At 40.8% G+C, this 111,745-nt stretch overlaps 2 protein-coding genes and 1 pseudogene across 3 annotated transcripts; 1 reads left to right on the top strand and 2 right to left on the bottom strand.

The window, feature by feature from the left end:
• Positions 1-291: 291 nt before the first annotated feature.
• On the bottom strand, positions 292-23,086 carry TCAIM (T cell activation inhibitor, mitochondrial). 2 transcript variants are annotated; one of them, XM_085226419.1, is made up of 11 exons: positions 22,948-23,086; positions 21,248-21,319; positions 14,961-15,096; positions 14,260-14,413; positions 13,371-13,617; positions 12,066-12,188; positions 10,005-10,102; positions 7,467-7,558; positions 5,470-5,702; positions 4,805-4,936; positions 292-1,573 (listed from the first exon to the last, which is right to left on the bottom strand). In XM_085226419.1, exons 2-11 carry the CDS (start codon positions 21,274-21,276, stop codon positions 1,348-1,350), a joined length of 1,470 nt encoding a protein of 489 aa, XP_085082545.1. In that variant the 5' UTR covers positions 21,277-21,319; positions 22,948-23,086; the 3' UTR covers positions 292-1,347. The 2 variants fall into 2 exon arrangements, with proteins under 2 accessions (XP_085082545.1, XP_003207259.1); XM_003207211.5 differs by lacking the exon at positions 22,948-23,086 and adding an exon at positions 22,599-22,738.
• A 2,871-nt stretch (positions 23,087-25,957) lies between these two features.
• On the bottom strand, positions 25,958-81,615 carry TOPAZ1 (testis and ovary specific TOPAZ 1). The gene is given in 20 exon segments (XM_085226420.1): positions 25,958-29,159; positions 30,768-30,951; positions 31,501-31,704; positions 47,312-47,476; positions 48,329-48,494; positions 52,975-53,075; positions 54,575-54,749; positions 55,950-56,016; positions 57,484-57,599; positions 57,888-57,980; positions 58,249-58,400; positions 59,488-59,551; positions 64,649-64,786; positions 65,312-65,397; positions 67,957-68,069; positions 70,378-70,439; positions 71,599-71,729; positions 73,437-73,504; positions 76,299-78,753; positions 79,960-81,615. Coding segments are annotated over 20 exon segments (5,889 nt in total). The 5' UTR covers positions 81,071-81,615; the 3' UTR covers positions 25,958-28,921.
• LOC146544149 (BCL-6 corepressor-like) lies at positions 32,979-35,869 on the top strand (annotated as a pseudogene).
• Positions 81,616-111,745: the final 30,130 nt, after the last annotated feature.

Genomic DNA, 111,745 nt, shown 5'->3' on the forward strand with positions numbered 1-111,745 from the left:
CAACAGAAATAAACTGCTTAGTTAGAAGGAACTATCAGCCTAGCCTTAGAATCTATCAGCAAGAATTACCAATAAATGGACTGAAGTAAAGGCCCAAGATCATCTCTGCTTCTGCCTCTGCATTTTATAAAGAGACAGGCTTGATATCATAATGGCTTCTTTTAACACTGGCACCAAAGTAACTTAAAACTTAAAACTGAACCTTTCAATAGGGGGAAAAAAAAAAAAGACGAAACAACAGGGAACCCCAACAACTACCATCCCTCAGTACAGATGTAAATACAAGGCAGGTCAACATCAGACAAATAATTTTTATTTTTTCTTTTGCCAGTTGTTATAGGTGAGTTAAAGTCCAGAACTGTTAAGCTGTTAGTTCTTCTCAAAGGATATTTTTCAAAGTAGTAGCCCACATACAAAATACATCTTAGCATGTATTACAATGAAAAAGTGTTGACAAATTCACACTTCGTATTTTATTCAAAGAATAAAGTACCACTAAAGATACACATTTGCTCTACAGAGCCTTACTGCAAGCTCCTTGCTCTCACTGAGAAGTACTTACTCTTGCAGACAATCCCACTCAGACCAGTGCTACTTTTCCTTAGATGATCCATAAAACTACTCAGGCAGTAAGTGCTGTGAATGGGATTTGCAATCTGTTAGGAGTGCGTGTGAAGAGGATGGTCTGTATTTATGAAGCAAATGCTGGAAAACAACTGAATGACAGCTCCTTTACAATAAATGCACACAGTACAACTGGCATATGTTGAAATAAGGCAACAATATTGGACCAGCACATGAAACTGTACTGCAGAGACAAAACTTAAGTACTGTTTTCTTCTGCAGAGCATCATACTCTGTTTTTTTTTTTTTAATTTAAATTTATTAAGAGGTAGCAATATGCAATGCCAATATTGCCACCAGATAATTTATGTATTCAGGTCCTGCATTGAAAAAAATCCTTTATGACAATATGTAGTGTCTTGTTTGAGTAGTATTCTCCATGTTTAAGGACGTCTATCTAGCAATACTTATGTATTTTAAAAATACATGTGCACATTTCTGCAGTCTTGCAATGTAGCATCTTTTCACTGGTAACTATAAAAACGCAGTTTCGCACTGCTACCGTACACCAGGACTCCTACAGTAGTACAGAGAATGTACAGATCTCTTACCTAGAACTGGTAATACTGTGCATTGTGCAAATTGTCCAATCCCTTCTGAGCAGCAGTTAGAAGAAAATTTGAGGATATCAAAATACAGATTTAAATAATTTACTCTTAAAAACACTCATATTTATAGCCTCTTACAGAAAATAAACAATTCATCTGATTATCAGATATGTCCTCAGCTTTTCCAGTTCCAAGGTATACACAGGTCTCCATCCTGCAGCACGGAGTAGAAATGTGAAATGCAAAGGTGCATGCCTTGTAAGTATGGTAATGATTCTTCCAGCAGTCGCTTACAACAATCTATCATCTGTGCGCTGGTGACGCTGGGCTCCTTGTACAGCCGATCCAAAGAAAACTTCTCAGCAGAAGTATCTATCAGCTCTTTTTCTGTAATCATCATCCTAGCAAATAAAGACAGCACACAGAGACAAAATTAGAACTTCTGTAAGTATTAAACTTAAGAAAAAAATAAGCTAGACTACATGTGCTTCCATGACTGCACAGCAGGGTGCCCACACACTTCAAAGCCTGCAGAATCTTTTTTTTTTTTTTTAAACTAACCAGGTGGTCAGAAAAATACCAAGGAGAAAAACCCAGGGAGGCTCCATTTTTAATATGAAATAGAAATTAACAACCATGAAAGTACAAGCTTCGAGAGTAAAATCATATTAGTAACTACCCTGCCTTCTCAACTAAGACCAATGAACTCTGCGTGTCTTAAAACAATGGGTGACAGATGCAATCATCTTACATGTATTACTAACTTACTAATTGCAGGAACCATACAGAATAGTGAAACAATAGCTTGCAGATGTTTGCTCTTTTTTAAATTCACCCCAGACTAGTAAGACTACATGACAAATTCAGGCTTCTCAGAAAAAAGTTAATCTGCAGAATCAAGAGTCTCTGAAACTGTGGATCATATGATCTGAATACAGTGCAGGTTCAGAAAGACTAGTTCAGGCACTGTGTCACATTAACACAGCTACACCTCTTCTAGAGCCAGCTGGTGATCAGAACACTGCTACACACTGAGTTTACATCTCCTGCCTGGCTCTGGGCTGGACCAGACCTGGAAACGCAGAGGGATTGGAGCGTAGTGCTGCTGTTGGGTCAGCTTGGAGTCAGCTAGGTCTGACAGCGTCTGCAGCATCAGAGGTGGGATGTCTCTGTACCTCCAGATTCCAGAGCTGGTGCTACCTCTCATCTAATGAGCACTACTGTGAGAAGAGCCCAAAACTAAGTACGGTCACAGCTATTGAGACTTGCACTGAACGTCTGCTGAAGGGGCTCAACACCACTCTTCATCTGAAGTGAGTGCAGGAGCTGCTTGCATTTGCACAGCACTGCACATTCTCTGACACCTGTGAGCCAAGATCTCCCCTTCTGTGAAGCCTCAAGCTCCCTTAAGGATATCAAGTTAACTGCACACAGTGAGAAACGTAGGCTTATTTTTAGTTGCTTCCCCAAAGATGCTTAGACCTCAATAAAACACAATATAAAACAGACACTATGCAAAAGTGAAGTAGATTCATATTAAATCCTGTGTTATTAGACAACTGACATTATTCATGTAGGTAAAACAATTTTGTACAAGAGTAGCATCCAAACCCTCCAGCCATCAAGCCATATAGAAGCCCAGCTACTTTCCTTTCTCTCAGATTCCCTTTAACAAGCACGGGAGGCTAAGGAGAATGTTGAGAAGTACAGAAAGAATTCTGTTCAAGGAAGGATTAAATGGAAAAGGAATTTTCAGACTCAATAAGATGTTAACAACAGAGAAATATCACATATCCACACATACACCAAAAAGAAAAGGTGATAAACACAGAATAATTGTTTTATATTGCCTATAGGAGAAGAACAAGAGTGCCAAACGAAATAATGAGGCTGCAGGTTTATAAAACAAAGGATATCTCATCCCTCCTTAAAAATGCACAGCAAACATAATCCAACTGTACAGTTTGCTGCCACAGGATACAGTGGAGCCACAAAACATAAGCTGGCTCAAAAAAATAATTAGATAATTAAGAGGGGGAAAACGATCTAGTGAATGCTCTTAACATGAGGTAGCGCTTCCAGCTTCAAGTATTTAGTCAAGACTGTCAGAAACTGGAGAGGAGTAGAGAGTAAAAAGAACACCATAATTTTGCCCCATTCATACAGTCTTTCCAGAAGCTAAAAGACGATGGGGTATCAACAGGCTTTTGATATGACCAAGTATAGCTGTTCTCAATTATTTTACACAAACCAGCAATCATCCAACAGACAAAAGAACCGAGATACTTAGCTTTGCCTCTTACACTGTTACAACACAGCTGCTTATACTCTGAGGGGAGCCCTACATTTCTTTCACTGCTAACCTAAAGATGTCATTTTTCCTGGGTAGTCTTGATGATGAGAGGTAGCACAAGGGCTGAAGGGGAGTGTGTTACCAGATGCAAGTGCATACATTTGCTACAACACCCTCTCAACCTCCACAGACATACATTTCCACCTGTCAAATATGGGCAGCTGGATAGAGCACCATTCAGCAGTTATCATTTACATGGCTAAAATAACCAACCTCCAGAGCTGTGCCTGGGTTATGGAAAAACTCCAGTAAGCCTCCATGCTTTACCAAAGTCCATCTCCCAGATGAATCTTCCCAAGGCACTGGATCTTAACTGAGCTAGAACCATAAAGCCTTCAGTAAGGCTCATTCCTAAAATAACCTTCAGAGAACATGCTGGGTCTACACATCATAGATATGCTCATGACAAAGCATGATGTTTCAACAATTCATTAAAGGATTTCTAAAGCAGAAAAATAAACTTGCACTAACAACTTGTGAAAGGACAGTGCCACCCAGTTACATATCAGTGTTTTTTTCAAAATAAAATCTCCACTTAGTGCTCTTAATCCTCAAAGGTACGTGCAACATATAAGGTCAGCAACAAAAGTACAGCTGTGCTGGATATCATCAGTTCCATGACGTACAGTAAGTGCTGGTTCTGTGACTCACTATGGCCATCCTCTCTTCTCACCAGCATCTGTGAAAAAGTACCAAGGAGGTATTTTTTCCCGTCATGCTACCCCTAGTTTTTCTCTTCCCCTCACTATATATTAAACTAATCTTTTCCTCAACTGAGTAACAACTAGAAATAATAATTCTCTAGTCAGACTCAGCTGTTTTTACCATTTTCTTGTCACTATAGAAATAAGCAGTAGAAGTTTATTGATTTTCTTATTCAATATCAAGGGTTCTTCCAGTGGGGAAGGAAGGAAAGGGTGGAAAAAAAGGGGGAAAAGGGGAAAGGCTCTTCTTTATCATAAAACAACAAAAAAAATCCAACAAAAAATCACATAGGCAAAAATCCTCTATTTCTGAGTTTCTGAAGGACAAACTATTTCTACAGTATGAAGGACAATCATTTCCTCAGTCATTTCCTAACAACTGTCTGTGTCCACAGCATACTTACTTCAATTTTCAACTCAGTAAAGCTGATAGGTAAAGTTTTGCCTTACAAACAAGTTGCTTCTCCACCAGGAGAGCAAAAATGCTATCCTCAAAGGTCTAGCACTGCTACAAGTGAAGATATGGTGTGCAAAGATTATCATGAACAAAAGTGTATTGAGATATAAACACTTACTCTTCCCTTCTTTTCAGATTCTCTCTTGCTTCCTGTGCTTTGGCAATAATAAACCATCGAAGGGTTGCTGGATCACAGACTGTAGGGATGGTAAAGTGTCCAAATTCATGTAAGCTTGGTGTGTATCTATCACTGTAATGAAACATGATGGAAATGAAAAACAAGATTTTTTTTCCCATGTAACTATTTGCATGAATTACTTACAAAGTTGATTCTGAGCGTAAGAGTAAGATTATCAATAGATAATCAGAATAGTAGGTAAAAAAAATAAAGTTTGGTTCATAAGAATACATAAACATCATACATAAGTGTTTCAATTACATTTCATAAGCAACACAGTCAACAATATTAAGTATATCTACTCAGCATCATTATAAATATAAATAAATGTTGCTCTGACAGCACAAAACCTTTGATTTAACCCAGTACAACAACATAAGATAAAAACTCCAACTTTGACTCCAACTTGAATGCAACATGCATAATTTCCTTCAGCCTCTTTCTGTAATCCATGTAAAGGCACACCAAACCTTTAGAAATAAGAGTGACACACCGAAAATATGAAATTATTATTAGTTTTCTTCTTAGTGAAAGCAATGACCAGTGTAATCACAAGAAAAAAGTACAAGCTCTAGATGAAATAATTCTTTCCTGCAAATACTCACCTTTCTAGGATCATTTGCAAGCCTCTCAGACTCTGTGGATGAAAAGGCAGTCGACTGTCAAGTAGTTTGTTATAGAAAGAATCCAGAGTGTCATAGTACTCTTCCAAAGTCAAGAGGGGTTGCAGCTCTTCCACATATATTACTTGTATGCCTCCCAGAAGTTGGCTTATCCGATCTTCCAAGAACAGCAGCCTCTCCTGAAGTTTATAATAATTTGGCAATCTCTCAAAAATCTGTGTGGACACATACACACACAAATACTTTTTATGTTACCAGGCATACAACTCAATTTTAAGAAATGAAAAAATTAACAAGAGAATCTGTACAGTGCAAAAAACCCAACAACAAATAACACAAAAAAGCATGGGAAACAGCAATCAAGGAATATGTAAAAAAAAAAAAAAAGGGGAAATATTGCATGTATGCATTTTGGGGTGAGATACAATAGAAAAAGTTCGTGTTTTCAGTATTTACACTATAAATGCACCAATACAACTTGACAAGATGGATGGATGTCCTCTATCTCTATATATACAGAACTAACAGTCCCAGATCTAAAGCAAGTTATAATCTAAGGCCTACGTAAAATGCATATCTATCATATGCTGTCATCAAAAGTGTTTTTGCCATCCTAATTTATATACCAATTCCCCAAAAAGCAGAGATCCTGTGTCACTGGGAGCAGTTCTTTCCAAGAACTTGGCTAATAATGTAGTTTATCAGGAGTCTGGAGGAGGGAAGGAAAGAACCAGACATCTAATTTACAAACCTCTACCAGAAAGATTAAGATGTGATCAGACTTGTGAGCCAAGACGTAGAAGGTTGGTGACAGCAAGAAGGCTGTAAGAAGAAAGTCTGTTGTAGTCAGTACATACCATCTACCCAGCTATTAGCAGAACACAGTTTTTCATTCAAAAAAATACTTCTGCTGGGACAATCAAGTGATTTCAGAATAACCTCTTTATAGATACAAGAAAGTCGTAGAATCCAAGCAGCTTTTGGCAAGTTAGAAAGAAGAAACATTTATTTCATTAAGAAATGGACTGGCCTTTTTTCCCCAGTATTAGAAAAATACTTGTATTCCAATGACTATCAATGCAAATCTCAGAGTAGAAAGCTTTGCATTCTATTCTAGTTTCTCACTTTATTAAGTAGATAAATCATTCCATATTAATAAAACAAGGTTTATTGTCTCCCTCAGTGAAAGGTGCAGGCAAAAATCCAAATTGCCACCAGAGAAAACTTTGGGTTGAGTGCTCAGTTTTCACATTATATCTGACTAGAACTCAAAAATAAAATATTCTTAAATTATATTTGGGTGAAACTTCCAACAGAAATTCCTCTAATTATCTCCTTTACATGGAAATATTTTTTGATAGAACTACTGCCAGCATTTTAATTATCAAGATTCAGGAAAAAATCCTTAAAGTGACAAGCATTCACATACAATGCTTCATTACGTAGGATGCCAGAAAATTTGCTGAATCTGAACTTCACACAGACAACAGCAGAATCTGCATATTCACTAAAGATAAATTTCTGCAGCACTCTGTCATCTGCCTAAAAGAACAAAGTGAAGAGATGGAGTTGGTTAGCAGCCACTGACTGAATAGATCCCTTCACAACTCCATTTAAGTCCCATTTACATCAACAATCAGAACAGAATTCCTAAGTTCTTCATGGGAACGAGCTCTTTATAGATGAAGAAATATTCTGCCAGTGCTTACTGCACTTACTTCTTATAGACTGAAACAATGCATAACTTATTAGTCTTATTTCTATCTAATCAGAGATGAGACTGGTTTGGTAGTAGAAGCAGTAGAAAGATCTGACAGAGATTGCTGTAAGATAAGATTAAATTTAGGATGTGACGTACAAGGTTACGCTAAGCACAGCAGCCATGTTTTTCCCTTTAAATTACTCATCAGTAATCAGCAACAAAATTTTGGTTATAGTTTAAAAAAAGATGTCATAACAACAGAAAACAGAAACCTTACTTTGGTCCAGTGATGGTGAACATCCATGGTCCCCAGCATTACGTGGCCTGCTGCACTCATACCTGAGCGCTCTGTGAAAACCACCGTGCGTCCTGAAGAGAGAAGAAAGCTCCTTACTAACTTTCATTATTGCAGTCATTCACACCATCATGTAAGATTTAGGCACCCTGCTGATGTGTCACAAGCAACACATTTTCTTAGCACGTACAAAATGAATAGTTGCTTTCCTTATGCTCAGAATCCAAAAAAGTGATTCTTGAAAACTCTAGGTCAATGGTTTTCCATACAAACCTTAACTAGCTTTTGCTTTCTCCCTCTTTAAGCACATAGATCCAGTAGATTTTTAGTTAACTGGACTTTTTCCTTACAAAGACTATCTGTTAATAAAGAGAAAATATCAGCAAACAGCTCCTTCAGTGTGGGCACCCTGCTGTGCAGTCATGGAAGCACATGTAATCTCTACAAATAACATACAACCAAGGAAATGTGTGCTGTATACTTAAGATACACAGAAATACAGTAAAGGTAGAAGAACTATTAGCATAACCACTCAACACTACTTCCACAAAGTTCTCCACAGCATGCAGGCCATCAGAAATGTCTTCCTATTCATTTTTTGCTTGTTTTAGAGATAGAAATAACATAAAAGGCTCAGAGTGTATGTGTATTTTTTTTTTTTTTAAGTACAAAAATTCTTAAGAATTCTTCAGGGTAATGGCACAAGCAACTATCTGTCAAAACAAGCTTCCAAAATAGTATAAGGTATTCATTTACAAGAGAAGGTTTATTAAGATTTGAAATGTAACAAGCACCAAAATCAGAGTGTAAAAAACGAAACATAAATAAAGACACTTCATTACCATAAAACAAATAGATGACAGTAGGTAAGCTATGCAGCATGAATATTAAATGTCTGTAACTGCCTAAAATCCCTAAATAAAATGCTGCATGCCAATCAAGCTAGGATTCTTGAGATCAAAAGAGCAGGTATAGCCTTCATAAAAAATCATAATGGACAACTGTAAAAAAGGGTTATAATTCCACTTTTGACGTTATGCTGTCCATGAACTGCAAAGCTGAGACTGAAATAATTAATTAGGAATTTCTAGGGTAGAAAAAAATAGACAAAAAATTGAATATAATGGCTTCCAACTGTGAGATCGGTTATTCTTCAAATGTTTAGATGCCAAAGGCAGACAATTACAGTAAAAAAGTACTTAGGGGAAAAACAAAGCTTCTGTTGAACCCACCTCTCTACCTAAGCATACTGACATTTGAGCCTGCTCTCAGCAACCGTGTATCTAAAATCCTTATGAAAGTGCACTGCTGACTACAAGAAATCTAGTGCATCATCCCACTCCAAGGCAAGATCAGCTGTATCTGTATGGTTATTGACAAGTATTTATTAATCACAGAATCATAAAATCATAGAATGGCCCGAGTTGAAAAGGACAATATTGATCACCTAGTTCCAATCCCCTGCTACGTGCAGGGTCGCCAACCAGCAGACCAGGCTGCCCAGAGCCACATCCAGCCTGGCTTTGAATGCCTCCAGGGATGGGGCATCCACAACCTCCCTGGGCAACCTGTTCCAGTGCGTCACCACCCTCTGGGTGAAAAACTTCTTCCTAACATCTAACTTAAACCTCCCCTGCCTGAGTTTAAAACCATCCCCCCTTGTCCTATCACTATACACACTCGTAAACAGTCATTAAGTATTAAGCATATTAAGTTATTAAGTATATTACTAAAGATCTTAAAAAAAAAAATTGAGACTACAACAGGCTCCCAGGACCTCTCCAATACTTTACATCCTCAGCATGTGTAGTTAAAAAAAGCTAATTTGAACTCTGATACAGTTTAAATCTATTATTTATTTATTGTCCTACCCACTTCACCCTTTCACAAAGGATTAAGTGAATCCCCAAATGAAAGCCACTCAAATCTGAGTATCTGAGGACAGGCATAAAATGTTACAATTACAGCAAAGAGCCACTGCCACAGGTCAAACAGCTGTTTCAGTATGTCAGGTTTATGGAATATTTTAGTTTTTCCTGAGAAAAGACTTGAATGTAAGTATTTTATGGAACATACATGATAAGAGAAGATAATATGATTTTAAAGGGGTTCTAGTAAGTCTTCCTTATACTGACTCTTCAAAGATTTACTAGCATTTTTGTCTTATCTACCAGGGGTAACTAACTGTTGTTAACCAGTGCATCCTTTCAAAGACACGGGCTAGATTTTTGTTTTTAGTGCTTAGACTACTGACTTCACCTCGCTCAGCTTGTACTTACTGAGAAGCAAAATAAAAGCTGAGTGTAGTGAATATCACAGAAGGAATGGTCACTTCAAAAAAAAAAAAAACAGCCAATAGACAATGTAAATTCTGACCAGCTTTTCAGTAAGCCTGACAAGTTTTCCTGCAGTTATCAAAAGTACTTGTGAAAACCAAGAGTTCCTCTGCCACAGAAGACTCAAGTTAACCTCTGAATCAATACTATATTAGGATATACGAAACATGTAATGGAAACATACCTTTGACATTCTTTAATACTTCAGGTCTCTGTTGGACTAAGCGACCTAGACTGTGCAGCTGGCTACAGCGATGAGCAATACCCCAGCTTCTCTGCCACCTAAACAAACATCCAATTGAGAGCATTTCATTCTCAACATTATAAAAACTAAAGAAAACAAAGCAACAGATGATTTAAGATACAGACAAGAGGCCTATAGCCCGAAAAAGTAACATTTCTTTAACACTGAGAAAAGCAAAGACCTACTGAAAAGCTGTCCATGTCCTATGCTATTTGAAGAGATAAAAGCCTAAATGCTATTGAACACTCTCTCTTGAAGTAGGCACCAATAAGAATTCGGGATAAAAAAGCAGAGTAAACCTCCCTAAGACAAACAAATATAAAAGCTGGTGGACATAACAGAATTTGAAAATTGAATCTCTTGCTCAATAAGAGGGGAGTTAGTAAGTAAATAGCAACATACAACCCGGTATTTGATTCAGTCATGTGGCATGCAGTTGCTGTTTGCACATTGTGTAATGTTTGTCTAGAGGAGCAAATACTTTGTACTTGGAAGTTGTTGTGTTTTTTTTTTTTTTTTTTTGTCCTAGCTCAAAAACCTATGATTTTTAGTGGTAAGTTGCTTTTTTATCATATTTTACAGTGGAAAAATCTTTGTTTCTATAATAATACCTTTGTTAAACCATATAGTAGCCAGGTTTTACAGTGGGAACTTTACTAAATGTAATTTTGACATCTCTTCCATCACAAACATAGCAAAGCTATTAATTACATTTCAGGAAGAGCTTAGATCATAGTTGTCCCAGGATATATTAAAAAAATGTTCTTAATCTTCTGCCAAACCTCTGACTGTTGAAAAATGGGAAACTGGTATTCCCATGTCGTACCGGGTTTGGCTGGAATTGACTTAATTTTCTTCACAGTAGTCCTATTTTTTAATTTTTATTTTTTTTAAACTGTTGACAGCATGCTGATGTTTTGGCTGTTACTGCATAGTGCTGACACAGCTCTGAGGTTCTCCTCTTTTTTCCACTCTGCCCCCATCAGCAAGTATGCTAAGGATGGGCAAGACTTTCGGAGAGGACAAAGCCAGCTGATCCCAACTGACCAAAGGGATATTCCAAGACCATATGATATTGTGCTCAGTAATAAAAGCTCAGGAAAAGGAGGAGAAGACAGAGACATTAGTAGTTATGGTGTTTGTCATCTCAAGAAACCATTAGGAATGTTGATGTCTCTATGAATTAATTCCTTATTTTGGTTTGCTTGCACACACAGCTTTGTTTCATTCCACTTGTTAAACTTTTATACTGATCCACAGGATCTCGCTTTTGCTCTTCCTATTGTCTTCCTCCAATCATACTGGTGGATATAAGAGAGGGACTGACCTGTGTACTTAGTTGCTGGCTTTGATCAGACCACTACATCTCATTTAGAGAAATCCGTGACTAGAAAAAAAACACTCTTTGGGATGGAGCACTTGGCACTGCACCATAGCACTTAAAATGCAATTCAGTCCATTGTATGTCATTCTAATAACTGCCTACTGTTGCCTAGCAATACCATTTTGACTTTCAGTAGCACTAGAGGGGGATATAAAAAGGTGGCTTACAGATTCTATAGTCTCCTCGGCCATCCTAAACATACTCATGGAATAAAGCTAACAATTTCATTCTTCATTTTTCAAACCTCTAAACATCAGCATTAGACCAGAGGATGACAAGCAGCAACCTTCTATTAACATCCTTATTTTTCAGGTTCCTGTACTTGAATTCATTTCTGAATAATGGAAGACTAATAACCCCTCAAAAAAACAAACAAACAAAAAAAACCCACCAATAAGTCTACACTTGAGTTACAAATGTTAGCTTTTTTTGAGTAGACTGTACCAGGAAACTTTTGGCCCACTGGAAATCTTCTGGAGAAGTCTTACCCAGTGCAATAATATTATTATACATGAGACACAGCTGTTTTGTTGAAATCAGCCTTTAAAGCTCGTGGCATGACATTACACACTTGCTTTGACTGCCTTCGTGCAGATACAACGGATGTAATTTATTACCTGATATCTGAGAGCTGGAGTTGACGAGAGAGCTCAAACTTTAAGCGTTCTAGTTCTTCCCTAAGTGGCAAACTCTTCTTCAGCTTTATAACTGCACTTGCTTCGTTATCATCCAACCAGGATCTAAAAAAAAAAAAAAAAAAAAAGTAGAATGCTGTATTTTCTCTCATGCAAACAGTAATCTAACCAAAATAAGATGTTAGCGGTAAGAATTTGAGTTAGAAGAAAAAAAAGGTCTTTTTAAAATAGAGGACAGAAGCTGAAACAGCTAAACACTTCCCCTTAAAATATTAAGGAAAGAAAATGTCATGGTTCTTGTTCTGGGGACTAGGCAATCAAATTAAACAAATCACTTTGACAGTGTTACAACAATTAGATTTTGAGAGTTGTGAAAAGTGGCAAACAGCAGATCAGTGCTATTTGTTTAGGAGAGCAGTTTCAGAACTTAGAGCTTTAATGAATGAAATCCCCAGTCATATATCTTAAATAAACAAACAAAACCCAAAACGATCCTCGTAGATCATCAAATAAAGGAGGTGATACTAAAGGGCCAACTTACACAACTCTTACAGAGCTGGGATGAACACAGATTACACGGGTCAAAGTTTTACTGTTCTTTTTCCAGTAATCACAAGCAGCACAATGCAACTCGCAGAGCATTTCTAAGGCTTTGAATAAATAAACCATTCTATTTGTAGGAGAAAGTTACTCTTTAATTTAGCCTTATACAGAACCCTAAGGGGAAAAAAAAATACAAACCTGAACAAAAGAGGAGGCCCAGTGCCAAATGGCTAGGTATTGAAACAAGACTGTTAATACATAACTGTTTGCGTCGCTCCTTGTAAATGTGTAAAAATAACTAAAAAACATTGTCTACCTGGTAATTCTTGATTAACTGCTTTACAGTAGCATAAGCACAGCAGTTTTCCTTGGGAAATGCTATGTAGGATAACGGATATGTTTTGCTCTGAAGATGCTGCTGTTGCAATGCTAAATTTATTTCAAATTGAATTAAGTGTCACTGTTATAAAAAGGGTTTCTGAGACAGCATTCTTAGTTTGTTCTCAAAATCAGCACATGTAAACAGTTTATAAACAGCTAACTTCTAACTTGTTATGCATTTAATGCAAGTTCAGCATTTATAATTGCTTTAATTTAAGGCTGGTACCCCAAACAACACATTAGAAGCACAGTACTATGACATCTGGCAACTTAAAACATTCCAATCTTAATTTTCATGTATTACCTCCTTTCGTGTATTATTATCTTACAAAAAAAAACCAATCAAATAAAAGCCTTACATACGTTAAAGTTGTTTCCACTCTTTGGGCTTGGTCAAGTTCTTCCTCAGGATCCTTGAATCCAGTAAATGAATAGTAAGTCTTATCCCATTTGATAGGTCTGTTCAGCGTCCTTTTTGCCTCCTTATGGGGCTGAGAGTTCACACTCAAGCTCTGAATATGCTCTGTAGATAAACTGCAGGAGTTGAGAATATCTAATACTGTGCTCAGGAGATCTCGGGTGTGTAAAGTAAAACTAACCGCTCGAAACCCTGCAAAAGACAAGTTGCACAAAATTAGCATTATTTAATTGACACTGCTTTAAATGCTTTCACATTTCTCTCAGACAAGAACTAAAGCAAAGGTGCACATCGGTAGAAATTATTATCGGCATACTGATCCAGCAGAGATAAATATAGAAAACAAAATTAATCAAAACCTGTATTTGAAACGTGGCAATATCATCTGTAGTCTCAAAGCTAAGAGTCCATGCAGCAAATTCATATCAGTTATTAACACAGAGCTTCTGATTTCAGAATAAATTCCTGCTGATCCTATAAGCGCTCTGATACTGTGTACTACACAATGCCTTCAATAAAAACAAGGACCTTGCTGTAGTTCTAGTTAAACACAAATAGTGGTACTAAAAGCACAACAACTATAACTGTTTTCCACTTTATCATACTGTCACTTGATCTCAACCTCAAATTCTCATTCTTTCAATGCTTTTTAAAGCTCAAATTGTTTAACTACTTGAGATAGTCTTAGCTGGTCTCATCTAATACACATTTTCATGGTTTGAAAGTCATTGAATTTTATAGTTGAAAAGTCATTGTGACTGCACATGGTTAAGGAACGGCCTTTCTTAAAGACTTTTAATACAGGAAGATACATTCTGCATGATATAAAAGCACCTGAAGTACTGAAGGATTCTTGAACATTAGAAGAGTTTGGTTCTCTTTCTCTTACATAAAAGGTAAGCTGAGTTGGCTTAAAGGAGTGAAATCCTGGTTTCTGTAGATTCTCCAAGTAGCCATTTAACCTCTTCAGAGAGTTTTCATTTACTGCCTGTTAAAAAGAAAGAAGAAAAAAAAGAATTACAAATGTGGCCAGTTCTCATCTAAACCTCTTCAATCTCACACATAGAATTTGTTTTTACCATCTGCCAGCTGCTCTTACTGAATAGTCATACAGTTCATATTTTCAACAAAAATGAATATTATCTTGCACGAATTCACTGCATGATGTACATACTTGTACATTCCTGCACAAACTTTATTTTTAAGGCTCTTGAGCTTAAAAAAAAAAATCAATTGATTTCAAACGTAATGTACTGCCTTTCAAGCACTAAGTATTATAAATCAGACTGGAAGAATTTCATATTTTCATCACAACTAAACAGAAAATATAACTTGTAAATTAAAAAAAAAAAAAAGAGTTTATTTTTAACAAGAATAGATGATAGATGCCTTAAAGAAACAATGCACCTTTTGCTCTTTTGTGACAACTATTTTCAGCCCCAGTGCTTTCTCCACTCCAACAGCACAGAAATCAGATCACTCTCATCTTTGACACATGTCACATTTACAAAGAAAGCCCACTGCAAGATTTTTACCCTCTCTTTGGGATGCTGGCCAAAGAAATCTGGATGCACAGCAAAGTAGAAAGGTTTGAGAGCATGGATGGCATCAGCTCCTGACAAAGTTCTTGACTGGATAATGCATTGTAACAATATCTTCTCCAGACATAACCTAAGAAAGTAATAAAATGTTTATGTATGATGCCATCAACCACATGACAAGCTGATATAAATTACATTAGAAAGTAACAGAATGGGGTAAACATTCTCAGTTGCAAATATAATCATTTAAAAGTGTTATTAGAAGTCTGAGGGCTGGATTTTTTTTACCCTTGGGACTCACCATCCTGTATTAATACAGAGCAAACCTAATAGGTTCCAGACACAGTGGATGCTAATGGCTGATTAAAGATATCTAAGTACAATAACATTTTCCTCTAAAGTAGGCTCAAGTGCTAATTTCCCAGTCATGTAGCTAGAATGATAAAGATTGCCTTCAGTGGTACTTTTTGCAGACATTCCTGAAGCTGCTGCTAAAAACCAATCCTTATATACTTTTGAACCTCCACAGCCTTCCCATTTTTTTTCCAAGCAGTACCAAAGAGTATTAAAGTTTACTCAGAAATAATCGAAAAAGTTCTGCATTTGAGGACCATATGGTCAGACAACAGCCAATTCAGAAACAAATTCAATCTCATTTCCCAAAAATACCCTTTTAAAGGCAGCTAGTAAAAGATGACAGCACTTTTTTTGTCCTTTGATCTTTGTGGAAAGAGAAGAAAACAAAGACAAAGAGGAATTTCAGCGGATAAAAAGATGACTGTTTCAAGTAAGAATCGAAAGAAAAGTTGAGTTTTAGAAGTAGAGAAAATACTTAAGATTGGATATATTTGCTAAGTGTAAATTAAACAACTGTTCTGCAAAGAGCTTACTTGTGTAATTGAAGACTAAAATGGAATCAAAAAGTCCTGAACTGAAGACCACCACTATTTTCTACCATGACTCAAAGCTGACACCCAAGCAGCATGTTAACTACTGTATATATGAAAATACAGGAATAGGCAGTGTAAATATTTAGTAATACTTCTCCCTTACCTGATTTAACAAATTCAACTGGCCAATCATTCCCTGTGTGATTAACATTCATTTAGTTTGCAGCTCAAAAGGGTAGGGATTCTGCTCTATTAAGCAACACAGTACTGTTTCATTCCTCACAATACCACCCATTAGGAGGACTACAAACCCCAGTAAGAAAAGATAAGGCAAGAAAGAGAGGAAGCTGTTTCCAATTCACGTAAAACAGTAACTATGTGATATGTAATAATAATAGTAAGCAAGACCATTTGTACAAAGAGCTATTCACTCAGCATCCTATAGCAAATAATAATCCTGGACACGGAAATACGTGAGACTATTTTCTGATTGCTCTTGTTAATTTAAAAAATACCCCCACAGCCCTAAATCTTTGCTCAGACACAAAGCAATCTCTCTCGTATGGGGAAACGTTAAATGACAACAGTTGAGTTGTCAAGCAGATGCTATGACCCTTACTTTACCTTTCTTCAGTCAACCTTTCCAACTATTCAATTAGAAATGTGAAAGCAGTTAAAGCTAATGGTTTCTGCCTCTAAGAGGAAGGCAAATATTTAACTAGCAGGTCTTAAAAGTCAGTTTGCTGAAAACAGGAAAAGTTTTCGTAGAAAAGTGGGAAGGAAAACTTGTAATGTAAGAAGACTGATGAAATTTCCAACTGTTTTGACTGAAGACAATTCTTCAGAGTGTAGATTAAATGGAAGATAAAATTACATCATTTAATACAGGTAAAAATTTCTACCTCTTTGCTGGTAGCATCTGAGAAAGACTCCAAGACAAGTGTCCTCGTATCCTATCCTAGCTGAATTAATTTCCTTCCTAGTAGCTGGTATAGTTCTGTGCATAGGATATTTCAGCTCCTCATGCTGTCCTGAAAAAAAGGGGCTGGGAAAGGCTGTGCACAGATAGCTAGGAGGGGACAGAAACAGGACATCTAACCCAAACTTGCTAAGAGGTTATTGCATACCATACTGTGTTGTGCTGAACTATAAAACTGGGAAACTGCTGCTCAGAGACCCGTGGGCATTGGTCAGTGAACAACTGCATCACTTGTTCTGTACGTTCTTCTACCGTTACTATTTTCTTTCCCTTTTCTGTCCCATTAACTGTCATTATCTCAACCCACAAGTCCTCCCTTTTTTCTGATCCTCTACCCCACCTCACTGCGGGGGGACAAAGTAAACAGCTGCACGGTGCTGAGCTCACTGCTGGGTTAAACCACTTTGGGAGCCTAATAGGGAGGTTGAGGTAACAAAAGATCTGACAAGAGCCTGTTGAAACAAAATTGTAATAAGCATTACATTAATTTAATAGTTGTTGGTGACAACATTGATCCTTTTACTCTCAGAGCTGTCGTGCTCGTTCTCACACTTGCATTATGGAACACTTGCTGTCTGTGCTCCCTCTTGGGCTGTTTACCATCTCACACTGTTACTGTATAACATTGACCTATGTTAAAATTACTGCTTGTGAGACTAATCTGGTATTTGTATTCTGTATTGCCGTCATCTCCGTTCTTTGGGAACCATCTCTTGGAAACTATTAATAATTACACTCTTTACTATGTGCTGTGTTTTAACCCAGCAGACAGCTCAGCACCACACAGCCTTTCACTCAATTCCCACCAAGCGGGATGGGGGATAGAATCAAAAGAAGGTAAAACCCGTGGGCTGATATAAAGAGAGTTTAAAGGACCAGGAAGGAAAAAAAACAACAAAACACCAAGAATAAGTGGTGCACAATGCAAGTGTTCACTATCTGATGGCTGATACTAAGTCAGTTTCTGAGCAGTGACCCAGTCCAGACAACCTGTCCCAGTTCTGCAGTTCAGCACCACACCAAAGTGCCATCTCTATGGCCAGTTTAGGTGAACTGCCCCAGCTGTGTCCCCTCCCAGCTCCTTGCACCCCCCAGACCCATTGCTGGCAGGACAGCATGTGAAGCTGAAATGTCCTTGGCTCTGTGGAGCATTGCACAGCAACAAGTAAAATATCACTATGTTATCAATGCTGTTTTTCTCCCAGAGCCAAAACTTAGCATCATTCTAAACACTATAAAGAGAATCAACTCTATTCCAGCTGAAAACAGGACAATATCCACCCCTTACTCCATATCATTAACATCATACTCAGATCCCACATTTTACCATATATTCCAAATAGTTACTATCACCCTTCTTGCCTTCTGATACACATGCACAGTATAATTCCCATAGACTACAAGCCATCTCTCTAAAACTCCACTGATCTTGTTTTGCCCATCTTTGGGCTTCACCTGTTCTAACAGTCCTTTAGCTAAGTAGGGAGGATGCATGGTGCTGGATTGCTGCATGCTGAGTACATGGCACTTGTGGCAGGTTTGCAAGAGTGTCATATAATCAACCCACACCAGGCCTTCCCAGGTTTCTATTTCAGCCATTGTCCTCCATAATGGACAAGCATTATCCACTTGGATTCCTTTACCAAAGCACACATTTCATACTCATATTCATCTTCTGTGCAATAGTGTCCGTGGTCAAGTCTACCCTTTCATCTCGAGCCCACCTATACACTGCATCTCCTCCTTGATGGCCTGAGGTGCCCGTGGGCCCATTGGGCTAAAAGTAATTCACCTTTCTATTGCCAGTTCAGATCTATCCAAGCAATTTCAATCCTAGCAGCCCAACTCATCAGCTGGTTATTTATATGCTCCTCAGCAGCACAACTCTTGGGCACAACACTGCCTGCTGTTGACCACTAGGGCCTTACACTCTACACTCTAATGGGAATTAAAAGCCTCTTCATTAACGTAAGAACTAAGATCAGCACATCTAATCTGCCTGAGGAACTGCCTCCTGAAAACTGGAGCAGTCGTTTTCTTGGAAGAACCCCCTTCTGAGTTTGCGTGTCCTCACAATCCACACATCCCTGTCCCTATGGCCAAAGTAGATTTTCCATTCCATTTCCACATATCCTCTCCAAGGTCATGCAGGTAAAAATCCCAGAGTAGCATATGGTGTGCACCCACTATAATCTCCCTCCTGAGCAGAGGAATGTTTTTTTTCCCCACACACCATCTCTCTTACCCTGAAGAACTGTCATGACAGGTGACGCCCAAAGTTATAGACTAAATGAACTCTGTGGACATTTTAGGGGAATGGCCCACAGCCTATGGGAACGATATCTGCACACACACATCAAAAGACATGATGTAAATTATATGGAACGCTGGGTGGAAATTGTCCTGGTATCCATTTGAGTAGAGTTAATTTTCATCCTAGCTGCTGGCATGGTTCATTGTTTTGGCTCTAGGATGAGAATAATGTCAATAATACACTCATGTTTTAGTTGCTGCTCAGCAGTCAAGGACATTTCAGCTTCTTGGCAGGTACTGCCCTGCCAGTGAGGAGCCTGGAGGTGCACGAGGAGCTGGGAGGGAACAGAAGCAAGACAGCTGACCCAAATTGGCCACAGGGATATTCCACACCATATGGTGCCATGCTGAACAACAAAACAGGGCTGAGTATGCCAGGAGACTGTCACTAATTGGGTACTGGCTGGCCATTGGGCAGCAGGGGGGTTAGCAATTGCATTCTGCATTATTTGTTTATACTCTTTTATTAAAATTTTATCCTCCTTTTCTCTCCTATTAAACTGCCTGTATCTCAGCTTACCAGTTTTGCCTTTTCTGCCCCCCCATCCCACTGGAAGAGAGCAAGTCATGGGCTGCGTGGTGCTGAGCTGTCTGCCAGGTTAAACCAAAGTAGCCATCATCTTCTTATTCACAATATCAGGAAGAACTGAAGTAGTGAAGTACTACAGTAATGTCCTGCTTTTATGGAGTGCAAAAGCTCTTAACAAGAAGAAAGTGTCACAGTTGCTCATTGACAAAGAAAAAAACTGCATCTGCCTTGGCAAGAAAGAAAGCAGAGCACCCTGGATGAAAAGCCCACTTCATATGCATTGCTACTTGGATCCAGAAATACAAAACCAATTGCCTCACTGAGGGAAAAACAGCAGTTCTCTGCATATTTTTCTTTTGCAGAAAGTGGATACAAAGATTAAATTCTCTTTCCAGCAAAGGAAAAAAAAAAACCAAGTAAATCCAATGAGATATCTATGTGATGGCAGCTTCTGATTAACAGCCATGTAAGAAATCCACTTCCTACTAGGTGCAGCTACCAAGAGAAAGAAGGGGGTTTGTTTCTCTCTTCATCTTGCTTGCATGCGATTTCCCATATCCATTCTCCAGCTATCCTGCACACTGCTCTCAGTAGTTAGGAAAAAAGCTCCAGTGTACCTGGAAAACTATTCATCACTTCCATCTGGTATTGCATACAAGCAAAATGGCCAAACATGGACAACTTCAGTTTCCTCGTTTTGTATCTAAACAACGCTGTCGTGCTAGTAGGAAGGCTCAGGATTCCAGCCAAAAGTCTATTTTGAACTTGCTTAAAAGAGAAACGCTCAAAGGCCAAAATTAGTCTGCGTGACAGAAGGGTGAATTCACTCACTGAAGGTGAAAGACACAACTCTGAGGCATCCTTCAAGCAAAGTGACAAAATTAATTAATTAAAATGGATGTAGAGAGAGAAAATGCAAGAGAGATGCCTATGGCTTCTTGTAGAAACAGCAATAAATTATTCCAATAGCTTCATTCTGATTTAAAGAGCAGAGAAAGGCTTTGCATTAAAATCAAGGTCACAACTACTTTGAGGACAGCCATCCCACACCATGAAAGATATGAAACACAATCTCTACCAGCACACATTGTGCAATCACGCTCCAGGGTAGATTTAATTTATGGATTGAATAATTGCCATCAGCTCTGTTTTCATTTTTCTTCGCATCTCTCCCAAATTTAACTTTCAGCTTATAGTTCTGGCACTGATAAACTTTGTTAAATTAAGCTCGCTACTACAAATATAGTCACACATTTTTAAACTCTGAGCTTCAATAACTCAGTAATAGACTGGATACCATATTCAGGTTTAGAATATCATTTCCTCATAGCTAAGCAATTCTAAAGCCCTTGCTTTGTCTACAGCCTTTTTGACTACTCACTTGAGAACAAGCATACAGATTTCAGGGATTTTCAACTGTGCTGATAACCTCAAGCTTCACAGATGAAAGAGCCAATGAAATAAGCATTAAGTAAACAACAACAACAAAAAAACAGCCCATCAATTTTGCATACATGCAAATCATAAGCAAGCTTGAACATACACAAATTAAGTCAGGAACATTTCTTACCTTCTCACAACTCTCAAACAGCAAAACATTTCAGCAACTCAGTGCTCCGGAAAACTATCATCCATCCAATCACTTAAAGGGAAAAGAAAAGAACCGTGTTTAGGAGCAGACATCAGCATCTCTGCCCATCACCTACCAGTGCAAGCTCTAAATCCTAGATGGTAACTTTCAAAGTCAGACAAGCAATACATAATAGACAATTCGAGTTTCACATAAAAACGTGTCCTGTTTTCTCTGCAAACAGTGGGTCTTACAAATGTCCTCCTGTCATTTGATCTGAAGAGGAGTATTTAAAGATGTTTTGGGCAGGGAAAGTAAAATCTTTACCGATTCAGTATTGCACGTACTTCCTACTTCTGCTCTTCAGAAAGGAAAAAATAATGCTTTTCAAGCATTAGCACATCCTAATTAATGAAATTCCACATTATTTTTCAGTCTTCTAAGTTCAAAACTTTACAAATGAGTGTGTTTTAAAACACGTATGCCAAGTATTTTTTGGGACCACAATGTAAACCAAGGGAAAGGCTCGTACAATAGCACCTGGGAGCCTCTTGAGAAGTTTGGAAAGAAAACAGATTTCTGGACTACACATCCATAACCGAGCATTTTCCAACAACAGACAAACCACTCACCTATCAGACTGCAACCACGCACCCAATAATCACTAGGGATTAGGATCCCTATTGGCAATGTTTTCTTCCCAAACTTTCAGTGCACTTCTGAGAATACTTTTCTTCACGCTTTTCAAAATAAAGTGCTATTTTGAAGCACCTGGGAGCAAGCCGTTATCTGAGAAATGCCATCCCTGCTTGCCATAAAGCAGGATGGTTGCTGTGATGCTGTGCAAAACAGCTCAGCTTTTACCTATGTTTGTGTCTTGCCGACACAAATACGCATAATTAGGGCAACATTACCACATATTTCAAGCAGGAGGTAAACATACGCTGAGCTAAAACCTCCCCGGTTTGTAAATCCGTCTCCTGATTTCCAGCCAGGTGGGCCAGACGCCGACCCTTTCATTTCCAGCGTCCTACCAACAGCTCCGAGCCGTGAACTGCACTGAGCGTATTAACGAGCTCTCCGGAAAGAAAACGCTTGCCTCTCCCTGCGCTTTCAGCTGCAAGGATTTTGGACGGAGGGTGGAAAAACACCGAGAGCCTCACTGATGGGTGCCGGCACTTTACGTAACCAGACCAAAGCATCGCTGTTTCTTGTCTGCGATGCCCTACACGCCAGCTCCCAGAAAACAAGTCACCGATCGCGCTGCGGTCCTTCTGCCCAAGCCTCTGCCAACCCGACACCGCGCTGCCGCTCCCACACCGCGAGCACGGCGGTGAATCGGGCCGTTTACCCGTGCCGGATTCTCGCGGCAGCACGACGGAGAGCACGCATCAACAAAAGAGGCGACCGCGTTCGGAGAGCGGGTTCCGGCGGCGCTCGCCGAGGAATGCAGGCTACGGCAACCCGACCACCGCCGTTTATTCGGGGCTCCGACGGCGCGTCAGGACGGGCACGGGCGCAGCCCCTCGGCGGCAGTGCGCCGCTCGCGGTGAGGACGGCACCTCCCGGCGCTGCGCGGTCAGGGCGCGCGGCGACGCGACAAACAGAAGCGAGCCCCGCCGCTGTGGGCCCGCCGAGCGGCCCCCTCCCGCGCAGAGGGACGCAGAGGACGCCAAGCCCCCAGCCGCAGCCCCGCTCACCGCCGCGGCCGGACGGCTCCGCCGCCCTCCTCCAGCCGCCCGCCGGGGCTCGGCCCCCATCGCCCGACGCTGCCCGCGGCCCCGGAAGCGGCGGCTGGGGGCGGGGCGCGGCGGCCGCGGGCGAGGGGATTCCCACAGCAGGCGGGGCCGGTGCGCGCATGCGCTCTCGTTCCGCCCCTCGCCTCCGTCCCCTTGCGTCCAAGGGGCGCCCGCGCAGGCGTGGCCGTGGCCCCCTCAGAGCTGTGGGGGAGCGGGCGCAGCGGTCCGCCGCCTGCCCGCCCCAAAGCGAGGCGGGAAAGGCTAGCCGCGGGTACCGCCACAGTCGGTGTTAACGCATACCTGACAGTAACTTACGGCCTTCAGGACTTTACATGCGCAAAGCTCGGTCTCATCTTTAAGTAAACACGCTAAAAGAACCACTTCTTTTTTTCTTCTACAGAAAGAACTGTGGTGTTGTTGCTGGCATTGAGCGTTTTCACAAAACGCTTTATTTCTGGATGAGGTGAAACACGCAGAAGAGCCAACGATTTCATACCTGACCCATTAAAAGCAGCAACCGCTCCCATAAATCTGAGTAACAATCCTGCAACCATTCCTCCCCCGTTTCATCCCATAACAGATAGGCAGACGCTGAGCCTTTTACCTTGCAGCATGCCTACAGCTGTTACGCTTTCCCTTGGAGGTGCTCAAGAACCGTGTGGACGTGGCACCCAGGGACATGGTTTAGTTTGCAACATATCTTGTTTTAGTCAGCCTAAGCTGTAGGACTGATCTGACCAACAGACCTTTTTAATACCCATGTATGTCTTTAGCAACTGAAACTCTTAGCCCCTGCTTCTTAATCTCTTTCAGTCCCAAACTGACTGCAACAAACTCTTCACCTTTGAATTTTTTAGTTACTCTTCTGCCCTCACTCATGCTTCCAGAGAGGTGATCCATAACTGCCTAAACACTGCCAGCAAAAAGCTGTCCTCTGGAGATGAGAGGTGGCTGCCCCTGCCACCTCGTTCAGGGAGACCTGAACGAGAGCCACCTGAGGAGCAGATCTGGAAAGATGTTGGAGTACTGAACCTTCTGCATTCTCAAGTCCTTTTATCTACTGATCAATTTATTTACTTAATGGTTCTGGAAATAAAATGTTCGAACAAAATACCTTTTCAGTTGTCATGTCCCTGTAGTCATTCGTTCCATGGTGAAATCTCAGATTGGATCTGTATTTTGTCTCTCAAAAGGAAATAGAAGCAATGGTTCTAACGTTAGTTTAATGGTTTTCTCTAAGAACCAAGCTCCAGATCATTAGCTTAGGAGTAACACAAACTCCAAAGCATTGTTTCCTTCTACTGTTGAATGCTTTTCTCTAAAAAAATCCCCACAGAAAATATGTAACTATTTTAATACAATGTGGATCATAAATTAAAAGACTAGTAAGCTTTAAAAAGCACACAGTTACACAAACTTCTTTTGACCCTCCAAATTCTCTACCTGCACACTGTAACAGGATCTTACTGTTGGGGAAAGATGAGGAAAAACATCTATTGCTGCAGAGTAGAAGAACATAGAGAGATTAACTGTTGGGGAGTGTAGCTATCTGCATACAACCCATTGCATTTCTAAGCAGAAAAGGCTAAAAAGAGGACTGATGAGGCTTGGGAACAATCTGTAGCTCAGTGAAGCTTTAAATCAACTTAGCAGTCTCACAACCCTTGGGGGATTTGCATAATTTTCATAATGTAAAGCATGTTTTTGCCTCCCAATTGAAGCCATTGGTTATATAAGCAAATTGGTTGCATAATTATGCAGATGGGAAAATAAATTTAATTGATTCAATAGAAAAGCGTGCTCTTCGTTTGTTTGTTTCACCTGGGATTTCTTTAAACTCAGGAAGGGAAAATATAAATTGGGAGAGATAAGCAGCAGGTGACGCTGCCAGATACCTGCTCCATTGTGCAGGTCCAGGACAACAACCTTCTCCCATCTTTCTGAGTACAGGAATGAATTCCTACTTTTACCCCAAAGTCTCACCATTTATTACGAACACTACCACCTGATTCAGTGGGACTAGCACTATGGCTTTATCTGGTTGTAGGTTTGGCTTGCCTGTTCTTCATGACACATCTCTGCATGAATGGAGTCCAGGCGTGTATGCATGTCATCAGAAAGGCTGTGGGTCCGTAAAAGCAAATGAGTACTCAATACATTCAAATGATTTCTTTCAAGTGATATATACATTTCTGCATAGAAAGCATGGTTTTCAAAAGATGTCATTAACATGGGAAAGTGTATTTGACTGGCTCTCTACTCCTACCAGAAGGAAACTTTTAACCAATGCAATAAAGTAGCTACAGACAGTAATTATTGCCCCCTAATTTCCGTCCTGATCTTCAGCTGGAAGACAGAAAGTGGTATTGACTCCTCCAGTCCCATTTCACCCAATGGTGCAGAAGCTCTGAGTTCAACAGTGCCACAATCATGTTTGGATACAGGTCATTTTAGAAGAGTTACGCACAACGGGTAGACTTGAGATGCGCAACAAAGCAGACAAAGATGCAAAATACATCCAGAGAATGTGAAGGGATAAAAATGTGAATTAGCAATAGCTCTGCCTACACACAGACATTTTCCTAAGCTGAGGAGTACTGCATTAATATTTTGGTAACTAAAAGATTGATCACGATATCAGAGAAATTTCAATTTAATGTTTCTCCTCATGTAAAAGTCTCACTAACACACTATTAGAATTCTTCAGTGAGCTGAGCACAGCACATAGGTCTGTCCTTTATATCCTCCGCTCCAGTCTGCAGTTAGAACTGGAAGCTGGCCATTCTCACAGCTGAGAGCTTCAACCCAATTTATTCATGAGTATTTGCTACATTATGTGCTATTGAATGGCGAAGAACTGCATAGTCTGACTGATTTCACACATTCTTTATCCCCTCACACAGCGTATCATACTCCAGATCCTTGTAGTAGTTATTAAACTCTTCACTTCTACTTTGCCATTAGCTTATTCTCTGGCATACCTATGAATATTAATTATAGGGATATGAATGGAATATCTCAATGACAACACTGATTCACAGACATTTGGGATATTTCACACAAAGAATAAAACATTTATTAACATCTTAACAATTCCTCCAAAATGACCCTCCCTCCCCTCTTCTTCTACAATATGAAACATCATATAAACCAATAAGTTTCTATTTCCAACTTCTCACTTCCATTAAAGATGTGGGTTTTGAAATACCCTCAAAACTATCAATGCTTTGAAACAAAATTATTCCAAGTCTTCCAAACGACATTATTCTGTTTTAGTCGTAAGAAACTGTCCATACCTGCAAAAGTAATAGTTCCAAAAGCATACGCTGTAATCAGTGAAAACTGAAGAAAGATTTCCGCAGAGAAAGAAAGACATTTCTCATATGTTTTCACTAAAAAAGTAGTGCAGAAGCACAGCTTTTCTAGATGTGACTACTAAGTGCAGCATAGGATTTTTCCCCCACATTTTCCTCTCTCCATCTGCAAACAAGTGTACATTTTGTCTCCTACGTGGGGAAAAAAATCTAATAAAGGAGTTGCTTTATTTCTAACACAGAGGTTCTTTCATCTACTAAGAAACAGTAACTTATACCTGGGGAAAAGAGATGGGTACTGTCTATGGTAGCTGACTTGGCAAAACGGTATCGTTTTTGTTGTAATTAACTTCATCCTTTGGAACATTTCCTCATCCTTTCGCGCCCGTTTCCATTCAGCACTGGAGTTTTGCTCACCCATTACAACTTATTTAGCAATGGAGTTTCTGCTGCCAAAACGCTACTGAGAATGTTGATCAATAAACCTTTCTGAAGTTCTGATACACATCAAAAAGACCAGATATGTCCGGTATTCCAAGTGGACGCAATACGTGTGAAGTATAAGACTTACAGTAAACCTCTTTAAATTGCCTACTTGTTTATCTTGGTGATAGAGAAAAAAACTGTACTGACAGAAAGCTGGATTCTGATGCATCAGTTACATCTTCTTAACTTCTGAGCAATGATGAGGGGAGCTTGCCTTGCCTGTTAATATAAGACATGACTGAGATTGCATCACATCAGCTGAAGATGAGACTCAGAAGATGGAAAGAAAACACTGCATAAACTTTCCACAGTTCCAAGCTATGCTGCAATGTCAATGACTAACCTCCAAAATATAGAGGAATTTTTCTTTATTCCTGGGGATGATGTAAGCAAAAATTCAGGGTTACTTATAATGGAAAAATAGTGCTGTCTCTGAAACATCACAAGCTTTGAATCTGTAAGGATTACTAAGAGTATTTTGTCCTTCTGCATCTCTCAAACATAGTATTAGCCACATCTGGCACTGCTTACAGAAATGGGGGATTTAGCTGAGGTTCAGATAGCTTCTGTCTAATTCCAAGCAAGATTAAGCTACAAAGGATTTCACAAAACAGTAATTAGCAGAAATGACTTCGTTTCTCACTGTTGACTACACTGCTAGTTTAGTTTGTTGAAATCACCAAATGGCAGAATTCAAAGACAATCTGAATTAAGTGTCAACTGTTCCTCAACAGAAGTTTTGAGGTATGAGGCTTTAAAGAAACGTCATCTGATTGTTAGCACTGAATCTAACTTTTTGTTTTAAGAAGGAAGGCAAGTGAGATCTCTGCAAAAGAACAATATACTGCCAATCTCTCTCCTCCAAACAAAAATACATCAACACCACTCCAAAACCCTCAACAACCATCCTGCACAAAGATCACGATGACTTTCCCAATTCAGACAAAGGACACCTTGCATTAATGCTGCTAGAACTGAGAAGAGACTCACTTTGCCTCAAAGGGGGGGAAGACTTCTAAAGCACTGTGGGCTTAATGCCACCATACTGACTGTCACTTAGGATAGAACAGGCTTCAAAAACCTGTAACCTTCCATATGAAAACGAGCAGAAATTCTCAGCACAAAGATCTCCAACAGGGATGGAGACCAAAAACTGTACTGTCGTGTTTGTGAAAGTTGATGCTGGACACTACGAAAGTGGAAAGCTTGGACAAACTTCAGTTTTAACAAAAGTCCCATCAATTTGCCAGTTAGTCCTTTTACTAAGGTTGCATTAGTAAATGAAGTCTGACTGAAATAATTCACGTCCTAGATATGATTCAGGAATTGCAGGTGGAAAAAGTGAGCTCCTGGAGTAACAGGAATGCCAGAACCAGGTTGCTAGAAGCCTCCATCCCTTCATAGGCAGAAACTAAAAAATGGTAAAATCAGTTATCAGAGGTAAAGGCAAAAAAAAACACTTGCCTCTAAGAGCACCATCAAAGGAGAGGTAAGTTTTCTTTTTCAGTGAAAGGGCACAGCTATACAAATGGGAAGCTATACAGATGCTATTATCAAGACACAACTAAACCTTCAGCTGGAAGCAACTCATGTAGACTCACCATTCTGCAAAAGAAAGGTATTCTAAGTCAGGCATGTCTAATGTGGTAAATTATTTTCAAGTTATTTCACTTTCACTACTTTTTAATGGGTTTTTGGCATTGAAGGTTTATGGGGCACACGGATAGGACATCATCCTCACAATATAATATAAATAAAATAAAATAAAACATATTGTTTCTACAAACTATGAAGCAATGTGGGAAACCCTTTACTTAACAGAAGTAGAAACATTCAACCAAAGTCTAAGAATCTCCATAAAAAAGGAGAGCGTAGGTTCTAAAGATACAGCTTTTTCATCATCTAGTGATGCCATCAAAAACATCTATATAAACTGGTACCACAATCCAGACAGCTAGGAAAAAAAAAAATTACTCTCTGTCCTACCATCTGCATTATCATCAACACAAGTATTTAAAAATACAACTGAGTTTTGAAGCCTTGCTCTAAGTTGGTAAGGCACAGTCTGAACACAGTGGTAACTGCCTTTGGTATTTTTTATTACTTTTAACAATGATTGCTTTAAGCACTAACCCTCAATAGACTTTAGTAATTAATGACTACTGAAACAGCCAGACCTTCCCTGCCCACTTCATATTCTCCTTAAGCCATTTTAGAGCAGATGTGAGCTCCAAACTGTACACTTCTTCCATATTAACGTTCACTGTCATATGTCGAATGAAAAGCTTTGGATCAGATATACGAGCAGCCAGGATAAGTCTCTCCCTTCCTGCTTGATAGTCACTGCTGTTCTTAACTGCCTGGTCTTCACATCTGAAAGTGAATTTTCACAAATACAAAATTATACAACATGCACATCTGGTGCCTCACGCTTTATGTCGGCAACAAGATTACAAAATCATTACAATAATGGTTTGTGTTCACGTCAGACAGATGATAATTTCTAGACAATTTTTAGCTGATTATTCTGAAGAATTTAGACAATGAGGAGAAGTCATCTTTTTAACATATTTTACAGTACTGAAATGTAACAGGATTTAGTACCAGTGCAGAGCAGGTCTGCAATTTCCACATTTCATGACAAAATGCTTGACTCTGTGCTGGCAAATGCAGTAAAAGAAAGTAAAACATTTTATGAACTTGAAATTGCAAGTATTTATGTAATATGCTCAAGCCCAAAGGATCACTCATGTTTAGCATGTGATCATCTCTGGAATAAAGATGTGCTAAGCGACATGCCTATGTTTCCGAAAGAGTACAACTTATTCATTAAGCAAATAAGCAAAGGTAAAATAACATACTCGTGAAATTATCATCTAGTACAGGCTGCAACTTCTACATCAACAAATATTCTTTTTTTTAAAAATAATCTCCTTATGGTGATTCTTCCTTGTGTGTCAAATTAGCTGAAGAATATAACCTAAGTGTAATCAGAACAGATCTTCTGATGATAACAATTCTCAAAATTACAATGTTGTTCTGGACAGCACTATTTTCCTAGTAATTGATCGTATTTAAAACTGAGAGTGATCCTTGTTCTCTGATGCATGCAAGATACACGTGCATCTTATTTTACAGGACATTACTATTTTGATCTGATGTAACCAGAGTTCCAAACATAAATGTAACATTCCCAGCAGAAAAATTTGGGAGAAAACAAATCGTTTGAGGTAAGACATTCAAAAAGGCAAGATCAAAATTAAGAGATATATTCTTTGGGAAGGACAGAGGGAAAAGAAGAGCACTCGAGTCTGACATGCCATTCATCCTTCTTAACAAATGCAGCTCTGCTATGCAGTTTCACACCTTGATGCCGAGTCAACCAATCTCACAAAATAAGTTGTAGGTATAGCCCCAACAAGAGTGCTTCGTGGTTTATGGGCAAGAGGTAAAAGTAACAAAGCAATTTTTTATCTAATGGTACTCAGTCTTGCAGGGAGGGGAAATAAAAAAAACACACTGAACTTTCATATTGCTATATTCCCTAGAAGAAGAATAAAATAAAATGGCATCGTGTACTTCCCAAAGAACTGCCAAAAAATGTTACATGTGCTTTATGAGAGGAGTTAGCATTTTGACTGTGCCCTTCCCCAGACTTGTTTAACTACCAGGATTCCGGTACTGAGCTATGAACCTACGCTGATTTTGTACTACATGCAGTAGTATGCTTGTAATACATACATCACATTCAGATAGGAAACACAGGCCAGCATCACTCTGGAACAACTGTTTTTATGCTAGATGTATAGAAAACAAAACTGAAAACATGGACCGTTCTTCAACCAGTTTGGAAAAAAAGGATTCAAAGAAGTCGAGAAACAAGCATTCTCTTTCTCAGCCAATAGAAAATAACATATATTGTTAATTATATCTTCACACAGATGAGTACGAAAAAAAGAAGGTACATATCTGACAACATACCTTTTCAGTATTATTTGAAAACTCTGAGTAGTAGCTCCTGGACTTTGAATAGCACTGGCATTTGAAACGAGGAATAATTCAATGGCCAACAGCATCTCAACCTCAGACACGTAAAAAGGAATGGGCAATATTTTGTGACGTAAATTTCCCTGCAGTGGTGGGTAGCAACCCAATGATAAAGCAGCTGAGAATAAAAGCAGAAATGTAAGAAATTAGGATTACCAATACTGAGCGTGGACCTGTTTTCTTCCTTATGTGGCTAAGAATGTGGGGAAAAAAACCACAAAATCTTAAAGCATTTTACTGTCCCATCTGTGAAATGGCATGTTTTGAGAAGACAACAAGTATTTCCTCATAACAATCACTGCTGTAAAATGTTACCTAAAACAATGATTAGCAATAATTCAAGCATCAAACAGGAGTATAGGGAGATCTAATCTGCCTAGATGAAAATGTGAAGGTGAATGACATCTTAAACATTCCAAGGTTCACATTTTGAAATTCTGAAATCGATCATTTGATTTAACTACAAGTACCTTTATTTTGTGCCAAGTAGTATTCGCTGACTTGTATTTCCCAAAACACATTCTGGTTACAAATAAATTCCTGACGTTGAAACACAAAATGCTGTTTTCTCCTTACAACGTATATTCTCACCCACTTCACCCCAACAGACTGAGCTGTTAACGTTGCCCAAAGAATACCAGAGAAGCATGTCTAAAAAGCAACTTACTTTTGTAGTAGGTTCGAGCTTTACTCCACAAACAACTTCTTCCCAAGCCTGTGATTAATCCTCTAAGTAAGAAAAAATCAACGGCAACATTTTTTGAAAGCATGAAGTCTACTGCAGAAGATGAGACCCCAAGGTTCTTACTCTCATAACAGGCACTTAACAGCTTGTTAAAAACGTGGCTGTACTGAGAAACATCTACAGTATCTGAAATGAAATGAAGAATATTTACCAATGAATTCAAAAGCAATCCAAGTCTACTTGCAGCATCACTTCTCAATGCTGGGTATCAGCACTCAAATCAAGCATTTTGCAAAGTGGCAAAAGGCTGAGAAAACGTATGGTAACGCATGAGTCATAGAATGGCTGGGGTTGGAAGGGACCTCAAGGATCTTTGTCTTGAGAAGAGAGGTGCTCCAGCCCTCTGATAATCTTTGCAGCCCTCTTCTGGACCCTCTCCAACAGCTCCCCCTCTTTCTTGTACTGGGGGCTGCAGACCTGGACACAGTACTCCCGATGGGGAGTAACAAGGGCAGGGTAGAGAGGGACAATCACCTCCCTATCCCCGCTGGCCACCCCTCTTCTGATGGAGCCCAGGGAACCATTTGCTTTACAAGCTGCAAGAGCACACTGCTGGCTCATGTTCTCTTGCTCATGCACCAAGAAAGACTAGATATCAAGATACCAAGATATCTAGAAAGACTAGATAAAACAGCTGAGAAGCAGGACAGGTTGCTGGAGGAACCATCTGTACTGATTAATTGGGTAGAACCTGTGGTGCAATCAGAAAAACCTGATGAAGATCACTTTGTCACTACTGGGAATTTTGTTATTTTTTTAGAGAACATATTCACATGTGAACATTGTTTCAAACAAAGCACAGGAGAACAGCTAAATGGGAAAATAACTAACACTGAATGGGAAGGGATTTTACCAAGGAAATCAGAAGCCTTCAGTTAGGCAAAGGTGGGCTACAAGATATCGCACTGACTGTGGGTAAATTACAAAAACCAAAAGATCAACAAATCCAAACCAGAGAAAGATCTCCACAATGCCTCCGGAAGTAGGGACAAACTATCGGGACAGTTTCTTTTTACACTGTAAAGCCTGATACAAAACTCTTACTCAGGCTAGACAAGACGGGGCAGTTAGAGACGGGTGGGACGACGCACGGGGTTGCCCCTGGCAACAGCACAGTGATGTCACGCCGGGGTCCCGGCCACGGCAACCAGCCCACAACACCAACGCACACCTCTTCCCTGCTTGCCCTTGCAAGGCTCCGCAGGTGAAGAGGGTGGGCAGAAAGCCAGCCTTGCAGCTGCTGCTTGGCTTCAGGACAGCAAACACCTGCCCAGAAAAGTGCAGAGTGGACCCGAGCCTGTGCCACCCCTCAATATGAAAAACACCGCTCACAGCACTGGTGGCACGCACCAACATCCAGCAGCCAGCACGATGAAATCAGTGAGCTGTGCGTGCGGTTCATGAGGCTCTGCGTTAGCACCAAGCAGGTAAATACTCTGCCAATGACAAAGTGCAGAAACCCAACACCGGGGTGAACCGGTGAGACAAACTGTGAACTCTGCTGGTCATGGATGTGACCCATTCAAGCGTGTGACAACTGAGCCACGCGTGGATCAGAGTCAGCACAGAATAAGTTCCACATCATCCACGATGATGCCCACAAAAAGTCTTTCATACACCAACACAAACAGGAACGGGAAAAAACAGGCTCAGCTGAGCTGTGCTCCAGCCCTGACTTCGGCCGAGCAGCAGTGCCAACCCAGCGCTCTGCTGCAAAAACAGGATGAGGCTGAGAAACCATCAGGCAAATGAAAATGCAAAATAAAACATCTGGATGTGCAAATGAGAAGAAAAAGATCATTCCTTGCCATGAATGACCCCTTTGACGTGGAAGACAACCAAGACCTGGTTGCGCTACCGAAACAGGCAGAGCCCAGACTCTAAGGCAAAGAACAGCACAGTATTATTTCTGTGTTTTAAAACTGCAAAACTTCTGACATTTGGCTGTTAAAAGTACACTATAAATTGTAGCAAAAAACAAATCTCTGAACTTCACATTAAATGTAATTTGAATTAGTAGCAATTTGTTCCTTAGCACCAATATTTCAGATGTATTTTTAGTGTTAGAAGTCACCCCTTTCATTAAATAGTGTAGTAGTAGGAATGAACTGTAAGCAGAGTATATAAATATATGTGTGTATGTAAATGTGTATGTGTTTATTTACATACACTTGGATAGCAAATTTAGGCAAATGACGTTTTTATGCAACACCTTCTAATCTTGTATGTACTTCTGAGTTTTTTCTTTCAGTGGGGCTGAATTCCAGAAAGCCTGTAACTTCTTTTATTGAATAAAAATTTAATATTTAATAAAAGCTGTATTTGCAACATATACTATGAGGGGGGAATAAACACTACAATCCTCCAAACCTGAACTTTCTTTTGCACTGAATTTCGCCTTGAACCAGTCCTTCAGCTAAGTAGGGAGGATGCATGGTGCTGGATTGCTGCACGCTGAGGCCAGCTCTGCTTCCATCAGAAACCCTTCTTCATGAATCTGGGTGATTCTTACAAAGCACTGAGCAACCACAATACGGATGACATAAAGCACTCTAGAGCAATTAACTTGACAGAATTCAAATTGCTGTCTATTCTCACCCAACACCAAATCCCCCAGAGGCACACAGAAGGATGGGGATATCAGGTGCATCTCGCTAAGTGTATCCTGGTCATCCAGCAAAAGCAGTCCCATGGGTGGGTTTGACTTTGCTCAAGGCAAGAATAACCCAGACTGTCTTACCCAGCACGTTTTTCCTGTGGGAAACAGGGATGGAGCTACAGAGACTTTAGCTCTTCCTACAGCATGTAAGAGTTTTGACTGGGCAGAGCCAGCTCAACTCTCAGATCCTGAGTGTTGACTAACAAGGGGGCTTTTGCTAAATGCAAATGTGTCCAATGTTTGAATGTCCCAGCGCCCAGTTTTTAACAGATCACTATATCATTTTATCCTACCACAGGCTGGTACATGATAGAGGATACAAGCTCACCGCTCACTGCCATGCTTCTTGACCCTGGTGTCAAAGAGGTTATTTCAGAAATGAGTCTTGTTGCCTGACACAGCTCTTTCTAGGATGCCACGCTGCCCCAGGACTTTCCTCTCAAGCCCCAGGACAGTGTTTTGGGCAGCAGCATGGGGCACAGGATATGTTTCCAGACAACCGATGGCTGCTTCCACCATTCTAAGTACATGGCACTTGTGGCAGGTTTGCAAGAATGTCACATAATCAACCCACACCAGGCCTTCCCAGGTTTCTATTTCAGCCATTGTCCTCCATACTGGACAAGCATTAGCCACTTGGATTCCTTTACTGAAGCACACATTTCATACTCATATTCATCTTCTGTGCAATAGTGTCCGTGGTCAAGTCTACCCTTTCATCTCGAGCCCACCTATACACTGCATCTCCTCCTTGATGGCCTGAGGTGCCCGTGGGTCCATTGGGCTAAAAGTAATTCACTTTTCTGTTGCCAGTTCAGATCTACCCAAGCAATTTCAATCCTAGCAGCCCAACTCATCAGCTGGTTATTTCTGTGCTCCTCAGCAGCACAACTCTTGGGTACAACACTGCCTGCTGTTGACCACTAGGGCCTTTCCATTCTATTCTATGATTCTATGATTCCAGGCTCCAGAGGGAAAAGAGCACTCAGAAGAGAAATGCTATGTAAAGAGATGTTCTATATACAAAAAAGCATATCAGCCACCAGGACATATCAGCCAACATCCACGTCCACCTCTGGATGTGAAGCGTAAGCACGGCAGTAAGAGACTGCAGAATCAAGGCAGCCGAGGGGAGAACCTTGCAGACAGACGGCAGGATGAATCCATGCCAGAGGCCAAGAAAATGGCTTTGCTTGTATCACCAGCATCTCTGCACACACAAGGTGTTTACCACACCAACGCAAGTGCTGTGCTCCAGCCCTGAGTTTGGCTGAGCAGCAGCAGCAAATTCAAGAAAGCTGCAAAGCATGGCCTCAACACAGGCAAAGAGAAGTGCCAACCCAAACCTCTGCTGCAAAAACAGGCTGAGGCTGAGAAACCATCAGGCAAACGGAAGTGTAAAACAAAACATCTGGATGTGCAGGGAGAAGAAAGAGATCATTCCTAGCAATGGATGACCCCTCTGACATCAAAGACACCGAAGATACAGTCGCGCTACCAAAAAAATTGATGAAGCAAGCAGAGCCCACTTTCCATTGCGGCTCCTTGCCTGCCAAAGTCTGCCAGCAGAAGCTGTACAAGCAGCTGCAGCAGCCCCCCTCCCTGTCCAGCCTTTAGCCCCCGTCAGCCCATGCCACCCAAAGCCCACTCCATCCCATCTGACAAGAATGGAGACCTCACATCTTCTGCAGCAACTTCCCCTCTGTAGAAGCCATGACCAGCACAGAGGCAGAGTTTTACCAACAGGCTTCTCTCAGGCCACTTCTACTACAGACCTTCAAGTGCTTAACCCAGAAAGCAAAGAGCTTGGAGAGCTTTCAAGTGAACACCAGACTTTGCAGGGTTCCCCATTTCACTGCAAGCATCCACACAAGGACCTTCCCTTCGACACCCTTCCAGGAACTGTTACATGATATTTAAGGCTTTTAGATGTTAATGTTAATGGTTTCATGCTGTTTCTTTATTGTAATGTTTGTACTACACAATTACTTCTTTAGGTATGTGTTCCAGTGCAATTGTTTCTGTAACCAAAAGACACTGTTATCTATGCAAACATTTTTCCTTTAGATAAGAAAGCTGAATTCTGGTTGGATGGATTCTCTTTTTCCAGGCCATTTTTACAAAATTGTTCCATGTTACTTTAAACGCACACAGGCTCTAGTATAAGTCTGTTATTACTTGGAATTCCTTTCCTGTTTTAGGGAACATATCTGCACATGGACTTTGTTTCATGCAAAGCACAGGTTACACAGAACGTACTTCTTGTAGGTGATGGAAACAAAGTCACGCAGTTTCTTTGGGAAATAGATAGGATTCGGTGAGGTACTTGGTTATCTTACTGTTGTTGTTCCCAAGAAAATAATTAAAAATAAGATGGCTGGATCAGATGATCTCAGTGGTCTTTTCCTACCCTAAATATTCTATGATTCTTTATGGCTATATGATCAGCAAGAAGTGGCTGGAGAAAACTCTCTGATGTGGGAGACGATGCTTCAAGAAAACACTGAGAGGTCCCGGGATAACATTAGGATCAAAAATGACAGATGATGAACATCTAGGACTCCAGGGTAAGTGACGAGGGGAAAAAAGTCCAGGAAGCTGCAAAGCTGTGACAGGACGTGCACTGACATCACAGGCCTGCGCTCACACTGCATGGCCACAGTGGAAGAGATCAGTCATGTCTAGGAAGGCACAAATAACTGTCATCTTTGCCAGGAGAACGTAAGGGGAACCCACTGCAAAGTTTCCAGCTCAGTTCTACTAGATTCTAAGCAAGCTCCCAACTAGCATGCTGCACCTCTGCCAGTCCTGATTGCTTATTCTGCCTAACTGCTGCTGAAGGACTCCAAAAGCAGACAGATGGCACAAGTACCAAGAGCAGCCACGGCTCACTTTGTAACACTAGAGGTGACTTTCTTTATGGCTTCATGCCAAATCCTTGTTGAGAGGCAGCCTGCTATACTTCTGACATGCTGACATTCAACAGGCACATCTGATTGCATCATTCCATTTAACAATCACACTTAATCGTACACCTTTGCTACTAATCTCCTTCAATTTAGGGCTGCAAGTTTGGGGAGCAAAATAATCCCTCTCAGTAGGTTGACCCTTGACTTGAGAGGCTAGAGCAGTGAACAGTTCAAGTACCCTCACATAACTAGGCTAACACCTGTTGGCAAGAGGTTTCTCCTGTGTGTCACTGCAGGTGTAAAGGTTTTATTACTCATGATCACACCTGCTGATGCCTGTGTGCCAGAAATCAGCAATCCTTAAATGGAGGAGGAAAAACAGGAGGTTATGGGGCACACTCAACTTTCTGACAGAGCAATGTAAATCCAAAGTTATTTCAATAAGCTCATCTAAATTAGTTTCAACTGCAACTGCTACAAACGAGTGCTTAATTTGCTAAGCACAGCAGAGTGCTTTTCAAAAACTCACAAAATACTCATAGAAAGTTGCATGTTAAGTATTGAATACATTAGTCGCATAGAAGCATGCTAGTACACAAGGAGTTCCACACATGCCCTAATGTACAAGGGACAGGAGCATACGTAGCTGGATTCAGTTCAGGCTTCCATATCCAGGCCACAAGTGCTGTCACGCTTATCCTCATCAGCTTTTAAGGAGACTTAAAAAATTCAGATTGTCTTTCACACGCACACGTGTATGTAATGTGCTACAATTTAGCCCCATGCATATAGCTAAGCTCGGGGACCAGCAGGGATCTGCCCCATCATCTTCCCAGGCACACAAGAGGATCACCAGCCTGTACCTCCTTGGGTCTTCCTTCCTCCCTTTCTTAAAAATGGGAGAGATGTTTCCCTTTTTCCAGTCACCAGGGATTTCATGCAACAGCCACCATTTTTCAAATATGATGGAAAGCGGCTCGGCAACCATATCAGCCACCTCTCACAACCCTGCATGCATATCATCTGGCCCCACGGACTTACAGACATTCAGTTTCACTAGGAGGTCTTGCCCTTGTTGCACTGTTACAGTGGGATGGAATCCACCCCTCTCACCCTCACCTACTGGGTCAGGGTCCTGGTTAGGCTCCCCGTGTCTGCTGCCACTGAAGACTGGGTCAACAACACACTGACTGAGCATCTCAGCTTTTCCACGTCTGAGGAAGCCAGTTCTCGATCCTCATTCTGCAAAGGGGAATGCTCTGTTTGGCCTGCCTCCTCCTGCCTCCGTACCTGTAAAACTCCTTCTTGTTCTTTTTCACATCCCTTACCAAGTTCAGCTCCATCTGTACCTTGGCCTTCCTGATCCTATCTCTACACACACAGACAGCACCCCTGTATTCCTCCCAGCCTGCACAGCCCTGCTTCCACTTCCTGCACGTTTTCCTCATTTCCCTCACTTGAAGCTGCAGGCTCAGCCACACCGGTCGCCCAGCTCCCCCACTCGATGAAAGAGCCCTGCTGGAAATGCTGCACAACCCCACGTTGGTTCCTAACAACCCATGCCAAAACCACGATCCTGAGAGGATGTCAAATCTATGGTGGAAACTCACAAGAACAACACCCAGAAAGTATGCCGGTGCACTCACTGGCAGCAATGTTTGAAAGATATGAGAAGACCCCTACTTTTTGTATTGATTGTTAACCTTCAAACCTTTCAACAACAGTTACCTCCAACTCACACTTCCATTTCAGCCATCTCAAAAGTACCAAGATGATACAAAAACTAGATACAAAAACGGCACACAGATGGCAGTGCCATGCTAACCAGCGTTCTGTGCTCCCCATGTGTAAGTCAACCGGAGTCAGGGAGTGACCAGCAAAACTCACTCACCTTTAAGCAGTCCCCCCCAAAAAACAATATTTACCATCTGCATGTGCAAAAAGCACAGAAAAATGTCATAGAATCACAGAATCTTAGGGGTTGGAAGGGATCTCCAGAGATCATAGAGTCCATCTCCCTGCTAAAGCAGGTTCCCTACAGCAGGTTGCACAAGTAGGTGTCCAGGCAGGTCTTGAATATCTCCAGAGAAGGAGACTCCACAACCTCCCTGGGCAGCCTGTTCCAGTGCTCCATCACCCTCACCGTGAAGAAGTTCTTACGCACATTCGTGCGAAACTTCCTGTGCTGCAGCTTATGTCCGTTTCCCCTCGTCCTGTCTCCACGTACCACTGAAAAGAGACTGGCCTCACCGCTATGGCCGCCACACCTCAGATATTTATAAACCTGGATCAGGTCCCCTCTCAGTCTTCTTTTCTCAAGGCTAAACAGACCCAGTTTACTTAGCCTTTCTTCATAGGGGAGATGCTCCAGGCCCTTCACCATCTTTGTGGCCCTCCGCTGGACTCTTTCCAAGAGATCCCTGTCTTTTTTGTACTGGGGAGCCCAGAACTGCACACAGTACTCCAGATGAGGCCTTACCAGGGCAGAGTAGAGGGGGAGGATCACCTCCCTCGACCTGCTGGACACGCTCTTCTTAATGCACCCCAGAATGCCACTGGCCTTTTTGGCCACAAGGGCACACTGCTGGCTCATGGCCAACCTGTCGTCTACCAGGACGCCCAGGTCCCTCTCTGCAGAGCTTCTCTCCAGCAGCTCATCCCCCAGCCTGTACCGGTGTATGCAATTATTCCTCCCCAGATGCAAGACTTACACTTGCTTTTGTTAAACCTCATCTGGTTTCTTACTGCCCAGCTCTCCAGTCAGTCCAGGTCTCGCTGAATGGCAGCACAGCCTTCAGTCATGTCAGCCAATCCTCCCAACTTTGTATCATCAGCAAACTTGCTGAGGGTAGCCACTATCCCATCATCAAGATCACTGATGAAGATGTTGAACAAGACTGGACCCAGCACTGACCGCTGAGGAACACCGCTGGTTATAGGTCTCCAACTGGACTCTGCACCGCCAATGATGACCCTCTGTGCTCTGCCAGTCAGCCAGTTCTCAATCCACCTCACCGTCCACTCATCTATCCCACACTTCCTCAGTTTTGTTATAAGGATGTTGTGGGAGACAGTATCAAATGCCTTGCTGAAATCAAGGTACACTACATCCACTGCTCTCCCCTCATCCACCCAGCCAGTGACAACATTGTAGAAGGCTACCAGGTCGGTCAAGCACGACCTCCCCCTGGTGAACCCATGCTGACTACTCCTGATAACCTTCTTTTCTTCCAATTGTCTGGAGATGGCATCCAGCACAAACTGTTCCATCACCTTTCCAGGGACAGACGTGAGGCTGACTGGCCTGTAATTACTTGGATCTCCCTTCTTGCCCTTTTTGAAGACTGGAGTGACATTGGCTAACCTCCAGTCTTCAGGCACCTCCCCCATTCTCCAAGACCTCTCAAAGATGACAGAGAGCGGTTCAGCAATCACCTCTGCCAGCTCCCTCAGCATCCGTGGATGCATCCCATCGGGTCCCATGGATTTATGAACATCGGTGTTGCCTAGGTGGTCTTGGACCGCCTCTTCCCTGACTAAAGGGAAGTCTTCCATTCCCCAGACCCTCCAGGGTCCGGGATTCCCGAGAGAGAGCTTTTTCACTCAAGACAGAAGCAAAGAAGGCATTCAGTATCTCCGCCTTCTCAGCATCCCCCGTTACCGGAACACCCCCCTCACTTAGTCGGGGAGCCACATTTTCCCTAGTCTTCCTTTTACTGTTAACATACTTTAAAAAGCCTTTCTTATTATCCTTTATCACCTTTGCCAGATTCAATTCCAGGCAGGCTTTAACCTTCCTCGTCTCATCCCTGCAGGCCCTGACTACATTCCTATATTCTTCCCAAGTGGTCAGAGCCTTTTTCCACATTTCATGGACTTTCTTCTTCCCTTTGAGTTTGTGCATGAGCTCCTTGTTCATCCACACAGGTCTCCTGCCACTCTTTCCTGATTTCTTGCTCACAGGGACGCACTGATCCTGAGCTTGGAAGAAGAACTGTTTAAATGCCAACCAGTTCTCACAGGCCCCCTTACCTTCTAACACCCTAACCCACGGGATAGCTCCAAGTAGGTCCCAGAAGAGATAAAAGTTGGCTCTCCTAAAGTCCAGGGTAGCGATCCTACTTTTCGCTTTGCTTATTCCACTCAAGATCTTGAACTCCACCATCTCGTGGTCACTACAACCCAAGCCGCCCCCGACCTTTACTTCCTTGACAAGCCCTTCCTTATTAGTGAGAATAAGGTCCAGCAACACCCCTCCCCTCATCAGTTCCTCCACCACTTGCATCATTTTGAGCCAACTGATTCTTGCCAGCTTATACAGAGGTAGAATCTAATAGGAGAGAGTGGAACAGATGAGTGGGTTACCTGTTTAAGACTACTCTAACTCAGTCTCTGGAGCAGTCACCCAAGAGATGAGTGGGATAGAGCCCAAGATAAACTGTCTTCCACAGAAGACAAGCGCAGCTATCCTTCTTAACTCTGATAAGAGGTAAAAGGTAAATGACTATTGCCTAACGAGAAGCTGGCTACCTTCATAACTCTTTTACAAAGGTAAAAATGCTGAAATGTAGCATTTCAAAGTTTCCTTTAATAGTCACAACGTTTTCATGAGCTCACACTTATCCCTGTCAGACTGCAGAAAAGGGCTTAATACCCCTGCTCTGCCTGAAACCAAGGAAACAAGCGCTCACTCGTAATGCTGTAACAGTAAGTAAAGAAAGTACCATGATAATAATGGGGAAATAAAGACTTTGGCAACAGTAAACGAGAACAAGCCCAAAAGCAGCAGCTGCAAATACAGAATAGAAGGAAAAGAGCTGCCTACCATGGTAAGGCTTCAGGCAGGCAGAGATCTCCAGCAAGAGATGGCCTTGCCCACACTCTCAACTCTTCTGAGGCCTGCAAAGGGGTGGATCCTGGCTCCACCCCTTCCTCTCACGCAGCTGCATTACATGCACCAGAGCTCCTCTGGATTGGCCCTGCTCAATCACTGCTTCAGGCTGTGTCTTTGCATTTCCCCTACACTCACAACTTTCAAATACAAGATCAGATAGTCCTTCAGCAGAAGAGTATTGACCAACTGAGGAATGGTTTTGTCTTTCAGTGCTAAAAACTTAGCAAACATCATGCCAGTGCAACCAGAGGCCTGCTGAGTTCAGTGGCAGAGACAGCAGGAGTCAAATCCAGATGCTTCTGGCAACAAATCTTAAGTGCACAGCTGTGGGAAAACCTGAAAAGAAAGGCTTTCTTTTACTCCACCAGATAAAATCAGCTTAGCTCTGAAACAGCAGATCTCACAGTCTTCCCAAAGACAGCCATGCAAACTGACTCGGGCAGCCGTGGAGGTGAAATACTTTAGCGTGTGCCCAACTCCAAGCAGATCAGGCAGTCTGCTCAAGTCAAAAGGACTGCGATGTGCTCAGAGTTAAAGTCGTGCTTCATGGGATCAGGGACGCCAGGCACGGGCTCACAAAAGTCTGACTTTTCTCTCAAAAAATGACCTGTTGGCCTGTTTGGAATTAAGCCCGTGTCCATATGTATTTATGTCAACAGTTTGAAATAGAAAACTGATAGACAACTGTAGCTGAAAAGACTTCTCTGCTGCTCTAATCAGACCTAAGAGTGGAGAGTAAGAAAATACACAACTTTCTCTGGTAAAAATACGACCAGAAATTTGTGCTTGGTATCATGGCAGCAGAACGCACTACGATGCTCCAGAAACAACGTATGAGGTGTTATTTTGAAATTCAAGTGAGCAGCAATGCTGAGCCACAGCAACACTTTATTTCAGCATCCAGTGGATTTAGAAAGAAACTCAAAAAATTAACCATTTCCTCTTTGATTTATGTCAAACCTACATTACAGCTGAGGTCTTCCCGTTGAATGAGTGCCTGGGATTTTGCAGAGAAGTTCAAGATGAAAAGAAAACATATTCCAATATTTCTTACTCTGGCATTTTGCTGAGGTAGCCATGTGACTTTTTAGCTACTAAAATTCTGCAGTACGGGTACCTCAGGCACAAGCCCACAAAGATGAGGAACACAAAACACACACTGCATACATGTACACGGAGAGACACATTAAAGAACGAAGTGACTGGAGAGCGTGAGAGCTCCAGAAGTTAGAACTGCATCTGAATGCTGAGTTCAGAATTTTTTTTTCATTTTTTACTCTTGGTTTTTCAACACATTCTCAACCAAAGCCTGTGGCAGGAATCATCCCAGCCAACTCCATCAGTCCCAGAAGGGATGCGCTGTTCATTCAGTGGTATTCACAGCACACGTGACAGCACGTACTGAAGTCGGTATTTCACTGAAGGAAACGGAAACTGACTGTCCTTTTGCTGGGCATACGCTCAGAGCGATCTCAGGTCAAGATTAAGAAGCCTCAAAGGGCTTGCAGATCATTGGGATTTCTAATGGGATGAAAATGATGGTGGTAATTCTTAATATTTTCTGAGACCTATGATTAAGTCTGTAGACAACACTCTACTTTGTTGTTGTTGTCGTGGCAGTTGTTTTAGAAAAGGAAAGAATAAAAATGGAAATTGGAATGGGCAAAACTTGTCACTATTTGCATTTGTTGCAGTCATTCCTATCGGTGCAACGCACAAACCAAATGCTTCTGTCACTATCTGAACAGGTACAAATGATGCAAACACTACAGAAGCAGTGCAGTATGCCTCCAAAAAAAAGCAGCTTTGGAACCTTCCCTCTCTACGTACGTGCAGGACACCAGCCGTGGTAGACCACAGCAACACAAGTATTTCTCTTCCACAGGCCACTTGTGGTCCATCCACCACTTGTGAGTTCTGAAACACAGCGGCACTTAACCTCTTCCTATCAAAGAAAACATGACATTGAAGCAAGGAAAGATTGAAAGATCCTTTGCAATAAAGGATGGACTGGAAGCCGGGACTTCACATTGCAGTTAAACTTTGGACGACCAGAGAATTACTAGCATTGAATGGGAAGGGATTTTACCAAGGAAATCAGAAGCCTCCTGTTAGGCAGAGGTGGGCTATGAGATATCACACTGAACCGTGTATAAATTACAAAAGCAAAAGATCAACACATCCAAACCAGAGAGAGCTCATCACTGACTCAGCAAGGAGGGACAACCTACCGGGACAGTTTCTTTTGACACTGTAAACCCTGACAAAACTCTTACTGTTGTTTGGTGATTTTTTGTTGTCAGTATTCCACACCAGAACATCACGTGGACCGGGGGGAGTTAAAGAGTTACAGTTCTGTTCCCATTTTCTGCCTTGTATGGGCATTTTGAGTATCCTGATGGGAGAGGCGGCATCCCCGGAGGAGGCGGCGGGAAGAGGAAGCGAGGCGAAGCTCCGGAGGACCCCAGGTCTGCCTCTCCTTCCTGCCCCGGCTCAGCCGTCTCAGCTCGCCGCGGAGCAAAGCACGTGCTTTCCCTCGCACTTTGCCCACCCTCGTCTCTCTCATTTTGTTCGATTTGGTTACATTTAGTAAATCATCGTTCCTCCTCAGACGTTGCCGTTGTGTTTTCTCTTGGTTAAAACTACCCGCCAGCTCTCTGCCCTTCCCCCTCTCCCGGAGCGCACGCGGCCCGGGGCCGGCCGGGTCGCATGGCAAGCCGTTAGTACAGCTTCGTTGTTTCTTCCTTTCGCCCGGGGCCTGTGCCCCTGTCACGGAATTATATCTAGGGATAACCCCGTGACACTTGGTGGGGCTAGACAAGACGGGGCAGTTAGGGCAGTTAGAGACGGGTGGGACGACGCACGGGGTTGCCCCTGGCAACAGCACAGTGATGTCACGCCGGGGTCCCGGCTACGGCAACCAGCCCACAACACCAACGCACACCTCTTCCCTGCTTGCCCTTGCAAGGCTCCGCAGGTGAAGAGGGTGGGCAGAAAGCCAGCCTTGCAGCTGCTGCTCGGCTTCAGGACAGCAAACACCTGCCCAGAAAAGTGCAGAGAGTGGACCCCAGCCTGTGCCACCCCTCAATATGAAAAATACCGCACACAGCACTGGTGGCACCGCACCAACATCCAGCAGCCAGCACGATGAAATCAGTGAGCTGTGCGTGCGGTTCATGAGGCTCTGCGTTAGCACCAAGCAGGTAAATACTCTGCCAATGACAAAGTGCAGAAACCCAACACCGGGGTGAACCGGTGAGACAAACTGTGAACTCTGCTGGTCATGGATGTGACCCATTCAAGTGTGTGACAACTGAGCCACGCGTGGATCAGAGTCAGCGCGGTCAGGGGGTGGTAGATAGGGATGGGGAACAGAATAGGCCCCGCATCATCCATGATGGCACCCTCACTAAGTTTGCAGATGACACCAACCTGGGAGGGAGTGTTGATCTGCTGGGTGGGAGAAAGCAACTACAGTGGGACCCAGAGAGACTGGCTTGATGGGCCCGGGTAAACTCTATGAGTTTCAAAAGGACCAAGTGTCAGGTCCTGCATTTTGGCCACAACCAACCCAGGCAGCCCTACAGACTGCAAGAGGAGTGGCTTCAAAGCTGCCTGACAGAAAGGCACCTGGGTGTTCTGATGGACAGTGGGCTGAATATAAGCCAGCAGTATGCCCAGGTGGCCTAGAAGGCCAAAGGCATCCTGGCTTGGTTCAGGAATGGTGTGCTGAGCAGGACTAGGGAAGGAATCCTGTCCCTGTACTCAGCACTGGTGAGGCCCCACCTCAAGTACCGTGTTCAGTTTTAGGCACCTGTCTGGGTACAGAAAGGACATTGAGGTGCTGAAGCAGGTCCAAAGGAGGGCAACAGGGCTGGTGAAGGGCTTAGAGAATATGCCCTATGAGCAGCAACTAGAGGAACTGTTTAGCCTGGGGAAGAGGAGGCTGAGGGGAGACCTTATTGCTCTCTTTAAATACCTCAAAGGTGATTGCAGAGAGAGCGGGGCTGGTCTCTTCTCACTGCTGACAGCTGACAGGACTGTCACGAGGGGAAATGGCCTCAAGTTGTGCCAGTGGAGGTTTAGGTTGAATATCAGGAAAAATAACTTTACAGAAAAGTGGTTAAGCACTGGAATAGGCTCCACAGGGAGGTAGTTAAGTCACCATCCCTGGATGTGACTAAAAACCATTTGGATGAGGTGCTCAGGGACATGACTGAGAGGAGGGTTGTTAGAGTTAGGGTAGTATGGTTAGGTTGCAGTTGGACTTGATGATCTTTAAGGCCTTTCTGCAACCTGAGCAATTCTATGATTCTATGATTCCAGGCTCCAGAGGGAAAAGAGCAGTCAAAAGATAAATGCCAGATAAAGAGCCATTCTATAGATAAAAAATCAGATCAATCATCAGGACATAAAAGCCAACACCCACGTCCACCTCTGGACATGAAGCGTAAGCACAATAGTGAAAGACTGCAGAATGAAGGCAGCCGAGATAACTTTGCAGACAGATGGCAGCATGAATTCATGCCAGTGGCCAAGAAGACATGCAGAGCTTTGCCTGTACCACCGGCATCTGTGCCTACACAAGATCTTTACCACACCAACACAAGTGGGAAAAAGCATGCTCAGCTGACCTGTGCTCCAGCCTTGAGTTTGGCTGAGCAGCAAACTCAAGAAAGCTGCAACACAGGCAAAGAAGCAAAGTGCCAATCCAACGCTTTGCTGCAAAAAGAGGATGAGGCCAAGAAAGCATCAGGCAAACGTAAATGTAAAACAAAACACCTGGAAGTGCAAATGAGAAGAAAGAGGTCATTCTTTGCAATGGACGACCCCTTTGAGATGGAAGATACACAAGATATGGCCACACTACCGAACAAAATGATGAAGCAAGGAGAGCCCACTCTCCATCATGTCTCCTTGCCTGCCCCAGTCTGCCAGAAGCTGCACAAGCAGCTGCAGCAGCGCCCCTCGCAGCCGACCATCTAGCCTGCTGTGCTGCAGGTGGACAGCCCCTGCCAGCCTATGCCACTGGAGGCCCACTCCATGCGACAACATGGGCAAAACCTTGCTGCAGTGGGTGGCCTGTCTGGGCACCGAGAAAGGGGTTCTGCATTGCAGTCTTGTATCAATGCCAGGCCTCGAGGAACTGGACTTTTTTAGGATATCTAAGCACATAGTCTTCCAACTAAGCTAATAACTACAAGCAGAAAGAACAGTACAGATTAACTGCTTAAACTGTTAGCTCTTAACACAGCATGTCTCTTTACTTACTGCAACCAATTTGGAAACCTGGCAAGTTCTGCAGAACTTCAAACGCCTGCCTGTAGAAACTCTGCCTAATGTATTTGTGCATTAGTGAAAATAACAGGTTATGTCGATCCATGATGTCATTTTCAGTGCAGGGCCACAGTGGTGCATTGGTGATCCACTCTGACTCTGTGGCAAAGAACAACACAGTATTATTTCTATGTTTTAAGACCGCAAAACTTCTGACATTTGGCTGATAAGAATACCCTATAAACTGTAGTAGAAAATGTATCTCTGGACTTCACATTAAATGTAGTTTGAATAATTAGCAATTAGTTCCTTAGCACCAATATTTCAAGTGTAATCTTAGAGAGTTAGAAGTTACCGCTTTCATTAAATAGTATAGTAGTGGAATGAACTGTATATATTTATATGTGTGTATATAAGTGCGTAAGTATTTATTTACATAAACTTAGATAGCAAATTTAGGTGAATGATGTTCTTATGCTTTTTACTTTTACTCTTGTATGTTCTTCTGAGTTTTTTCTTTCAGTGGGGCTGAATTCCAAAAAGCCTGTAACTTTTTCTTTTATTGAATAAAAATTTAATATTTAATAAAAGCTGTATTTGCAACATGAATATACTGTGAGGGGGGGATAAACACTGCAATTCTCCAAGCCTGAATTTTCTTTTGCACTGAATTTCACCTTGCTCAAAGGAAATTTGCATGGGGCGGGTTACCTTCCAACTAGCATTCTCTTCCCTATCCCCTCCATTATGTTCACTTCTGAATAGAATAGCATAGACATTAGAATACTACGAAAACTTCTCTGAAAAAAAGTTGTATCACTTACAATATTTATTTCACATATCAAGCAAAATGATAAATAAAAAGATTGATCACATTTTATTTTTGCTGCCCCAGTATTAATACATTTACTTAGTAACAAAGATCAACTTGTAAGTTTTACTTTAAATCTTTAAAAAATGGGATTGCTCAAATTTAAATGTCAAAATCTTGTTCTTTTAAGACAAGCTTACCTCTCAACACCCACGTTGCTCCATCTAAACTTTCCGTTTCAAGAAAAATTTCTGCAGCATTATTAACAATTTGACATCTTGATGCTAATCTCTCTGCCCCAGTAATTCCTTTCAGAACTGTAAAATGTATCCGTAGTTCTTGCAATTTATCCAGAACCTTCCTTCCCTAGAATAAGGGTGAGAAGAGAAAGGGGAAAGGTCTGCAAAAGCAATGATAGTCATGAACACAGATTACTTACACAACATACAGATTTCATTTGGTGACAGATTTGTACACATCAGTTTAGTAACATTATCCAAACTAACGGTGAAAAAGAAAAGAACTGCACAGTAAAAATTCTAATGAATAGCAGTGGACATTTTATTCTGTAGACAAAAAACACAACATCCATTGTTTAATAGCTCCCTCCACGCTATTACCCATAATATTATTTCTACAGTATAATGTTCCTACACACTATTTTAATAAATTTTGTAATTTATTTGTATTTGCTTACTTTAATATATTAATATCTTTAATATTCTCAGTCTAGTCAGCCCTGCTTATCCAAAAGGTAGTCTTGTTGCTGGAGACAGATCTTCATGGAAGATCTTATATCTCAAATCTGCATGTTTTTTCAAATTTCATCTGTTTTATTAACTTTCATCAACTTTTAAAAAGAACATTCTCCTTAGAACCAAGAAGCATAAAACTTTACCCTTGAGAGCCACCATGCACCAAAAATATGAGATAAAGGAGTCTGATATTCACAAAGGGACCATAGTCTGAAAAGCACTTCTAGAAGCTTTAGGATCTCTGAAATATTTATGAAAAGGCACAGAGTACATCCTAAACCCGAAATTACTTTGGCCACAGCAAGTAGTTCAAATACTTCATCCTATCTCATTTTCTGGATTGCTTTTTGAAAAAGCAAGATATAAGATCAAGTAGATAATAACAGGAGTCCATAATAACAGGATTATGATACATAGATAGATGCAATGGAGGGAAGCTGGTTGATAATAAATTGTAATAACAGTTTTACTTCATCCCTGAAGCAGAGATCAATTTGGGAGTTGTCAGTACTGATAGAAATCATTCAGAGTGCAAACTCATTCACACTCCAATATGGTCAGCACAGGTCGTCTGCAAGCCTACTTCAGAATCTTGGAGAATAATCTGTTGAGAAAACGATTTGACAACAAACACAACATTCTCAAAGAAGTGATCTTTTACTCCAGACATTAAAAAAAAAAAAACAACAAACTAATGTAAGAACTGTCCGCTTTTCAGCAGACAGAAAACAAGATAAATTGAGATCTTAGATGGGAACGTTTATGCTGATCATACCTCAGTGTCTAGAATTTAGATCACCTCCTCTGTTGCCAGGAATCTCCCAGCTATTTCAAACGTCAGTACTATGGAACAAAAGCTTTAAAAATTCTAGCACAGTGCTATAAAACTGGTAGTGCACAGACACTTTCCTTGCTTTACACTTAAAACACTAATGTTGTACTCTGTCACTCTTTTGTGATGGGTGCAACAAGAGTGCAGCAGTACAATCAGGACTTGCTAAAAGCCATTCTGCTCAACAAGCTGATGCTGCAAAGTTTCTGACTCATCAGATGGGTGTACTGTGTCTAAAATAAGCACCTGTCCCAGGTATCACCTGGGACTTGGAGCAGCCCTATAAACAGGCAGCACTGCCTGGATTTCACATACAGAAGATCACAAGGTCACAGAACCAACAAGGTGGAAAAGATCAACAAGATCATCCAGTCCAACCGTCCACCTACCAGCAATATTCCCCCACTAAACCATCTCTCTTAGTACAAGATCTAAATGTTTCTTGAACACCTCCAGGGACAGTGAGTCAACCACATCTCTGGGCAGCCCGCTCCAGTGCCTGATCACTCTGAGAAATCTGAGAAAAAATGTTTCCTAATATCCAACCTGAATCTCTCCTGGTGCAACTTGAGGCCATTCCCACCAGCACTATCACTAGTTATGCAGGAGAAGAGGCCAACCCCTACCTGTGCTGAAGTTTTTGCCCACTGCCCCTTGTCCTGTCACTGCACACTACTGCGAAGAGCCTGGTCCCATTCATTTGACTTCTGAATTCCAGATGAACAGTTATGAGATTTCTTCTCAGTCTTGTTTTCTGTAGGCTGAACAGTCCCAGGTCTCTCAGCCTTTCCTTGTACAGGAGATGCTCCAGGCCCCTAATCATTTTTATGATCTCCATGGTACTCTCTCCAGAAGTTCCATCGTTTTTGAACTGAAGAGCCCAGAACTGGACAGATTAATCCAGACGTGGCCCCATCAGGGCAGAGATGGGGAGGATAACCTCCTTTCTGATAGTGCTATCAGGACCAGGATACCACTACTGCCCTTCCTGGCCACAAGGGCACACTGCTGGATCCTGGCCAACCTGTTGTCTACCAGGACCCTCAAGTGTTTTTCTGCAGAGCCCCTTTTCCAGAGCCCCTAACCTGGACTAATGCATGCGGTTCTTCCTCCTCAGGAGCAAGACCCTACAATTACTTTTGCTGAATCTCATCAGGTTACTCTCTGTCCAACTTAATACGCTGCCCAGATCTTGCTGACTGGCAGCACAGCCTTCTGGCATGCCAGTCTCTTCTCCCAGCTTGACATGATCCGCAGACTTGCTGAGGGTAGACTCTATTCCTTCACTGAGGTAATTGATGAAGACGTTGAACAAGACTGGGCCCAGTAACTGATAGTTACAGGCCTCATGTTCAATACTGGATGAGGCCTGGAGTATAAAACATTCAGTGAAAAGTCCAGTCTCTTGATGCTGGCAATTTTTGGTATCTGATAGCAGGAAAGGATTGTGAAGGGTGAGGTCCAACTTTCTTCAAGATTCACAAATCCAAACCTTATTAGAAGTATGAAATGAGAATCACAGAATGGCTAGGGTTGGACACAATCTAAAGGGTTATCAAGTTCTAAGTACTAGATCAGATTGTCCAGGGCCCCATCCAACCTGACTTTCTGACTTTCTGACATCCAACATCTCTGAGCAATCTGCTCCATCACCTCACCAATCTTTCAGTAAAAAACTTCCCCTGTATCTAATCTAAATCTCCCTTCCTTTCGTTTAAAACCATTCTCTTTAGTCCTACCACTATCTACCCATGTAAAACATTTATTTCCCTCATGTTTATCAACTCCCTTTAAATACTGGAAGGCCGCAATGATATCTTCTGGCAGTTTTCTCTTCCCAAGGCTGAATGACCCCAGTTCCTTCAGCCTATCTTCATCGGAGAGGTGTTTCAGCCCTGTGATCATCTTCATGGCCCTCCTCTGGGCCCTCTCCAAAAGCTTGACATCCTTCCTGTGTTGAGGGCCTCAAACTTGGATGCAGTACTCCAGATGGGCCACACGAGGGCAGAACAAAGGGGGACAATCACCTCTCTTGTCCTGCTGGCCACCCCTCTTCTGATAGAACCCAAGATACTGTTGGCCTACAGTATCAGACCTACGCTACAAGAGCACATTGCTGGCTCGTGTTCAGTTTCTTATCCACCAGGACCTATAAGCCCTTCTCAGCAGGGCTACTCTCACAGACTTCCTTTCTCAGTTTGTATATATACCTGGGATTACCTTGACCCAAGTGCAAAACTTCACACTTTGCTTTGTTGAATCTGACTAGTTCACAGGGGCCCACCTTTTGAGTTTATCAAGGTCCTTCTGGATGGCATCCCCTCCTTCTGCTGCATTAACCGCACCACTCAGCTTGGTGTCATCAGCAAACTTGCTGAGGGTGCACTCAATTCCATCATCTACATTGCTGATAAAGATGCTAAAGAGTACTGGCCCCAAGACAGACCCCTGGGGAACACTATCCACCCAATTCCTTATCTACTGATAAGGACCCAGAGTCAAGAGAAGAAAAGCACTTCTAGTAACATTCTGGATAATAAGCATTTCACTAAGTGCAGACAGTAGCAGCCCTACTATGACTCTCTTCTGTCTTCTTGACCTTATCCTATCCATTCCACCTGAAGTCAGGCTCAGAAGAATCAGGGCAGGAAAAATTCCTTGAGTTGGATGGTCTCAGAATAGAACAGTATTGCCAGATGGAAGAAAGTAACATTTCTGCAGAACAATACTATTGGTCTAGACTCACCCCTAGTGCAGAAAAGGTAAAGCTGAACCTGAACAATCAAGTTTCTAGGTTGCAAGACAAGGTTGTAATGAACTCTATTCCAGACAGAAGCATGTTCATTTATTTGTTTTTGTCTTGAACTGAACAGCATTCTTCTAGCAGGCAGTACGAATACCTTGTATGCCTATCACTACAAGGAAAACAATTTCTACAAACTGTGTGTACTTTGCTGTAGAAAAGTCATAATTATGTATTAAATGAAAAATAGATCAAAAGCATATTCATTCTCACAAGCAACTTCTTCCACTCTATTAACAAAGCAAACAAGAAAAAAATCCCAACACATGCAAACTTCAGAAGACTACTGCTCAGTACACTTTGGTCAAAATACTTTGATCCAGATAGGCAACTGAGAAGGATGTAGACCATGAGAGGCAAGTGGCACATCCTAGCCACATTAAACTAGAGAAACAGTTTAATATCTAATAAATAAAGGACTCTTTCTTCAAGTCAGGTTTCTATAGTCCAGTGTACCTTTATCCACTGCAGTACTCTGCGATAAGAATTCATTACACTTATCCCAGCCCTTCCAATGAAAATTCTGTCTGCTTCATTACACTGGGAATTTTTTATTACTAGAAAGAAAAAAATACACATTATTTTTGTATCTACCAGCAAAAGAATTTAAGAACTTGCAGTCCACAGCACTTGCACACATTTTCTGAAATGTTAGTCATTAAATGTAACAATTTTTTTTAAAGTCTGTCAACCAAAATTAGAGTAAAAAACAACAGTTTATCCAGACACTCTTTGACAGTACACTAATTTATCCATGAGATGCCTGGGCATGCAATGGCATAGCCTATGAACATCATCATTTTTAAAGTAAGCTTACATTTTCTGACACATCTGAATGATGGCAATTACAGAACTGTGTAATTGCAGGGTTTTCCAAACCATCTTATTTAACCACTTTGGAAGCACTGCTGATACTGCAGAACAGTGGTCTCCAGTGTGGGGTGGTGCGCACACAATCCATTCAGTTATGGAAAGAAGTTTTTTTTTTTGTACCAATGTTAAGTTAAATGAAATTATCTCTATCTCCTTTTTAATTTACATTTTTGTGCATGTTTTAAAATATACATAGTATATTAGTGCAGTGGTACATGTACATAATTTACAAATAAATAAATAAACATATGGTATGTTGGGGGCAAGTCTTAAATTTTTTTTTACTGATGGGTTGCCTAACAGCGTGGAGACCACTGCTCTAAAGAACTAAGACCAAGCTTCAAGTCCCATCAAAGCCTTCTATGTGTTTCACAACCAGAAGTTGCAATAGCTGTTTTGTAGCATGAAAGTCTGTGATCAGAAAGGTTGTGTCACTTAATTGAAATAAGTCATCGGGTCTTATTAGTTAATGCAGGTTGAAAAAGATCTAAATCATCCTTTACACAAAGCCTTAATATCTCACTGACACAACACTGAGCCTCAGCCTCCTACAACCTTACGGGGAGGAGGGATGCAGACAAGTAAATGAAGAGGCATATTGAGGAAAGGGGGACAGAAAACATGCTGCATATTAAAAAAAACTAGGTGTATTGTTGACCAAGCCCTTGTGTAAATTCTTAGCTGCTTAGGGTAACGAATAATTCTGAAAATCTAAAATGCTAGAACCAAACCATAACAAAAGATATAAACTTAACTGATATAAATCCAGTCAATGCATTTTTATATATACAAGTAGATGAAGTTAATTTATGCTAGTAAGAGAGATGCACTTCAGAGGACAGTACTGAAATATACTTTCTTGCCACTGTTCTGAGAACATGACATTATCTCTTAAAGACCATCAGTACTGCTTTCTCTCCTTAACAGGAAAAAGCTCAAAGGTGTGTTCTTCAGAAGGGTAGTCTTTTGACATCAAGTGTAAGCACCATGGACTTTACTAAAAAATGGTTTCTATTGATCATTTCACCTGTTTGTATTTGTGCCTGAAGAAATTCTGAATATTGTACACAATCAAATTAACTAATATGAAGAAGACAGTCAGTATAGGTTTTGGCTTTTACCTCTTAAAAATTCTACCAAGAATAGGATAAGCAATTAAGTGTTTACTCCAACTTAGTTTTACCTGCATCAGCAAAATCACAAAAAGGAACTCCTGGTCTGTCTTTCTCAGAATCTTTTGTTAGTATTTCAGTAATACGTAAAGACAATTTCTGAAGATCATCAGAATTTTCACATGCAGTTCTTGCATTAACGTACAAAGCTCCCAACTTGGCCCAATCATTCTTTTCCTTGCAATGCTGTGAAGAAGGCGAGTGACAAATATAAGCAAATTAGTCTCCAGAATACCAAACAGAAAATATAATGGAATTCAAGAGATACTAAGATATAATTAAGCGGAAAACAGCAAGGTTAATATATAGCCCGTGTCCTATGAAACTACTGAATGTATTCTGATGACATTTCCCTTAACTACCCTTTTTGAAAAGAAACAGATCAGAGAGCCTGTATCAGCTCATGTGAAGAGTTTGTAATGAAATATAGACGATTCTAATGATGCTATGATTCAACCTCAGTACTTTATCTTTTTCTCTCTGAAAATTCATATTTTTATTACATATTTTCTCAAATCATTACAATTTTATTAGCATCACCAATCCAATTCCCTTTCATCAAGGAGTAAGTTAACTTGAATCTTCCTAACAACATGGACTAAAAATAATGTGTGGTCCTCGTGAGACACTGATTACTTTGGTATAACTTTTCTGAGAGGGTTAGGACTCAGGTTGTATTAACGTGCTATAATCTAGTGGCATACACAGAAGAGTTAAATTTAAAACAAGTGGTTCAGGGTACAGATAACTACAGTGTGCTGTGGTGCAACATCTGCAGGTAAGCCAATTGAGCTGAGATCTGTTACACACACGCCAACAAGGAATTACAGAGATTTTTGGGAACTGAGCGGACAAAGCTGCAACCAGTCCTGTCTCCTTACACTTTGGCTTCAGGATCTGTGCAATAATATGTAAACTATGCTACAACTGTGCATAAGAACTAATCTGTCCTTCAATCTGAAAAATGCAGAGACCTATTAAGTAAGTTACTCTCTAGCATTTTTATATTCTTCAAAATAACCTACCCAGAGTTACCAACTACATCCTTTTAAAATTTGCCTGTTTATATACGGTATGAACTCTATCAACCGAATAAAGTATTAAACAATTTTTGGTGAGGAAGAATACATCACTACCAATTACAAGCACAACAAACAGTTGCTTAAAATTAGGTGTAAGATAAAAGCTACAAGTATGCAAATTAAAATAAAAACTGACATAACAGAAAAGTCAAAGACAGCTTTTCCCCTGCCTGTTAATATTTCCCCAAAATAGGCTTCCATAAAAAAATATCATCAATAGATTAAAAAGACATAAAAATAGCTATTTTCCATAGAAGTCATGGCTTCAGCATTCCAAAAAGCCTGAAACATGCACACACTGTACCTGAATTTCTGCCATTACCAAATTAAAGTCAAAAAGCCAGTTGCTTTTAAAATGCATCTCCTGAAATCTTCAACAAGAAAAAAACGTTAATACTTAATTTTAACACATCCTACTGAACTAAACTACAAGCAAGTGATCAACCATTCATTATATTTGGACTAAAAATGATGTAATCTTTTATTTGATTTACTACAAATAATATACAGACTGAACTCTGAAAACAGACATTTACAATCGTATCAAAACAAGATAGTACATGAATATACAAATAAATGGAGAGAGATATTTTCACAGATAATACTCCCTTGTCTTAGTATAAATGCAACTGAAAAGGTAGGAATAAGACTTGAAATACATTAAGTAAACACAGACTGTATTTTATATGTTTCTGACACAAAGGTTAAAAAAATAGTTCATTACACAAATTAAAGTGTAATTCAACTTCAAATACCTAGGAGTGGTTTATTCCGATGCTGCCACTGGAACAAGAGATAAATCACTTACATGTGAATAAGCTAAGACATATAACTGAAGCAGTAAAGCTGCTCAGTTTTCACAAACACAAACTGTTTCTCAGTTTCGTGCAGAAAACAGACACATACTGAGGTTACTTGGAAAGGGTAATTCCTCTACGAATGAAAATCCTAATCTGAAAAGGGAAATCACCTCCAGCTGGTGTGGTAAACTGATAAAACACAGATATAATTAAAATAGATAAAAACAAAGAGATAAAACACTGGGATCCTTTGGTTGGAAGGTGTTCTATAGAAGTACGAAAAGCAGCAAACAACTTCTAGGGTGTTCTCCCTTGAAAAAGTGTCAGGCTGTTATACCACAGTAAATGCTATCTGTTTGGTTCCTCCAAGAATCAAAGCCTGTTTAATGAACCACTCAGTCAGTTTTTCAACTTGTGTGTGTGTACACGATGCAGATGATGAAAAATATATTGGAGCAAGTAATAGGGAGACATCAACAGTTTTGAAATCACACACTCTGCTCAGCGTAATCCAGCTCTACTGGAAAAAAAAACCACCCCCCTCCACATTCATCTTGGTACAAATGTTTTTGCAGACTCACAGTAAACTAGAAAACAACTTCAGATGATAAATAATTCTCTTATTGTCTACAATTTTTTTTTTTTTTTTTTTTTTTTTTACTGAAGAAGGATCATTCATTTATGCTGGCCTAAAATATATATTAAACAATTACACTTCTAATTCAACTACTGTTGGACAAAATTGTCCCATAGCTGGGAAGAGCATCCCACCAGAATGCACTGTAACGATCAATACTGAAAAAACTAATCTTAACTGCAGCCACAGTCCAAGTTCTGAATAACAATCCTTGACCTCTGAAACACAGTAGATTGACAGCATTTTAATATGCAAGTAGGCATAATATGGCAGTACTTTCCTCTAGAACACTAAATTTGCATTTTCTCATCACCTTTAAAGCTTTTGTGTAGATTTATAAAATCGAACTTGAAGACAGAACTAAATAGATATAATTATAAAATAGTTCCTTGAGGACGTACCTGGATTTTATGTTCAAAACAATATCTATTTCCTGGCTCGGAACTTGCAATTGGTGAAGGAGTTTAATTATGTAGTTTAAATGTTCATACTCAAGAAACATACCAGCATTAACGAGCTGTAATATCAAATGGAAAAGAAAAGTAAGCAAACAAAAGAAGAAAGTCATCGTGTTCACCATGTTAATCATCTCCACAGGCAGGCCAGTTTGAGTGGGAAGAACACGTTACAGTAAATCTCAGTCATAAACTAAGGGATAAATGGAAACCCACACTCAAATTCAGCTAGCCACAATATTACCTTTTAACAATATTACTGAAAGACTATTTAAGAAATATCTTTGTATTTTAAAACAGGCAAAGTATTTCCAAAATTCCTACAAATAGAAGCACAATCAAGCTCATACCTTACAAAAGGTACTGATCAGTGTAGGCACAGCATCTCTTATATTCAAAGAAGCCACACATTCAAAAACTCTCAGAAGAACTTCTAAAGCTGGCTAATTTAAAAGAAAAAAAAAAAAAAAAAAGCTCAGTTTTATGATTGTATATCTTGTTCAACTAGAAAGGCAGCAATTATTCAAACAGAAACTACTGATCCTTTTTTCTCCAAGAACCAACTAGTGAATGAACATATTACAAGAAATGCCATAGCATTCCTTAAAAAAAAAAAAAAAAGAAAAAGAAAGAAAAAGAAAAAGCATCAGTCAACCCCCAAATGGAGAAAATGTGGGTGAAAGATTTCCAAAGTATTTCAAGGTCACTTACTAGTGTATTAATCTGTGCAGTTACATTCAACATCTGGAATAATTCTTGCAACAAACATTTCTTGAGCAAACAAATGAGAAGATCATTCAGCACTTGAAAATCAAAATTCTCACCACGGGCAACTTCTCTGTAATACCTGACAAATATCTGCACTGAAAAAGCAATTAAAAATGTTTTACTTTGGGACAGCTGATGCTACTTAAGCAAATTATTTCCTAAATCTTTAAATGCAGTGTAACAACTCTTAATCATCCAGGATACTGTGGCACGGGGATATGGAGAAATACATAGGTACAAGGAATGTACCATGTTAACATCACTAAGTACAAAGTGAGTACTCTGAAATACCTCATGTCACTGAGCTGAACTCCCTAACTCCTGTAAGGATTCAAAAAAGCTTAGCTGACGTAGAGCAGCAGCAGAAAAAAGCACAAAATGAGGCTAAATGTGGCAGCACACCAAGGCAGTGAGGCTTTTCCAGACGCTCTAGAAGTAAAGTGCAGTGATGCCATGGTAGATGGCCTTACCAGCTGTTCCAGAGCTAGTTGTGATAGATGTCTGCTGTAGCCCCTGAGAACTCAAATGTTATCTGCATTACGGCACTATTTCATCAAAGGAACACAGGACACAGCAGGATCATATGTTCACATCAAATGTACTACACCCCCTCTACGCTTTCAAAAACTTAGCTACAAATAGAATGGCTGCTCAGGCTAAAATTAAGTCCTTTCTGACTGAACTCAAAGGTTCACACTGATCTGAATCAACTCTGCTCTCTAAAATATGAAAACTGGCATTGTTTGGACATACAGTAGTGTGAAAGGACTAAACTAAAGTTGTTTGGATGCTGTAATAGCACTTCACTTAAAATAGCTTAATTCTAAAGTTCCTGGATTTGTAATGTTTAGTCAAGATGTTGCTGAAAAGTGCCTTAACAAAATCCTGGTTGTTAAACTTTGCCCCAGTTACTCATATCTATTCTCAAGCCTAGTTTCATTCAGACTAAGTGCATTTCCTGGGTAAGACAGGTTTGTAACAATATCTTCAGATAACTGAGTACCCAAATACTCATCCTTAATGTGAAAACAGAACATGAAAACAGATAGGTTCCTCTAAAATGACAATTTTATTCATTGTTGAAATGTCACCTGTTTTTCTCCCAAGACTATTTAACTTGCTTTAAATAAACTATGTATCAGATACACATAAAAAGCTACCTGCACGTAGCTGCTACCATACCTGCACGCTTCAGAAGGCCTGATTCATTGATACTAATGTATGTCTTAAGTATTGCCATGCAAATCTAGAAAAAGATTTTAAAAAAAAACAACATTAAGTATGACCTCAGTTTATGCCAAACTAAAGAACTACCCATAGACATAAGCTCTGTAAGGAAGAAAGCTTTACACTGCTTTTAACTATTTAACCTACAAATACTGATAAAAGCTGCTAGAAGGTAATTGGATCTGAAGGCAAATGCACTGTCAAAGGAAAGCAAATCAAACAGAAAAATAACGTAGACAAAACGTTTGGGAAAGGAGCTGCTGGGACCACAACTGCACACGTGTGGTATACACTCAGCAAAGAAAAAAAAAAACAAAAATTCTATGAATTTACTGACCACCACAAAGAGTCTCTCATAATGACACAAAGAAACAAGCTGGAAACTCAGTTATCATTTCACCCTGGACCCACTTACTTTAGAAATTCTACCCTCATGTTTGATTTTGTACTGGAACATTCACGTCTTAACATCATAAGTTGCTCCAAAAATACATAAACCTCAGGTTTGGGATACTTACACATTTTGCTGCAGATGAAAAAGGAAAGACTACTGAGATTAAACCCTCAGAGTTCTGAATCAGAAAACAAAACAAAACACAGCAACACCCCTTCAGATACTCTTTGTCACTTGTCGAACATCCACAATCTTTCCACCAAATAATTTAGAATTGGTCTTATACTTAATATACTTTGTGAAATAATGGAAAATCAAGAGACGTTTCTCCCTTCCAGATTTGTAAACATGTTATTATAGAATTGAGCTGTGCATATATTTAAAGGTAACTTCAAGATGAGGCAGGACCCACTCATTGAGTTTGTTACAGTGAATAAACTATCACAAAAGCAGGAGGTACTGGCTTCTGGCCAAGACACCTTTCTTATTTTAAATAACCATTAACCTTTTCAGATCACCGAGTCAAATTACATGAAAATTGTACATTAAAAACGTTGATTATAACATTACTTTTATTTTGAAAAACATCACGATGTTGTTGAACTGGTCTAAGAGATCCCTTATGGAAACCTGCACTGTCACTCTGCAATGGGTTAACCCATTTAATCCAAATCTACAATCCCAAGTGGCCAAGGGCATTTCTAAAACAAACTTGAGCACATGGTTACAGTATGTAAATCAATCTCCTTTCTTCAGCAATCTCTTATCCTCCTCCCCCTTTGGATTGACACCCAAAAAAAGCCAACATTGCATCTGCAGCTTTGAATGTTCCAATTGTTAGTGAAATTGCTTGGAAAATCCAGTTGTAGCATGATTTAATCATGGGATATGACACACTACTCATGTAAAGGAAACAGACTGTGTGCTTCATTTAGAGATTCTAGAAGGCTTCAGCTGGTGGTTTTAATTTAAAGGTATTACTGAATATACAGACCACACAAAATGTGAGAATCTCTGAATTTTGAGTTAATCATAATAAATTTAAAATGAATGTTCATGAAACTAGAAAGAAATGATTTTCGTTTTCAAAAAGTAACGTAGATCACGCTACTCTGTCACCTACCACTTCATCCAGAAATCATCTAACATGACGATTTAATAAAAAGCTTAATAAAATGGTTGTGCATCTTTTATAAGCAACTGACTGCCCAGTAAAACAGTTTTACTGCAGTCACACGGAGGTGCTTAAATTACAAGAATGAGCACAAAAATCCATGACATCTTTCAGCATCTCCCAGTGTGCACTCCGAGGTTTAGTCAGAGGGAAAATCCCATGCTGCAGCACTGCTCTTGTTAAGAGATTTATTTCTTACAGGATATGAGCATCTCTGAAATGCACAGTCCATATTAACTGTGCCTGAAGATCACCAAAAGGACTAAAAATTATTTGACGTTGGTTATAGATGGTAATAATTGATCAGCACCAAATAAGTCTCCTTTATTTAAGAAGCCAGATTAAAAAGCATCAGCCAGCTGTAATGCTTTATTGGGACGAAGTTCCCTGCTCCTCATCAGCCATCTAGACACTGTGATCTACAATCTGTTGCTGCAGATCTACAGGTGGAGCAGGGGCTGTTCTCACGCTAAGAAAAGATACAAGCTTCCAGCCTTCGTCATCATGGCAGTTGCTGCTTCCCACAGCCTGATCTGCACAGACTCTCACTGCACTTCCTTGCAGGTATCGTTGGGGTTCAATCCCACGTGTGCACGCTCTCACAGAAGATTCACTCTATCTTTTTTTGTTCAGCATCAGACTCTAGATACCGTGCAGTGTGTTGCCCTCTGTGTCTTAGTGACACAAATTCTCAACCACTATGTCCCTATGGGCAAGAACACCATCTTCCTCCTGCCCAAGCCTCAGTGAAAGGCTCTAATTATGCCCAGAAAGCAGCAACCACTCTCCAGCTTAACTTGAGGCCTCTGTACATGAGGATAAACTCATTGGTTTGTCAGACTCCCAAAAAAGATTTTTCATATTTTATATCGGCCAATCCAGGGGGTCTAGAGAATCTATAGTAAAAGTCTCAACTGTCAAAAGTATCACATCAGGATGTGATATGCATCTACTGTACTTGCAGGCAAAAGTTTAACCTTTTCATGCAACCACAGGGAATAAAACATGAGAAGTTCCAGCACCTTCAAGGAAATGAATTAAAAAAAAAAAAAAAGGATGCTGGGCACCTTTTACCTCCAAATACTAAAGCTTTTTTCCTGCAGTAAGTGGTAATAAAGGATACATCCACACTGCAAAACAGCAGATGTCTGATACAAGAAGAGGAGATATTTCCCTGTATTAGTAACTCATTATTTTAATCAATTAGTTTTGCATTCCTGCATTAAAAAAAATGCAACAACACAAAACATAGCCTTAATTGGATCTGCTGCTTACAACAAGCAAAATCAGCACTAACAACTCACTATTTTTGCCATTTTAATTTCAATGTCAAAAACATTCATTGTTACTATTAATATGTCTAATATTTTAAATTGCAATGAGATGCCTTTGCATAAATACAAATTTTTATTTATTTATTTATTTATTTAAAGACAGCAACCCCACTTAACTTTCTGAAAATGCCTACAATTACTGAAGCTCTTAAGAGCTGGAAAGATGCTGATGCTGAGAAACACCTGAAAATCTCAACAGAAGCACAGTGTTATTCTATGTCAAACAATGCTCCAACAGCGCTAGCACTTATGAGACATCTGAAACAATAAATTACCTAGTTTTGTATGGCCTTTCAAGTACGAAGTGATCAGGATTTTTCAGTCTTATTTCCTATAGCTGCTGAATAGACAGAACAAACAAAACTAAAAACTCAAAAGGCAGCTACTCTTGGAAGGCCAGCCCATGCCTAAACCTAGTTAAAGCCATCACCTTACCTCTGGGGAGTATTTAAAGAAGTCTTGATAGTCTTGTTTACTTTGCCTAATGCAAAAGAAATTTAACTATGTGAAATGGAAGGCAACTTTATTTAAATAAATAAAACCTGTAATTTGCAGAACTCTTTGAGCTCAAGAGTACGCTGATTTTCAAAACAAAGGATGTTTTCAAGAATTAAACCCCTGTTTACTTGTCAATTACAACTGTAAAGAGTACCAAATTCTAGCAAATTAGGCGTTAAGTCATCAACACTTTACTTAACAAAAAAGAAGGAACTTCCACTGTGGGGAAAAACAGCTTTCTTCAAAAATTCTGGTAACAATCACTGCTGGGAACTTAATACTAACCATGTAGACTAGTGTTCTGCTGAATGGATCATGAACAGGTTTATTTGCCCCAAATTTGACAAGATGACTTCTTTGTTCCTGCTTTACCAGTCCTCCTTTTATGTACTTTGGTGCCACCATGAGGTGTGCAGCCAATTATCATTTTAAATACACCTATTCAAAAAACCTCCAAAACAAAACAAAACGAAAATATACTTCTAGACTATCAAGAAAGTCAGGTTATGTTTGGTGGGCAGAAATTTAGGTGCACTGCACCATAGCTAAAATCATATTCAATAGCTCAACACAAATACTATAGTTCTGTAACACATACATACAGAAGCACTATAAACCATGACAATTCATAGAAATCAGCTGAAAATCACGGATATCCACTGTTCCCTGCCAAAGACATTGCACAACTGAGACAAAAAGAAAACATCCCATGATGAATTATTCTCAAATGATCCTAGCATTTTTAAACTGTCAGGTAAGTTTTTTTCCAAGAGGTTGCAAAGCATTAGGAAAAAAAAACCCCACAAAAACAGCTTTTCTCAAGACGTAAAAAGGAAAAACACTGAACTTGGAAGTATCACCAAACTACACCCACTTATTTTAGAAGTTCTGATACAATAAGTTTAAGATTTTAGAATAGCATTTGCCTCAATCAGGTTCAATGCTTATTATGTTATTTTTCGTATTTGCATTCTTTGATTTCATGCATACTGACACTCAAGATAAAATTGAAACTCACACCAATTAGATGCTAGATAAGAAATAATCTTGTGAGATCAGCTAAGGACAAGTTTAGGTATCTGTCTTTGTTTAGTTGTTTTAATATTTTATTTCCTTTTAAATGACTTATATAACCACCTAAGTCTCAGCCAATTCCAAAATCTCATTACATGACAGCACAATTAGTTTGCCTTCCACAGTTCTTGGAAGCAGTACAGACTTAATTTATCGTTAGAGGGTTTGAAAACACATCTACTTTTGCTCACCACTGTAAAGGTAATATTGTTTGCAAGTGGAAAAACTGCTGCTCTGTGAAACAGACGTGCACCTGCTTCACAAGTTTGCAGAAGGTAATACATCACAGATGGCTTCTGATTTTAAGAACTTATACAAAATCTGGGTTTGCTTGCAGGTCTCTGATGCTTACATGGAAATGTCTCCGAATCTTCCCATTTACTACTCTATACCGGCATGCTCTAATACTTGCTCTTTTGTTGATGTCTGTACTCTTAAAATATCTGCAAGTTCAAAGCTATACCATTTAAAAAGAAGGAACAAACCATAAAACATCTTCAAAAGGTCTTCTGAACATCATTTGACCCATCAGTCTCTGACATTTAATCTCTCTCAAAATATAAACGAAGACAGCAGATGCTGATTTGCATTAAAACCAGTTGCAACTTACAATCTATTACTTTCTTCACTAAATCTCCTTACCTTTTCATGCCCTGGTTTAGGAACATGCCAAAACCAACATTTTGACCTTTCACAGCCACGCAAAGTCACGAAATAAAATCTGCAGTATCTACGGGGCAGGTTAATCATCTCCAGGATCTGCTGGACTGAATGGGAAGCCTAAAAACAAAACAAAATTAAAACAAGCAGAAAAAAAGCAGCATTTTTTTTTTTTTTTTTTTGAAAGCATGCATGTCCATTTTTGGAGATTTTCAGAATATCTAGGTACAAGAAGAATAAAAACAACAAAATACTGCATGGCTCTGGATAACTGTCTGAGAATTCTGGGTAGGTAAAATTCCTTCATCCTTCCCAGCACCCAGCAAAATGGATGACGCAGTCTCTCCTAAAAATACAAAACTTTCTCAGCTTTTCAGTTCTACAAAAACAATAAAACAAAGAGCATTATTCATGTTTTGTTTAAGCTGGAAACAGAATTCAACAAAGGTTCACTGTGAACATGTCTCATCATCACTGACTTTGTTCCCAGAAATTCTATTTATTCATTTATAACATTTTAGAGGACTAGAAACATAAATACACATAGGTTAATAATTTCTTACTATATAAAGAGAGAACTGTCTCAATATTCATAACAAATTTACAGCCAAAGTATCAAAATTCATTGAGGATTCAGCAACTCACTTTTATACTTCTGTCTGTCTTCCCTGTCTCAGAATCTCCATAAGTTTGCAGGGGCAGTGAAAATTTTTTTCCTGAGAATCTATCATCTAAAAATTAAGATAAGGACAATAAATGGATCATGTAATAAAATGAGTCATCGTCAAACCACTCTCATATATCTTATTTTCCTTTGTATTTAGAAATTCTTCAAGTCACAGGCATGATTAATGAAAATTTGATTAACACAGTCTAAAAACCAGTAATCTAACAAGAGATTTCTTAATTATCCTGATACGAAGTAAACAAACTTCAAGAGAAAGGACTTGAGGTTAAACTTTTAAATTAAAAACTTCACTACTTTGTGCGAGGTTTCTCATCTTGCTTAAGATGAGAAAAGAAATTGAATCAAAATATCCAGAAGTTCCAATCTCAAAAGGAAAAAAAACAAACAAACCTTTAGCAGTAATCCTTGCACTGCTGCATCACTAACAAGATTTTTTTTCCAGAACTGAAATAAAATCTTTAATAACCTACATGTTTTAAGTGCTACAATGTGAAGCTCAAGTCCAGTGGAAGTTACTGGGTTCTTAACCATGAAACTTGGGTTTAGATCCTTAATTAGTGCTGATGCTCGAGCTTTCTTCTTCTGAAGAATGAGTAATCTTGCAATATTAATGGAAGACACGAGTTCAAATTCTTCCATTTCATATTTAAATAGAAGGATGAGCTTTCAAATACCTTCCTTCCTAGGGTGCCCACTTGGCCTCTTTAAAGAACTGGGTATTCAAAAGACAAGGTGCTCAGTGCTTTCCAAAAAACTACAGTTTAAATAAAGAACATCCAAAAAAGAGGCATGTTCCAGTGGAGATTTGCACTCTTGATCTGTCCATCATTCTAGACAGACAGGACAGTCACAGGATGGGAAGCATATACATAACAGAACAATTAATTACAAAAATGTTAAGTACTGTCATAGCAGCATGATTTGTGCAGCAATGATAGGGAATTTAGGAAAGGAAAGATTTAGCCACAGAAAGAAGATCGAGAAAACAGTTAGCTACCAGCTGCAGAAATAAAATGCCCCCGAGAACTTTTAACTCAGAAGTTTCCTCCCACAGTTCTAGCTGTCACACAATCATGGAATCATCAAGGTTGGAAAAAATGACCTCTGAGATCATCTAGTCCAATCATCAGTTTATCCCCACTATGCCTACTAAACCATGTCCCCCTCACTGCCACATCTACACACTTCTTAAAAACCTCCAATGATGGTGACTCTTCTGCTTTCTCAGGCAGCCTATTCCAATGCAATACTACTCTTTCCAAAAAGAAATTTCTCCTAATAATCAGTCTAACAAGCCTGTTCCCACTGCCTGGAGTTTCTGGCCAGGTCCTTGGAACAGTCTGCACTCTCTATTCCTACCACATCAAACTAACAGGGAGCAGACCTTAAAGTGAAAGAGTTGATCCTGCCTTCGTTGTTCTGGGGAAACAAACAAACAAACAAACAAACAATAAAAACCCACAAAAAAACTGTTTTACTCTTTCCTGGCGCAGATGCTCTTGCTTTGGCAGTTTTTTCGACCAATGCTAAGGAAGCTTTAGAAGAACTCTTCAGAAGATTTATACACTTTTAAAGCCAAAGCCACAAGCAACTTTAAACCACTGTAGTCTACAGACATATTTTGCAGTTGCTTTTTAGAGTTTCTCACACTTCTTGCACTTCCTAAAAATACTGGGAAGTCATGTGACAATAAAATCGCTCTAAAAGCTCAGGCAGGCAGTATTATCTGAAATTAAACAAGAATGTCTGACACCAATCTCAATTCTAAAAATCCACATTTATAAATATCCATATCAACCAATAATTCTGAAAACATAATATCCCAAAACAGGTGCTGCAAAGGAACAAAATGCATATCTGTCCATAAATAAAGTCCTGTTTTCCTCCACCCTGTGTACCAAATAAAACTACATGTTTATGTAAGGCTCAACATCACAGTTCTCACGTGCAGAGAAGAAGAGAAGGAAACCATGACTACAGCTGCACTGAATTACGATTTCTCTATTAGTAGAAACACTTCAGTGGTACACTGCCCCAGTCATGAAATATACTAGGTAAAAATTAAATGCTGCTTATTAATTCTAGATCATTTCCTTGATCTGATTTAGTAAATGCTTCACAAACATTTGAGTTGGCATAAACAAGAAATTTTTTATCGTTGGCAAGGTGGGCAAACTCCTTTGCCAAGGAGTGCTGACAGATAATAATCAATCAAGAAAACCTGTTGTCACATTCTCTGACTACAAATAAAGAAAAATAAGTTACTTGCTAATAACACGGTTCATAGACAATCTGTCAAAATCCTAAGAATGCAGACATTATTGTACAATTGAAGTATTTGAAGACTATAAATAGCAAGATAAAATGGTTGATATCTGACCCTACCAAATAAGAAAATGGTTAAAAAATCCCAAACAAGAAACAAGTAAATAACTCAATAAACAAAAAATCAGTCTGTAATGAGATCTTACATTTATGCTTCCAGATGCACAGTTACCAAAAAATGACTTCGGAAACTGAAAAAAAAATCCTTACAATTTTGTAGGTAAGTAACACATGATAAAACCTCCAAAATTTATTTTGACAATAGAGCATACAGTACCATTCTTCCAGGGTTTCTGCACCATACTTTCACTGCAGTTGTTTGCATTTGGGGCATGCAATGGCAATTCTGAGAGCAGTTCACAGCTCACAAGATCTCTGTATTTACAGTCACTGCTGAGCATTAAAAAACAAATAGAGCCAAATTAAAAAAGGTGCTTCTTCCATATCATAAACAAATATAAGGAGGTATTAAGTGCATAAAAAATGACAATTTCTTCAAGAATTAAAGCGACACTAAAAAATTCACAGTAAAGTTGAATGGCTGGCAGTCCCAACAACTTTACTTTCATTACTCCCACAGCTTGGTCCAATCTCATTATGGTATCAGATGAGATTATTCTGTTCTGGAGTGTAATTACATAAAATTCTGTGAGTAGGAAGGGCATACATGAATCACTTTTTTTTTTTTTTTTTTCTCACTTAGCTGACAGGAAGTTTGAGATGCTTTCTGCCACTTTTGAAGAAGCTCTACTTTTCAGGAGTCTGTTACATATAATGTCTGACAAAGAAGTAATCCACAGAACATTTGAACAGCCAACCATTTTCCTTCCTAATAATCGACTGTATTCCAGAGAACTCAAAACCTATTCTGCCTTTATTCCCAAATATATATATCCTAGATAATGAGATTTTGAAAATGTTTTGTTTTCCAAAATAAGGTATAAATATTGCTAACAAAATGCTTAATGATCTCTTTCTTACCTGTAAATAAAGCCATAGAAAAAAAAAAGATTCTTTAATCAGATTTCCCCCCCCTTTAATTAATAATTTAGGCTAAGTACAAATGACATCGCATCATTCTTGCTGCTTGGAGAAAGAAACAGACTTGCTATTTTCTGTGAGGGTCACTCCATTTATTTAGTAGCTCTTAGCCAGAGTATCTCAAACTGTTCCTGAACTGCACAGTTTTTAATACAGTTTGAAGGAAAAACGCTAATGCAGATGACAATAAATTGCATCCACCAAACCCAACAGCAATCTTTATTTCAGTCAATACAGACTATTATTCCTCAGCAGAGGGAAAATAAGATGCGTGCATCTAGTGGCCCAGAATTTTGCAATCACCACATAAAACGCTTTTTAACATATCCCTGTCATGCCAGCCTCAGAGCTGATAAAACAGGATTTTAACAGCAGCCCACCTTCACGATAGCAGTCTCAGCTTTTTTTAATCTTGACATCAAAATACACATAATTTTGCCAAGAACTCTAAACTTTATAGCTGTACAATCTGTTTGCTTATTGAACTGAAGTCACCATAAGAAGCAGAGTTTGTTAACGAGGAGTAACAATTGTGTTTTCTTCTAGATGAAATTTTGCAATGGTAATATTTTCCAGTAAAAGTAGAGAAAACAGTTTTACTCCAAGTAAAGGATTAAACATCCCTTCTCTAAGTACAGAGTGTTGCATTTCAACTATGACAGCGTATCTTAGCTCTAATGCTCTGTTAAGGAACGAAATGAATTACTGTGGTATCCCTTGCACAAACTTTTTTATCCAGCATAATCTACTTTTTCTGTAGCATAAAGAGCCATATATGCTATGAAGGAAACCTACAACACTTAAACAGGAGGAGGAGCTTGGAGCTTCTAGCTGATTAATGAATAGAAGCAGCATTTTCCATTTAATGCACTCTGTGACAGACTTCAGTCACAGAAACGTGAGTGGTGCTGGAAAAAAACAATACTCTATGCTAAAGTTCTATGACTACTTGTGAAAATTACTCTAAAATGTCTATGATTCAATTGCTCTTTTGATTATCAGAATATTCCATAATTTAAGTATAACTTTGATATTTTTTCTACAAAGTCATCTTCTGCTTCATTTTTTTTTCCGCTGACGCTGAATGGAAGTTGCAACTGAAGGATTCTGAATTGTACATATGCAAGTCATACAGACAATAAATAGTGTAAGCATCATCTGAAGCTGACACAACAGTTAAGCACATGCTGAACTCCACATGCCATATTTTTAAGTGTCTTTTTCATTCAGGTATTTGTCAGCCTGAATCTGAATGAAATCTTTAAATCCTCTCATGAATTCTGTTGAGTTCAAAGAGATATAGAAATGAAAGTGTTATTTTTATTTAATTCTAGCAAGTACTATTCTGGGTGAAGATACATCTCATATTACACTCATATAGAGATGCCAGAACAAGTGAGACTCCAGCATAAAGAGAATAAATTTAGTCAGCTGCCAGAGGACAAAATATCTTCTGTTGTCCTGCTAGGCTTTAACTAGAATACTGACTGGTATAACCTTGTTGTTAGTACACAGAAATTATATTATTTCATTTTTATTTTCTTATATAACAGAAAACATTAATTAAAATGCTGACGGTGTACTGGTAAAAATATCATATTCCATTTGTAGAGTGACTGGGGAACATCATGTTACCTTAAGGACACAGTACATGTACCTTTTTTCAGCTTCGTTTTTTTCTCTTGGTTCCACAGCAGCCACTCTATCTGCAAACTTGAACTGTAAAGATATTTAAAATAAACCTTTATGGTTTGAGTTTGATTAAGTCTGAGGTTTGGAAAATACCTACAACTAATCTCACAGCACTGAAAAACAAAATATTGGGATCTTGACTTTATATATAAAGTCATAGCACCCTGAAGTAGCCCATCTTTGGAGTGGCCTGGCAGAACTGCAACAAGTACTACTTAATCAATAACCTGTACCATTTGACAGCCTTTTATATCCTTTCTAAGAGTAGGGGAAAAAAGAGTGCTGTTCACTTTGTGAATCAGACTTTATGAGTGCCAACTCCATTTACTGAAGGAAACATTTATATTCTTCTTTTAAACATCGATTTTACCAAGGAAATCAATTCTTTATTGTTTGATTACCTCACTCGTGCACTTACCAATCTTCAGCCATCTGTACTTTGCAGTTTAACTTACCCAGTAAAGACCATTATCCACTCCAGAAGTAGTGGAAAATGACAGACACTATCAGCACCTGTGTCTGAGCGGCAGTGAAATGCAAATTTTAATCCATTATCAAATAAGTAAATACCATAAAACTTCAGCAACTCTTAAAAAATCCTAGGCAGCTTATCTAGAAGAAGGAGGTGATAGAAGGTAGAAAGGTCAAATAATGTCACTGAGTATGAAAATTGCTTAACGCTCCCGCAGATTGCCAGGAAATCAGTATGTTAATGTCATGGAAGGTTTGCCCAAGTAATCAACCGCACAACACTTCTGAGATGCAGGATGGCTGCGTAGCTCCCCAGCTTTCAAACACCACCCCATTCTTCCAAGACTGTGTGGTGAGAAATATTTGACACCAACTTTTACTAGGTATGTCACTTACTCACAGAAGTGTCTGTGTGTCCATTGGAACAGTCCCTTCCAAAGAGAATTACTGTAAAAACTGAGATGACAACATGCTGTTTCATATCAAATTTGATGACAGGTTATTAATGACAGGTTAGGAAAATTAAGTTCCACCAAGCAAAAATTTAAGTGTCAACAGCACACAGTAATTGTAACACTCTGAAAATAATATTCCTTCCATTACAGGAATCTAAAAGTGTTGATGAAACAGCATCAGCAATTACAACTGCCCAAGTACACGGATTTCTTAATCTATTTCTTAAACTGTTCAGTGACAAAGCATTATTTCTCAGTACCTTTTCATCTAGTTCAAAACTCTTTAGAAGTTCATCCAGTTCTGTTAGCTGTCCATCTTCGAAAGAGTCCTCAGTAAAACTTTGCATAGGACTGTTTCCACTGGAGGAATTGTGGGTTTTAATATCTGAAGCTGAGAATGCACAAACACATCGTTTGTTTCCCATACTATAAGCTAGCAGAGCTTTTATCTCCTACGTATTCTAAAAACTTAATACTAATGACATTTAAGAACCTGTAGGACATTGTAAATGCAAAATTTGTATGTAAAATTATTCCATTTAAAGCATATGAGCCCTGTCAAATAAATATTAAACTGAATCTGCAATTAAAATTCCAATTGGGCTGTATGTTCTACAGTAGTAACCGCAGAACAGTACAACAGGTTTATTTATATCACATTTAATTCAGAATTTTAAAAATAAACTCAGTTAAGATTTATTGTAACGGCCCAAGATATATATATAGCAATTTGCTAAGCAAATAATGACTTAAGTCTTTACTGGAGAAAGGGAAAAGTTAATTATAATGACACGATGCAACTCGGCAGTAAATACAGGCAGCTATGAAAAACTCAAAATTCATGTAAGGAGTATTCAATGCCAGGAAATGTCAGAATCTTCTGTAAGCGCTGCAGGAAATGAAAGGAACAACTGACTGCAGTTTTCTGAAGCAGCTCTTTACGCACAATAAAAGAGCTTTTCATTAGAAAAAAATTCTCTGTTTCATTGGATGACCGTCACCAGTCTGTATCATCATCGGTACACATCAGCAAGAAGACAATGTACGTAACATTTCTACTTGAAAGACAAAGATGACTGACGTCATCCAGATTGCTCAGCCCTAACTGCAGTATTTGCTGCCATTCTTACACTGTGAAACCACTCAGACAAACAGCCATGACGTCCCTGTGTAACACAATGCACCAATGAAGTAAAATGTATTTCCAAATGAACACGTAAGTTGCCACTGATAACCACTATCAGTCATCTTTTTTTGTTCTGCACAGGTAATTTGTCTTTTAGGAAGTCATGAATCAAGCATAGATTGATGTGAATGAGGTTACTTAAGTGTGTGATGAAATGCTACATTAATCAGACCTGGGAAGAAAAAGCTGCTTAAACCTTTTTCTTTGTTTTCAGCACAAGAAGACTCAAAGTTTTTTGGCCTCTAATTTTATTTGACTATGACGTAAAACAACAATTAGTTTAAACAAACACAAAAGTCCTGAACAGCACAGGACCTGCTTCCAGGTTTGGTTTCGATCACCTCAATTCTGCAGATGCCACCATATCTACCCTGTTTACAAGGTAAGAGGTCTCTAACTGTAGACTTGCTCCCTACTTCTCTTCAGAGGCCTTGGTGTCTGAGCTCTTAAACCCTCATTATCTTTCATTTTTGCCTTCTAATCACTAAGATGTTAAACTTTTTCTCCTCTCACTATTCCCAAGGGGAAATTCACTCCTTTTTCTCCAGGATACTACTTCTACCCAAACCACTTACTTCTTCAACATGAACTTAACACATTAATATGAAAACATTCAATGTCCTACTACTGTCTAATCAACTAACAGAAATTTCTGGTTAAAGAGCAAGGGATGTCAGAAGGATACAATCAACAGACAGGAATCACAGAAAAAGATGTTCTTGTAAGAGATTCGTATCATTTCAAAAAGACCTGCATTTCATATAATTGGGAAATCACTGTTACAATAAAAGACATTATTAGCTGACACATTCTCATTTTACATGGAAAGTATAAATCCTAGGTTTTCTCCCGAATATCTTTGTGGTTACCTTCTTCTTGATTGCATGTTCAAAAACTTCTAAAAACACTTACCTTTTAGCATCAAATCCCACGAATTTTCAGCATCATTCAACTTTCCAGATTCTTGTATATTAATGTCTCTGTTTTGAACAAAAGGTGTACTTAACATTCTCATCTTGCAAAACAGAATTAATTTAACCAGTTACGTACAATTAAAGTTCTCAGTAATGCTTTTAGCTACGGACAGATCCTTCCTTACAACACACTACCCTCATTAGAGTGTTCTTAAATCTCTTTTGGCTGTTCTATGTTTATTCCCATAAATGTACATGTAAGTACGATAAGAAAAGCTAAGACATTTCCAAATCAAATTTTCTACTAAGATCTCATCACCTCCTTTCACCTTTGCTTAAACTATTGAAGAGCGGAATCTTTTCTATTCAGTACATTATTGAAAGAGCGTACTAACAAACCAATTCAGGAGTTTGAAATAAAGAAATGTGATTTGTGGTGATTTTACATTCAAGATATTTTGCATAACAATGAATCCTAAAGACAGCAAGAAAAATTTCTGTTTGCAGAAAGATACTTAGCTCACTTACTTTAAAGAACAGTTGGAAATAAGAACGGCAATTTGCAAGAACCTAGTGAAAACAACAGTTCCCCAGTATGTGCAACTTTGAACTATGCACACTGTGGTACAAATATCTACATATGTCTACAAAAATTACTAAGAAGCAGATTTTAATTATGCCACAGCAAGTCTGCAGAGATAGGAGGGATTTTTCTCAGAATTAGGTTTTCTGTAAGCTTATTCCCTCTCTCTCCCATGCATTTATATGAAATGCAGAGGTTGAGTGATTTTGCTTTTAACTATTCTTCTCTCAAATCGCAATGCAGATAAGCTTCAGAAAGCTATCATCATCAAACTCTTTTTTTTTTTTTTTTTAAATGGAAAATACATAAAAGAGTCAAGAGACTGAAATCTTCATGCTCAGGTCAGAAGCCATTTCCAAATCTTTACCAGATTTTGCTGCGTATGTGGAACATTTACAGGAGCCACATCATAAGATCTTGTCAAGAAGGTGCCTCCATCCCATACAGCATGTTGCATCTATCACCAGCTTGAGAAATCTAAGAGCACTGACAGAACCTTAAGGAGTCAATGCATTTTAGAGTTCTGGAAATGAGGACAGATTGGGTAATGTCAGAGTTTGAGTAGTGAATGCAAAATGATCTTGCATGCTGCTGCTGATTAAATTTAAACAAATCTCCTTACAGCACAAGCTGTGCTAACCAGCGTAGCTCACTTTGCTACTCTGCATTTGAAAAAGGATTAAATTTTGCGAGTTTTACTTGAAAGGAGGAAAGTAAAAAGCAGAAGTGTCCTAAAAGCAAGAAAGGGTACTGATACTCTGTCAGAGGTAGTCGCCTTGTGCACAAAGGGAATACTCATACTAACAAATTTACTATGACACAGCCTAACTACTTCTTAAGAAGTTGGATGCTCCTACTAAAGACATATCATCTGAGTACTGCTCTTCACAGGTTTGCTTAAGCAGAAGTATTTTTATATTAAAAAAAGAAGCTTAATATTCTCATGAAATCAGTTTTCTCTAGAAAACTGATTGGCACACTGATGAAGATTCCCTTCCTCTCCCGTGTGAGCTTAGTGACAGAAAAAGGATAAGAAGTGCAAAGACACACACAAAAAAAACAAATGCAGTTATTAGATGGCAACATTGGAAAAAGTTAAATTATCGTTTAAAATAAAGACAACCTAAAGCTACCCAGAAAGCACAGAGAAAGAAAATAAAACACTCATCAATAAAAACCCCTAATTTTCAGATAAAATTCTTGTGCAATTCCTACCTAGAGAATTTAATCTTAAAATTCCTTTATCAAAGAAAATTATTAGAGCTTAGAGAGAAAACAAGATTACAGAGTTGATGAGTTAATCACAGAATGGAATCATAGAATGGTTTGAGTTGGAAGACACCTTTAAGATCATCTAGTTCCAACTCCCTGCTATAGGCAGGGATACCTCCCTCTAGGCCAGGCTGCTCACAGCCCCATCCAGCCTGGCTTTGAGTGCTTCCAGGGAGGAGGTACCCACAACCTCTCTGTTCCAGTGTCTCACCACCCTCACAGTAAAGTATTTCTTTCTAATACCTAAATTTATCCTCTTCAGTTAAAAGCTATTTCCCTTTGTCCTTTGCTACATACCCTTATAGAAAATCCCTCCCTAGCTTTCCTGTAGGCTCCTTCACATACTGGAAGGCCTATCTCACAAAGCACTATGGCTTGATTTATAAAAGCTTGTTGCCCCACCCCCGTGACTTCAAAATCCAGAAAAACACAAATGCCTACAAATGCATATTAGACACTTGCTGCATGAAGATGCAGGATCCTAAATAAGTGTAACATGTTAGCCAAATTACAGATTTGAGAATTATTCACACGTGAGGTTGTAGAAGAGAACTTCAGAATGGAACACTACTGTGGAGACAGTCGCTTACTCATACAGACTCAGTAAAAGAATATGCTACACCTAGAAAAAAGACATAAATACTGTACGAATTTACATGTAAAATCTACTTTCAAAGGGATACTGCTTAAGTCAGATAAACAAAAATAATTAGTTATTAAGACAATTATTGTTAATAATCAGCTTTGCTTATATTTCATATTTCACTTCATCTATACCAATGCTTGAGGATTAGGTATTCCTTCCATTCAGAGTTTATCCTAGTTCTTTAAAACAAAAACCAAACCAAACCAAACCAAAACCAGAAAAATTTATTTGCACTCAGAAAACTACCATATCACAATCAAGCTTTGACACTTAGGAAGACTGTCTACTACAACCAAAGTGTATCAATACGAGGTTAAAGTACTTAGCATTATTGTCAGAAAGCAGAACAGTAAGCATACCTAAAATTACCATTTACTGAATGACTGTTTTCTGAAGTAACAGCACACTCGGGATATTGCTTTTCCTCTTTAATGAAGATGCTAGAACAGCATGCCTTTGCAGGACAATTTTCACTGTCTGTGACTGTAAGCTCCTCTTCGCCACTGGTTCCAAAAAGATCAGGGTCATCCTGGATCACATCAATGACAAGAACATCTTTGTTGTAAGCTTCAAGAACATCTGGAAACTTTTCATTTTTGTGTTGTGGAAGATTGACTTTTGATTTGCTATCATCATGTATTTCTAATGCAACACAGTGGTCAACTGCATCTCCTGAATGATGGCAAACCTCTGATTTCCATACAAATTCAGTACCACAGAAGTCAGGTGAAGATGATTTTATCTGTCCCTCAAGAGGACATGGGTATAAAAAGACAGGATCAGGGAGTACGGACATCTCATCTGAAAGCTTTTCAGAGCCATCATGCCAGAAGTCCTTATTGTTGACCTCATCAGCTTTTTTCTTCATGGAAGCTGGAGATACAGCATCACTTACTACAGGAAGAGGCTGCTGCTTCACCTTCATCAAGGTAGTCTTCTCATCTCTTTTCTGACTTCCTGAAACACTAGTGCTATCAAGTTCTGGTGGGCTACCGGTTTTACTCTCAAATGAACTGACAGGTTCCAACGTCCCAGATTCAGGTTTGTTTCTGCGTAAAGGTATTTTGAAACTTGTCAGGTTTCTGGTGTTTAGTACTGCTGTTTGTTTTAATTCAGAAAGCATCTGGTTCACAACTGATGCTTCATGGTCTAAGTTTACTCCGTTTCGTTTTCCTTTAGATGCACTATTCTGGCCTGCCACAGACAGGTTTCTCTTTGTTACAGCTCCTTTATCTTTTGCACTTGTAAAATTTGACGTTGCTTTTTCTTCTTGCAGATCATCATGGTTAAAAGACACAGCACTTTTAACCATATTTACTGGTGATTCCGCATTTTCATTGCTCATTCTACAAGTCTCATAAATACCCACAGAAGAAGATTCTGAGATTTCAACTGAAGTTAGACAGTCAGCGTTTAGATCCATTATTTTATGCGCAGGTTCTTTGTTAACTTCTGCCAATGATGTATGCAAAACCAACTGTCTCAAACTCCCTGTCACAGCACTGTTTCCTATAGTTTTGACACTGCTTTCATCAGAGGACTCTGCAAAGACTGGACTTAAAATTATTTTTCCTTCTGAGACAGACCCATGACTTTCAGGGACCCATCCAGAAGTCCTGGCACAAGATTCAATAGGCCAAACATGCTTGCCAGTCATAGGTATTGCTCTTTGACAGGTAAACTGTCTCAATTTCTTTTTAACTTTATTTAATTTTTCATCCATCATGCTGCTGTGATGATTAGAAACATTTTGGGCATGAGTTAATGCTCTCAGACTACCTGAAGTAGGAAAACGGCACTGTGATGCCACAATGTTTGAATCTTCTCTTTCTGCTACTATAGACAGATCAGATGTCTTCTTACAGCTATCTTCAAATGCAAGTAATTTAGTACTCTTCTTTCTCCTATTCCTTCTACTCTTCAGTGCTTCACAAGTATTGCTTTCTGTACATAGATGAGATGCACAATCATACAAATTTGACAGACCTGTTTCTTTATTATTTAGTCCTGAGGTTCCAGAGGAGTCTGAAGAGGCAACTGCTGCTTCTGCTGGTAACTCACACTTACTGCATTCATTAGTAACATTTGGGAAAACAGTCTGCATGGCTGACATCTCAGTGATTTTCATCTTTTTTCTACTCTTTCTAACAGTATTACATTTTTTTTCACTTGAGAACTTACTGTTTTTACTCTGGTTGCACAAAAAATGCCCTTTATGCTGAGCTTTTACTTCTTTATTAAACACTAAACTATCTTTTATGAGTGATCTCTCATTTTGCATTCTATTAGTGCTGCAATTTATATCACTCCATTCTACAGTATCGCCAGGACTAATGGAATTCCTCTCATCCTGGGCTTTATGGAAGAATCCACTTACATTTAAGGTGCTCGTAGCTCCATTCACTGAAGATTTTACCAATGTACTGATGCAACTACAGGCCTCCAATCTTACAAATGGATTCTTCCTTGTTACATCGAGCAAGTTGTTACCACTGTTTAGGCTGTTTCCACTATTCTCTGTATCATCATGTTCTGCATTTATCACTTTTTCAGCTGCAGTTAGGCTAAGATTCTGCAAGCACTTGATAGAATCAGTTCTGGGTTTCCTTTTTCTAAGCTGTACACCAGACTTTTTAGTTTCAGGATGACACAGAAAAATCTTGCTTTGTGTCCCACTTGATGCATCAACTGCAGGAGATTCCAAGAAGTGAGATTCCTTTTCACAGGGATTTTCTGATCTCATTAGATTTGACTTACACTTCTTCACAGCTTGTATACCTGAGTTTTGTTTATTTTTTTTCTGTTTTTTCTTTGCTGCTCAGAAACAAAGCAATCTCATTAAAGAGCACACTAAGGGAAAAAACAACAACAACCCTATTGCAGAATTTTACAAAAAGAACAAAAAACAGTCAAGGTTAGTAAAGAGCATAACACCACATAAGGCAAAAACATTTCAGTTGCATTTCACCATTTTTTTTTCTTTAAGTAAGCACTGTTAGCAGCCTTAAAAGTATCAAATTATGTTGTCTTCAGAAAACGTACAGATAAACAACAGAACCTGAAGATGCTGAAAGGTCAATGGAAGCTGTATATTTAAAATGGGTGGAAACCAATTACAGCAAGTCTGCCAAGAAAATGCTTATGGCATTTGCACAATCGGCCTTACAAATCTTTTGTTTACATAATACATTCTCTGTAATGGAAAAGCTTATGAACATAATAATACACCCATTTATTTCAGATATATAGTCCAATTAAATGCATAAGACTGTCCCAGATCCAAGAAAATTCCAGGACATGCAATTTTGTAAAATACTTTCTACTTGAGAGCAAATACAGATTCTGTAAACTGTACATGCAAAAATATGAAGAATTAACCTGAGAACATACTGGTAAAATTTTGTTAAGATCTCAATTTTCAAAGTAAAACAATTTTAATATCTCATTTTTTCAGGATATGGTATCTAGGTTAATTATTTATTAATAACCTACAGCAAATGTTTGTCATTGGAATATATTCATATTTAAAGCAAAAAGAATGTCTTATATATAACTGTCCTGAAAAAAGGAGATTTTTTAAAACCCTATTCTAAAATTGTTCAGCTGATGTAATTCTCTTAATATCGCAAAATAAAATCTAAAATTCTTACTCAGGGCCTGCTGCTCCTGATACCCCTTACTTCCTCTATTCACTCCCAGGTAACATGGTCTACTCTCTTTTGGGCTAAATGACTGCTTTTCTACTTCAAAAAAAGATTTCCCTTTTCCTAAAGTCCCTATCTCAAGAAGTGTAAAGATAAGAGCTAAGTGACTGGTCACATGTTAACAGGCTCTTTGAGTCAGGATACACACCACTCTTTCCTGCCTGCATGACTTTGTCCCTCAAAGTCACTTCCACCTGCAGAAGTAAAGTTATCTCCTATTTTTAGTTTCTAATGAGGTCTTACTGCAGCAGCAGTCCCTTGCCCTGGAAGCCCAAATTCTACACCTGTACTTCTACAATGGGGCACAAATGCTTACCACTTTCCTGCAAGCTATCTGCTCCTTTCTGAAGGTCTGAGCTCAGCTGATGTTCTACGATGCAACACTTGCGCTGCTCTCCTCCAGCTGCTGATTGTTCTTGGCCACTTAAGTCCTGCACACACAGTAATGGCAATGAGTCTTCCTCTGTCAGACTTACAGAGTTTTCCTTGGACTCCACACACTGTGTATACAGGTCTAGCAGGGCAGATCTTGGCTCCTGTAGTTCTGATTTCACCAAAGACTGCCTGCGTTTCTTTGTCAAGTATCTCTTTCCTTCCTTCTTTGTCTTTTTCAGCCTTTCCAAGGAACACCCATTCATACTCTCTGGGTTACCCACCACTTCCTGAGGTTCTGGTTCAGACAAGAAAGACTCCTCAGTCTCCAAACTCTTAAGACCTGGGATTTGCAGATTCAGTATCATTAATGAGGCAGTGCCTTTCATTTCAGTGCTACACACACCCTTTCTAGGCTGCAGCACCTCAGGTTCTGACAAACAGGAAACAACACTATGCCCCTCTGTCCTCTCAAGACCCTCCTCCAAGGCTGGGATTTGCAATTTCAATTCCATATAGGAATGCTTGCGTTTTTTTCCTGAGGGTTTCATATTCTCCTGGAAACCGGAGAGGTTTGGTCTTTCTGGGCTGCCAGTCTTTCCTGACAGTGTCTTCTGCAAGTCAGTTCCTAAGCAAAATGACTGCTGACCTTGTCCTGTCTCTTTGCCTACAGTCTTTTCCAAACACACTCCCGCCACTATGGCTGCTTGCCCACCTTCACACACTGCACTGTCTGATACCTGCAGAGCAGAACCATTCTTCCTTTCAGAAGACACTCTGCTCTGTATCCCCTTGTTTTTCTTACCACCCGGCCTCTGCCTGCTCTTGGCTTGCTCCTTCTGCACAGACAGAAGAAAAGTAAGCTCAGAGGAACCTCCAGAGAGTGCAGCAGGTTGGGAATGTGAAGGTGAGGGCTGCTCGGGTTCCCTCTCTGGTGCCAGCTGAGGACTCAGCTCGACTACCACCTGCTTCCCTAGCTCACACTCCACCTCTGCACCCCGGAGAACAAGCAGTGTCTCAGCCCCAACCACCTTCCCAGATCTTAACTGCGGCATTGTGGGGGACACCACCAAGCCTTGCAAACCCACACACCTGCACACCTCTACCAGCACACTGTCTAGCCTGTGCCCTGAGAAGTGCAGGCCCGAGCAGGAAAGGAGCACAACCTTCTCCTGCCGCAGCAGAATCTGGCCCGAGAGAAACACAGCCTGGGAGCCCACAGCCACCAGCTAGTTCCCACCCCACGCCTCCCTACTGCCTCACAGACAGATACCACCACCGCCTCTGCCGCCTCCCACCACCCTCCCCACACTGCGGGTCCCTCGCCACTTCTCAGTTCACTGCTCCGTCTCTTAAGGCCCAGCGCCTCCTGCCAGCGACGAGCAGCTCACGGAGAAGGACGGGCTCCAGCCGCGCCGCGTCGCGTCATGGCGGCCCGGGCGGCGTGAGGGAGGCTCCGCCGCGCCCCTGAGAGGCCCTGCGCGGCCCGGCGAGGCTGTAGAAGTGTGGTAGGGCGGCAGCGCCGCTTCGCCGGGCGGGAGCTGGGGTAGGGCAGGGGCTGATATGCCGAGGTTTTATTGTGGAATTACCAAAGCCTCTGTGGCTGCAAACGCCGAAGTTGTCCAGACCTGAGTGGAAAAAAACAGATATCCCGACTCTCTTTAATCGAGGGGGATGTACAGTTTACATAGGCTTTGTATTTCAAATGAGGCGTTTTGGGACAAAGTAGATGAAATAGTCAGGCTATACAGTCAGAAAGGAGACAAAACTGACTTTTAGGCTTTAAATGTAGTAGTAGCTCCAACACAAATTGATGCCAACAAAGTTTCAGGACCATTTACTGTGTGAGAACATGAACACATAGAAATTATATTACAAAACGCTATCAGAGATAAAGTCTCTGTGGTGAATGCTAGGAAAATCATAAATGCCAAAATTTGGGAGGGTGTCACTTTAATACCAACAGTGGGATCAGCATAAAGGCAGATAGATGTTCATAAATGGTATCCGAGGGAGCAGTCTGTTTCTGCCTGGGGATCATCCCCAGGATCTGTGCACCAGAAAAGAGTCACAGAATTATAGGGGTTGGAAAAGATCTCTGGAGGTCATCCAGTCCAACCCCAAGAAGTTTGTTGTCTCTCTCCTTTCTAGAAGTATGGTGCTGTGATATGGAAGTACTTGAAGAGTACGGGTGTCCTTGGAGTCCAAACGAACTAGCATTGGCCTGCAGTACAACTGTGGTTAAATCACCCTGTATCTCCATCTGCAGATAGGGATAATATAGCACTATCCAAATAAAGACAGGAACAGTGTCTGGCGGGCAAACCTCTCCAAAAGTGAGGAAATGAAGTTCCATATAAATATGAAGAAGAAGGAGTTTTTTTCTCTGGAGATATTCAAAGACCCACCTGGACATTTTCCTGTGCAATCTACTGTAGAGATCTTGCTTCAGCAGGGGTTTGGACCAGGTGATTTGCAGAGGTCCCTTCCAACTGACAGAATTTTGCAATTCTGTGAAATAAAAGACAGGCTTGAAAACTTTCTCCTTATAACATTATGTTGCATGTACATGGTGAAGTACAAAAAAAGTCAGTGAGTGACACACTGAAACTAACCAGGACTTTTAGCCTTTTTTTTTTTTTCCTTCAGCTTGGTGCTGTGCTTCAGATCTTGGCGACAGTAAAGACCTAAGCTAACTGCGCAACACTTACCATCTTCAGTGTGCTGCAGGATGCCTGTTAGATAAAACATTCATCACTGGCGAAATTCAACCTTCTCAAGCTCCGATATGTGTCATATAGACTTTAATTTTAGTAGCGATACAGCAAAATGAGCCAAAAGCAGTATTAAAGGGAATCTGGAAAAACGGCATTTGAATTAGCTTACTGCTTTCTAGTATCATTTTCAAGATTTAGTATCCAGTCAGTTATTTACAATAATAAGAACTTCAGTCAGACCAGATTTTTATGAAATGGATAAAAGTGTACTTGAAATGAATACTAATTAAAGACATTCTTCATGAAAGCTCTTTGAAAGAAAAGGACTAGAGCCTCAGAAAGGACATTCTGAAGCAGCTGTGGATTATGTTAAAAAACAGATTGCATTCAGTTAAAAATATTGCTAAGGAGAGGTAGTATAAACATTATCCTTCAGAATGAATCACGGTAACTGTCTTTTAAAAATGCCTAAAATAAGAGGCAGAGATTTAATACAAAGTCATATTATTAAAAACAAACAAAACCAACAGTGTGAAGCATTTGTTGAAACTATAGATTAATAAAGTGTAAATGACTTAAAAATTAAATAAACAGCTTAAGGGGGGGGAATGAGTTATTTCCACACTCGAACATTTGAATTAGTAATGCTACAGTAGATGTTTAAATTTATATTCTGAAATTCCGTCTTATTTGGAAGTAAAGATAAATGCTTGCTTCTCTTATGTTTTGTAAGTGGTATGCCTCGTTACCATATCTGAGCTTTAAAGCTAATTCAGCTTTTGCTTTCTGTGCTTCACTGGTTTCTTGTTCATCCTAGACACTTAAGCAGTCACAGAAATACTGGGTACTGTGCGTATGAAAATAAATAGGGAATCCTAGTGTCTAAAAATACATATTTTTTTCAGAATAACTGATATACTCAGAGGTCACTGTCAATTTCCAAGAGAGAGAAAGGAATTTATGTGACTCGATTTATGTCAAGTCTATGAAATTACTATTTTTTTCTTCTCTCAGAGAATCATAGAATGGCTTGGGTTGGAAGGGACCTTAAAAATCATTGAGCTCCAACCCCTTGCCATGGCCAGGTTGCCAACCACTAGATGCCCAGGGCCCCATCCACCTGGCCTCAAATGCCTCCAGGGATGGGGCAAGAGAAGCAAGTGCTTGTGCTTAGCCTCCCAGACAACATCATTTACATTACCAGTGTGGAGAAGTTGTGGCTGCAGATCTAACACTGATATGTTTGACCAGTTTTCCCTGAGTTTTTGAAGGGCTGATATTTAGAAACACATAAATAACAGCTACATAGGTGAGCAGATCCCACACAAATTTTACTGGGCTGTATTTTAGACATTGCTGGTACACTCACCTAGCAACAGGAATTAAGTCTTCTTTAGGGAACTGGAAACATCTTAAAAATGAATAGTCTTGTGAAATGTGAAAAACATACCATTGGACTGCTTCCTTTTGCACCGCTTATATCTTCATGCTTGGCTGAGGGATAGATTTGTTAATGCCAGGAAACCTTAGCATGAAGTTTTTGGCTATCCTGTAATAATTGAGACTGTGCATAATCTGTTACATTCCCAGAGTATGCCAAATTAATGCCATAAGTAATACAACTAAAACCAAATAGGGGAGAGTTTTAGTCCAGGGTGTCTAAGAAAGTATTCTTCTACAATCCCAAGGATTATTATTTTGCAGTTCTTACGAATTGGTTTTCCAAAGTTAGCACCCAAAGATACTAAACACAAATGTAATTTTTAAGTAACTTCTTTCCTCCCTGCCTTCCATTCAAATACATGGGCATTTTGGAAAAAGGTTTATTGCTTGCCAGTTGAATTAAGGTGTTTCCGTACATATACCACTCTCTAAAACTGTCTTTGATTCATACTAAAAGATGTTTGTCTGTTTGTCTGCACTGTCACCGTGAACTCTGATAGACAGGAGTCATGTTTGGATACCAGTGGATACACTTGGAAACCAGAGCTTACTGCTGACATTGTTATAAATAAATATAGTAAGAGTACAGCTGTTAATTGATGTACAGCCGCTATGGTGTTGAAAACAGAGGTACCTCAATGGAGATAGGTGATCTGCTTTGCAAAGTAATTACACTGTGCGACATATGAAGGTAGACTATGTGAATGCAGTGAGTGGCTGGTATTTCAACCATTATTTTAGTTGCTGTTTTTTATTATAGGACCATACAGAGTAGATTAAAGTAACTGCATTTTCCACTAGTTTAAAATGAGACATTGGAGGAGAAAGGACAGCTGGTGTATTTCATAATGGACCATCTGGCTTTTTTTGGTAAATCCTCTGATTCCTAATTTATTATAGACTTACAGCATGAAAATCAAAATTATTGATTGTGTGGAATCAACGTTTCCCTCTGGCACATTTTGTGCTGCTTCAGTTTTTGGCAAAGAATGATCCTAGAAGGAATAAGGACCTCTCACACTGAGCTTTTGCAAAGCTTGAAAGTCATCTGTGCCACCTGCATTAAATACATGCATATTTGTAATCATGATGCTTGACCAGCTATCTTCATGATCATTTCTGATCTGAACATTGTAGAAAGTGGCACTAATCAGTTTTAAGTCTCCATGAGGGAATTACTGCTGCATGTTAAAATTCATTAAATTCATTGTATTCATTTCCCTTTTTTTTTTTTTTTAATCTTCTGGTTGGAATTTAAGAAATAAACTAATTAGCTGGAATTTGAAATTTGGAAAATACAGGTGCAGTAGAGAAGTATTTCTCTAGATCAAGCAGGAGAATACAAATTAACTCTCAAATTACGTTAAAATTATCTAAATAAAACACACCTTTGCTTTAAATATACGGTACATAGCCACATGCCTACCACTGAATCTGCCTTCAGAATCAGCTTCTTTTAGTGGCTAGATGAAAAAGATGTTGAAAATAAGAAGAAGGCATCTGCAATCCAGCAAGTACATGACACCTCCATCTCACTGCCAAAAAGGACTTGGAAATATGATTTCTGAATGAAAAAAAAATTAAAAAAAAAAGAGGAAAAGAAATTTAAATTTGGTGGATCAGAGCTAGAAAAGCCAGTTAGAAACAGTAGCAGTGGAATAAGGAATAAGCAGAGTGTAGTAAGATAGTAAATAACCTGGGAAAAGCACATTGCTTCAGAAAATCACCCTTAAAAAGAAAGAGTGGTGTGGTGAAGACAGAATGCGGTGGAAACTTCTCTGTGGTTCAGATTGACTGAAGAAAATGTGAAGGAGCATCTTCAGCAGTACTCTTAGGAAAAAAACAAGAGCCTTGAACTTTGGGTGGTGACACTGATCAATGGCAAACCAGGATCCAAATCCAAATCCTAACTGATCTTGCTGCTGGACATTGAACTAACCTCAGTGACTGGCTCCTAGCTTCAGTTTCTTGTACTGTGATCATCCATTAAGACCTTACATTGAAGTCTATTTAATAACATTGAGGTGACTGACACACAAAACATGGAGCCTTACAGTCAGAATGGCTTTCTGTATCTTTTTTATTTTTTTCCCTTGGATGCTTCATCCATAATCATCAGATCACTCCACATCCATCAATATATTCTACAGTTTTACTGCTTTTAAGCCTGTGGAGTGTATTTGCTGTTACTGTATGTTTTCAGAACTTGAATGGGACTTTTTCAGAGCTGCAGATCTAGGAAATGATTGCTGCTTGCCTTTTTCTCTTTGGTGACAATATTACTCTCTAACAATGAAAATTTTTGATGAGATATGAGATAGTTGATGAGAAATAGTTTTTTCAGTCATGCTGACTGAATTGAGCAACTGACTGATTATGAAGCTTCCTCCAACAAAAGCAGCATACAACTATTTTAATGTGCTGGTTTCACCACTAAACATTACCCACTGGCACTACCAGGGTAAACTATGGAAAGAGATTCTCTTTCAGAAGTTTTTTCAAAAGCTTTCTATTAGAAATAAAGTTGGCAATAAGTGATTATTATACATTAATAGCAGTGTCGCTGCTCAGTAGACAAGTCAGAACAGTAGGACAGTTAATTTTCTTCTTGTCTGCAGTGCTGGTATTGCACTTGGTATACGTGTGCCCATTTATTTCAGTCGTTCCTTTCTGGTCGCTGAGTAGGTACTGAACATTGGGCCACTTCATCTAAATTTGACTGTGGTGGGATGGAGACCACAGAAATATTACATTTCTGCATATTTCATGAAGACAGACATCCACATAATTGAGAAATGGTCCATGGAGAAAAAAAGCTACTAGGCTTAGCCTTTAGTAAGTATCAGAGTGTCCACAGAAAGAGATGTCAGGTTCCAGATTTTGTGCTACTGCTGACAGAGCTGTGGGTTATAAGCTCTTCTGTAGGGCTACAGACAGGACTTGCTATCAGGGGATATCTAGCTTATGAAAAGATGCTTGTGAGCAGAGAGCTTTCATAGGAATTACACTTGCTAACTGGGGTCTCCAATACAAGAAAGACAGGGAGCTGTTGGAGATGCTCCAGAGGAGGGCCACAAAGATGACTGGGGGCTGGAGCACTTCCCCCACAAAGACAGGCTGAGGGAGCTGGGCTTGTTCAGCCTGAAGAGAGGCTGCAGGGTGACCTAACTGCAGCCTTCCAGTACCTAAAGGGAGCCTACAAACAGGAGGGGAGCCCACTCTTTACAAGGGTAGGACAAGGGTAAATAGTGTTAAGTTGAGGGAGGGAAGATTTAGGTTGGGATATCAGGGGAAGTTCTTCATCCAAAGAGTGGTGAGGCGCTGGAACAGGCTGCCTAGAGAGGTCGTGGATGCCCTGTCCCCAGAAGTGTTCAAGGCCAGACTGGAAGGGACCCTGGGCAGCCTGGTCTAGATCTGGAGGTTGGTGGCCCTACCTGTGGTGGGGGGGGGTTGGAGCTTGATGATCCTTGAGGTCCCTTCAAACCAAGCCATTCTATGATTTTATGATCTTTGTGGCCAGAAGGCCTCAGTGTTGTTGTTAATGGTTTCCTGAAGTTGAGACATCCTGGATAACAGCTGCGAAGTGACATTATCTTTGCAGCCTGAATAAGAAGTGTCTATGTTACTGGATTTCTGAGGAAGCTGTGAGGATGTAAAGGTATCTCCCCTTCTGGTGGTAACACCATTGCTCAATCTGTGTCTGCATCTGCCATTTTGCCACTGAAATCTGGCATCAGCAAAGTAACCACAGCTCTGTGGAAGGGATTTAAATGAGCTGGCTAGTACTGCCTTGCTCCATGCTTTGCTGGAAGGCTGAAAGTACAAGAGGATGCAGGGAGGTGATAAGATTTTTGCAAGAAGGTTTTTTTTTTTTATTTCTAATAGTAATTTCTTGTTTATATCAGCCACCATCGAAAAATAACTGCATATGCTTCAAATTTGGGAAAGTTGCCATGCTTAATTAACAAATACCTGTGTTACTTGTTATACCGGGCTTCTCAGTTAATCCAGCTCTGATAGGAAGAAATGCTAGCTCTATCGCTGGAAACATTTTAAAAAGTGGGGAACAGACTACAAAAAGCATAAAAACAAATTTAACTTGGAGCTTGACTCCTAAATTTGCATTTAAGGAAGCAAAAATACAGCTTCATCTGAGACAGTATGATTCAGTGCTACTTTTACTTACTTTTGTATTAGCACATAGCTAAAATAGCTGCATTCTGACCTGTTTCCTTCTGAGCATCACGGGAGACATCTTTTATTCTGGCCACAATTCTTCATCCTTCCTGTCGGCTGTGACCTCCTAGCAAAATTGCTCCTTCCAGTCTGTGCTGATTGGCATTAACCTGCCTGCTGGCTGAGCTGCTGTGAGCCCTTGTTGCTCATAATCAGACTGCAGCTGAGAAGGACACCAGGAGAGGCACTGTTAGAGCACGGAATATTTTTGTGTATCTTGTGTTTTTGCTACCAAAATGCACTGTGCATTAAGAATGTGGTACACTGTCCTTGTGTTCTTCTGGAGGCATGCAGAAATATTAATAAACCAAAGTAATATCTCCTGCCCATTTTTGCTAGTTAAATCTTATTAACTGTAACAAAGCTGTAAGATAAGATGGATATAATGTTCGTCTTCCAAGAAATCAGAATTAAGATCTGAGACATTGGAAATGAATTGTTAAAAACTGGAACAATTAGAGAAGGAACATGGTCTGTAGTTTCTATTGTCTTTTAAGCTAATGAGATACATCCGTGCTACAGGGAAAATGAGGTTAGTTTAGTTTTCTCACTGTTCTTCCCATTGTAACTTACAGAACTGGGTCATTTGGAAAATATCTCAAGACTTGACATCCACATAAATTTACCATTAAAATTATTTAAACCAACAAGCTATTAACAAAAGCTGCATTCCTTACAGAAGGCTTAGAAAGGGATGAGCCTGAAAGCGATCAACCACAAATTACATGACCTTGGGAGTTCTGCTCAAACTCTTACCTGTGCCCAGCTGTCAAACTTTTACCTGTTTAAGAGCACAGCTTGCCCTAACACAGGAACAAGGGTTTCTATGGAGCCCAAGTTGTACCTGTAAGTAAAAGAGGGAAGCAACACAGCTTCAAAAGATCTAATATTATTTCTTGTCTGCAGCTAACTTTGACATCTAAGTCAACCATCTAATGTTAACCATATATGATATGTCTGAATTTTCAGAATTATTCCAACAAGTGACCCTCCTCCTTGGTCCATATGGATTTACAGGAAAAGCATTCTTACATGTAGCTTATGCTGTGTAGTAAAATTACAAATAAATGTAAATAAATTTCTTATTTACACTTTTAAAAAGTTGTTCCTGTAGGTATAAATGCCTTTAATATCAATTTATGCTTGCAGCATATGTTTGTTTTTCATATTTCTTTTGAACCATGAAAAGAGCCAGTGATAGTTCGCATTCATATTGCATACTCAGACATCTGAGAAAACACAAGTGAAATTTGTTTGTTGCCTTCTCTGGGCTAAGAACGATGCCTTAAATTATTCAGCTGATCATGTCTAAGCCAAAACTGGACTGAAAGCACCACCTTTGGAGAGATATACTTGCTGCCTTGTCTCTTCACAACATCTAATAACTTTTATATCTCATTTTCACATGCATTTTGCCACTTAAATGCACTCTGTGGTCACCCCATCTTGCCATTCCTAGCCATTGAGCAAATTCAAAGGTGTACCCACAGTCAAACAATTTCTAATTTCTAATTGTGAGTCTGAGTATTTCTAGCTAACATTTTACTTCAGTTTAATTACAGACTTCCATGAACACACAGTATTCCCTTACTTTAGAGGCTGTATTTGCTAAAATGGACAGATGAATTAACACATTGCTGTCTCGTTTAAAAGGCTGGTCACTGTGTGCAGTATTTATTTCTAACACTGCTTCTTCAGAGGCCTGTTTTCTGATATCCTTGTCTTCCCCTCTGGCTAACTGTGGAGTGAGAAGAAGGTAGATGTCAATACTCACCCGCCTCCTGGCAACCTGCAGTGCAACCAGGCACAATGCACTGCTGAGGGTCTATGCATGGGGTCACACAGAGCAATGTGATGGCTTTTTTTGTATTGGTTAACTCCAGAAGAAAAATAGCAGGACAAAAGCCAACAAAGGCACTGCTAAGATGACAAAAGGAGGCAGAGGTGTGAGGCATGTGTGATGGGCACAGCCCTTGGGCAGCAGAGAGGCCTTGCTCCCAGCCCTATGCACAGTCCCTGGGCCCTGCAGCCTGGGCTGACCCTTTGTTTCTCAATGAGCATCCACGCTCTTTGCATTTACCATGTCCTCTCACTAGGGGGATGTGTGGATTTCAAAGTGACCATAAAGCTGCCTGAAATCAATGGTTCACCAACAATTTTAATAACGTCCGTGTTTTCTTTTCTGTGAAAACAGATGCTAAAGGAATGCCTGATGTGAATGAAAACTACAGTTCATACAATGAACTCAAAACCTTAGTTTGAACTCTCACCTCAGGTTTCATGTCTGCTGTTTTTCAAAGCAACACCTATGTCAGTGTTCTGGTGACCTTTTAAACTGCAAGTTTTTGGGTCAGGAACTACTCTCAATGGTATCTGATTCCCACAGTGCAGCACCAAGCAGTGGAGATTGCAGGTTGCCACTATGTACCATGGGTGTGAAATAGCAGCAGAAATGTGTGCAGGGCAACTGAAGGAAAAACTTAATCATATATGGCCTTTAAGTATTGACTAATTTATTTAGCACTTGAAAAATATTTGGGGCATGTAGATATGTCTTTAATACTGTAAATAGCTACTGCTGATAGTCTCTAGCTGGATTCAAGGAATACTGTTGGTCAGAAAGATCTTCCCTCCTGTTTGCTGTTGCTCACAAGAGCCAGAAACAGAAATGTCATTCAGATTCAACTACAGTAATCTTAATATTAAAATGTATCTTTTATGAAAAAAACTATTTTTATTTTGAGGAAACTAAACTATGTTGCATTAAAGTGCCAGAAGTTCTTACAGTTAGGAATGCATGTGATTGATATGCTCATTTTCTCCTGCTATTTTATGAAATTCTCAGGATATAAATTGTTTTCCAGAATCATAAAATGTTTTAGGAGAAATGTAGGTTGTGGAGGGTAGATTGGATTTTTTAGGAGTGAATGGCAAAGCTGTGGACAAATAGTGATGACAGAGTAATATTTTGATATGGTAATAACTCTAGACAGAAAATATTTAGCTGAAGAACATAATAGAGGACACTTTCTTGATTGCTGAGAACTAGTATTAAGTTAGTTCTCCCAGAAAGCCTGAAGACACAAGCAGATCTGTTTTAACTCAGTCCACTGGAATAACCAGGAAGAGTGGAAAATGGTTTCTTTAACAAAGTGAATTAGGTCTCTTAACTACATCAGCTCTCTGTCATCTTGAACTGCTTTATGGAATGAACAGCTGCTTAGCTGATAGCAAATAATACTTGCAGCGCAGCCAGAGGGTCCTGGCAGCCTGTGCTAGATCTTTCAGTCAGTATAAAACTTCTATGTTAGAGTCATAAATATATAAAGTTGGAAAAGCCCTCTCAGATCACCTAGACCAACTGCCAACCCACCGCCACCATGCCCACTGACCACATCCCTCAGTGCCACATCCACATGGTTCTTCAACACCTTCAGGGACTGCACCACCTCCGTGGGCAGCCTGTGCCACTGCCTCACTGCTCTTTCTGAAATTCTAACTTGAAAGATAATATCTTAAGATAATATTGTTTAGTTTACCTCTCTCATATATTATTCAGGAATCCTTAGTGCTTGAAGATCTTGTTTTGTTTCTAAAAGAGATCCATGAGGTAAGGTTTTGCTAAACAAACAAAAAACACTAAACGCAAACTCATGAGAATTTTACTAGATAATAGCATTTCTTTCTACAGGCAAAAAATTTGCTCATTTTTCAGTAATGTCTTTCAGGCCCTGCCTGTACCACACACAGGTGAGGAGATCCCCAAGGAAGGACAAAGATGTTTCCCACAGCAAATGAAGTATGGTTATCTTAGCATGTTGCCCATGCTCCTAGTCTGCTCTTTTGGGGTGCAGAAATTCTGTCCTGGACTACACTCTCGAGATGAAAGTTCTCCAAATTCTGTTAAAAGTTTGGGCTCCTCCAATGGATGTTTTTCTGAACAGACAAAAATTTCTGGGTGAAAAAAAAACAGCCTGCCAAGGTTTTCCAGCTGGCTCTGGCTGTTAATGTGCAGAGGAGGCATGATGTTTTTCATAGCTAATAAAGATGTTGATGCCCTACTTTATCAGGAAGCTTAGTTTTGACTATGGGAATGTGACTAATTCTTCCATGGATATAATGCTGGCAAAATAACACAATCAGTGCTGATTGCCAGCTGAAATCTCTCACCTAGCACCACCTTCTGCTGAATTAACACTTGCCTTCCCCATAGCCTAAATATCACTTGCAGGCCCCACCTTGCATTACCAGGCTAGTTTTAGCATTAGAGGTTTCTTGAAAATTCCTGCCCATTAAGTTAGTCCACAGAAATTAGAGTTCATTGTAACAAAATGGCTTTTTGGATAGGACCTTAAATCACAAACTTGCATCAGGCTATGATCTGCTTTTTTGCCAAGTCCTCCCAGCTGCCAATTGCTAGTAACAGCCTGATCAACTTGCTGTACAATTAACAAATGTACAGTTAGAAGAGTAGCATGGTTAGGATGGCATTTTTCAGGTTTACAGCTAGAAAGATTATTGTGGTGGAAAGAGACAATCAAAAATGAAACGCTCACTCATGTCCTAGACTCAGAGCAGAAAACTCCAAAAGGAGGGATCTCCAGAAAGGAGCCCTTTCCCCCATGGCAGTCAGCCCTTAAATGGGGTCTAGGAGAGGTGCAGCCAGGCTCCATCCCTTTTGGTCACACAGCTGAATCGCCTTCACCTGTGCTCCATGGCTGACCCTGTGCTTCCTCAGATGATCAATCAGTGGTTCAGGCCCTGACTCAACAGTTCCCATACACTTACCATGATTAATCACTTTATTGTAGCTGAAAATGAGAAGGAGCTGAAAGGTGAAAATTTTCAGGGTGTCTGTGTTGAAAAGGATGGGTGGGTACAGCCATTGGTGCTGGCAAAATCTCGTCCAAAGTTCCCCGCAGCTTGTGCTGCACTGATGGCACTGGATGAGGGATGGAGTTTGTCCAAGTCCTTTGAAAGGACTTGGGCTGGTCATATCTCTAGTACTTGTCTAGTAGTTCGTGATATACAGGTCCTTGTCTGCTGACGTGTATATATGCTTTCAAGGGAAAGTGTTAGAAATCCTGAGGACACTGCAAATTCAGCTGTGCACATGCAGAGTGGAAGTATTCTGTACGTGTACATAGATAGTGGGCAATCTGAATTTCCCTTTGCGACATTTTGTTACGGTTGCTTAAATCTTTGCACTACTTTTTAGGGCAGCCTTCAAATTATGAGCATGTTTTGTGTGCCTCATCTGAACACCCTTCATAGTGCTTAATCTCTGAGTTTTAAATACTTGCGAGGAACACATAGTATATGCAAGACACACTGGATTATTCTTTGCTTTGAAATAGGACCTGATTTTAAAGACCTTATTATCAAGGTCACAGTAACAATATATTAGAACTCTGAGCATTACTTAGTAGGAGAATTTTAACCCTGAAGTTAAAAGACCTGATTATCAGTATTGAGTGTAATCAAGTAGAATGAGCATATAAGAAATCTTTGCAAGCAACACAACAAAGCAGCTCAATGTTGTTTCCCTTGCAAGGCCACGGCCTTTTCATCACATTGACTGCACAGATATAGCTGGGCTTGCAGTGTTTTCTTCCCTGTCTTTGTGATTATCACTAAGCAACTGGCCCCTTACTGTTTCTCCACTCAGAGCTGTTTTATAGAGATTTGCATCATTTTGAACTTTTTCTTTTTTACAAACTGTATTACAAATTAATGGGCTAAAAGGAAAGTGCCTTGGATGAATGACATTGCTTTGTAGAAGAATTATGGATTATATTATCTTCTCCAGCTCTCTATGGAGAGAACATGAAAAGCTTCTCTGCAGCCCCCACAGCACCCTACTGCTGCTGAAATCTTGCAGGTTTGGAGGTGTTTCAGCGGTGTCTACAAACAGTGCATCAAATGGATGTGCTTGTACATAAATCTAGACATTGTAGTTCAACAGTTGAGCAAATCATATGCTGCCAGTGAAATTTAAGACTAGAGATATTCTATGCAGAAATCCAATTAATATGACCTGTTTGTCCTCTGAGGTTAAAATCTACTGCAAAAAGTATTTCTGTACTGCTTCTTGTAGCTTGCTCCCTATGAGAGTGGATCTCTCTACAATCCCAAAGTACTGTGTTGAACAAGAGCAAGCGCTGGATTCTGCACCTGCCCCAGGCCATCCTCTCCTGTGAATCCTGATGCCCTCTCTGTTTGCCTCCTCCTGAAGTTCTGTCTGGAGACTGAGCTCACTGCTGCCATTGGGCATTGATAGAGAGCTGGGCCTGCCCTGCAGACCGAGGCCAGGTCTGGGCCCTTGCCCTACAGGGAGAAATTATTCCATGCCGGGGAGTCCGGGCATTGTGGAGTCCTATTGCAGATTCTAAAGTATGAAGAAGGAAGAAGAACTTACTCATTTTGCTTTTTTATTTTTTTATTTTTTTAATTGTTTAGATTTGTTTTGTTATTATTTTCTGTTGTTCTTTTAAATTGCTTGTTGTCCTGTCTTGAAAAAAGTTCTAATGGAGCAACTGGAATGGACTTTCATGCTGAACTTCAGCCCTTCTTCTAATCCAAACCAAAGTCTTCTGCTTCTCCAAAGGAACATCTGCCTCTGTAGTTTCTCTTACACTGCCTGGAGGCTGCAGGGAGCTCGGGGCTGTCTGCTGGACTCCTCCTGATGTCTGAGTGCAGCAGCTCAGAGGATGCCAGACCCAGTCCTTCCCTCTTCCTCAGGGCTTGCCTGGATGTTGCAAGGAGATCACGAGTCTTTCTGTTGTCCCTGTGCAGTAGCTCAGAGGACACCAGTCCCAGTCCCAGTATTTCCCTATTCCTCAGAGCTCGAGAAAGAAGAGGTGAGGGGTCTTGGGGAAGGATGAGGGATGGGGAAGAAAGGTGTCAGAGAGCAGCAGCTAGTGCAAGGCCTCTGGCAGATGGTGACAATTCAACGCTGAGATTGAAACTCTGACCCCCTGGCATACCACTGATGGATGTGGCAACGTCTTCGGGCAAGCATGATGTTATAGTGCTTGCCCTGCCCTGATGGAAGTGAATTCACCTCCATTGGTTCTTCCTCTGGAGGTAGGTCCACCTCCATGGGCTTGATGTCACCTTCAGGTGGATCAATATCTATCAGCTTGGCTTTGCTGGTGCTTCTCTGAAGCTTTAGCTTCTTTGGTGGAGGAGGATCCATCCTCCTCCAGAAAGGCTCCCACAGTGGGAGGGAAAGCCACTCTCCAAAGTGTTCCTTGTGTCAGTTGTTGCTGCTACCAAGGTGCAAGTTGCTGTGCAACTGGTGTTTTGTTGTCAGGGTCCCCATATTTATATAGGTCATCAGCTTGTGACATACAGCCATGACAGTGTAACCCTAAGAATGTTCCATGATGACCAAAACGTGGTTGTGTTGGGCAAGGGGAGTCTGTGGCCTGAGAGTTGTCTTGATCGCCACTAATGGGATTCCATAGGACCCTATTTTCAAGCCAGTTTTATTTAATGTTATTATTGATGACTCCAATAAAGACTTGGAAGTTATATTAAGTAAATTTGTGGAAGATGCTAAAGGGAGTATTGAGAGATAAAATTATTAGAAACTGTATAAAGATGGCAACAAAGATGGGGAAGTAGGGCAAGACATACGAAGCATAGCTGAGCTCCCTGTGTTTGCTCGGTGCAGAGCAGAGGAGCTGAGGGGAGGCCTGATGGCGGCTGCAGTTCCTCACAGGGGGCGGAGGGGCAGCGCTGAGCTCTGCTCTGTGTGACAGGGACAGGGCCTGAGGGAACGGCATGGAGCTGTGTCAGGGGAGGGGCAGCCCCCTGGGGGTTAGAGACAGAGTCTATGCCAGAGGGCAGTGGGCATGGAACAGCCTGCCCAGGGCTGTAGGCACGGCCCGGAGTGCCGGAGCTCAGGGAGAGTTCGGGCAACGGTCTCAGAGATTGGGTTTGGGTTTTGAGTGGTGCTGCGTGAAGGTGGGGTTGGACTCAGTCATCCTTGTGGGTCCCTTCCAACTGAGGACATTCTGTGATTCTGTGAAATAGACCTTTCTGGCACACTCGCTACCTTTGTTGCAGAAATTGAAGATCACACATCAGCTATAGGAGAGATAATTTTCAGAGATATACCTAGATTTCCATTCTAAACACTGAGTGTAGAAATGAGAGTAGCATGCAGTACCTGCCCATACTCTGTTCCTGTCTTATGCTTTTTGAATCTGCTTAGAAAGAGTGGCAGCTTCCTGTAAAGATCTAAGCTCTTACTAATAACAGCTTAGATTCTTTCTGGATATCACAGGATATCACCTGCATAAAGCTCTTTATTAACTGTATCAACAAATAAAGACAAGAGAAAAGGATGTCCTGGAGATTTTCCAGTGTGGATTCCATCCCTTTTTTATTCCACTATGAAATTAAGAAATTTCCTAGAAGGTCTGAAGCAGCTTTCCTCCAGGAACCATTGAAATGATTTATAACAAAGCAGCATGATGCAAAAGTGATATGTAACCTTGCAGTTTCGTAATGACACATATCTAGTGTTTATTAAATGGCTGTTGGTGACATGAGTTACTTGCTTGGTCCCTGGGTGAAGCTGATCCCCTTCAGCATCAAATGTCTTCTCGGAACCAGGAAAAAGCAAGTGACTCTCACCTGCCCCTTTTCATGCTTTAATCCACTACTGAATGTCCTGGATTTACAGGTTGGTGTGTAGTAAAAGTCTGTATTTTTAATTCAGGATTTAATTCAGCAGCTCATCGGGATTGTCGATTCATCCTTATAGTGGATTTTCCTGAACAATTAGCTGGAAATTGTCACATTTTAATTATCTTTACAACTTCTGATAGTTTCATTTGAAGAAACCTCCTTTTTCACGTGAACAGGAGCCATTTTGCAAAGACTATGAGAAGTTCCAAGTCTGAGCTACAGGCATAGCAGGAGATACCGTTCTCACGCCAAGCAGAAACACCACGGCAAGCATGCTCCTGCCCCAGACACTTCAGCCTTGAAGCCTGAGGCTGCTGACACCTTATTGGAGCCTACAAGGTGATTTTCTTCCATGGCACATGCATTCAGTATCCAGGTCTCTCCTCTCCCTCTTGCCATTCCCCGTGCTTTGTGCGTGCCATGGACTAAGTTAGCTGTGCTCATGCCTGGAGTGGCAGAACTTCCCTTCCAGCAGCGCAGCAAGCCTCCATTTATTTTTAATTGCTCCCCACCGTGTAGGCCAATTAAGGATGAAGCCAGCAGGGCAAGGATCACTCACAAACACTTTGAAGGGAGCAGACCCAGCATTTGCTTCGCCGGAAGGCTGCCATTCACACATTTGTGCAAGAATGCAAACAATTGGGCTCTCACAGTGGGATGGAGCTGCCTCGTTCAGTCTGAACCACTTGCTAGTGCAGATGGCAGCGAGAGTGGCAGCACCGCTGAATATTATCCCCGGGGTTAGAAACTTTCCAAATGAGATTTACATTTGTGACCCTCCCCATTTCAGCAGGAAGCACTGCTAGGGAAGCTTTAGGAAATGCCTCTCATTGTCAGCTCCTGTTTGAGCTCGGGGTTTCATAGCCCTTGAGGTTCAGCAGGCTTAAGTACTTGATCTTTTGATAATATGAAAGGGGAAATGTTAGAGGATAGTAAGCACTGCTTCCATTTTTGGCTCATGTATCATGCTCCCATAATTATCCCTTTAAAATTCTTGTCTGACATTTCCCTAGCTTGAGAACATGGCAGAACAAGGACTAGCTGGGTATCCTGAATATATTTCCAGGAAATCCTGGATGGAGGGTTTGCTGGGTAGATAGGAATTAGCAACCAAATGTTTTAGATGCTGCTGGAAATGTGTCTGCAGGAGCTTTTGGTGATGCTGTGAGCTCTGTGCACTGTCCCGGTTGTGGAAGAGAGCTGGTATTCATCGCCAGGTTTGCTCAAAACTGGGAAATAACAGCGTATGGAGTATCAAGATGTGATTGTTAAAGTGGGTCTGCATCAGCTTCCAACCATGGCTTGTGCATTATTATTTGTCAATTTGTAAATTTATTTGTAATTATTTTTTTGTTGTTTGTTTATGTGGAGGGGAAGGCCCTAAAAGAGAAATGTTATTAGCAGTAAGCCGCTTGTGAATGGATTAAAAATTGTGGCTGCAGCTCATATCCATCCACAGAAGGCTTTTTTTTAGAGAAAGACGTTCTCTACAAATTTTCATTATGCCTCTCACTGGGCATTTGGTTGGGGAATCCCTGTGTGCCCATAAGGGCTCATCTCAGGCTGCACATGCTCTTCTTCACACAGCAGTAATATAAAATGATGCAGCTCGATTGAGACTGCAGTTCCAGTGCATGTGGCTGGCTTCAATTTTACATGTAAGACGTGCAGCCTTGTTCTCCCACATTACAGAAACGTAGCATTCTCACTTGTGTGTAAATCCTGTTTTTCCCCCAGAAACTCCTCTAGGTGCCTGTGAGGAGGTGTGGGTGAGGCCATTGCCAGCTGTTGGGTCACCCCCAGCTCCCTGACCCCGCTGTGCTCCTTTTCACTCCTCTCCCTGCTGCTCTGCCAGCAAAAAAAGAGTGCTGGTATCCCAACAGCAAGCAGGGCGAGGCATTTCCCAACACATGGAGCCATGGGGCTGCACTCCTTAGGGGGAAACACTGATGCTGCAAATGAGAGAAAGGTTGTGCTGCTAAAAAAAATTGAGTTTCTGCTGTTCACTTTGCCCTGATCCCATTTTGTTTCTTGCTGTGTGGCTGCTTTATAAAATTTCCCTGCATACAGATTTCTGGGGATACTGCAGCTTTCTGCAGAAAGTCGTTGTGAGGATCAGGGAGCTGAGAGCTGCTACGGCAAGCTACCTATTAACGTTGCTAAGGGTATGAGTTTTGTTACATTAAATGTATGTCAGCAGTCAAGTAAAATTTCAATTAAATTTCATCCTCCATGGCACCAAGAAAAGCGCTGTTATCTTACAAAATATTCACATCTCTGATGGGTGCAGCTTTGTGCTGATTTTTAAGAAACTAACCATTCTATACCAAATATATGTAACATGAATTGCTGCTTTTTTGTTTCCCTTTAGATACCTACAACATTACTATAAATACATAGTAATAAAAAGTCAAAATTCTTCAGCTGTCTTTTCTGAAAAGAAATGCAATTTCTTAAATAATGTCTAAAAGGAGATGTATTTGTGCATTACACTTATTTCATTTGTGTGATGAAATAATATAATGCCTGCCTGTATTTTAATCTGGCATTTGGTCATTGTACTGCATAGAGATAGAGCAGTTTTCTGATCGCAGAGCTGGGATTCTCCAGCAGATGCAGAATTGTTTTCAGCACGGCAGAGAGCTGTAGCCGGGGAAGAGACAAAGCTGTTCATTGTCAGACAAGGGTTTATCTCTCTGGTTGCCTGTAGTGTATGGTTTGTAAGTTAGGATATGACTGAGTGTCTATATTTGTAAGGCTGCTATAGAAATCTGTGTGTGTGCATTTGGAATGCAGTTTTTCAAAAGAAAGCTGGATGTGCACTCCTGTATGCAGTTAGTCATTTTGCTATGATGCTTGTTTCATGAAAGCTCAACAACTGTGTTACAAAAGAAACAGTATTATGATCATTTGTCTTGCTTTCCCCAGGATTGACAAATTCATCGTGTATCAATACATCAAAAGAAGTTTATATGGTAAAGCTGTTATATCAGAGGAAAACCAAAACATTAGATAAAAGGAAACTGCTATCCTATATTCATGAACACCTAACAGCATTTAGGAAGACAGCGTTCAATTTAGACCAAACCCTATAAACTGTATTATATCAGCTATGTTATCTCACACTGGGGATTTGGCTTGTTATATTTGCTTCCCATGTTTTTTGCAAGCTTTGAAAGTTTTGTTCAGATTTCTTAGTAAGATCAGCATCACATTTCAGTGGACAGAGAATGGCTGGGTCTGCATTGCTACAGCGGTCTGAATATTTTTATTGAGAGAAAAAAAGCTTTTGTCTGTGGTTTAGAAAATGCTCCGTTGCTTTTCTGTAGCCTGAATATTCCTTAAAGTAGCTGAAATAAGGAAACAGAAGAGGCAGCCTGCCATGACAATCCACGCTGCTTAAACAGCGTGGAAAATACAAGATTGACACCAGGCTTCAGAGCCACCCAGAGCAACTCATCATCTAGAGAAAGAGGATGGACTGGGCATGCAGCAGGGGTCAGTTGGGAGAGAGGATGGCCAAGCTGCGGGAAGGCAAATGGAAAGGAAAGTCAGGGAAATTTTGGAAATTTGTGATGGGAAAGAGATGGCTTCGGCTGAAAATATGAGCTGGGATTCTGAGGACCTGGGTTCGGTATTCGCTTTGGTTTGCAGTCCCAGCATCACAGTAGGTGAAGCAAATTCAATATTTCTGTCTTTTAGTTGCTCGTGGTGCCTTAGAGGTAGCAGTTTATCTGTACACAATAGCCAGTAGATGAGGTGTTACACACAGTTGAAAATACAAGTCAAACTGCTCCTCAAGACCATCTTTCCTCAAGATGATCATAATAGGATAAAGAACTTTTGGTCTACAAGCTCCATAGATGTTTGTGGAGTTCTTTGTTTAGAGAAAGGGGTCATGGAAAAGTGTTTTAGGGCAGTGGTCGTGGTACTGAGCTTGACAGATTTGAGGAAGCATCTGGACATGGACATGAGCACTCCCAGATACATGGTCTGATTTTTGGGTGGTCCTGTGTGCAGCCAGAAGTTGGACTCGGTGATTGTTATGGGTCTCTTCCAACTCAGGATATTCTCTGATTCTATGAAATTTCCATGGGAAGTTCCCTGGTAGCATTCCTGTCTGCTCAAGCCTCCATCACCTTTCCCAAAAACTTTAACTTTTATCCTGTCCTGGCACAAATATTTTCCTTTTATTTTTCATCTGATTTCAGCGTATGTGCAACATCTACTATCCAAAAAATGTATGTTTTCTATTGCAAGAGGAATTACTTTTCTTTCCCCCATTAACATCAGTCACAGGTGCAAAAATCTTCCTGACCCTGTGAGGGGGTTACGGAGCTGCAGAACCAGCACTGCAAAGGGGCAAATGGTGTTCAAAGTCTGTATAGAACTCCAGCAAGCACAGAGGCACTCTTCCACCTTTATTTTCACACCATGCTGAGGGGAGAGACCACCAAACTGAAATTAGCACACCCCAGCAAGCACCTGGAAAAGCGTAAAGGAGGACGTGTTTCAGAGGGGATCTGCACAACTAACACTCCGTTGTTTTGATTTGTACAAATATTTCAGTTATACTGAAAAACAGGCATAGAAGGGATGGTCTCATCTTCATGCTATGCCACAAGAACATTCCTATGAGATTTTTTTTATCTTTGTTTTTTGAATACACATTTTTATGGTCTAAACACGAAAATAATGGATGTCTCCTCAAAAATCATTGTGCCTAAAATGCTAGCGGAGATGACTTCTTACCCAAATTATGGTGTGCTTTATTCCTCTAGCACAGCCCATGTTATTAGCCCAAAATTGCAATTGATGGAACAGCGTGCCAAAGATTTTGTCACTGATTATCATTCTTTTCAAGGGAGGATGCTTGCGATTTGGGCTGAAATATGCTAATAACTGAAAACCCTCCACATGTGAAGAACTCAGCACTTCACACTCCTCCCCATCCAAGAGCGGGCAATGTGATACACCACCTGCCAGGCACTTGCAGAGGTAAAGTGGACGTTCCACAGCATCTCACAGAGTGAGTGATATAGGTAGCAAGGTGCTGAAGGATGCAGTGCTGCTGCTGCCTTTGTACACCGAGCAGCCTGTGGATGTGGGCTGGAAGGAGCTCTGCTGGTGATGTACAGAGCGGCTCAGCTCTGCGATGCTTCCGTACCAAAGTGAAAAAGTTTGCATGCAGATTTCTTTGTTTCTTTACGAATTTGCAAAATAGCAGCTTAAACACACACGAGAATAACACAGAATTATTTTCATAGAGCTTTAAAAAGATTGAGAAAGAGGGGGAGTGCTGACTGCTCAGAGTGATGCAGAGCTGTTGCAGCCTATTCATTTCATTCATCCCAAATATCCAGTCGCAGTTTAATTCCTAGATGCACTGTATTCCCTTTCCTATATAATCAGCCTAATTTGTCTTCAGCTGCAAGTGAACCAAGCTTCATTTAGTTAAGCAAGCTAAGCAAAAACATTCTTTGCTCACAGATGGGTGAGCCAGCCGATATCTTAAGATAAATGACGGGAATTTTGTGTCCTTTTTCCAACGAGTGGAAGGAATCCTACGGACAGAAGAATGACAAAACAAATTCTGTCCCTCTCTGTTTTTAATTAGTTAAACAGAGAAAGACTAATAGATCTCATCCTGGAATCTGGAGTCCTAATTTGCAATATTGGATGTTGTTTTGACTTAAACTGGCACTTTTAACAAATAGACTTTTCACTGGAGGTTTTCAGAAAGACCATGTGTAGTATTAGATGAGAAGTACTTAATTAACGTAGGAAAGCGCCAACAAACTATCAGCCAGCTCTGACTTGTCTTGGATTTGAAATAAAAGGTATTTGCTCTGTGCTGCCTGCCTGGCAATTACCACTAAATGTGTATGGATTTAGGCCAATTCTTAATGAAAAAGGGGCCAGCTAACAATAAATGTCCCCCATGTTGCCTTGGGTTGCACTGATAGAGCTGTGAATGAATCAAGCAAAATGCAAACGTGAAATCTGGCTGACCCCAGGGCACCCAGGGGAGGCCGGTGGTCGGCTGCAGCCCTCCTCATCCTCGTGCCCTGTCCTAGGGCACCTGCAGTACCCAAATCTGCTGTCACTTCTCTCTCCCACATAGCCAGGAGATTTGCAGAATAGCTGCGAGAAGGCATGGTGTTGTCCAAAGGAGCATATGCAGAGGAAAGCGCTGAAAATTCAAACCCTTTTAACCCCCGCAGTCACAGTGAATACTAGCAGAGTGAGATGACCATTTTTCAGAACTATCCTTGCCCCTGATTGCATTCAGGGGAAAGCAGGCAGGGAGCGGAGAACGATGTGCCTTGCCAGGCTCTAGCATTTTCTTTGTGAATGAGCAAATGCTTCAGAACTATTCAGTGTACCTCAATACTGCATCTCAGTGCTGTGCTCCACCAGCAGCAGGGCAGAAGTGAAATCGCAGAATATGCTGAGTTGGAAGGGACCCACAAGGATCACCGAGTCCAACCCCTGGCTCTGCACTGGACCACTCAAAATTCAAACCAAGGGACCTCAGCTGCCCCTCATACAACTTGCCTTTCAGACCCTTCACCATCCTTGTAGCCCTCCTTTGGACACTCATAGCTTTATGTCCTTCTTATATTGCGGTGCCCAAAACTGCACCCAGTGCTCAAAGTGAGGCCACACGGAGCAGAGCAGGACAACCCCTTGCCTCAAGCAACCTTTCCTACTCATCTCCATCTTCCCAGGAGGAATACAAGCAGGTGGAGCAGTAAAGGACAACGTGTGCCCCCTGCCCTCAGCCCAGGGACACCAAAGGCACAGTGATCCCATCTGCCTGGGGCTGCAGAGAAAGGAGGCAATATTTGCTTTACAGCCTCCGAAGAAGAAAACTTTGCAGAGATAAAGTTAGTTTAGTTCTTCCAGAGACTGCAGAGGGAACACAGATACTGTGAAAAGCCCAAACATCCTACCAGCCCTCAGGGAAAAGGCTTTTGGTCATTAGGAGGGGTGACTGCCTTGAGACTGGTGAGGAGCCAGGCAGCTGGATCTCCTTTTTCTGGCTCCCACTGTCTGTCATCATGATCTCCTTCTCCATTGCAAGCTCTTTTGGACTTTGAGCAGCCAGAAGTCAAAGTGTATACTGCCAAAGCATGTAGTGCTCCCCCCAAAACACTGGCAGTGCCTGAGTATGCTCTGAAAGGGACACAAGGAAGAAGGGATGGGTTGGCAGCACACAGTCGCTGCAAGGAGGGTGACAATTGCTCACCAAATGCACCAGCACACGGTGGGAAGTAATGGCACTGGAGGAAGTGATGGCAATGAGATATCACTGCCTCTTTTATTTCTCTTTGAGATTTATTTTTTCTGTTTCTGTCTTAACCACTGAAGTTTTCCAATGAGTCCCATCACTGGTATCAAATGAATGCAAGCAAACAATGAGTTTTTGCCTTCAGATGAAAATGGAGCTTCTTGCTCCTTGCATGCAACTCCCACTGCACTTCTCTGAGTATTTGCTAAAATCCAGAGGTCATGTCAGTACAAAGATAGAGTCCCAGGAAGAAAAATGGGTGCTGCCAGGCTGTTGTGTGGTGTAAGTCCTCCTTCTGTGAGGTCAGTGGGGATTGTCCAGGCATGCCCTAAATTATCAACTTAGAAAATAAATTTTCTAGGTTAGCCAAGCATGGCAGCCAAATGAGGATTTTCCTGCCATAATCTCCAAGGCAGAGGAGTGGAATAAGATGCAGCCCTGGAAAGGGCTGGTCATGCTCCTTGCTGGCCACTCAGCAGTGGGATCACGTTGTCACCTGCAGCCCTCAACTTTGCCTGGTAGCAGCACACAGCCAGCAGCCCTCACACTGACTGACTCCAGGTGCCTTGGGGGAGCAATCTTCTGCTTCTGCCTGCAGCACTGCTTGCCCCTATTAATCCCCTCTGTCCCAGTGCCAAAACTCAGCCCACTGCCATTTGGACCAGCAAACTGCTCTTCTTTCTGTTTCGTTTTTGAAAAAGCAAACTTTTCATATACTAAGTGTTTTCAGGTGCCAAGTAGTGCACGTAACTGAAGAAAGTGGATAATTTTTGAGCACAGGGGGTTGTGCGCAGTATCAGAATTAGTTTTGCTTTTTTAAACCAGACATCCAATTGCCACTAACACAGTTCAGACATGAAACAACATTTATACCAGAGAGAAAAAAAATAAAATAAAATGCATCGATTGACCAAAACGTGCTATGCCTCTGAACACTGTGCAGCAATCCAACCGGCAGCAAAACAAATAACTTATCGTAGCATTGGAATTACGTGCACGTAGTGGGAAATTCTTTTTTTGTTGTTCATAAAAGGACTTGATCACATGCCATTATTCCAAGAGTAGCTGAAATCTCTGCAGGCCTTTGCTCTGTAATCTAAAAAAGCCCTCTGCTTTATACTATCATGGGCTTTGGCAGCTATAAGAAAATGCAAAATGATGGCTGTGCTTGTATCGATTATCATCCTAATTCTGCTTCCAGTGAAGTCCATCACAAACCTGCCGCAGCCTCCCATGGGAGTGAGTGCAGGCTGTGTATAATTGTGGTTGCTTTAATATAAATTTACTTGACGCTTGAAATTCTGCATTCCTGCTGCAGTTATGCTGTGAATGGCATTGGATTAACTGACTCCCAGGAAAAGGCTGAGACCCCTCTCACTTCCACGCTCTGATTTTCTGCCTGAAGTGGGACCTGCAGCCCCGTGGGGGCTTTTCTCCACTCCACCTGTGCCCTCTCCATTCAGTTACCTGTGAGATTCCTTTGAGATGTCACATCTCTGTGATGGATGCAATGCCCACTGGTAATTGTTCATTTTGATGCTCTGCATTACTTCTCTGCTTCATGTCTGGCTCCTTACCCTGTTAGGTATTTTACAACCTCTCTGCCGACTTCAACTGTCGGTCACTCCAAGTTCTCTTTGCTGCCCACCTCTTTGGCCTGCTTTGCTCAGCTTCCATCCCTGGTTCTGGGTCACAGCAAATAAGCATGCTTTGGTTGAATGCTTCCTTCAGGAGGAGCAGAAGGTTACATCTTCTCATATTCCTAAAGCTAATCAATGCCCTTTATCAGTTCCTTACATTGTTCAAACACAGTATGTATGGCCATTTAGTCTTGCCAGTAAGGCACCATCTGCCGTGACTTTCATTCATTTGGCACAAGGGGTGGCTGCAAGGCCATGGCTTTATCCAGAGTCTATTTTACGTTTGTGGTCTGGGTGGAGAAACAGTAATGGAGACATTTCTACCATTGCTAAAACCCAGATGACCCTGATGCTTTGTTGTGCAGAGAAGCCCACACCAGGGAAATTTACCTCCTCCCAGCTCTCTTACAGAATGTGCCCTAGAGCACAGCCTGTGGACAACAACCTGCACATTACCTACTTCTCCTGCAAATCTGAGCAAGCTCAGAACCCTAGTGAAACCTGATAGGAGATCCTGGGTGGCTCCGTGCACCTGCTAATTATGAACTGGAACCTATGCTGCTTATGGAATCACTTTTCCTTCTGTCTGCAGATCAGCAGCTGCCAGTCAGCGTGGCACCCAAACTGTGCACAGAGCTGCTAAGGGAAGAGGAGGAGCAGTGTATCATCACTGACTTGTTTTTCATTGCAGAGAAATGGCGCTGCCCTAGAAGAACTAGAATATTTCAAAGCATCACTTGCAAATGCTGATGTGGAGAATGATAGGTACTGGGTGAGTGCAGGTAACCAGGTAAGACTTTAGAAAACACGCATCTTCAAAGTAGAGAAGTCTCAAATTTGTGTTTTAGAATAAGACTTCTCTCAGCTGAGCTGTTGCAGACAAATACCTGAACAATCTCCAGCTAAATATCAGCAAGTTACATCTATCCCTGCAAAAAAATCAGTGAGACTGTGAGACAGCTCTGGGGGAGGGCTGCACAAGCCAGTGGACAGGGATGTTCAAAACAGTGATCATGAGGCCTCCCCTCAGCTCCTCTGCTTTGGACTGAACAAACCAAGGGACCTCAGCCACTCCTCATACATCTTGCTATCTAGATCCTTCTCCATCTTTTTCCTCCCCTCCAAGCCAGTCTGCTGGAGGACCAGCTGCCCAGTGCCCAGCCCTGCTGGGAAAGAGGCACTGACACTGGGACAGGTCAGGGCTGGAAGTGCAATGACCATCCACTGGGTCTGGAGAAACTTTTTGTAGTTTTGTGAGTTTTGTTCCTTTGTGAGTTTTGTTCCTCTGACAAACAGGAGTTATTTGAAATGTATTTGCATAGCAAGTATGCATTAAAATGCATGAGATGTGCAGGGCTGTGGCTGGTGGAAGAAAAAGACACGCAATTCATAGAAACCATAGATTGTTATGACTCCAGAATTGACATATTTATATGCTTGGCTGTTCTTAAATTTGTTATTTTCTATTTGTCAAATTGAACGTGTGTGACATACATATCATCACAGACCTTCCCTACCTTTCATTGAGGATCTCTTCCAGTGCAACCAATGCCATGCCACTGGTTTCAAAGCAATGACTCCCAGGCAGAGACTGGAGATCCCATCCAGCCTGAAAGAGAAGTACACTTGCCAACCTAAGATATTTCTTGAGAATTCATTTGGTTACAAATCACAGCCAGGAAACAAATACAAATCCTATGTGATGTGTCCAATCGAGACAGTATTCTTAATCCTTTTGCAGTTGTCTAAACACAGAAAAAAAAAAGCAAGATTAAGAACTGCTTTGCAGAGGATCAAAAAAAAACATTTACTGAGGCACAGCATGAAGAAATGAGCCTCATGAGTTTGCCCCCACAAGCTCTTCACTGGCCAACAGCTGGCTCATTGCAAAGACTCAAATCATGGGGCAAGTTCTGTTCTGCTGATGTAATAGCCTGTCATTTTGATTGTACAGAGTAATGGGACAGGCTGGCAAAGGATGCCTTAATTAACCACCTGTTACAGTCAGTGTTACAGCTGGAAAGATTGTCATGGTGAAAATGGGAAAAGAAACAAAAAGGGGAAGAATACTCACCTGTATCTGAAGATCTAGGCTTGCAAGAAAGACTCTACAGAGGAGGGAGCTCCAGAAAGAAACCTTTCCCCCATGGCAATCAGCCCTTAAATGGGGTCTAGGAGAGGTGCAGCCAGGCTCCACCCCTTCCAGTCACACAGCTGAATTGCCTTCACCTGTGCTCCATCAATCAGTGGGTTCAGGCCCTGACTCAGCAGTTCCCATACACCACCAATGATGCTGCCAGACATGAGGCATGGGCTTCCATGGTCAGGAATGTGGCAGGTGCATGGGAACTGCGAATTGGTGGGGAGAAGCAGAGGAGTGCCTTTTGTCCAGAGTGTGAGGCTATAAACTGACAGCCTGTGACTTGGCAGAGGTGTGATAGAAGAGCCTCACTTCACGTGTGAGATAGTAGAGAAGCTATACAGCTTCAGGCAAGGAGCTCTCTCTGAGAACAAAACAAAACAAAAACATACAAGAAAAATACTATATATTTTTAATGTTTGTGTGGCACTCGGAAGCTGGAAATTGTTATAAGTGCCACATATTATGTTTCTTAATGTGTAAAACGGTGACTAATGATATTACATTCGGCCATACAGAAGCCCTTGGGATGCAAATTCATAGAGATGCAACAAATAACCATAAAATAAAAATGAAAAAGAAAAAAAAAAAAAAAAAAAAAAGGATGGGGAACAAAATCCCTCTTCCCATTTCAGTGCGGATGTGTCGACTAACAGTTGGCTCACCTTCCTGCCTCATCCTTCTGTGCTGGAACTGCCCTTTCAAGCTCACACTCTACCACCACTCCCAGCATCAGTCTACTCCAGCACCTCCCAGGCTCCATCCCAGGGATCCCTAACATCTCTCACAGATGGAGGAGCCTTGCCAGGCCCTGGCTGAAGGGGCTGGAATGCAGAGTGGTGTGAAAAGCCCATCCATAAAATACGAAAAAAAGCCCTAGGATTTTTTTTCCCTAAGTCCATGTATAATAAGCTGAACTTGATGAAATGTGCTGGATGAATGCATCCTTCGTGAGGCTGTTTCTAGGGGAATGAATTTTTTTTATTTCTCCTTTTAATTAGCCAGGCTTAAATTAGCAGCATCTACTGTTGATATTCCTCTGTGAGCAGTGAGAACATTTTCAATCAGGAGCCTTATTAATATGCATAAAAGTGATTTGTTTTGATTTCGATCTGGAAGGGTCTCTTTCCCCCCAAGTTTCCATTTCTGCTCTAAACAAAGGTGGAATCACAGTGCAGTGGCCACGTACACATGTATGAGAGTTGCTGTTACCTGGGGAAACCCTTTGCAGGGAACTTCAGGAACTCCCACTGGGCCAGCAGTTATTCTGCTGTGTTTTTCTGTGCTGAAACAACAGCCCAACCTGGGATGGAGTGGGCTTGCCCAGGCTCCATGCTCCATTGATGGATTATTAAAATGAACACAGTTAAACTGTTTTTGATGCTTTTTATTTTTATTTATTTATTTTTCTTTTTTGCTTCCCAGCAGCTCTGGGACTCTTCTCAGTGACCTCTTCCTCTTCCAAACGGTGGTTTTGAGCAAGAGGAAAATATGAGTGTTTTTCCATTAATTCCTGAGTTGCTGCCCCAGCATTTGTACACTGATGCTACAGAGGACCGATGCAGCTCTGTGTGCAGAAACACACCCCGTGCCTTATATGGTGGAGGTCTCCCCTATGCAAATGGAAGCAGGCGGTGGGTGCAGACCACCATGCTGTCCTCAGGTATGGACAGTGGGTCCTGCTCCTCGCCCAGCCCCAGGCTCACATGCAGAATGCCTGTAGCACCTACCAGTTCAGCCACAGGATTTTCCTTACATTCAACAGATGCATATTTTAATTTCAGCTTATCAGAAGTTTTCTTCACTCCCAATTAATGCCACTTTTTATGTGGCTTTTATGTTTTTTTCCTTCTGAGAAAATCCCAGAGTTTCTCACTATTAATCTCAGTTACATTCAGTAACAGTGCCTGATTCTTCTTATTTTTTCAATGAAAGTGTTTCCAAGCCTGGACTTTTTCTTCTAGGAATGTATGGCAAAAACTCCATTCTTATTTCCTAACTAAGAGACTCAGTGGACCCTGGTCACGTGCTTAAATCAGAAGACAAGACCCGATTCTTCAGATATAGGTTACTCAGATTCATGCCAGGTTTAAACCACATGGGTTGCGCACAACAGTGATTCACACGGTGTAGATCTGCAGTAGGCCGGGTGTGCCATCAGAAATACACCATGGCTCCTCCTCATGGGCAGAGTGCTGCCTTTGGGGGTTCTGTCCCTTCTCCCATCACTGCAGAGCAGTTGTGAGGAACCTGGGTATAGGAGTGATGGGACAGACTGGTCACCGAATTAGAATATCCTGAGTTGTAATGGACCCGTGATGACCATCAAGTCCAACTCCTGGACTGATGAGCTGCTGATGGACAGAGTGGAGGATGTTGGGTTGGCACGATGACAACATGTTGTGGTGCTGCAGCCCTTGGATGTGGTCAAAAAGCCTGTGAAGAAAGGACTCCCCAGATATTGCCCTCAAATGGAAGAGTCTTGTGATCACGAGGACAAGAACATTGCCTCTAAATGACGTCTATTTTCACAAGTTGAAAGGACAGGCTTTTGATGTGTGTTTCCAGTATGCCTTTCTTCTCCTGCATCTCCTGCCCCAGGGTTTCCTGGTAAAGGAGCTCTGTGTGTCCCCAGAAATTAAAAAAAAAAAACTGGTTTCTGCATTATTTCCTGAAATGTGTTTTCATCTCATGGAATCTGTCCTAACAGCAGCCCTGAAGCAGCAAAGGTTTCATTTTCCTCTAGTAGCGATCAAAAGCAACATCAACATAAATACACAAAGGCACGCTGCAGGGATATTAGCTCACATGACAAGGTGGTGCCGTTTGGTTTACTAAAAAAGAGAGCTTGTGTGGCTTTGCTCCATCTCTCTGTGTTTTGGGGACTTTGCTCTGCTTGTGGAGAAGTGAGACCCAGAGCTGCCCAGGACAGACAGGCCTACTGAAACCCAATGGGAATCCCATCTGGGCTGCCCTGGCTCCCTTTCCTACAGCCCACGCACCTGCAGGCTCACCTTTACATCGTGGGGGATTTCAGAGTTACGCCCACAATAGGACATGCGAGGCCATTCCCTCAGCGTGAGAATGTGCCATCAAGAACAGCCATCAGCACCGCTTCCCTTCCCCTCTGACCAGGCAAATGAGATGCTGCCACTCTGAACCCAAGGCTGGAAGACAACACACCTTTAATTCATGCACTAAAACTATAAGGGCTTTTTTGGCACCACAGCTGCAAGAATGCAATGAAATGCTGCTGGGTGCACGCTAGCTGAAAGGGGGAAGGGATCAAATCCCACTCCTGGAGGAAAGCAGCCGCTACTGTCACTGCAGAGCTGTCACAGGAGATGCTGCCACTGTGCCCCTGAGGTGCAGCAAGGCAAAACAAAACAGAAGTTTAGGTGGAACAACCAAATAATGAATGAGATCTATTGAAGTTTTACGAAGAACATGGCTGTGCAGTGTGGGAGTGCTGGCGGTGGAGTGCAGCTCCGATGCAGGGGCTCCCGGGGCACATGGGATTTTTATTCCCAGGGATTTTCCATAACGCATCCCTGGAGTTG

The sequence above is a fragment of the Meleagris gallopavo genome, chromosome 6 (assembly GCF_905368555.1).
Source record: "Meleagris gallopavo chromosome 6, MGAL_WU_HG_1.1, whole genome shotgun sequence".
Taxonomy (NCBI): domain Eukaryota; kingdom Metazoa; phylum Chordata; class Aves; order Galliformes; family Phasianidae; genus Meleagris; species Meleagris gallopavo.

What these genes read in the sequence shown, in the direction of transcription:
- TCAIM (XM_085226419.1), bottom strand. Translation starts at nt 21,276, where the DNA reads ATGTTTTGCTGTTTGAGAGTTGTGAGAAG. An exon ending in AGTATTAAAGAATGTCAAAG is followed by an intron (nt 7,559 to 10,004) that starts GTATGTTTCCAT and finishes TTCTCTCTTCAG; the next exon opens with GACGCACGGTGGTTTTCACA. An exon ending in TTGCAAATGATCCTAGAAAG is followed by an intron (nt 4,937 to 5,469) that starts GTGAGTATTTGC and finishes GTTTCATTACAG; the next exon opens with TGATAGATACACACCAAGCT.